Source organism: Thamnophis sirtalis, unplaced genomic scaffold (genome assembly GCF_051295495.1).
Source record: "Thamnophis sirtalis isolate CommonGarterSnake01/CBP01778 unplaced genomic scaffold, rThaSir2_p1.2 scaffold_1, whole genome shotgun sequence".
Taxonomy (NCBI): Eukaryota; Metazoa; Chordata; class Lepidosauria; order Squamata; family Natricidae; genus Thamnophis; species Thamnophis sirtalis.
In genome coordinates, this window is record NW_028261381.1 from 97,026,071 (window position 1) to 97,147,966 (window position 121,896).

The 121,896-nt window shown below is 38.9% G+C and overlaps 2 protein-coding genes across 6 annotated transcripts; both read left to right on the plus strand.

The window, feature by feature from the left end:
- Window positions 1-28,999: 28,999 nt before the first annotated feature.
- CAPRIN1 (cell cycle associated protein 1) lies at window positions 29,000-77,795 on the plus strand. Of its 5 annotated transcripts, none has more exons than XM_087719592.1 (19): window positions 29,000-29,190; window positions 29,632-29,829; window positions 46,542-46,604; window positions 50,804-50,890; window positions 55,754-55,992; window positions 56,112-56,194; window positions 59,771-59,908; window positions 60,923-60,975; window positions 61,060-61,146; window positions 62,830-62,982; window positions 63,203-63,308; window positions 63,919-63,980; window positions 67,757-67,867; window positions 68,357-68,506; window positions 68,916-69,069; window positions 69,596-69,790; window positions 70,810-70,910; window positions 71,486-71,549; window positions 72,193-77,795. In XM_087719592.1, the coding sequence occupies exons 2-19, from the start codon at window positions 29,638-29,640 to the stop codon at window positions 72,255-72,257; spliced, it is 2,103 nt and encodes a 700-aa protein (XP_087575718.1). In that variant the 5' UTR covers window positions 29,000-29,190; window positions 29,632-29,637; the 3' UTR covers window positions 72,258-77,795. The 5 variants fall into 5 exon arrangements, with proteins under 5 accessions (XP_087575718.1, XP_087575737.1, XP_087575746.1 ...); XM_087719620.1 differs by having other exon boundaries at window positions 29,001-29,190; window positions 69,596-69,643; XM_087719602.1 differs by lacking the exon at window positions 29,000-29,190 and adding an exon at window positions 29,279-29,411.
- Window positions 77,796-81,535: 3,740 nt separating this feature from the next.
- NAT10 (N-acetyltransferase 10) lies at window positions 81,536-119,822 on the plus strand. The gene is made up of 29 exons (XM_014075944.2): window positions 81,536-81,589; window positions 83,333-83,455; window positions 86,150-86,241; window positions 88,016-88,187; window positions 89,217-89,339; window positions 90,544-90,605; window positions 91,934-92,048; window positions 93,322-93,429; window positions 93,859-93,992; window positions 96,017-96,110; window positions 98,700-98,798; window positions 99,606-99,742; window positions 101,075-101,199; window positions 102,057-102,207; window positions 102,960-103,056; window positions 104,058-104,174; window positions 107,588-107,689; window positions 108,674-108,748; window positions 109,827-109,943; window positions 110,190-110,323; window positions 110,875-110,923; window positions 111,877-111,973; window positions 112,507-112,617; window positions 113,462-113,634; window positions 115,196-115,315; window positions 115,574-115,672; window positions 116,203-116,276; window positions 117,319-117,402; window positions 118,499-119,822. Exons 2-29 carry the CDS (start codon window positions 83,348-83,350, stop codon window positions 118,587-118,589), a joined length of 3,060 nt encoding a protein of 1,019 aa, XP_013931419.2. The 5' UTR covers window positions 81,536-81,589; window positions 83,333-83,347; the 3' UTR covers window positions 118,590-119,822.
- The last annotated feature ends 2,074 nt before the right edge of the window (window positions 119,823-121,896 follow it).

Genomic DNA, 121,896 nt, shown 5'->3' on the forward strand with positions numbered 1-121,896 from the left:
CTTCAAAAGTCAAGGCTTCCCTTGAGAACAATTGTTCGATTATATCTGTGTAAAACAGTAGATAATCTACTTCTTTGCTGTTAGATAAAGTGGAGTAAATTTTAGGAGGGGGGGAGGCATTATTTTGAGAAAAAAACGATGCACATAGTGACTATTTGTTGAGAAGGAAAGAAAGAGGTTATCTCTGAATGATACTGACTGGCAATCCCAGTGGGCAATTTTACATGTTGTCTTGCCCACAGGGTGAAATGACTCCTGTGCTTATTTATTAAAAAGGAGGTAGGCAGCAGGAGAGATAATGACTTCTGTGGCATGGAAGCATGCCTGGTGTGCAGCAAAACTCTTTAGAGTGTTTCCAGAATTGCAAGCACTGCAGTCTACTAATGGGTAGCATAAACTGTGGCATGGCTGTTGCAAAATGGGGGCAACTAGTTTTTTTTTTTTTAATGTTTAGCTCTTAACTGAGCATAAGAATAGGAAATTACACAATGGATGTTGAAATGCAGGCTGGGTGAAAAGTTGTCATTTGAGTAATGGATGCTTTATTTCCTGTTTTTGCTAAAAGCTGGAGCTCAGCATAATTAGTGAGTGAGAAAGCAGCCTTGGCAGCCAAACGAAAAAGCACATTTTGGGCTCCTGAGCCAATTAAAATTGTTTATGCAGTCTCTGAGCAATATTTTTCACTGAACAATTAGACTCCAAGTATTCATCATAATGAAGGAAAAGCTGTGATTTCAAAGAACCTAATTTTGGGAAATGCTGAAGCTGAAGAATATATGGTAGGGTCTAACTATTTCCTTCAATATGTTCAGTAAAACAGCAAATTGCAGAAAATATATTTACTAACAACATTTTGAACCCTAAACCCAAATACCCAGTAATCAAGTGAAGATCAGTTATGTGTTGCACATGTAAGAACCAGGCTGGAATTCTGGTACATCGCAAGAATTCAGGACAGAAACACAGTAGCATCTTCAAGCTTCAAGCTTTCCATTGTCAACAATTGCAGTGTTGGATAAAGAAAGTATGTATGGACAACATCTAAATTATTATTTGGAGCTGGATCAGGTATTTACAATTTGCTCTACAGTGCATGATAGATCCTTGCAATCATTCAAACCGTACTCCAAGAACATACAGTACTGTGTGATCTGAGCTAGTTGTAATGATAAATGCTACAATGATGGTGGCAAATTTTCAATTGCTTCAGTAATGAATATGTCTTAAGTTGCTAATTGAAGCATAAGACAACCATGCTCTAGAATCAAAGATAGAAGGAATCATTTAGGCCTTTGAAGCCAACTCCCTCCTCAGCATGAAGATGAAAGCATCCCCTATTGCTGTGATGGCGAACTTATGGCACACGTGCTAGAGGTGTCACGGAGCGCCCTCTCTGATGGTCCACAAGTTCAATGCCACTGTGTATGTGTGCGTGCCTCCCACCGGCCAGCTGGTATTAGGGTTTCATGTGGTCTCATGCATATGTGGGGGTGGGATGCATGTGGAGTCCATATGTGCATGCACAGGTGGTGGGGCTCATGTGGGGCCCCCACACACATTCATGGACCATGTGCGGGGTCCATGTGCACATGCATGGGGCGGGCCATGTGCGGGGGCCCATGCGTACATACATGAAGTGGGGCGCATTCACGGGGGCCACATGCACATTGCATTTTGGGGGTTTGGGCACACACTCATATTCATGTGCACAGACGTGCACTTTGGGCACTCAGTCCAGAAAAGTTTAGCCATCACTGCCCTATTGGATGGTTGTCCAACCTCTATTTGAATACATCCAGTGAAGGGGTTTGCATTGCTTCCTTTGGTCACCGGTCCCTCTGTCAAACTGCTCTTATTTTAGCAAATATCTCTTACATTCATCTCTACACACAGCCTTCATCTTTCTTCAGGATCTCTTCGGGTACTTGAAAAGTGCTATCATACTCTCCCCTCCCCAGTCATCTGTGTAACATCATTTCAGTTATGTAAGAGTTGTCAATATATTTATTCCTGCTCTTTTCAAGGCTGAGCATACACTATTCCTTCAATCTTTCTTCAGACTGCAGATCTTAGTTTCAAATCCTTGAATTATCTTTACTGTATCTCTCCACACCTGTTTTGATTTCATCTTTCTTGAAAACGTGGGACTCAGAACTCTACACAAGATTCAACATGTGGTCTAATAATGAATGCAGAACTTCTGTGATTACTTTCTGTAATTTATGTGCAAACTGTATTTCTGTCAATGCAGCCTAAAATTGAATGACTCATATTTATCTACAACTTTTCACATACGCTACAGTATTACCAAGTCAAACATTCCTCATACTATACGTGCACACTCACGCATGTGGTGTGCATTTTTTAAATATAAATGAAGGCAATTGCATGTCCTACTAATTTTTTATCTATCTTTTCAGCCAATTTTTCTAACCTTAATATAATTTTTTAATTTGTTTCTGTATTTTAGAATAGAAACCATTTCACGTAAATTTGTGTCATTGGCATTTTTATACGCATCTCCCACTTCTTCAGACATTAATGAATTGTAAAGATTTCTGGATGACTTCAGGAAGACCTCACTTTAACTTTATCAGGAACCAATTGTTTCAAGCCAGGTATATACTGATTACATTTATAACTTTTCCATGATCTAGTAAGGAAATTATCCCATTAAAAATGAAAGATTAGCCTGATAGGTTTTGTTCTTGGAAAGTTCACCCTCATTCCTAGTAATCATAACTTTTTATATAGTGATTTAGAAATGTCTAGAATTTTTCCATGATACGAAACTGGTGGAATACACTGGATTTTCTTTTTCCCTTTTAAAAAATATATATAATGGATGTATGTCCTTCTCCCATTAACTGATATTTATCTAGTCTCTAGGATTCCCCAAATGGATAGAGGATCAAGTCAAAGGTTAGTCTACCATTATCAAGTTTCTTCAGTGCTTTAGGAAGCAAATATATCTGTGCCTAGTGAATTTATATATTAAGGTCAGTACAATAGGAGTTCTCTGTTTATATTGTTATTAAGCTGTACTTAAAATTCCAGATTCAGTCACTACACAATTTTACACATTTAATTTACAATTGGATGAATTTCTTTTAAGACAAAACTGAGACAAAACTGGAACACTTTTGCTGAAGCCTTTTGCGTTCTTCCTAGCATCTTTAAGTACGTCTACGCTTTAGATTCTTGTTTTCTTCCTTGGTCATCTACTCAGATTTCTTTCTCTTGTGTGAATGCTTTTGTGATTTGTGTTGACATGGCCAATGACTGTAAACAAGAATTCTCCAATAACTAACTATCTGCAATAGCAGTTTGGTAATATTAAATGTATTGTATGAATATTTTATTTTTAAAAAATTTATACAGCTGTCCATCTCACACAAATGACATCTTACAAGATTGAAATGAACAAATCCACCAAATATAATCCTCTCATGCCAAAGAATAAACATCTTCATCAATGTTTTTCCCTTTCTAGGATCAGGAGAAAAGGACATGGGATCCACAGAGGGATCCATAAACAGTTCCCTATTGATGCATAAGGCCTGCTGATTTTAAGTAGCTGGCCTAAGATCTTTACCCTAACAGCAGAGATGGGTTTTGGCCTGTTTGGCCTGGAGCAGTAGTGGGTTTCGGATCCTGTTGCAACCGGCAATGGGGCCTGGCGTCCACCACATGAACGCACACAGCACGTGCGCACATGCACGCATGCGTCCTTACCTCCTACGATGCCTCCGCGATGCTCCAGCTGTTCAATGGGGTGTCACGCAGATGCCGTACGCTCCATGCATGTGCACAGAAGCACCAAAGAGCTCAAATACACATAAGGAGGGAGGGCAAGCGGGTGTCCCTCTAGAGCACAGTATCGGAATGGTACCCTGTGCTCCCGACAGGCACCGGTACGCCCGTACCGGAGCGTACCGCCTGCAACCCACCACTGGCCTGGAGGCTCCATCCACCCACCCGGACACTTCTGTGCATGTGCAGAAGTGTCACACACACGAGCAAACCAGTTGTGAAAAAAAGGGAAACCCACTACTGCCTAACACCTGTTGCTCACAGAGGCCAAGATGCCTCCATGAATTTAACCCCCACCTTTGTTTCTCTTATGCTTCTTTGAACTATAGCTTATGTTCCTTTATAAGTACAGGTTTTAGGCCCTTCTCTAGATAAGTCACTTTCCCTACGCTCTGATGTGTTTCACATTCAAAATATTATCAAATATGAATTTCTATTAAGAGGAAATATTTGTGTCAACCCAATACATACATACTTTTTATTTAATCCACTCTTAATTTCCATTCACTTACTTTGGAGAAAACCACACCATTTATGTTGTTGCATATAATTTAATAGGACATTTTGTGCCTACAATTAATTGGTATCAGTCAACAAACTTAAATATTTCTAATTAATTAGTATGGTATGACTTATTACAATCTCAGCCTTAGAAGAGGGAGTTATAAAAATCAGTTTTTAAAAAAGTAATAAATAAATAACATACATTCATGATGTAACTCTCCAAAGCTTTGTGATGGAGAATCCGCATGATATACAATTGCTTCTATGCTGACCTTTTCATTCATTTGATAATTTACCTTTAGTTTTTTTTAATGTGACATTGCTTTTTTGTAACTGCATGGCATATTTCATTTTCCAACAGGACTGTGATCTAGACTGCAGACAAAACTGTTACACATAACAGCACTAGGTGGGTATTGGTTTGCTTTGACATGTTCCTTGCCTTGGAGCTTTTCGGTGGAGTAAAAAAAATGATTTTGCAATGTTTTTGTTTTGTTTTCTAAGGTAGGGGTTTTAAATTGGTTCCCCATTAAATTCCATTGGGAAAAGTACATTTATCATCTTGCTGAAAGATAAATTCAGAAGATAATATCACTGTAAACAGTCCTGCTCTAACTTGACAGAACGTAAGTAGGAATTTCCCATGTTACAAATTTCATAGTTTATGAAAAATTGTGTTTATATTGACACATCATCCCATTTGAGAATATGAATAAAGCCCATAATATAAATACCCATCAGCCTTGGAGAGTAGTCAGATTGAAAAGCTGCACTGGTATTGTTTTAAAATTTTAAACTGCTGTAAAATTAAAAAAAATTAATAATAAAAAAAATAATTGGATAAAAGTTTAAGAATGGGTTAAAGCTAGAAAAAATATTAGGAAAAAAAGATATAAAACATTTGAGTCACAAAAAAGTGAGTAAAGAATTAATTTCAGCAAGAATGAAAAAAAGAAATTGAGCTGTTTTGTGTATAATTTCACAACGATATCCAAGGACTATACTGTCTGATCATTATGGCAGATATATTGGGATGAAAGTTAATCTATAGAGGGCTAAGACTTTGATGTTGGGAATTTATGTCCTAAATGAAGATAAAACTGTATTTTATAAAGAATGTGTTTTTTTTTTTTTTGTTTTTTTTTGTTTATGTTTTATTGCAAATTTATATGCCGCCCTTTTCCCTGAGGGGACTCAGGGCGGCTTACAGCAATAAAGGGAAGGGGGTGCAAGACAAAACTTAAAAAGAAAAAAAAATCGTGATTAAAGGACATTGGTCATAAAAACACAACATTCACTCAACATTCGGGCGGGGTGAGAGTTGATAAACTATTGAACTTTCTGAATGAAAATTGGCGTCTCCGGGGAGATTGGGATATTTTCCTCATAAAAAGAACCTCTGAGAAAAATATTCAAAGGCAAACTACCAATGGCTTTCTTCGATTTAATGGAAAATTTGAAGCTTCTTGATATTGAAACATGGAGATCTTTAAAAAGGGTGATTCAAAGGAATATACTTATTTTCTGAAAGATGTATCTTTTTCACAAAAAGATATGATTTGGATCTTTAAGACTTTGGCTACTAACATTCATAAAGTGAAAAGATTACCAAAAACTTTCTCAGAACATCAACTTTTAAAGGGAAAAATAGTTCTTTCAGATGGAGACTGAATAAGATTTGTTGCAAAGGAAATGGTAGGGGAGGATTGCAAAAAGAAACTAAAATAATTTTTTGAAAATAATCTTAATAAAGCCACAGACAGAAGAACAGTTTGGGATACATAAAATTATATAAATGATTTTTTTTAAAAAGCAAAAGAAAATACGAAAAAACTTGGATGTGATTTTTAAAAAAGAAAGAGTTAAATAAGGCCCCATAGAGAACAACTATCCATCAAATTCAGCTTTTACAAAGGCAATTATTTATGTTAACAGTGAGAAAAATGGTAATAAAGAGGAATTATGCAAAACAAATACATTTTGAATTCGCAAATGAAGTGGGGAAAAGTTTGGCATATAAATTGCAGAAAGGAAAAGAAAATAAAGTGACAGGAAGAAAATACTGTAATAACAGATAATGAAAATATGTAACAAATGTTTCACCAATATTATTCTACTTTTTTTTGAAAATCTGTTAGAGAGCATAGAAATATTAATGGGAAAATCAAAGACTTTGGCATGCTAGCAAGTTTTAAGATTAATGATCAGAAAACAAAAATGTTAAAATATGAACTAAAACTTCAAAAATGCAGTAAACTGGTTTTAAGATTGATGAAAAAATATAAAATATTCAGTTCAATAAAATGAGCACCCAGATTGTTGGAGGCAATATGTTAACATTTGTAAACTGCTCAGAGAGTGCTTTAAAGCACTATAGAGCAGTATATAATTCTAAATGCTATTGCTATTATTAGGGGAAATGCAAATTGCATGTTTCTTCAAAATAATTATGTTACGACAAGGAACAAAATCAAGGAGGACATATTAAAATGGGAGAAATCATTACTGTTGGGAAGAATTTCTGTAATAAAAATGAATACTTTGCCTAGAATGGGATGTACCATTCATGCAATAGCAAAAGGGTATACCTGAATCTGTGCGGCAAGGGGGAAAACACAAGTTAAATACAAAGTGTTACAAGATGCAAAGGAAAGAAGATTGGGTTATTGAAATTGTATTTTGCAGTTTGTTTTGGATTAAGATAGCTGAGAAACAAAAGACTTTTAGAATTAGAAGGTGATAACCTGAGGTTTGGATAGCATGAATATTTATGGTATGTTAAAGTTAATAAGGATTTTTTAAAAAAAAATTAGACATACTTTATTGAGAATAACGTGTCTATGCCTGAAAATACCAAGAAGCACTTTACAAAAGAGAAACAACAGCAAAAACAAATGGCAAACATACTAGGAATTATTGGAGATTTTTGAATGTTCAGTTGGCTAAGTTTCATGTTTAGTGAATGAAGTATATAATAATAATAATAATATACTTTATTCATTAAACATGAAACTTAGTCAACTGAATATTAAAAAATGCATTACAAATACCAGTGACTGGTGCTAATGGCTGATACAGGTTGCTGCCAGCATCCTAGGTATCAACCAAGTACCTTGTTAAAATATACGATTTTCGGAGTAGCGCAGTTTTTTGCGGTTCTGCTGGTATTATTGCAGTAAACTGCAATTTGTTGATGTATCTTATAAAATTCTTGGACATGGTACCAAGTGCCCCGTTGACAATGGGTATCACTGGTACATTTCATCCATAATCGTGTTGTTTTGATGTCCAGATCGCGGTATTTCGTGATATGATGATGAAGATGATGATGGATCTCTTTTGGGCCACTACCCAGTTGCAGACTCTGCTGTTTCTTATCTGACCATTCCCTAGACATTCCGTAAACAGTGTCTCTTGGCCTAGTCTTTCAAGGTCATTCCCATCACTATTACAGTTGGAAATGGGAACAACATGAAGGGACATTCATTTGAATAAAAAATAAAATAATTTTTGTGACTTATGGCTTTGATGATTAGAAAGAATAGATTATAGAAAGAAGATGATTACGCGGTTATCTGAGAGAGAGAGAGGGAGAGGGAGAGAGATTGGATTAGAATTGTATGTATAACTGCCAACAAGAAGATCAATATATTATATATTGTTTTCTTCTTTTCTGTTCATGTTTATTTTTAACCTCATTTTTATTTGCTCTGTTCTTTTCCTTTTTTCTTTTCCTTTTTCACATTTACTATATTTTTTCTTTGAATGTACAGTATTTCTATCATGCCTTAATACCTTTTTTACATTATTCAAGCTGTCATATTCAGAAATGTGGTAATTATTTGGATGCAATTCATAATGTTTGTTTGATTTTTGTACCTCAGCCTTCCTATTCTATGGTAATGATAGTCATATGATTTTCCCTAAACACCAAACCATCCACATGAAGAGTCCCATAACCAATTGGATTAAAGCACAGTTGCTTACTCACGATAGCCTTCCTGTGAGGACAAGCCCTGATGTGTTGTCTTTTGATAACACTGGCTCCTTTAGAGCAATAATGCTGATACAGCTTCCTGTCTAATCGTAAAGCAATTACTGCACCTCTAGAGAGAAAACACTTTAGAACATCTGGGTTTATTTTAGACATGATAGCCTTTCCTTGCTGGCCTTATGTGTCATTTTAAAAGTACTCTTTTAGAAAATATGTGAAAACTATGAAGCAATGGGTAATAAAAATAGTATTTATAGCATTTTGATAAAATAAGCCCTTCCAAAAAACATGTAAGACTCATCAAATTTAATTGTAATTTTCATGTGGTCACATACAGCAAGATGAATTCTGTTTTACAACCTGCTGTGGTAGAATCAGCTTCTTCGGATGTTCATATTATGGAATAGACTGAAGATAATCAATATGTGTTGCAAAGGGAATCTCTTTTTTAGAGTATGATCTATGTTCAAATGCTGAAATGGCAAGTGAAGTTAAGCTTGACTTTTACTCAGGTGCCTCTTATTTGAAGTGAAAACTGGAAACTCTATGGAAAACTGTCAAGTTCAGTATTTTTACAGATAAGGTAATATTTCCATTTTATTTATTCTAATACCGTTCTGTGCTCTTTTGGATTTGCCTTGTGGACTGTGATTCCCCCCCCCCCCCCCACAAAAAAAAATTAACAAGGAAAAATGTCTGATCAAAGTTTTCCCTTGCTCACCTTTATATCAGAACATTTCACATGTATTTCTTTAAACAAGTTCTAATTATGCACAATTAAAAGCACTACTATATGCAACATAGAGTCTGCAAAAGGCATGTCCAAATAAATCTTTCTGTTACAGTCAAATTATCTTAAAATGTATTAAATATACATTTTATATCTGCATATTAGGTTATGCCTAATAATATTTAAGTTTATTACAGAAATCTCTGTTATTGGCGTAAATAATTGTATGTAGAAAAATATAATAGACATTTTTTTTTTCATTTTCAGTGTTATTTTTTCATTTTGAATAATATGGAGATTGCGGGTGTGGGGTGTGGGGAAATGAAGCTATACAAGAAGTCTAAAAACACAACTCTATGGTCCTTGGGAAGTTATCTACATAATCATCACATTTTGTGGCTCTCTTCATGGTGGAGTCCACAATCAGATAAAGAGACCCATTATTGAGGCTTCTTTGCTAATACAACAGTAACTTCATTGCCATTGTTTAACTACCACACATGCTCCTCCATTATTAGGAAGAAAGAAAAAGTGTTCCCTTATCGTGCTCCAGAACTGGAAAGAAGCTACATTAGCCCTTATAGTTGCTATTATGAAAAGGAAGTAAGGCCAGTTTTGTGCAGTGTTGAAAGCATGGACTAGAAACTAGGGAACTGTAAATTCTAGCCCTGCATTAGGCACAAAACCACTTTGGGTTGGTTACTTTCTCTGAACCCTAGGAAGAAGACCATGGCAAATCACTTCTGAAAATCTTGCCAAGAAAGCTGCAGGGATTTGTCCTAACAGTCAAGGACCACAGGGAAGGGAGGGGAATTCAAGACCCATCATCATCACCTTTTATTCTTGCTGGCATAACTCCAAGAAGGACTTAGAATGGGATGCAGTGGTTCCTTCATAAGGTTCAAGGTTCAAGGTTTATTACACTTGTATGCCGCCCTATTCCCGGAGAGACTCAGGGCGGCTAACAAAACGAAGGGGAAGGGAATGATACAGACAAAAACAATAAAAGCAGAGAAACAAAATACGGAAACAATTTAAAAGCAGTCAACAGCCACACAGTTCGAGTGGGGATGGGAACTCATCAGCCCCAGGCCTGTTGGAACAGCCAGGTTTTGACGGCTTTGCGGAAAGCCTGAAGGGTGGTGAGGGTCCGGATCTCCACGGGGAGATCGTTCCAGAGGGCCGGAGCAGCCACAGAAAAGGCCCTCCTCCGGGTGGTCGACAATCGGCATTGGCCGGCAGATGGAATTCGGAGGAGGCCTAGTCTGTGGGATCTAATAGGTCTTTGGGAGGTAATTGGCCCTTATCTTTAGTAAACTGCTCTGAATTTTTGTCTTAGACAGTTTTTAATGACATTCTTTTGTAATTTATTTATTCCAATTTATTGTATATTCATTTTAGTTACATGTTATCTATTAAATTTTTAAAAAATGACAATTTACTGAAGCAGAAGCTCAAAACTAAGAAAGATAGCATGTATTTCCAGATGTAGATTTCCAGATTGTTTCCCCATCTTTCCCTTAGATCAAAAAGTCATTTCTGATTTCTGAACAGGTTCCATTAGCAGAACTGCACGAGTTAACTCTGTATTTTAATGTGCCATATGTGATAGCAGTAATAATAATTGTACAAGATACTTTTTGTAATTGATCAATCATTTATTTATCAAATGTATATGGCTTCCCATCTTCAAGTAACTCTGGATAGTGTACAATAATTAAGTAAAACAATAAATATATAAAAACAATCATGATTAAAAATATAAACAATCATTATTAAAATGCTTGTTAACACCCCCCTCCAATCCTTCAGATGCTGAACAAATCTGCATTTAAAAGAAAGCGTGGGGAACTTCTGTTCCAGAGTCACAAACCCAACCACTGCAGCTAAGACATGATGTTCTGAACTGCTTACTAGGGAAGGAGAGAATATCTGCATCATGATACAATGAGCAGCACTGTATCACTGAAGCAGAACAGAGAAGGGAAATGACTCAATCATCAAAAGGTCCTCCTTCCTCAGGGAACTGTCTCTAATCAGTATTAGCCCCTTACAATAATACTATTTCAGAAGCTCTGCAAACCAGAGCACTTCGTAGCCATGTAAACTGCTTCCTGGAATTGCCAAACAAAACAACATTCAGCAATTAATAGAATTTCACTATTAGCTGTTCTGTGATAAAGCAAAATAAACTTTGTATGCTAATCATAGAGTCAATCTGAGAGAAAGGCACGTTTACCTTTCCTGTTTCTTATATATATGTGCCTCCCCCACCCCTCGTCATGCAAGCCTGTAAACATCAGAGTTGCTTACATTTTGCTTGGCAAAATATGGCTCTGGAAATTGTCCTTGTTACCCTTGTGAAAGCTATTACAGTTTTCTCATGAGAGTTTGCTGATTAATCACTGCTTTAGTTCCAAACTAGATAGTTTGCAAGGCATGCCAAAGATCTAGAAAAATTCTACGTTTTTATACTTAATCACAAAACTAGGCAATGCCAAAAGCTGGCAAAAGACTCTGCAGAATAAGGCAACAAGCATGCCATAGCTCTGGGACCGAGAATATCACTGAAAAGTGGTCCTTTATAATTAATGGTGATTAGCCACAGAAACAGATGTGCAGCACCTTTGAAACAAATGAGCTGTTTGTTCTTTAACCCAGAAGGAAATTACAGCATTGTAAAAATAATGGATGCAGGCTTATACTTTTTCCTCCATATTTTTTTTTAACTTTTCTGTTAATTGGTAAATGTCCCTACTGAGAAAGATGAACCACACCTGTCCTGGAAGTTTTTTGTTTTTGTTTTGCTGTGAATACAAAACTCTGCTCAAATAATTGCTCTTCTGCTTGGAGGTTTATCTGTATTAGCAATTACTTTTAATAACACTGTTATGTAACTACAGTTTTCCTAGTAGAAAGAAGTTCCAATGGCAATGCTGCTGTGATTTAATTTTCATTTTGAGGAGTGTTACTGAAGTCATCTAGAGCTTTTGGTACATATACTGTATTTGGCAAATACACAACACAAAGAGGAAGAGGCAAACTATATACCCTCATTAGGAAATAATACTTTCATTGCCCAATTTTAAATGTATTATGATGCTTGCATCAAGCATAGGTGCCATCCCTAACCTTCTAATCCACCTTCAGCCATAGGATTTGACTTTGTCTTAGGGCTACCTCACTGAAAAATTGAAGGAGAAAAAGTTTTGCTTTAGAGATTATTCTCCAAAATTGGGTAAATATAATAAGATACGACTTGAAAGCTTACATAAACTTTGTATGCCTCATTCTTGACAAACCCTCCCCCATTTTTTTTTGCATTTATTTGAAAGAAGGAAATTTAGGATGCTGTACATTTCTCAAATTCTATACCACAATTATGGAAAAACAGCAGTCAAATAATCCTATTTTCAGGAATACATCTGTCATAAGAAACACATTCTCTCCCTAAACGAAAAATTCACATGGATTGTATACACACTGTAAATTGAGGTTTTAGTATGGTGGTTTATCTGCTGTACAACAGTCATGGGAGAACAGATATCCATCCTCTCATACCTCCAAAATGCTGGATAAGAAAATAGCAAAAGAATTCATAATTCTATATCCACTCACTATCAACCTTAACACATAAAGAAACATTTGCAATAAAAAGGTTTTCACAAATGATAGCAGCCACAGTAGATCTAAAGTAACTGTGTCATGTTGTTTTTCTTTTGCCAAATATAGTGTATCATGCAGCTGCAAAATGGATGATCCACAAACTTACTTCTGCAAAGATTTTGAACACTTAGGTCTCTTCCTGTGGCCTCTTTCCCATTGTATTGAAATTGCAAACTGTTTTATATGTTTAGCCAACCACTACAATATTCAATAATAAAAAGTCTTCTCATTAAAAATCAAGAGTTAAGGTACATATTACTTCAACGGCCAAACAGCCAAGATACTTGTTTTTAAAACAATCTTCATAAATTGTAGAAATGAACTGAAAATAATAAAAGGAAATTTAACACACATTCTTTCTTTAGAAAATAAACATGTTTTTCATTTATAGGATGAGAAATAACTTACTTGATAATACTATTTGCAAATGAGAGCATGGAATATGAACATGGTACAGGCTCTGGAAGGAAGAATATGACATCTTTAAAGAAGTATCAACAGGTGGAGCTAACACATCAACATCTTATTTGAAATCTCCTCTTCAAATTCAGTTAGCTGGCAATACTAGATTTAAATTATAGAAGACAGATTTGAACTGAATATTAGAAAGTAATTCCTAAGAGGAAAAGAAGTTTGATGGTGGAAACAATTACTCAGGGAGATGGTGGGTTCCCTTTCACAGGAGGTATTCATACAGAGTCAGACCCTAGACCAGGAGGTCAAACTCTTGGCCTGCGTCATGCGCTGGCCACGCCCATGCCCAGTGTAGTGAAGGGGGAAAAAGTCCCAATAGGTTATGTGACGCCACTGTGACAACATGAGTTTGACCCTCCTGCTCTAGACAACCAGTGGAATGCTTTAATTTGAATACCATGAGGAAGTTATACCTGATGAACATGGTCTCTATCATTGTATAGTTTGGAGATTCTGAGTGGATATGTTGCATGATCAGCAACAATATTGCCCAGTAGTCTAAAGGTTTCATGAATCCAATTATAATGTAGTAATAAGAAGAATAGGAATATAATAATAGGAACCTTAGGTGCAATCCCAAAACAACTCTTGAACACCATCGGCATTGACAAAATCACAACCAGTCAATTGCAAAAGCCAGCTTGGAAGAGTTTACAGCCTACAAAGATACTGTGAACACTCAAATATCTGCCTTTCCTGGGTTCTTGAGAAGGACTTTATAGGTTGATTAAAATGCAAAATCCAATCTAAACATCTGTCTGACTGTGCAACCCACCATCCTGCCAATTAAGGTGAGGTGGCCTAATCCTATAGAGGTGAGACGGTTCTTCAGGTAACCTGGATCCATGCCATGAAGGGCTTTAAAAGTCATAACCAATATCATAAATTGGACTTGGAAACAAATTGGCAACCAACATAGTTCACGGAACAGTAGTATAACAAGGGAGACCCTAAGGGCCAGTGGTGGGATTCAAAATTTTTACTACCGGTTCTATGGGTGTGGCTTCGTGGGCGTGATATGTCTTGGAAATCCCAATTTCCTCCCGATCAGCTGGGACTCGGGAGGTAGAGAATAGATGGGGGTGGGGCCAGTCGGAGGTGGCATTTACCGGTTCTCCGAACTACTCAAATTTTCCACTACAGGTTCTCCAGAACTGGTCAGAACTTGCTGAATACCATCTCTGCTAAGGGCCCGGTAAAATGTCCTCACAACTGTGTTCTTCACCAGGTATAACTCCTGGATCTTCTTTAAGGGCAGTCTCATGTAAAGTGCATTGCAATAGTCCAAGCAAGAGATGACCAGGACTTGAGTGATTGAGAGAGGTTTTGAGATTCCACCTGGCTCAAGATTTGTTTATCTGAGAGACTGTTCCTCCTATGTTCATCTGCCCATCCAACCAAACCAAAGGGAATCCAGGTCCCATTCCTGTGGCATCTTTGCCTGACGGGACCTCAGAATCAGGGGTTTTCAGATGCCATCTCAACTATCTGGAACTCCTTCCTATCTGAGTTTTGGTCACCTTCATTCTCTTAGGACTTTAGGAAAATTATGAAGATCTACTTTGCATCTCGTGCATAGGAAGAGGGGGTAATTGATGCCATTTTGGGTTATATTTTTGCTTCTTTTATTTTTAGATTGTTTGAGGCTTGGTGATCATTTTGTATTTTGATATCTTAGTCACCCAGGGTGTTCAGAAACCGGTGGCATTCACAGAAAGTAAATAAATAAAAGTGCACATATTGTAGAAAGTTACTGTGCCAGTGAAAACCATTATTTTTAGAAACAAATGAACCTTTTAACTAAATGCAGATAGGATTCTCTCCACCCTCTTACCCTCTAAGTGAGTTTGATAAGTTTCCATCTTGATATAAGAGCTTTTTTATTTTTTATTTTTAAAAAACCCTGCAAATACCCAGAAGAATAAGGAAACAGCTCCACCCTTAAAGCTTTCCTGCTGTTCAACAAAGCTGCTTTTAATATACTAGCTAGACTTTCAGGCTATATATAGCTACAATATATAAAAATGCAAAAGAAAGCTGTCACATTTTTAAGGTCATGAATTGATTTTTATCATTTAAACACTAGTGCCACCCAGAGGACACACAAAAATTGTTTTGATCAAGAATGAAAAAAATCAAGTTCCTTTCTTTTGATTAGTAAAATAGAGCAGTATCTTTAGGATTATAAATTATTGTAGAACTTTATTTAACAATGAAAAGCACAAAAATAAATACATATGTACGTATATACATACATTTCCTACTTTTATTATTTTTATAAATAACTCATGGTGGCAAATATATCCAACATACCTTCCCTCCTATTTTCTCTACAACTGTAACCCTATAAACCACGTTGGGCTGACAGAAGACTATCTTGCTTGTGAATTAATTGTAATTGATTGTAATTGTAATTGATTTTATTTGTAGGCCGCCCTTTTCCCTGAGGGGACTCAGGGCGGCTCACAGCAAACCAGGGAAGGGGGAATACAAGACTAAGACGACAACACATAATAAAATAGCAAACAACATGCATACAACATTCGGGCGGGGTAATTGTCCTTATCCCCAGGCCTGACGGGCGAGCCAGTTCTTCAAGGCTGTGCGGAAGGCCTGGACGGTGGAGAGGGTACGAATCTCTACGGGGAGCTCGTTCCAAAGGGTCGGGGCCGCTGCTGAGAAGGCCCTCCTCCTTGTAGTTGCCAGCCGACACTGGCTGGCCGATGGAATACGGAGGAGGCCTAACCTATGAGATCTTATAGGTCGTAGGGAGGTAATTGGCAGAAGGCGGTCTCTCAAGTATCCAGATCCACTGCCATGTAGGGCTTTATGGGTGATCAGTAGCACCTTGAAACGCATCCGGAGATCGACAGGTAGCCAGCGCAGCTCACGGAGGATAGGTGTAATGCGGGTGAATCGGGGTGCACCCGCGATCACTCGCGCGGCTGCGTTCTGTACTAGCTGAAGTCGCCGGATGCACCTCAAGGGCAGCCCCATGTAGAGCACGTTGCAGTATTCCAGCCTAGAAATCACGAGGGCCCGAGTGACTGTTGTGAGGGCCTCCCGGTTCAGGTAGGGACGCAACTGGCGCACCAGGCGTACCTGGGCGAATGCCCCCCTGGTCACAGCCGCTATATGATGGTCGAATGACAGCTGTGGATCCAGGAGGACTCCCAAGTTGCGAACCCTCTCTGAGGGGTGTAAAATTTGACCCCCCAGCCTGAGTGTTGGATTAGTAGCCAAATTTTTGGGAGGGAAACACAACAGCCACTCGGTCTTTTCTGGGTTGAGCACAAGCTTGTTAATCCTCATCCAGTCCATGACGGCTTCAAGCCCCCGGTCCATTACGTCAACCGCTTCATTGATTTGGCACGGGGCGGACAGATACAATTGAGTATCGTCCGCGTATTGATGGTATCTAATCCCGTGCCTACGGATGATCTCTCCCAGCGGTTTCATGTAAATGTTAAATAGTAGGGGGGATAAGACCGAACCCTGCGGCACCCCATATTTCAGGGGCCTTGGGGACGATCTCTGCCCTCCCACTAACACCGACTGCGACCTGTCCGAGAGGTAGGAGGAGAACCACCGTAACACGGTGCCTCCCACTCCCACCTCCCGCAGTCACTTGACCAATTACTGGTCAAGACTGCTTTCAGTAAAATTATATTGCACGCTGTCCAGATTTTGGTATAGGATGGGGACTATATAAATGTTTAACACAAATAAAAACAAGAGGAAAGTCAGAAGATAAAGAGGAAACAATCAAATTGTCCAATAAGCAATCAACAATCTAGCACCATTATTTGGACCCTGGAGAAAGTGAAACAAAATAAACAGAAACTGAATGATTTCCAAGCAACTGGAATAGGAAAATTTTAATTATGCATTCATTAACTGTGGAATGTGTTATTTCATTAAAAATGTGAGAAAATAAACACAGCCAACATAGTTGGATTTGCTTTCCATTATGTTAAGCTAGTTTTGGGGATTCTTTTCTCCTATAGTTCTTTAAAAAAAATCTTGGAAATAGTCATAACAGAAAATGGAGAAATAAGAGCTGAAGGGTTCACCGACGAAAGGGCGACTGACAAAAGCGCACCCAACTAAACCGCGGTGACAAAATCGCGATTTCTAAACCGTGCCGACGAATGAGCGCTGAAGCGCGCCGACAACAGCGCGCCGACAGAAGCACGCTGTAACCCTAACCCTAACCCTAACCCTTACCTTAACTTAAATCACACTTCTGTTGGCGCGCTGTTGTCAGCGCATTGATGATGTCGCGGTTTTAGCACCTCAGTTTTGTCGGCACGCTTTTGTCATGCGCGCATTTGTTGGGTCACGGAGCTGAATATAGCAATCAACATAACAATTAGATTTGGGGAATTGCTGATGGATCTGTCAAGCTTTGGATTAATGATAAAACTGATCAATATAAAATGAGTCAGAGGACATAGTTCAGTGGAAGACAGAGGAAGACCCAGAGGTTTTTCCCTGGAGAGGATAATTCAGCATTAAAAGGGAAATTAATACTAACCAGTCTATAGTTTTATGATTAAGATTGCAAATATATTCTTATCCTTTCTGTTAAATCTTGCATATTGTACTTGTAATACCATCTTTTATATATTATTCTATTTATTTATAAATGTTTCAAATTTTTATAAAAGGTTTAGATGAAAATATACTCGTGAAACATATTTCCACAATATTTAGCAAACATAATAATATAAATGTTTGCTAAATACTGTTGTACATACATAATTTTAATATTCAATATTTTTACTATTTATTATTATGTTTTTGAATAAGGTATTATAGCACACACTTAAAAGCAAAGCAGTGCCAAATGTGACTAGGAGGGAGGATGCCCACCCCTGTCATATTTCTTATTTATAACTTGCAAATGAGCCAACATATAAATTACTGTACTGTACAGTAATTTAAAAAATGTGCCATTGTAACTGTGCAACTGTATCCTCGCAGAGGCTAATCACCCTCTAGTGGTAAAAAGGCATAATGCATTTTAGTATCTTTTCCCAATATTCAAATTCAACAAGATACAGGCAATTTATTTGTGTTCTTAAAATTCGCTTTTAATTCCTTCTAGTTTATAGGCATCTAATTAATACTGTTAGAAGATATACTCTGTGTGTGAACCCGGATTGTTTGAGAGGAAAAGTGTGAACTTAAGAGTACAAGAGATCATTACTTACTTAAGCCATCTAATGATCTCTTCATTTAGGTTTATATTCATATCTGATCCAATCACTAAATATACATCCCGCTGTTATAGCAATAGCAACAGCAGTCGACTTATATACCGCTTCATAGGGCTTTCAGCCCTCTCTAAGCAGTTTACAGAGAGTCAGCATATTGCCCCCAACAATCTGGGTCCTCATTTTACCCACCTCGGAAGGATGGAAGGCTGAGTCAACCCTGAGCCGGTGAGATTTGAACCGCTGAACTGCTGATCTAGCAGTAGCCTGCAGTGCTGCATTTAACCACTGCGCCACCTTGGCTCTTCACCTTGGTTATAAATATATTAATTTGTTTATGCCCATTTCCTCAAACAATATTTTGAGAAAAGGGTTCCTTTAAAAAAATCTGACTGATTTCCATTATTCGTAACAGAAAGTGGTTAATTTAATTTCTGAGCAGAGAAGCACTCCGGAAAAAAAATAACCCACTTCTGTAAATCTGACAGCTTCAAACCAAAAAGACAGATTAAAGCTAAGAACAAGTATAGATAGTAATAACAAATTCCCTTATTGTTTTAGGCATGATTAATAGTAGTCACATATACATTATTTTCCTGGTGGCCTTATCCACATTTTCTAAAAAGTTAAGGAAAACCATCTCAATGCTACATATTCTGCAAATTATTATTTTTTGCTGAAGGCATGAAACATTTTCATTTTCTGAAAGACAAATTCATTCTGACCTGTTTCTATTAGGCTCACAGAACTAATTATATATCTAAAGCAGCGATAAGGTTAGTGCTCTTACATTACTTATAAATGTATTTAGAAATTAGGATAAAATGTGGCGTTCAGTCACAGTATAGATTTATAAAAGGCTTCACATAAGATTAATGTTCATATTCAGCAACTTCTGAAGAAAATGCTCTCTTCTGAAGAAGTAACTGAAGTCATCTAAAATAATGTTGCATCAGCATTTAAATCATGACACAATATAACTCTTGGACTCTAGGAAAATGAATCCAGTTTGGAAGTATTGGGTTAAAATATGAATTATTATCCATGGAAATGGTTATGTAATCCAATTGCAATGGTGTAATATATTAAAAAGTTTAAAAAAGTAATGCAAATTTAGATTTTAAAAAATTGATTGTTTTACATTTTTTTAAAAATTATCTGTTTTGGACACTGATATATAGTGATACAAAGAGGCAACAAACAAAAAATTGTAAATAAATAATTTTTCCCCATTGTTGAGCTGAAGTGCTCACCACCAATCCTTAAGTTAGCCAAAAACTATATCTTGAAATTTGCTGCTCTGTTGTCAGTTCCTATTCTATTTGTATTGTTCCAGTCATCTTTTGTTCTCTCCAAATTAATGTGTACAGTTTTTGTCCCCATTACAAGCCTTTGATAGATTTGTTGAATAAGAGAAAAATTACTAGACAACTCATGCCCTGTTGGGTAAGAGGTATTTCCTTACCTAAACAGTGAAACAGAATGAACAAGGGTGGGCATAAAATAGTGGGAGCAGGAACAACTTCTGATTTCCTGCTGGCTTCCCTATTGAGTTTCTGGCAGGAAGCATTGGAAATCTCCCCCTCCTTTCTTCTATCTTTTCCAACAAGCAGGTAAGTGGCTGCTGCTGAGTGGGGGACGGAGAGAGGGATTGTGAGACTGACTGGGAAACAGTCACAGAATATTGAATATGATCACGTAACCATAGCAGCAGTCACCAGTAGCACTGAAGCAGCCACAACTTCTCCAAATTTTAATGCTTTGGGAGTCACAGGTGGGCCCTGGATTTTCAAAACATTCTGTAAATTATTCCATTTGAGGGTCATTGGTTGAAAACCTGTTACGCTATGATATACCATTTCATCCAGCTAAACATCATAGTAACAACAGTTTTAGGAGTACACAGTACTACATATTACTTTAGCATCCACTAATCTAAGCACAATCTCTTTCACGGACTGTGGACTTCTCATTAAGGGTTTGTGGAGATTTGGTTAGGTTCTATCTAGGTTCATGTACAATGCCATAATCAATCACACTGATATTCTAATCTATTCAAATAATACTGGTATTCATGCAAGGCTAAAGCTTTACTGGCTTCTATCACATGATAGTTCAGAGAGATGTAGCAAGATACTGTTCTTTTTTCCTGGAAGTGCGTATGAGATTAAATTTTAACTATGCCATTTAACTGTGTTTTTGTTGAAAATTATCTACTTATCAGAAATGACTTATTTCTGTTCCTGTTGAAGCTCTGACATATGGAGGTTTACAATGGTTTGCAAATGTAAATTGCTTTTTGTGTACCATTATAGGTAGTCCTCAATTTACAACAATTGAGCCCCAAATTCATGCTGCTAAGCAAGACATTTGTTAAAGGAGTTTGCTCCATTTTATTATCTTTCTTGCTGCAGTTGTTAAGTGAATCACTGCAGTGGTTAAATGAATCTGACTTTCCCATTGTCTTTGATGTCAGAACTTCTCAAAAGGTGATCATGTGACTCTGGAACATAGTTTAGAGGAACAAAATTCATTTTATCTGGTGCAAAAGAAGAAAGCAATAGAAGCAGGGAAGATTTCCAATATCTATTGTAACCACAGATGCGGAATTATTTTCAAATAGACTGTCTTCCGTAAGTATTGAACATCAATAGACTTGAGTATAATTCTGAGTTTGTTTGCAGACTGCAATATTTTATACAGGAATTAACCTGTCCTTTGTAACTCATGGGGGCTATCTTTAAAATATAATTGAAAATAGCAATTAGTGTAGAATACAGCTTTTGACAGTTAGACTATCTTTCTTTAATTCAAACTTTGGAATAGTTTTCCTCTATTTTTTCAGCCGATGGATGCTAAAACTTCGTACATTAAAATTTAAGATTAGATTTTAATTTTTCTATTTTGTTGTTGCTTGAAGTATTAAGAGTTTTCACTATTCTATTCCCTAGAGTTCAATAATGTTTAATTTTAATTATTCATGTTTGTTTTGGCTTAGTAGAATTAATGATTTCAATGAATTTACTTATTACATAGAACATTTAAACCATTTTGGATATTAATTGAAAGGCAGAAAATCTGATCAAGGTCCTGACCTGGTCACATACCAGACACGATCTTTTTGTCATTTGTTCTGGTGGGGGATTTAACATCATCCCCGTTATGGTCAGATCACACTTTTGAAACTATTTTATGCCACCCATCAGGGAGACCAGATCAGTGGTGGGTTACAGCCGGTATGCCTCGGTACGGGTGTACCGATGCCTGCTGGGAGCACCAGGTACTGTTCTGGTACAGTGCTCCAGAGGGCCCACCCGCCTGCTGTCCTTACCTGTATTTGACCCAACTGGGCCATATGCGCATGCACGTGGAGCGTACGGTTCCTGCACGATGCTCCGCCGAGCAGCGGGATGGTGGGTGCGCATGTGCCTGGCTCTGTTGCAGTGTACTGGTTGTGACGGGATCTGAACCCACCACTGGACTAGATGCATGCATATAGTCATCCTTGAGGCTGATACTCGAATGAGAGTTAGGGATATCACATGGGTTTTTTTGTATGGCCCTGCCAAAGCCTTGCTAACCAGCAGGAATCAAAAGAAGCTGAGGCTTTGGACAGATTTTTTAAGGTTATGCCTCGCCTGTCTTTCAAGAAAGAACTCTTGAAACATGAGGCATTTTAAAAAGAACTTTTATTGGACGACAGTGATAGCAGAGAGAGTGTAAGCAGAATCTGAATTTCCCACATCAGTTAGGTTAAACCGTTTCTTTCAAGACCCCTCCCAATGTCCAGTTCAACTGTGGGCCAATCCCAAGGTGCAAAGATGTTGTGAGAACTTCAGGCAAAAGAGATGGTCCCAAGCACATTCTTCCCCCCTCTTCTTTCCCAAAAGGTACATCAAAGCAGAAAAAGGAATAAAGGAAAACCCCATGTGAAATCCTCCCACCTCCCACTAGAATGGCAGCATCCTGGTAGAGATCTCTGGGATCTGACAGATTTGTGCCTCTGTGGCTTTTCTTAATCCATCATGCCCAAGGCTTCTTGTGGTTCACAGGAATTATGGGATCCGAAAAGGGTTAAGAGATGCCTAGAGCGCTACTGGAAGAAAATGAAGGATTGTCTGAACTAATGCAATGTGCTCTACATGGTGCTATGTAGAGCATTTGGAAGCTATAACTGGTGCAGACCACAGTAGCGCAGACAGCCTTTGGGGCCCCTAGAATCGCCAATGTTACACTAACATCATATTATACCACTGTTCTACACTGACTACTGGTTTGCTTCTGGTTGCTAGTTGTTAGGTGTTAGCTATCTATCGATATATAAAAAGGTGTGTGTCTGTGTTCCAGCATAACTTTGGAATGCTTGAGCAATTTCAACCAAACTTGGTAAACAGATGACTTACCCTCTGGAGAAAAATATTGTGCAGGATAAGATATCCCTAGAACCTTTTGGGGATGTGTGTTCTGTTAAGATACAGCCTGTTGTGCCTTAAAATGGCTTATACTGTACTGCTGTAAAATGGCTTTTACTCTACAGTGCAGTGGAGTTACCATGGTAATGGCTTCACAGTACTCCACAAGGGGGCTCCCTCTGGTAAGGGGGGAAATCCAACATTACAAATTATGTTTGATTCCGACATTTTCCCTATAAATAAATACCAGGGCAATGCCAGGTTATCGACTAGTTACCTATAAAGCTATGCATGGCATGGGTCCAGGCTACCTGAGAAACCATGTCATCCGAAAGGGCTCCGCCTGCCCACCCATGCTGGCAAAGGCAGCATCGGGAATTTCAGTTGGCGGGGTCCAGAAGAGCCTCCCCTGCTACGGTTCCTGCCCTTTGCAACATCTTGCCCCCTGAATTGATATCTGCTCCCATCCTCCTGACCTTTTGTAAGGGCCTGAAAGCTTGTCCCTGACAGTTGTTTTGGGGCCCAATGGAAGAGTGCTGTGCTGTAGGTGACTGATGGACTAATAGTAGATCCCATCTCACTTTCTGCATGCTTTGTTCCCTTCTTCCTCGTTTTATCATAATTTATATATTTTTTTTAACCACAACACACACACATACACATATAATTTCAATTGTTTTTAACTTAGTAAGCTGCCTGGAGTCATCTTGTGGTGGGCAACAAAATAATAAATAATAATAACTAAATTATCCCTCATCTTTCATGCATACTTACCAAAGGTAAAAAAAGAAGTAATCTCAGGTTTAAAAAATATGCAAATGAAAAATATAATACTCAGCAAATTTAAGGTGAAAGTATAAAATACTTCCCATGGTAAAAAATACTGGTCTTGAAATGTAAAATCCCACACATTTAATCATTATTTTGTTAACAAGCACAGTAAAGGCTACATTAGGAATTTTTCTGGATAAATTCAGGATTCTATTATCACAATGCCTACCATTGCCAGTGGAAATTCACAAGAAGACATGAATAAAGAGCATCTTTTCACTCAAAGTACTCATCAGTTGATATTGGCAGATGTACTGGTAATAATCAGCCATCAAGACTTATAGGCATTGATAGCATGATTCTTCATACACAGTATTTCAGGAATCCAATTTAGTAGCCTTCAGAGTATCTTTTGACAATGATCAAATGCCTGTTTAAACATTTAGTTTCATTGAAGATCTTAGATTTTGAAATTTTGAAAAAAAAGTATTCCTTGTTATAAAGCTTCTTTACAATATATACCTTAGTGCATTTTATTTGCATATATTTTATTTCACATTTATTTACATTTATATTAAAGGTGACAAATGTTTAAAAAGAAAAACAATATAAAGTAATAGAATAAAAAGCACCATAAATGATATTAAATCATTTTTAATTGTAAGTTTAATGAAACATTTGGTATTAGGTATTTTCTGAGAGAGCGAGAAAAAGGGAGGGAGGGGGAAAGACAGCGAGAAAAAGCTGAAAGCCGCTCTTGAGGGTCTCTCTTATACAACTTGGGAGCTAGAAGACTATTGCATTTCAGAGATATGGGGTTCTGATGGTGAGGGCATTGCTAAAAGGTCTCGCCTGCAGATATAGAATCAGCTGGGAAACAACTTAAGTTGTCAAGCACAACTTAAGTCGTTTCCCAGCTGATTCTATATCGGTTCCACCACAAAACCGCGGTCGACTAAAGGGCGCTCGACGAAACCGCGTACCTGACGTCATCACAGTGCGACGAAAAAAGCACGCTGTGAGCGGTAAAGCTAAAATTAACGCGTAAACCTAAACCTAACCCCCCCAAACCTAACCCTAACGCTAACCCTTAACCTAACCCTAAACCTAACCCTAATGCTTAACGTAACCCTAAACCTAACCCTAACCTTTACGTGAATCGGCTTGCTTTAAAAGCGCTTTTTAAAGCGCCCTTTTTTCTCCACGGTCGTTGTTGTCGCGCTGCTGATGACGTCAGCGACGCGCTTTAATCGGGCGCGCTTTAGTGGACCGCGGTTTTGTCGTGCCACGGATCTTTTAATATAAACCTCATACGATTCCTGTACCTTCTCCTGAGTAGGATCTTAGCCATTACAACATGTATCAATTACAACTTGCACACTGCAGTGTTCAATGAAATAGTGAATGAATGAGATAGAGAAAGAGAAAAGAAAGAAAAAGGAGAGAAAGAAAGCTAAATCTAGTTTCTACCTACACTATTCAGCATATATCTCAATACCTCTCATCATCATTCTAGTCTCGTAAACTATTCCATTAGCTTCTTCAAGCTCTCATTCCTTTTGGGGGATTTCATGAACTCTATCAAACCATGAATTCTATATATTTTTTGTTTTCATCGTATTTCCTTTATAGGTTTGTTCTGCAATTTTATTTTCATTCATTCTCTCATTATGACCAAATGACCTCACTGAACTTGGTTCACATTGGTCACTCACCTTTGCATTCGGTTGACATTCATTCATCGCACCCTCATTCTTGACCCCATCTCTTCATTTGATCCACATATAGTTCAGTAATCAATTCCTACTGCACTGAATTTATTTTTGTATTTTTCATGTGACATATTTATGTGTATTTTTTAGAAGAACAAAATACTACAAAAAGAACAAATAAAAAGGAAAAAAGGGGGAAAGTAAACATGATGATAAAATACAGTATATGAGCTCAATTTTTAATTCCAACATTAAACTTTGACCACGGGATTATATCTTATCTTAGAATCGTTGAAAACACATTTTAATGCTGATATTCATTCAGAATATCAATATTGCATAGCTTAAAATTTCTTCATTGATTTATCATCTATAATAAATCTTCTGTATACCTTGTCATAAATGTTTTCTCCGTCAAACATAGCTATCTGGGTCCCCAACATGTAAATGTTCAATTCCATATTCTGTTGCATAAAATAATAATTTTCCCACATTCATACATCCTTTAATAACCTGGTTGACACAATGGTTTCATGAATTCATTGGAATTGATCCAACAGCAAATACACAATGCTTAGAAATCCTTGGTGCTCTCTGAGCTTCTCTAGCCCTTTTGCTCTCTCACCAAACCCCACTCATTCTAGCACTGAAGATGTTACCTGAGGTAACGAAATGTCTGCAAGCAAACAACTGAGCTCAGAGAGCACCAAGGGCCCCTTAGTTCAACCCTGAGCTATAAATATTCTCTTCTATTGATAACAAAGTACTTTCTTGCGAATACCCCCCTTTTTATGATCAAGCTACTCTTTTCATTTTCAAGCATGTAAAGTAATTATGGTGGCATTTAATTATAGCAGCTAAAACAACTGAATTCTTTTTCCTGACCTCCCTTCTGATAAGCAGTAGTGACATGGCAATAAAACAATAAACTAATTTATTTAGTTATCCAAACATTTAAAAGTTAACTTTCTCTTCTGGAGGTATGTGCAGCTTACAGTCTCAAAGTGTGCGCAGCTATATCTAGATTCTGGCCCATCCTCACTCCCTTTGCAGTTAAGTAATTAAGATGGCTACTAGCCTTGTCTCTTTCAGGCTGCCAGGACATGATTTTTCTTTTTTTCGGCCCCTCTTCAGTTTACACAGAATCTGTGTCAAGATAAAATGTACTGTTTTATATCCAGTTGCATTTTCCTCTCTTTTATGTGTATTATAGCAATAAAAAAAATCTATGCCTGCAGCAACTTTAACATTATTTCATACTATTCCAAGTAGCTTCCATACCACAAGACTAAAACTTACCAGAATTACTATAAAATAGAATGTTGCAAGTCTGAATGTGCTTCCTTCTTCCTCCTTTTATCTTCATGTGAATTAGGGAGTGCCTATCTCACACTACCTCATAAATATCTACTTTCATACATGTTTATTGTGAATTGTCTTTGAATGGAATCTTCCCTCTCTGTCATGGCCATCCTCTAAATTCATTACACCAGTACTCCAGGCGGATACCATGGCTGATTATATCAAAAGTATTTAGAGAGCTACCACTACAAAGAAAACTGAATGCCTATCATACAAGTACCAGGAGAGTTCACCCACAAGAGGTCACTGCTGTCTCTTTCCCAGAACAATCTTCTTCAAGCTCTTTCTTAAAACTTCAGGTTGGAAACTGAGGGCGAGATGTGGAGTCAAAAAAATCACCTTTTTAAAGAGAATGCAAGAATCTGGTTTTGGGCAACAGGACAAAGAAGGCACTTAGCCATCTCAAAATCCAATCCTTCATCCCTGCCTTAACCACTCAAAGAAGCCAAGGAAGGACCGAGATTGAGTCTCTAGATGGCAGAATTCAAAATATCAAGAACTCTTAACTATATCCATAGAGAAAAGAAGATGGGAAGTTTTTAGAATTAAAATGAATTCAAACTAGATATAAGGATAAGATGTATTAGTATTCCTTTTGCATTCTGCAAAACCTTCTATTGATCTCTATATTGCTGCAATATCTGATGCTGGAAAATATACCTATAATAGGAAGATATAACATGCATTGAATTGTAGCCTTTGACTATCTGTTCTCATGAAATAAGTTGCCTCACAAGAGTGCTTGGTTAAAGCCTTTTATGTTGCAATGCATTTTTTTTTATTCTGAGCGACATTTAAAAAAAAGAACTGAAATTAAATGCTACCACAAGATCTTCCCCATCTCCATTAATTAAATGTAATATAAAAAGAATCTAGTGTGGTGAAGCTTGTGCTTTGGAGAATGCCTTAAATCTTGGAAATTAAGTCTCACAGAAGTTTATTTAGGGAGCAATTGTAAGCAATTGTGTTGCTTATGAGTGAGGTCTCTATTCGCTACTATTTATTAAATTTTATTCCCATATTCCTTCTTGCCTTAGCTTTAGTCAGCACAGCTCTTTCAACTTCAGTAAAAACCATTGGAAAGATGCAGGTCATATAACTTTGTTAAAAATTATTACACATAATATCCTTTTATCCTTGCAACAACCCCAAATGTAAAGTAATCAATTCCTGAAGACACTTGCTGTCATGGTTTCAACACTGAAGAAATTTTAAAGCTGATGCAGGCCTGCAAAATAAAGCACTTTATTCAGTTTTTCCATTAATGTAACAAAATTGTTTATTGTTTCCCAAAGCTATCATTTTATAGGGTGGATGGATTCAGTTACCATGGTGATGAATGCACCATTGGGAGACCTGAAAGAACAGGTTAAGTATAAATTGTAATACAGAAAATGTATGTATGTGGTTGCTAGGACTTCAAAATGATTATGCTGGCGCTTAATCATCTCCACTGACATAGGAATAAATAAAAACAAAACGATTACCCCAAGCTCATCATTTCGAACCATACTTTCTTATAATTTAAATTTTAGATTTCATCATTCTTTTCTGAAATAAGCATACCTATGCCAAATTATCTGTTACTCTGAACTGCGTTTGTAACTTTATTATAAAGTGGTCGGAATGTTCAAACAGCAATAGCACTTCTTAGACTTATATACCGCTCTACAATGCTTTACAATGCCTTAAATCTTTATGCTGATGGAGGTAAAGCAATATGGAAGTTAGCATTTCCATTTAATTGCTACCAACATCAACGCCAAAGCAATAGCCTTGGCTGACTAAATCGTTTGGGGTTGTTGTTTTTTTTTGCCTCACGCCCTTCTAAGCCTCGGAATTACTACGACGGAAAAAAATTGCCCTGACCTCGAACTTTCCTGCTCCTCCAAGGCCAAGTTACCAAGTAACTTATCGGGAAAGCAGGATCGTTCTGCTCTACGAACCTTTAGAGACTTGATATTAAGATTCCCAAATCCAGGGAAATGAGCTCCCCATGCTATTATCATACCAGCCAGCCAACCACCCTTCCTACCACAACCGGGTCACGGGCTCCCCCCGCCAAAATAGCAGCTTTCGGCTTGGCCCAATACAGTCCCGCCTCCCGGAATCTTGGAAGCCGCCCCAAGTCTCTCCTCTTAACCACGGCGCCGAAGGTTTAGGCGGCCTTGGCGCCTGAAAAAAATCCGCGCCCTAAGACTAAGGCTTTCACGAAGGCACGCTTCGAAGCTTGCACGAGGTCAGTTTGAGGAAGCGATTCCGGCATTCGCTACCGCCACCTCTGTGAAATGAGGACCCCTCCGCCGCTCGCCCCCTGCCGGTCCCTCCCGCGCGCGCGCGTCCTCGCGGCCTTCTCTTGGTTCTTTCCTTTCCCCCCCATAACTCGGTGCAGAGGTAGCTTGGTGTAAGTGGCCGGACTCGCGCGGTCAGAGGCCGCCGTTCCCCCTGCGTAGAGTCCCACCGAGTCTTTTCCTGGTGCCTTCCCCATCTTCCATTTCTTCACACACGCACGCGGGCGCGCGCATCTGTCACGGTGAGGAGCAAGAAGTAAAAGAAGAGCGGTTCTGGGAAGACAGTTGATCGCCGCGGCGGCGGCGCCCTATGTAAGGGAGGGGGAGGAGGAGGGGGAATCTGGAAGCGTGGGATGTCCGCGCGTTGCTAATCACGTGGGTGCCGAGCACGCGCCCGTGGTGTTGCGGTCGGACCTTTAAGGATCAATCAGGTTGCTTAGGATCGTTGGGCGCGCGCTGACAGGTGCGGTCCGGGTCGGAACTGGGCGCGCGCGGGGAGAGAGGATGGCGGGGGGAGGAGAGGGGACATGAGATAAAGGAGGTATTGGTAGACTGAAAGCCGTTCCGGTGGGACGCGTTTTCCGTCTCCCCCATCGTCTGTCCCCTCTGCCGTCCCGTCTTCATTTTTCTCGCTTCCTTTCTCCCTCCCTCCGAATCCCGTAACGCGTTGTTCTTCTCCTCAGTAAGCGATGCCCTCGGCCACCAGCAGCGCGATGGCGAGTAACGGCAGTAAAGCGGGCAGCGAGGCAACGGTGGCGGCGGCGGCTGCTTCTTCTCAGGCGGCGGTTTCGGGTGGCAGTACGAGTTCGGTGCAGACGGAGGCCATGAAGCAGATTTTGGGTGTCATCGATAAGAAACTGCGCAATTTGGAGAAGAAAAAGGTACGGAGGTTGGGTCTCTCTCTCTCCCCCCTCCCTCTCTCTCCCTCCCCCTTTCCCGGGAGTTGTGAGGGTGGGAATGAACGTTGATTGGAGCGAGTGGCGATAACTGAGGTGGTTCTGAAAAGACTTTCGCTTTCCTTGCGCTTCCCCGCCTGCTCTTTTGTTTCTAGTCGGAGGGGCGGAGAGAGGCGCCTTTTTCTTCAGATCTGAACGTGCTTTCCGCCTCCTTTTGGTCCTGCCTTTCCTCCCGTCACCCTCCCTCTCCGATTCCAAACCGGCTAACCGGAGACTTGAACTGTCGCCTCCCCCTTTTATTTCTTCTTCTTCGTACTCTTTCCCTCCCCTCTCCTCCCCCCCCCCCCGTTGCACATGGAGCCGGCCCGTACCCAACATGGCGGCGGCGAGAGGCAGCCAGGCTTCCCGGGGAGGGAGTCTTATTGTGTGAAAGGCTGCTGCACAAAGGCCCGGCTGTTTGTTTGCCCGCCCGCCCGAATTGCTCAGCCCTCGCTGTCCGTGTTGGATGTACGCGCGCGCCTCTTCCTTTCTCCCCCATTTTAGTTGATCCTTCCTCTCCGTGTGGACAGGCGGATGAAAACGCGGATCTTTCTCTGTTTCTCTTGTCTCTTTCTCGGGCCCCGGGAGGATGGGGGGAGGTGCCCCTGTGAAAGGAAGTGTTGAAACTTTCGGCTCGTTTTATTACACGCTTTTTTTTTAAAGTTTAGTTGAGTTTGCTCCGCCTCTAGACTTCGTGAAAAGAAAAGAAAAGAACCGAGTTGATATCTTAAAAGAGCAGCGTTATTTATGTGTTACCTTCGAAACGTTTAGATTTAGCGGTACGTGCCCTGCGTCCTTTTGTCAACATTAAGGCCCTAGGTTCTAAGGACGAACCGCTTGACCATGAGACTTGCTCCCAAGTCAGTATTTATGGGAACAAACTTTATAATAACTCACGCTGGCTTTTATGAATCTTTAGTTAAAATTTGACACTGGCTGCTCTTACAAGAATCGGTATCAGTGAAAAGGGGCTCTGCTCTCATTGAATATCCCAACCTGCTGTGGTCCTGATCTGATTTACGAACACTGATCACCCCCCCTCAAATCAATATGGAAATTACTCTAAAGGGGATGGGGTAAGGTAACTATACCTAAAGAAAAGGAAATCTCCCATTGAGTCTCTTTTTGTCTTTATTCCAAAGAATAGAGATCCCACGGAGCAGTGAATGAAGTGGTATTAACAATTGTTTGAGGAAGGGAAGGAACAAAATTCATCCTTCAGTTTCTGCTAGTTGAACTCTGTTCACTACATGCTCCTACCACTAGATAGAAAAATTACAGCCTGTGCAAATATGCATTAAACTGTTAGTAGGTGACCACAATCAAAAGAACTGTACAACTAGTTTAAATATCTTGCCAGGTGTTTCTAAAATGATGGGAAATATGAAAAGGTAGCTGTGATGGAAGAGAAGCAGCAAGATGCTTCTTAGTAGATTGCTGTATTGTGGGGAGTGTAATGAATGGCTTTAAACATTCAACTCATTAAAAAAACACTTTCTATGTTTATGTATTAAATACTTGTTTGAGCAAGACTTGCTTTCATCTAAATGTGCGTGGGAACATATTATTAAATAACCATTAGATTTTTATATTTTGCCTGTAAGTCCAGTAAATATGTGAAAATGTTTAATTCACTGATGCAATATCCTTTTCTGAATTAGTGTATAAGATCCATATGTTAGAAAGTTATTTAGACTCACTTTATGCAAGTCCTCAGTTTTCTAAAACTCACTTTTCTAATCTTTGCACCAATTCTGCCTTTTTCAAAAGATCATCATAGCTTTGGGGCTTTTTAAATCCTGCTTTTGCAATAAGATTAGAGTTTAGTACACTATGGAGGCTGCTGTATTTTAATCTTAATAAATTTATCAGGGCTTTGGATTCATTTCAATAAAATTGCTTTGTAGTGGAAATGTGGCCTATGTTAGTGATTCATTGAAGCAGGTGGGTTTTCTTTGGATCGTACAGCTACTTTAGTTAATTGCACCTAATGTTGCTTTTATGTTGAGGTGTCCTTTTCAGAATCAAGACAAAGCACTATAAAATCCTAGTTGGTCTCTACTTGATTTAAGAAATTTAGTTTGTGATTTAGCATTTGTAAAGGAAATTGTGTTGTCATATGTAAAATAATTATACAATGATAATTGCTAATTAAAATTTTGGATTGCAACATTGTGGTTGATATCATATTTACTTAAGAAATTTCTAAAAATACTGCTGATTTTGAAATTAAGGTATCTCTACTCTTTTTATGCCTAATACTGAATGAAAATTTTTAAGCATTCTAGCAAAGATCCCATTACAAAACTACAGGTTTGAATATAATGTCAAATCATACTAAGACAAAGCATGGCATCTAATCTGTGTGGTGATCCAGATTTTGCTTCCATTTTTGATTAATCACAATTTACTGGGTCATTTAAACCAAGGCAGATTACAAAATCACTATTGTGGCAATAAAAAAAGCAAAGTTCAAACTGTATTTTATAATTCATGTAGATTCTCATAACAATAACAGCAAAGTAGGAATTTGCCTTCTGCAGATGATTTTGTTTGAAAAAGGAAGTCTACCAAGAGCATGGCAACCAAATTATATACAAAGTTTGTTGCTAAGGTAAAATTGTGTAGGCTATCTGGTGTTATTCATATTATATCTTTGAACATAATAGTGGGTCTAATGTTAGTAATCCAGAATATTTTGAATAGTAAAGTGGAAGCTAGTTGAGATTTTACTTCTGAGCTTCTAGTTTTTAAAAAGTAGAATAGTATGTCTGACCCAGTGGAAGAAAGGCTTACATTTACTAAACCACTGATCCACAGAGTTCCCCTGTCTGGGTAGCATTATGCTTATGAAACATTGTATTAACATGTGCAGTAATGAACTCATATCCCTGGTTGAGATTTGGTATATGTAAGCCTTCCTCCCATTGGTTGAGAAGTACTTTAAAAAAACAGAAAATAATAAAATTATAATCGTCAGTATTTTGAAAATGAGAAGATAAATGCAAATCCTGGATAAAATAATTCTGCACATAATTTTCTTATGTAATCAAATTAATATGTTTAACATATTAAAATAGCATCATATAGTTATACTTGTCTTAAAGCTAAAATTAACTTTTTATTGGATATTGTTATGTGAGTATATGCATTGTAGCCGGGTTTACTCTGATAACTTCAGTATTCCTAGGGTTTTGCTAGGTAGATGCAAGTTGTCATGCAGAAATTAGTTAAATTCTTTATAAGTGGTTTGTATCTTTAAAAGTTCATTTCTGCACATTAGTCTATTTGAGAGTTGATGTCTGATTGATTTGGAATTGAGTTGCAGTGAACCAAAATATATTAGTGATAATACTACAGATAGCTGTTGTTTGTCTTTCTATTTTGTGAACATAAGATGACATGCACAAAACAGATATTATAAAGTAATATAATTTTAACATTTCCATGGAGTTACATCTTTATTTCCACATTTCCTGAAAAATATGGCATTCATTCTACATTAAAACAATATAGAGAAATAATTTAATTTATTTTGCAAAGGGATTTTTGGGCAGATGGAAATTGACAATTTTGTAGGCATGCCTGAATTACACTTTGCCTAATAGTTTCCTAGAACTATGAAAACATTGTACCTTAGTATAAAATTGACAATAGAAATATTACAGGAAGCAAATGATGCATACTGATACAAACTAAAGGCATTTCTAAATACTTTGAATGTATAGTAAAGTGTTGAACTTCTTAAGCAAATTTTTGTGATTTGGAATAGCAGCCGCCCCTTCTTGCAACTCAACAATTGGCAAGATATACAAGAAAACTCTTTAAAATCAGACAAACTCACTGGAAACAACTAGTCATTGCACTTCCTGATATTTAGCAATTTAGAGTTTTAAAGGTCATATTACAAACTTTAAATTATGCCCACAAACTAGCCAAGAAATATAGCTTTTTCCTGAAGGAATAATTTTACACTTTATAATACTGCAATTCTCTAAAATAATAAATTTATGTACCCAATGCCCCAATAAAATGAAATATTATATTTAGATTAATGTTTCTGATTTGGGGGTGATTTTGACAGATAACTCAGTCCATAGGCTTAGCCCTGGTGACTCTAAATTTCTCACCATCCACTGTGGTATTGTGGTCCACACTTTAAGAATCCTTGTTCTAAAGAGTTATAAAGCTTGGAACACCTACAGTGGTGAAATTATGAATCTTCTGTAACTACTTGCAGTGCTGCAGTGCTGTGACTTGCAGTGTAAGATCACAGCTTCATTTAAGTTCTATTAAAGAGAAATTCTGGTTAAACAAACAGTAAAATCTGCAATGTTTTTTTTTGAACATGCTAAATCAATGTTCAGTGTCTGGTGTGGTGTGGTGTAGTATAGTACCATACAGTATGGTATGATATAATATGGAAAGCCCTGGGATATTATCTCTCTGGCATGTATTTGTAGGTCTTTCTCTACTAAAAATACTGTGCTCCATAGCATAATTTTGTAGAAGTAAATCATGTCTCAATCAAAAGACATTTGTGCAGACCTTATAAAGAATTGTTGATGCATGTGAGGTTGGGCGGGATTGTCCAACAATATACAAACATTCTTCCCAGGAATGTCCAAATTTTTCAAATAATAAGGCATATGGTTCTCCAAAAGAGAATACAAGGAGACCATAAACATTCTGCAGGTCACTCTTGTCATGTCAGCATAGCATGCATGGAAAGATATCAAAAATAAAATCTTTGTGCTCAGGAAAGTTATTTGCTGCCCAATTCAGATTCACCAAGGAGCGCCTGGATGATTCAGTAGACTACTGCACAAAAGTTGATCTTTCTGGAGTTAAAAGGAAACAATTTATACCATTGAAAGAAAGAAACTAGTTCCATTATGAAATATGGCAGCATGGAATATCATGACTGGACAGCTTTCAGTCATTAAAGCTATAATGGATTCTGGATTATACAAAATTCTACAGAAAAAGGTCTTAGTCTCTGTCTATGAGCTAAAGCTTACACAACATGCATAATGCAACATGAAAACAGCCCTAAGCACCCAAGTAAATCTACAACATAATTGCTGAAGTAAAACAAGTATTTTGGAATGCTTAAGTCAAAGCCATGACCCAGATGAAATATGCCATGATCTGAAGTGAGCAGTTTATATGAAAAACAGTCCTAACATAGCAAGAGATTGAAAACATTTTGTAAAGGGGACATGGGCCAAAATACCTACAGGGAACTTGTGAAGTGATTACTGCTAAAGGGGGGTCCTCAGTTATTGAACCTAAAGTTTCAAATACTGTACTTAACATCCAGTTAGGTTTAGTGAAGACCGGTCACAGTGCATTGCTTGCATGGTGTTTGTTCAACCCTAATCTGTTTTTTTTTATAGAACTTGGATGAAATTCAGTTCACACTATATGCTATAGTTCTGCAATATTATAGAGTAAGGAGAAGACTAATAAATGTTTGTTTCTCAATAACAGTGCTAACTAAACATCTAGATGGTATTCTCACTCTTAAACTTCAGGAAAACTATCAAAATCGAGTTGAGAAGGATATTTGGAGAGTGAGACCTAGTCTTTGGGTTCTTAAAACTATTAGTAACTATTAATAACAATCTTAGCTTTGTAATTAAAAATTTTCTGTCTTTTTTATATTGTGTTTTATGAATTTGTGTTTTGTTTCCTGATTTTAATTATATACCATCATGGGTTCTTATGGCGTGAAAGTATAAAGTGGAATAAATTAATAAAACACTCTTTTCAGTTGCAGTCATCCATTGCAATATATTAAACAAGGGTTGGGAAATATATTTATTCTAATAAGTCTTAAGGAACAATTATTTCAAGAGGTATACAAAATTTTCAAAATTTGAAATGTTTGAGTACTCAAAATACTCTCTTATGGGCCCCTAATAACTTGTTATTAATGATATTCCAAGTTTACTGGTACTCTGATTTTTAATGCTACAAAACAATATGAGAATATTGTCAGTTTAGATTGTTTCACATACTTCTAGTAATAGTTTGAATATATATGAATACAAAATTCCAAGCCACTTAGAATTTTTCATCTAGATGTTAGTATTTGATAATTTTTATTGGGGAATTCCTATGTTTTGGAGGTGGTTGGGGTGGTACATATTTTGAACGCTTTTAACTTTCTGAAATTATTTTTTATGAAAAATTAATTGTTATGTTCATCTAAATGCATACAATTATAGAAACTAAAAAGCATAGAAATGATAGAAAATAATTTTTGAAATAATTACTGATGACAGAATATTCATATATTTTATTCAGCACCTTGGGCCAGTCAATCTTCCTCAATCCAATTCACCTTACAGGGTTCTTGTGGGGAAAATAGGAGAAGGAACGTGTGTTGGATATGTTTTGCCGATATGTTTCAGTTATTTGTATAAATAATAAAGGCAGTGGAAAAAGTAATAACTAAAAGGTTTGTTGTAGCTTTAAAATAGTCTACGATTATAAAATTATTTAAATAGTAATTAAGAATAAAATACAGACTTAATAGTCTGATAGTCCTTGACATACAACCATAATGGAGCCTACCCATGATTGACATAATACTTGATGGTCATAAAACAGACTGTTTATGTACTGACCCAATTTTATGATATTCTTTGCAATAGTTGTTAAGCAAATAACTCCTCACTTAGCAGACCAGTGGTTTGCTATGAGTGTGCATTTTGCTGTAAATCGGAAGTAATTGATGGTTTTTATCACTGTCATAAAAGATGATCAGGTGAATATAGGACATTACAAGTGGTAGTAAATTGCCCAATTGCCTAGCTCATGAAATTTGATTGTGTGACCGGGGGGGGGGGGGGTGGTCAACTGTCAAAACTTCATAAATAGCTCCCACATAGTTCTCTTGTAAATTTTAATAGTCACTAAGCTGTAATCTGTAAGTCTAGAACTAACTGGGAATTGTGTTGAATCCTGGAATGCATGTTGGCTAGTTAAGCAAATGTGTTGCTATCTGTTACTTCAGTTTTATGCTGAGAGGGCAACAGTTTGAGTTAAAGAATCAGAAGGAGAAAATATATTGGTGTTGTACAGTGAAACATCTAATGCTATAATGTATCTGATTATAGTACAGTATTGCATAGATCAACAAATAAGAAAAAGTAATATGCAGTCTGCTGATTCTCCAATGTTGGTGAAGCAATCAGGATAGCTCTTTAAAGCTAAGTCTCTCAACTAGCCTGGGGCTGTGGGAAGAGATTTTTGAGGCTTTTGTCTCTGGAGATTGCTGGCAGAGAGCTCTCTGGCAAACAGCGCCTCATGGCAATGGCCATTGGAGGCCCCCACTCTGCGCTGCTACCTCTGCTAGGCTATGTGCCACCCTCGTGCCACAGCCCCTCCAGTCGCCTCCAAAAGCCACCAAGAACCGCCAGCAGCCCGGAGCAGACATCAGAAGGGCCGCCGCCATTCCTCAGTGCTCTCACCCCATCGGAATGCCGCCGCTGCTGCTCCTCTCGGGCTCTACAGCAGCCCCGCAGGGCGTTTGTCATCCTTACTTGCCTTGCAGTCTCGGCTAACTCGTGGCGCCTGGCCCATAGGCTCTGTAGCCTCAGTGGCCATTTTGTTTTGGCGCAAAAATCTCCGGTGGCCAATTGGAAGTTCAACAAGTCGTGAGTACAGGCTATGGCCTCTTCTCCTGGTCCAGAACCAGTGGGCATCACCAGGTACTGGTCCCCTCCCCAATACCTTGGATAAGCGCCTGTATAATGTGGGACCAGAACTCACCAAGCCTTGGAGGTACCTTCTGTCGACTTACCTATAATTGGCCTTTCTTCTGCCAACGTTGCCTCAGCAGCTCCTGAGGAGGCTCTTCGCACTGAGGACAAGAGAATAGAGCAAAAGCTAGTCAAGAGTCACCAGGCCTCGGTTTGGGCCGTTAGGACGGGTACCTCTGCCTCCTTCTTTAGTCGCTCTGCCCTCTTATGGCTGGGGCAACTCCAAGCTAGGCTCCTAGCCAGAGATTCCAGGGCTCGCAGGGACATTAACAAAATAAAAGCGGCCCTAGAATACACAGCAGATGCTTCCTTGGACATGGCTATGTTGCGTCCAAGGCCATAGCATCCTCCATTTCCACCCCATCGTCTGCTTTGGCTAAAACAGTGGCAGGCAGAAGCCCGGGCCAAGTGGAGGCTTGCCTCCTCTCCCTATTCTTCATCCCTTCTCTTACGAGCCCCATTGGACCCCCTTTTGGTGGAGTCCAAATATAAGCAGAAGGTCTTGCAGCCGGCTACTAAGAAGCAGGAGGGCTGAAGCCAATCCTTTTATCGTAGACAGCCCTTTCGAGGTCAGGGCGGGGGTTCCTCCAACTCCCATCCACAGCGTCAGGTTCCTCCCAGACAGGGCCCCTCCTTTAATAACAGGCCAGGCAGAAACAGCCAGAAATTCCAGCCCAGAAAGTCATTCAGGGACAATACCAACCGATCCTTCAAGAGGCAGAAGTGATTGCCTGAAAGATCTCCCATAGGGGGGCGGCTGTTGACCTTTGCAGATCATTGGGACGACATCACCAACGACACATGGGTCAGGGCCACAATCGGATTCGGCCTTCTCTTGGATTTGCGCTCCAGCACTTTGTCCCTTGCCCCATTTCCAGGGATCCTCAAAAGAGGCTCCTAGTGGAGCAGGCCATCCATCACCTGCTCCTCATACGGGCCATTCAACCTGTGCCTCCAGGCCAGGTGGGTCAAGGGTTCTACTCTCGTCTCTTTATCGTGCCAAAGTCTTCGGGGGACTGGAAAGCGATCCCTCGATTTCAAATTCTTGAATCGGTTCATCAGGTACAGGAAGTTCAAAATGCACTGTCTCTTGTCAATTCTAGAGACTGTGCACAGACATGATCTCCTAACCTCAGTGGACCTCACAGAGGCTTACCTCCATGTACCCATTCACAAGCAACACAGATGATTTATCCGATTCATCTATGCGCGCCATCACTTTCAGTATCGTGCCCTTCATCAGCCTCAAGGGTCTTCACCAAAATCCTGTCAGTCGTAGCAGCTCACCTCCGTGCCAGACCCATTCGGATCTTTTGTTACCTGGACGACATCCTCCTGTTGTCCAGGTCACGCACCCAGGCCCTGCGGGATCTACAAGACACCTTGCAGGTACTTCAAGAGGTGAGGTTCTCCATCAATCAGGAGAAAAGCCACCTGACCTCTACCTCTCGTCTAGTCCACTTGGGGGCTCTCATCAACTCCACCCAGGGGAAAGTCTTCCTTCCTCAGGACAGACAGCTCAACCTCAGGGAATTAGCCTTAGAGGTATGAAAGAAGCCGCAGGCCCCCTTTCTCCAGCTGTCACAACTGCTGGGGAAGATGGTCTCTTGTTTTTCCATCGTTCCTTGGGCGTGGCTTCACAGCCGTTGCCGCCAATGGTTTCTTCTGCCATTCCAAAAGATCAACAGTAACTGTTCCCCAGCAACAGTCAGCTTGACTCTAGAGGTCCTTCTCTCTCTGGATTGGTGGATCTCCCCAGCTATCTCTCAGGAGTCCCTTTTCAGGGAACCTCCTTGCCTCGTAGTCACGACGGATGCGAGCCTGACAGGTTGGGGCGCTCATCTGGAGGATCAGATACTTCAGGGTATCTGGTCCGACTCCAACCTCTCCCACAGTATGAATTGGCTAGAATTGAGGGCCATCCGTCTAGCTTTCCTTCAGTTCCAATCTTCAGTTCGCAACACACATGTGCTCATTTGGACATACAACACGACAGCCAAGGCACTTGTCAACCACCAGTGGGGGGACAAGAGCTGTTTCTCTCATGGAGCCCAGTTTACACCTAGGGATCTGGGCAGAAGCCAACCTTCTCTTTCTCCATGCCAAACACAACTTGGGCTCCAACAACTCCAGGGCGGACTGGTTGAGCCGTACAACAATCGACCCTGCGGAATGGACCCTCAACCATTGCATCTTCAAACAGCTGTCGACCAGGTTCGGGGACCCGATCCTAGATCTCTTCGCAACAGCATCCAACAAACAGCTGCCCAGGCATCTGTCTCGCTACACGACACCAGGTGGGGAAGGGATGGACGCCTTGAGGTGGAGGTGGCCCCGCAGTCTCCTGTATGCCTTCCCTCCCTTTCCCCTCATACAGAGGGTCATTCGGAAAATGATAGAGGAGGAGGCTGAGCTCATTCTGCTCGCCCTCTATTGGCCGTGCCGGCTGTGGTTCGCAGACCTCATCAACCTCTCAGTGGGGCCAGAGTGGTGTCTTCCCCTGATACCGTCCCTTCTTCATCAGGGTTCCATCCAAAACCCCGACCTGTCTTGGCTCTCCCTAACCGCATGGAGGCTGAATGGGATGTCCTGAGGGCGGCTAACCTTTCTGAGACTGTAATCCAAACCATTCAGGCTTCCCGACGCCCAACCACTAATAGAATCTACGAATCAACGTGGCAGACTTTCAGCACGTGGTGCATCTCTAAAGTTCTCTCTCCCCTGGAGGCTTTGGTTTCCCAGGTTTTGGAGTTCTTCCAACAGGGATTAAACAAAGGACTTACATCTAACACCTTGTGGAGGCAGGTTTCGGCTCTGTCCTCAGTGCACTCTCTTCACCGAAATGAGCCTCTCTCCTTGCACCCTCATGTATGACGCTTCATTAAGGGTGCGTCTAACCTCTGTCCTCCTGTCATCCACTGCTTCCCCTCGTGGGATCTCACCAGGGTCCTTGACTCCCTCACTGGACCATCCTTTGAGCCTTCAGGTCAGCCTCCCTGCATCACCTCACATTGAAGATAACCTTCCTGGTGGATATCACGTCGGCACGACGCATCTTAGAATTGGCAGTTCTTTCCATCCTTTCCGACCTGTGTACCTTTCATCCAGACTGTGTGGTCCTTTGGATTGATCCCACCTTTGTCCCAAAGGTCAATTTGGCCTTTCATCAGTCCCTGGACCTCACCCTACTGAACTTTTGCCCTAATCTCTTTCATAGAGCGCAAATGAAATAAGTTAGATGTAGAAGGGCTCTTAAGATCTATATTGCCAAGACGGCCATCTTCAGATGCATTGAGGCACTCTTTGTCTCTTTCCGTCCCACAAATAAGGGGCTAAAGGCTTCGCCATCTATGGTGGGGCGCTGGATCCGATCGGCTATAACCAGGGCTTACGTGGCAAACCACCTCTCCCCTCCATTTAACATCACGGCGCATTCCACACGAAGCGTGACTACATCTGCAGCGTGGACAAGGCAGGTCTCGGTGGAAGAGATCTGCAAGGCGGCCACCTGGGCGACTCCTAATTCTTTTATCTGCCTTTATAAGATGGACAGATACGCATCGGCAGATGCGGCATTCGGACGGCGAGTCCTCCAGCAAGTTCTCCCTTCTTCAAGCTCCTAGCCCAGTCTCATTCCCACCCAGGCACAAGCCCAGCTCTGGTACGTCCCATGCATGACCGCTGTCTCCACCAATGTTGGAGAATGGGGTGTTGGCTTTTACCTGATATGCCCCTTCTCTAGGCAGGTGGAGACAGCGGTCATCGCCACCCTTGGTTCCTGGCCTATTGACAGTGGGCATTATGGGGGGAATTTTTTTTTCTCGGAGGATTGAAAGCAGTCAACTAACCCACAGCAGTCTACTTATCTCCTTCGTCACAAAAGCAGGAGGACACTCCCCCAAGGCGATGACATCACATTGGTAGACTCAGTTCTGTTGGTTACTGACTGAGTTAACCCATGCATGACCGCTGTCTCCACCTGCCTAGAGAAGGGGCGTATAAGGTAAGAGCCAATGCCCCGTTCTAATTTGCCTGTGAAAAATTCTTGTGAATACACTTGTGCAGAAAGAGTGAAATTTCTCTAAGGTTGAAGTTTTGCAAAAATTTCTTTTCTTTTTTTCTTTTTTATTAAATTTATCAAAGGATACAATACAAAAAAGGGGTTAGGGAAAAAAGGTTAAAAAACAAATCAGGACTACAAAAAGAAAGAAAATGTTAAAAGGAGAAAAAGTAACTTTCAACTTTCTTCAGTACAGATACAGATATGAAATAGATTAATAACCTCTTACTCTAAATTCAGCAATAATTCACAGTAAACTTTTTTAATTATCAAGTCCCAAAATTAAAAATTCATTGCTTTCAGGTTCTAGCAAGAAGTCCAACAGTATTTTCAAAGTTGGACAAGGCCTATTATTTAATCACAGTATAAACAAGCATTCATTTAGTGACTGTTCGAAGTTACAGTAGCACTAAAAAAGTGGCTTATGACTTATATCACACTTATATCCATTGGAGCATGCCAGTGTTTATGTGATCAAAATTTGGATACTTCACAACTGGCATGTATTTATGATGATTGAAGTGTCCCAGGGTCATGGGATCAACTTTTGTGATCCTCTAACAAGCAAAGTCAATGGGGAAGCCAGATTCACTTAGCAGCCGTGTTACTGACTTTAACAGCTGCAATGATTCACTTAACAGCTGTGGCAAGAAAGACCATAAAATGGGCAAAACTCATTTAACTGCCTTGCTTAGCAATTGAAATTTAGAGCTCAATTGTGATTGTAAGTCAAGGACTAACTGTAGTCAGTTTTTCTTTGCTAATTAATTAGCTTAACAATCCATTTTTCCATTGTAGACATTTGTAAATTCTTCCCTCACTGTCCATACAGAAGTCTCAGTGAAGTAGAATATTTGTAACTCAGAGTTGAAATGAGGGGCCCTTGGTGTTCTCTGAGCTTGCTTGTTTTCTTGCAGATGTTTCATTACCCTAACTCCGTGATGGTGAACCTATGGCATGCTTGCTGGAACTGGCATGCAGAACCATCTCTGTGGGTATGTGAGTCGTTGCCCGTTGCTCTTCTGGATTTCAGCTCACCGGCCAGCTGGTCTTCACATGTGCAGGAGTGCTAGGAACTGGAAGACCAAGTGGCCAGTGTGCATGCCAGTTTCTGGCGTGCATGCATGTGTCAGAAACCAGAAAACTATCTTCCCAGTGTGTGCATGCGCACCGGATGGCTGCTCTTCCAGTTTCCAACATGTGTATGTGCACTGGCCACCTGGTCTTCTGATTTCTGCCGCGCATGCATGCGTGAAGACCAGCTGGCCAGTGTGTATGCACGGGCCTGAAACCAGAAGATCTTTCCAGCAAGCGCATGAGCAGCAGGTGGTTTCCGATGCACATGGTGTTTGCACACACGTGTGCCAGAAACAAGAAGACTAGGTGGCCGGTGTGCATATATGCGCCATAAACTGGAAGAGCAGCTGCCCGATGCGCATATGTGCTCCGGGCAGCTGATCTTCCAGTTTATGGCACACGTACGTGCGCGGATGTGCACTCCCGTTTCGGCATTTGGTGACGAAAAGGTTCACCAACACTACCCTAACTAGTGTCATCAGTGCCAGTAAGGAGTGCTTTGCTGTCAGTTTATATTCTGGTGTCTTACCTGTCTGTGTGGGGGGGTACGGTCTTAGGGATTCTTTGGTTAGGTTGTTTACTAATGGAAACTAATGGTTTCTTGTTTATGGGTATTGCTTATTTGATCATTGGTCTGAAGTTGACCTGGAGTTAATCTATGCTTATCTGAGTGCTGAATACTTGTGGTGTTGGAGTATTTTTCTCTTTTGGACTGGTTGATTGTCTCTTGCATAGTCTATAGATGTTAATGTCTATGTGTCTATTGATGGCTGATTTGTCAAAGTGCCAGGCTTCTAGAAATTCCCTGGCATGTAGAAGTCTTGCTGCTGTTGTCCATAAAGTTCTGTTTTTTTCCAGTGTGTTTATCTATCAAACCTAAAAGGAAAAGCTTTAGTTTCAGTTATCAGGTGTTACACTAAGGGTACATCATTTTATAAACATTGTTCCAAATTATAATTCAGTGTAATTCAAATTATTATTATTCAAAGTAAATTTCAGTACATATTCTTCCATTGATCAAGATTATATACATATTTTTGCTCATTTGCAGTCTTCTGTATTCATTTTTAGTAAAATCTTACAAATCTTAGCAAATTATATGTTCATCATTATTACACAAATTCAAAGTCAGTTGACTCATTTGTAAAATCAAACTTTCATCCAGTTTAAATCGTTCTGTCATCTGAACATAAGTAAACAATTGGCAAATGTGGCCTTCAGTTTCCAATTCTCTTGTTTTTAATTTAGGTTCTCCTTTGAAAAAAGTCAGCATAGGTCAATCAAGATTGTGTAGAATTCCTGTTGTGGCTCGGCAGGAGCCTTTGGAGCTGCTATCAGACTCTGACAGCGAGGGGTCATATGAGTCAGCCCTGGATGAGGCGGAGGACCTTGGACAGGATTCTGACTCCGAGCAGGGCGCAGAGAGACTAGTTGGTCCCCAGGTAACGACTGAGCCTTGGATCAGTGGGGAGGAGACAAGAGAGGCTGACACAGAAACCTCCTGTGAGTTGTTTCGGGATGCACGCAGGAGAAGGGCTGACCGATGTAAGGAACAATTGAGGACTTACAGGAGATGATAACGAGCAACTGTTGCTCGTTAGGATCTCCTCCTGCTGATAAAAGAGACTGATGGTGCCATGCCCTGGTTGCAGAAGTCAACGGTTCCCATTCGCGTGCAAACATCGACTTAAACCAACTTGGAGAAGTGGGGAGCCTGTTTGCATTGTCTAGGTTTGTGAGACCTACTGCCAGCGTGTATTATCTGTGTTTATTTTGGGCTCGCAGCCAGCAAGAGCCGGGACTGATAAAAAAAACATTCCTTTGAACGTTCTGTTTGGCTTTCGTTTCTGAACGGACAAGGTGGGGGTCAGAACAAATTCCTATGACATCTATAGTGTTTGAAACCTCTTACAAAAAGCAGTTGAACTTACATAGCATCTGCATCATATTTTACATGCAGGTCAAAAACATGTTAATATTGTAATGTATTACAACCTGAAAAACCATTCTGTAAGATGCCAGTATATCTGAAATCTAGCTAATGTCCATATAATAAGGATCCAATAGAATCAGATTAGCTGTTATCGCTGTAACGTGGAAAATTCTACTAAAATACTTATTTCTTGGAATTTGGCTTTAGTTGAAAAGATTGAGGAAGATGAATCTGAAAATTAGGCAGAAAAACCTTTCAGCAAATATGAATGAGACAGCAGCCCACATCTATTTATTCATCTTATATCCCACATGGCTCATATTAACCCCTCTTCCCGCCAAATCATAATAAAAGTAGAACAATTACAAGATGCCAGACCAGCCTGCTGTCAACCTCCTGGCTCATCCCCCATTGTCAGCCCTCCAAGACAGACCAAAATTGGAAACAAAATATATACAAATTACTACTACTTTTATTACAAAGTTATGGTGACAGAATGCTGCAAATTTAAATGCATTTCTTCCCTTCCTTATTTTCATAGAAGATCAAATGGTCATGTCTGATACATTTTTGCAAATTACTGCTCTATTATCTTAATTATGGCTCTTGCTTCTATTCTTCAAAGTTATTCCTTCTTTCATTTACTCCGAACTTAGTGCAGTGTTTGAGTGTCTTTGCAATCTTCCAGACTTACTAACCTATTATTTATTTATCACATTTAGGAACCGCCCATCTCCCTCACAGAGGAATTTTGAGTATTGTAAAGTAAAATGTTAAAAACATAAAAATATAAAATTTAAAATACAGTCAAGGCAAGGATAGTTAAAGCTGATACTAAAAATTAATTAAAATGCAAGAGCAGGGCTATTGTGCTTATTTGTAAGTACCAAGTGGGGTGGCAGAGTCAAGTATTTAAATAGTTTCAAAAGGAAAAGAGAGTGAGGGCCTGCCTCATCTCTGGGAGAAAATGTTCCAAACGGTGGGGGCAACAGCAGAGATGGCTCTCTTCCTGGACACTGCCAGATGGAATTCTTTAACTGATGGGGTCCACAACATACCTTCCCTACCTGACTGGGTGAGAGGAGCTAATGTGAAGGGTTAAAGGGTAGGGGTCCTTCAAATGTCAATTGAGGCTCTATTTCATAGGGCCACAGAGGTGGACACAGAGTCCATTGCAAATGCCCATCTAAATATGCATGATTCATTTTTGCTATTTTTCTTGGTTTTTTAAAAGAGATTAAATAGTCCGTATATAAGGGAAATAATGTAAATGCATAGCAATATTCAATTAAGAAAGGTAGGGTAATACTTACTGTATTTTTTGGACTATAAAACACTCCGGACTATAAAATACTCCAGACTATAAGACACACCTATTTTTGGGGAGGAAAACAAGGAGGAAAAAAAAATCTGCCTCTGCCTCCCATCACCCATCTGGTATTCATCTGGTCTGTTTGCCGCTGCCCGTTCATCGCTGCCCACCCACCCACTCCCCGGTTCGGTGCGGTCCATTCGCCATTGCTGCCTGTTATAGAACAGGTGATCCACCCTCGCCCCCTGCCCCTGCCGCAATATTCGGAGTATAAGATGCACAGACATTTTCACCCACTTTTTTTGGGGGGGGGGAGGTTCTTATACTCCGAAAAATACGGTAACTAATTTTGCCTTTTTCCTACGTTTTTATATAATTTCTTGTGCTTTCTCCTAAATAGAAAGATAGAGAAAATGATTTTTATTTTCTGATGGAAGACATTTTCATCTAATTCTATTAAACTTGCTTACATTTTTTAATTGTAAATTTTTATTGTGTTTACAGGGCAAACTTGATGATTATCAAGATCGAATGAACAGAGGAGAACGCCTTAACCAAGATCAGTTGGTAAATATTTTATTGATAATTTCCTGTAGTTTTGTAAAGATTTTTAAAACTTTAGACCATATTCTCTCATTTTATTGTAGCTGCTGCAGTGTGGTGAATTGGCCATTACAATTGTGTTTTTTCATTATGTACAGCATCATATACATGCTTTTCCTGTTATTTGAGACGTGGTGGCGCAATGGTTAGAATGCAGTACTGCAGACTACTTCTGCTGACTGCTAGCTGCCTACAGTTTAGCAGTTTGAGTCTACCAGCTCAAGGTTGACTCAGCCTTCCATCCTTCTGTGGTCGGTAAAATGAGGACTCAGATTGTTAGAGGCAATATGCTAACTCTAAACCACTTAGAGAGGGCTATAAAGCACAGTGAAGTGGTATATAGTCTAAGTGCTTTTGCTATTTGAAAGGCAAAAAATGTTGCAAATTAAGGCAAGGAAACTGCATGATTGAATATGTTCAAGAAGTAGATTTTTAAAAAAATTATTATTAAATTTTATTAGTTCATCAAGTATAAAATACAAAGAAAAAATGTGAAAAACTAAGAAAAGAGGGAAGGAAGAGAAAAAAGATATAGTGTAAAGGGAGAAAAGGAAAGAAAAGGGCACCAACTTCCGACTCTCTTTAGCATAATAGAAGATAACATTACAAGCACAACTTTTTGCTTTTACACAACGGGATGTACAAGCCATTTCTATAACAGCAAACCTATCTAGTTAACAAAAAAAAAATCAAAGTTTCATTATTTTTTCATTGCAAGCACAAAATGCAGAATAGAAACAGAGTTAAATATATTCTCTTCTTTTGGATAAAAAAATCAGTTTAACACACTCTGCTTCTCTTTGCTGGGAATAATATATCATTTTTTAAATCTTAAAGGGAGAAAACACTTTTTAAAATTTTGGTATTTTACTAATTCTAATAAGTACTCAGGTACTATATATAAAGGAGAAAAGAGAAACCCCTTCATTTTAAACCCAGAACCCAAAAGAATATTCAATTATTTATATCACACCAATATAAATCCAATTAACTCCATTTAGCTAATTAAATTAGAATATCTCCTTCCAGTTTATCCTCGTGGAATCAATCTTTTTCTTCTCTTATTTTCAAATCTACTGTATTTTTCAGAGTATAAGATGCATTTTCCCCCCCCCAAAGAGGGTGAAAATGTGGGTGTGTCTTATATACCGAATGTAGCTCCATCCACCCACTGGCCCCCACTCTTTGGCTCTGCCTCTCAGCAATTTACCTCCTTGCACAAATGGGGAAAACGGGGCTTGCAGAGCCTGCAATAGGCTATGGCAATCCCTGCAGCCTGAAATAGATGATGATTGGGAGGCCCCTGCTGAAATTGAAAGTGAAACTTACTGTTTGCTGCAGAGGCAAATTGTTGGGAGGTAGATTGTTTTTTTCTTGTGTTAATCAGGCTGTTTGCTGTAAGGAGGTAAGTCAATAACTAAATGCCTATAACAGTGATGGCTAACCTTTTCCCCATTGCATGCTAAAAGCAGGGCTAGCGTGGGGGGGGGTCATGCATGGGCGTGCCCACACCCATAATTCTATGTGTGCAACCCCCACCCTCCCTCCTGCTTTTGGCTCATGATGGACCTGTTTTCCTCCCTCCCCAGGTTCCAGAGGTTTTCTAGGAGCCTGGCGAGGGCAAAAATAGCCTCCCCCACTTCCCTGGAGGCCCTCTGGAGGCTTCCCTGAAGCCTCTGAAGGGAGAAAAATGGCCAACATGCAAACCAGAAGTCAATTCCTGAACCTTCGGTTTGCGTGTTGGGTTGTTTTTTGCCCTCCGGAGGGTTCGGGGAAGCCTCTGGAGTGCGAAAAATGGCTGAAAAAGAAGGCTGAAGTCAGCTGGCCAGTGTGCGCATGCGTGCTGGAGCTGACAGGGCAACGCCTCACGTGCCCTAACAAATGGCTTCACGTGCCATCTGTGACACACATGCATACGTTCGCCATCACTGGCCTATAGAATGTTCAAATTATTAGACTTATTTTTTAAAAACTGCTTTATTATTGTTCTAGACAACTTAACAAAATGAAGATGCTTTTTAAAATAAATACTTGATCTGAAGAGGCCCAGTGCTATTGTATCTTCTTTTAAATAGCAGAGAATAGCTATACTTCCAGAAAGCCACATCAATTTTAACAACATCTGTACAAGTATAGTCTGAAATGTAACATCACAAACAGTGTATATCGTCTGTACTTTTTGCTGTTCGTTGCAAGGAGGCAAATTGCTGGGAGGCAGAGACAGATTTTTTTCCCCTTGTTTTCCTCCCCAAAAGCTAGGTGCAGCTTATAATTCAGAGCGTCTTATACTCTAAAAAATATGGTTGTCAATAGTATTTTACGAACCTTGGAAATTATTCAGCATTACTTAAAAAAACAGAGGACATGCATTTACATACTCATTTTATACATACAAAACTAATTGAAAACTTTCTTTCAATACATATATCAAACTTTTAAAAACCCTAACTAATTAAGACATTAAATTTAAGTCACTCCCTCCAGCTTGTCTTCATAGAATAAAGTATTTTTCTTCTCAGGAGAGTCTGTCAAGCTTCTTTTCTTGACAAAGATCTTAGCTTCATTTATATCCATTAAAAAAAGTCTCAAAGAGTCTGAAGTAAGTCTTCCCAGATTAAAGTTTCCTTCGCTAAAATGACTATCATTTCTTTGTTCCTCAAAGAATTCTTGACTTTGTTAATATCCATAAAGCAAAAGTCCCAGACTTGACCTCTTGAGAGTTGTTTAATTTACTTGATACTTTTGTTTCAGTTGCACTAGGAGGGTTGTACTCAAACCATCATTATAAGAAAAGCTGATGTCAAATTTATATTCTGAAGGTACAGTTAGGTTATTTGCATTGTCCTATATTATTTGTAAAGTTGACACAGTGGGTTGATAATTTTCTACACCTAATTGTATCTCGTTATTTTTTAATATCGTGTATAATTAATAAATTTTGGCTGTTTTACAAACAGGGTGATCTTCTGTATTGACTGTTAAAGGATTCCTTAATAACAGACTTCAGCTCAGAATTAAGCATCCTCATAGTTCCCTCTAGTGGTCAAAGACATTTATTTATTTATTTTTCCTTTTTCTAACCAATCAGACTTCATAAAAATCGGCAAATTTCAACCACCCACAACAAAACAATATAGGGATACAAATTATTTTAAAAGTAGTAGATTAAAACCACAACTTTTATCCTTATATTTCAAGAGAGAAAAAATGTTCCACGCTTCCTTTTTTTGACTCTCTAGCAATCCTCTTCCTTGTTGTCTAACAATAAAGAAGTTTCAAAAATGGCATTCAGAGCTTCAAAAAGGAGTGATAGGCTGTATCAAAGGAGAGCCTCTTCTAACTAATAAAGATAATAGTCTCATAAATTGCTTAAAAAATGAAGGACACATCTTATTGTCCATTTGAAAAATAAATTCCAAAACAATTGTTTTGTCCAACAATCATGTGATTTCAACTCCACCTCCCAGCTTCTGCTCACCAGTTATTTTGGAAACCAGGATTCTAAAACTGCTTGCAGGCTGTTGCTGTTATCGGATGATCTTAAGGGATAATTCTGGGACTTTCCTTAACTGTGGAGAGTCAAATAAACAAAAGGAAGTCTGTTCCCTCTGTTGTTGAGTTGGAAAAATGACAGTACAGAGAGAGGAGATTCTCCGGGCAAATCAGTTGCTGGCCATGTATTCAAAGGAAGTCAAGAAGTAGGAATCTTGAAGGTTCTTCCTAATGTTGTGACAAATATCAGTGTGTGTTTAAAAAAAACAGTTAAAGACTAATACTGCATTAGGGTTCTGGATAACAAATGATGTTTTGGCAATATAAAGATGGTCCAATGCATCAATTGAAAATTTCCACCAATCATTTTTGATTGCTGGGGATTCATTTTTGAACATACTTTACTTATTTGAAGATTTAAGGACCCTGATAACTTTTGGGGGTTGGTGAAAGTGGAATAAATTTTGAATTCTGGACTGCCGGGAACTATTCCTGTTTAGAAATTGCTTTCTTTTCAAAACTTTCTGTAAAAAGTGTATCTATTTTGCTACATTTATAGAAAGTAAAATACTTGTCAGATTTAACCAAGCCTTAATAGAAACATATATGAAATACAAATTCAAGTTTTTGTACTATTAAAGAGATCAAATTAATTTTGTCTTCTGCCTTAGGATGCTGTGTCAAAGCACCAGGAAGTCAGTAATAATCTGGAATTTGCCAAGGAATTGCAGAGGTGTTTCATGGCTCTAAGTCAAGATGTAAGTAAAGAGAGTAGATGGTTCAGAATAGATTAGGTATGGAAAAAATAAGATTTATGTTAGTGTGTGTGTGTGTGTGTGTGTGTGTGTGTGATTACGTGAGTTTTCTTGTGTTTATGAAATCTGAATATATCTTGTCCCAGATTCTTTGATGGATGTGCAGGTTTCTACTTCAGTTTGCAGTAGTCTGTTTCTAACTGACACTTGCGAATTTTGTGTGTTCTTTTTTATGCATGGAAAAAGACATATTAATCTGTGCATGTAAGAAAATAGGACTGTTTTAATCTTTTCAAGGGGAAAATTCCAGGACATTGATAGCAGAAAAGAAAAGAAGAGAACATTGAGAGTGTTGGTAGGATATTATGTGCTGTGGCATTGAAATGGTGTTTGAAGGGAAAGTACAGGAAAGCTTGGGAGTGGGGATATGATGAGGTATTTCATGTTGGAATGTTGATAGGGAGGAGTGAAGGCACTAGGAAGATAAAGGTTAGACAGGCTGTTGAAATATGCTGAGTTAGGAGGAGGAGCCAACATCTCAACAGTACGGATGTGCGGTCTCGATGCTCTGAGACCGTCGCCGATACTTTTGCCGCTGGGTAGTCCAATCGGACCTAAACCGTCCCGCAGAGACTGAATGGGAAGAATATGTCCTGCTGATCTCAGGGACATCGCAAAGTCCCAGATCGATACAGGAGACGTTCTTCTAGCTGGCGACAAAAGCACAGCCCTTAGGCTGAAAAAGTTGGGGCGGCTCCAAAACGGAAGGATATGGAAAGAGAAAGTGTTTTCAGCTGGTGAGGAATTTTTACCATTTTAAAAAGAGACTGCCTACAAAAAACTTAAAGCTAATTTAAATTTGAGAACAGAAGAAATAAGCGGCAGAATTAAGTTTGAATGGTTTTGGACAATGTGTTATTTTACTTTTTAAATGCTATGTTCATGGATGGAATTTATGCAAGCCTTTTAAAACGAACGAATTAAGTTTTCTTCTATCTTTTTCTTTTATTATTCTTTGTAACCTATGGACTAAAATTCTCCTTCGTTACTGCGAGTGTTTTTCCCCTTTTCTTCTCTAACTCATTTAAGAATTTGACTTTTTTTAACTTGGAATATAAAAAAGATACAAAAGGGAACAAAGAAAATTGTAACAACAGAGGGAAAGAAAAACACTGCTACTCGGAGGTTGGAGCTTTGTGTATTGAAAACAAAACACTTTTACTTTCCTCACTGATTATTCTGGCTTGGCACTTCAAGGACTCACTGTTTGTTTATAGAGAGTGATAAGAAGAAAAGCATACAGATGTTCCTTTGAAGTATATCTTTAATCAGAGAAAAGTGAAAATAGGACCTTATTGTGAATTTATGCTTAATCTTGTAAAAACCTTCCAAGCCAGCTGTTTGTCAGCTGGAGATAATGGCACAATTTCAACAGCAGAAAGAAACTTTAAGCTTGCAAAAGATATTGTTAGAAATTCAGAAGTTATCAAACACATTTGAGAGGATGGAGAAGAAGTTGGAAAACCTAGACCATCTAACAGTAAAATATGATGAAGAAGTTGGAGATGTTTATCAAGTGGAAAAAGGGGAGGTTAGAGTCCTAAAAACCAAAGAGGAAAATGACCATCAAATCCGCTGATATCTATGGTGATTGGTTTGTGTCTGGAAATGGAAAGAGTGGAACACTGAAAGAGGAATTAAATGGAGGGGAACTCTACCCCAGATGGCAAGATACAGAAGAAGAAAAAACAAGAATTTATGGATTTAAAGAGAGAAAATTTATTAGCAACATCATTGATAACACTACTGACAATTAAAGATAAGCTGATCAAGGAAACAGAAGAAGGGCATCAAAATTACATGAGAGACTTAATAAGCAATGAGTTGCAAAGAGGAGTCCCTACAAATTTGATTAAGGAGATGATTAGAGGACTGATACCACAAATAGCAGAAGACATGAAACTGTTTTGCTACTGGAAAGATACAGGTTGATAGATGAAAGTTTATAATGTAAAACTAGTTAAACTTAGTAAAATTTAGTGACAATAGATATAGTTAAATAAATAATTGATAATGATAATTATACATATGTATTGTTATGATAAGTAATAATTGGATATGAATATTGAATGGTACCTATGAAAGGAAGATTAGAAATATTTTTGGTTATATATAAAGGCTAATAAAAAAGAACTGCTAAATTTAATTAAGTTTTGATTATGGGGGAAAATGTTATGATAAAAGGATACAGTCAAATAAAGGAGGGATAATGATAACGTATATATATATACACACATACATACATATACACATACACACATACATACATACATACATACATACAACATAAGGAAATTGGATATAAATTGTAAACAGTGATTTGGAAAGGAGAATTAGAAATTTTTGTTACTAAATATTATGGATGTTTAGTTAGAATAGACCATAAGGATTCAGTGTTATTGGAGGATTTTAGAAATAGCAAATGAAATGCCAGTATTTGGTTATGCTTTAAATCTTGGTATATTTTATGATGAAGGACGTTTAAACAATTATAATCAAATGACAATGGAGGTATGATGATGGTAATATGTATAAATATAAATAAAATACTTGAGTTAATATGAATTATGGTTGATGACTATGGAAGAGATGCACGAAAGTCTTTTGTAACCAACTGATACACTTTCTACAGTATGTAAACAAGGAAGATTCTTTGTTGTGTTTGTTTTGAAAATAAAAAATAAAAAAAATATTAAAAAAAGAAATATGCTGTGTTGGGAAATTATATAAGGAAGAGAGGGGTGCAATCCTCACCAACTTTATCCATTTGGATTTTGTTTCATTTGAAAGCTGGAACAACAAAACTTTCTGAATGTTGGTTTTATTGAACTGTGTGCCTCCTAGAATCTGATGAACACAATTCTTTGTCCTAGATTTAAAACAAAGCATTTATTTGGTTTAATGTTAAATGTATTCAAAAATAATTTTTGAATACTTCAGACATAGTCTAAATCAGGGGTGTCAAACTCGATTTCATTCAGGGTTGTGTTGGAGCTCAGGGGGTAGGGTGGGTGTAGCCAGGTGGGTATGGCCAGCTCGATGTCACTCATGTCGGGGCCTGTGGTGGCCCGAGTGTTGTATCAGCAAAAATAGCCCCCAAGCTCTGTTTTCAGCTACGATGGCCTCCTGCAACCCTCTGCCAGCAAAAATGGAGCTTGGGAGGACTACGTGGGCCAGTCCTTCGCTGTGTACAGATCGGCCATGTTGACCAGATTTAAGCACTTTGTGGGCCGGATGTGGCCCATGGGCCTTGAGTTTGATACCCCTGGTCTAAATAGAAAATAACTATCTGTGAAACAATAACTTGATTTGAGCACCATGAAAACAATGCTAAATAAATTAGGAAATTGAGTGGATGGAAGAATTCTTCAGCCCACAAATTCCAAAAATATAAATATCTTTCTCTGTGTAACTAATGTTTATAGCATTTATCAGCATTGAAATATGAGAGAAGATGGCATTCAAAAAGCATAATAAACATGAATAAAGATTGACTCCACAATTTCTCACATGCCCAGTAGCACAAAATTATACAGATATAAACATCTATTATTTCAGGTCTTTTTACTTTTAGATTTTGAAGAGAGGCAGGATTTTTTCAATTAATTCGAATTAGTAATGTTCCCTGCCCCAGAGCACAAGTGATTGTATTACACCATGATTTTATTTAATCCAAAGATTTACATGTTTGTAAGAATTATGAAGAAAAGTCTTCGAAAAAATTATTACACCATGCACATAGAGAAATGGTGAACTTTCTTGGCGTGAATATGTTCAAAATACAAAACCGTATCTACTGGGGATGTTTTATGTGACATTGAGATTCAGTGTTTGGTATTATTGAATTTTTTTGAAAAAATGGATAATAAATTAACTGTGGAAAGATCCGTTTTATATCGTTTCTTCCACCTAGCAATTCCCAATTGTGTCTTATTCAGTATTCTAACTATAGAGAGAAATTTCTCAGAAACTGAAGATAGCTGCAGCAGGACGTATCGTGTGTAATTTTGGGACATTGAATTCACAAATGTGATGTGTGATACTGAAATGTTTCATAAAACAACAGTGAAAAAAAGGATGTGAAAGAAGTAGCTGCTGGTGCTGGTAGAATATGGCGCTAGTATGGAGAAGACTAATTACAATTAATTATGCCTTAAAGAGGAATGTTGGTTGTCACCTTTAAAGCTCTAGATGTCATTGAGCCAGTTTACTTATGGGACTTCCTATTCCTAGTGATTTCTGCCCTTTCCTATAGATCTGGCAGAGTGAGCATGCTCAGACTCTCAGTGGTGAAGACTTGTCACCTGGTGGATTCTGGAAATGGGGCCTATCTTGTGGAATAGCTTCCTTCCCATTCTCCCTCCCCAGATTTAGACAACTCTGGTCATATTAGCTTTTCAGAAGATTGAAAATCTGGCTCTTCCCCCTAGCAATGGGTCCAGGATATTAATGGGTCTCTGATACATTGATATAATTTTAGATTCTTTGGTTCAATTTCTTTTGTATTGAAATTGTATAGTTTGATTATGTTTTATTTCTGCTTGTATCCCAGAATTACTTGACTAATGGGCATTAAATATATTTGTTAAATAAATAAATTTAGTTAAATAGTGCAGGGAGCAGGAAAATCTTATGAAGCCTTTAGCTATTATCTTCTCAGAAATTTTTCAGGAAACACTGGAAATATTTGAAATATTTTTAAAGTAAGATTTATCCTGTTAAGATGCTTAGGATTTTTAATATGTAGAAACTATTAAATTTGTTTACTATTTAAAACACTTCTTAAGCAAACATATTTTTTACCAGATTCAAAAAACAATAAAGAAGACAGCCCGACGGGAACAGTTAATGAGAGAAGAAACTGAACAAAAACGTTTAAAGACAGTACTTGAATTGCAGTATATTTTGGACAAGTTGGGTGATGATGAAGTGCGCAGTGACCTAAAACAAGGAACAAATGGGGTATCTATATTAACAGAAACAGAACTATCCACACTTGACGAGTTTTACAAGCTGGTTGAACCTGAACGTGACATGAACATAAGGTATATGATTGAATATGAAGCCAAAATAATTCAGAATTGTAATTGTGATGTAATTATTTTTTTGGCAAAATTAAATTTTTCAGGTAACATTACATTCCTGTTAATTTCTTTTTTTGAAGGTTGAATGAACAATATGAACAGGCATCCATTCATTTGTGGGATCTATTGGAAGGGAAGGAAAAACCTGTATGCGGAACAACATGTAAGTATTTTTATTCTTATGATTTCAAATGATAACATTTAGAATATTTAGGGTGATTCTTTATAATTTGCAGTACCTATGGTTTAATACCAACAAAGGAGACATAGGTAAAGATAAAGGTTCCCCTTGCACAAATGTGCTAGTTGTTTCCAACTCTAGGGGCGGTGCTCATCTTTGTTTCAAAGATGAAGAGCCAGCGCTGTCCGAAGACATCTTCGTGGTCATGTCGCCAGCATGACTAAATGTCACCTTCCCACCAGAGTGCTTTTTACATGCTTTTAAACTAGGTTGGCAGAAACTGGGACAAGTAACGGGAGCTAACTCTGTTACGCGGCACTAAGGATTGGAACCACTTAACTGCCGACCTTCTGATCAACAAGCTCAGTGTCTTAGCGCGTGCGAAGCAAACCGGTAGTAAAACCCACCTCTGGAATGGGGCACAGTATAAATTTCATATACTGGTTTTACATTTTAACATTTTTTAATTGTATGCCACCCAGAGTTTCTCTGTGATGACTAGAAGATGAACAGCCTGATTAATCTCATATAGGACATTACTAGATTTTTTTTAAAAAAATACCTTTTCTATAAAAGAAGACTTCTAATTTGTGGTAAATGCTATATTCATTGCATATTTTATATTTGGACCACTTCTACGATAATTTATCTCAATATGCTCCTTTTAGAGGACTTAAAATCTTTAGTGAAACAGTATATTACCATCTCTACTGTTTGTGGGAAAGGTAGATATGGTGGGGGCCGAGGGCCAAATTATGTTTGGGGGACACGGGTTTGCTGTTTAAGAGCGATTGCACGTTCCGACCCTCATCACCCTTCTTTCACCCCCGGGTGCTCGGGATTACAGGACCCTGGTCTCCGTCTGGTGTCGCTTAACGCCAGGTTCGTGGTACATAAGGCTCCCCTCATTTATGACCTCATACAAGAGGGTAAAGCAGACCTGGTGTGCATTACGGAAACCTGGTTGGGCCATGAGGGGGTGTTCCCCTTAGTGAATTATGCCCACCAGGCTTCCGGGCGTTTCACCAGCTGAGAGCCAGGGCAGGGGTGGGGGGGTGGCAGTGATTATTAGGGAAAGTCTCAGATCTCAGGAGGTCATTGTGCCTCAGATAGGTGGGTGTGAGTCTTTTTGTGAAATGGGGCCTTGGAGTCCAGGTGGGCCTTTTTGTTACGTACCTGTCTCCCTGCTACGTTTCATCGGCCCTGCCGGAGCTGCTGAATGTGTTAGCCGGATTGGCGGTTGATTTCCCCAGGCTGATGATCCTGGAGGATTTCAATCTGCCTTCCATTGGCGAGACATCCGAGTCAGCTCGGGAGTTCATGACTTCCATGACGGCTATGGACCTAATTCAGTTAATTCAAGACCCCACCCATAACAGGGGACACACGCTCGACCTGATTTTTGTCCCTGGGCAGTGGATGAATGATCTAGATTTAGGGGATATTTCTATTCAACCTTTGTCATGGTCTGATCATTTCCTCATCAGGCTTGACTTCCATACTGCTACCCCTCACCACAGGAAGGTGGAACCGACTAGATGGTTCCGCCCCAGGCGCCTGATGGACCCTGAAAGGTTCCTGATGGAGCTTGGAACTTTTCCTGAATCCCTTGCTCACAACTCGACCGAAGCCCTAGTGGAAGCCTGGGATAGGGCGGCCACTGGGGCCTTGGATTGCGTTGTGCCTTTGCGGCCTGTGACCCGGTGTCGATCCCGGGTAGCTCCCTGGTTTACCGAGGAGCTCCGGGAGATGAAACGTTGGAAAAGACGCCTTGACAGTGGTTGGAGGGCCAGCCAGTCCGAATCTGATCGAACACTAGTAAGAATTCATATTAAATCCTACTTAGTGGCGATAAAAGCGGCGAAGCAGCAATATTTTTCCGCTCTCATCGCATCTGCAGTTAACTGCCCAGCCACACTGTTTAGGATGACCTGTTCCTTACTTAACCAACGAACTGGGAAAGACCCCTTGCAGGGTAGGGCTGAAGAATTTGTAAAATCGCTCAGATCCCAACAGGCTTGATTCGGGTGAGTTGACGGGGATGAATCTTGTGAAGACTATCTGGGATGAGTTTGACCCTGTGACCCCCAATTGGGTTTGTTTTTGGATACTTTATTTAATTTCATTTTTAACTTTTGTAATATGCTTTTTTTAATGTTGTAAGCTGCCCTGAGTCCTTTGGGAGAAGGGCGGCATATAAATCCAATAAACAAACAAACAATATGCCTTGGGCTTTGATCTTCAAGTAGCTGTTTTTTATTAAACACCAGCACGCATGCGTGCATGACCAGCACTCCCCCTGCTTTTACTGTGCTTTTTTTGCCCTACCCAGGCTCCAGAGGCTTTCTAGGAGCTTGGAGAGGGAGAAAACATACTCCCCTGCTCCCCTGTAGGCCCTTCGGAGGCTTCAAGAGCTTCCCTGAAGCCTCTGGAGCGCAAAAAACTCCGGCTCTACAGGCAAACTGGAAGTTCAGGAACGGACTTCCTGTTTGCTTGTAGGGCTGTTTTTTGCCCTTCAGAGCATTCAGGAGGTTTCCCTGAAGGCTCCAGAGGACAAAAAACAGCTCTAGGGCCAAACTGGAAGTCACTTCCAGTTTTGCCGTAGTGCTGTTTTTTGCCCTCTGGAGGGTGAAAAACGGTCTTACGGCCAAATTGGAAGTCACATGCACGCTGGAGCTGACAGGGCAACGATTCACATGCCATAACAATTGGTTGGCTCCATAGGTTTGCCATTACGGCTCTATAGAGTAAGCCTGCCCAGTAAAATGTTTTTTTTAAATTTGTTAAAAGTATCAGGTCCAAGTATTTGTTCCTGTTAATAATTTTATAGAACTTTTAAAAGGCAAATAAATATTTTATGCTGTGTATTTTCCATTTACACAATATTATATGTATAATATATACCATATTTTTGGAGTATAAGACACACCTTTTTGCCTCAAAAAAGAGGCTCAAAATCTGGGTGTGTCATACACTGAATACAGCATTTTTGGCCTCCTGAAACCCCGCCCCTTTGCAAAAATGGCCGTGCATAGCCTTTAACAGGCCATTTTTTGCCCCCCCTCCCCCCAGGAGCATTCTATAAGCCTCCTAAAGACTATGTGTGCCCTTTTTTTGACCAAAAAATGGGCCCGTTTTTTGCAAGAAACAGGCTGCTTTTTGCTCATTTTTGGCCCCCGGCCCCCAGGAGCACTCTACAAGTCTCCTAAAGGCTATGCATGGCCTTTTGACGAAAAAGGGCTGTTTTTGGGAGGTTTGCAGAGTACAAAAACTTTTTTTAAAATTTGTCTCTTCAAAATCTTAGTGCGTCTTATACTCTGATGCATCTTACACTCCGAAAAATATCGTAATTTTGAAAATAATAAGTCAAAATGCATTTCTATTTATATTACAACAAATATACGTGTATTTTAATATATGAATACAAACAATTTTTCAAACTGAAACACTTTTTAAAATATGGAATAATTGAAACATAAAGATAGTTTCTCTCCTGTAATTAATGTAAAGATATTTGGCAAATGACAAAATTAAAAAGTGATGTTTTCATGTTGACAGATAAAGCCCTAAAAGAAATTGTTGAACGTGTTCTTCAAACAAGTTATTTTGACAGTACTCACAACCATCAAAATGGACTTTGTGAAGAAGAGGAGACAGCATCTGCACCCGCAGTTGAAGATTCTGTGACAGAAACTGGTAACTAAATAAATAATTGAGTCTGAGCCTAATCATATTAATTGAAGAATTCCACTGTGCTCACTGGGAGTTATTTCTGAGTTAAAATATATAATACACATGATAGATTTGTAGAACTTTTGAAACCTTGTGGGTACTTATTTGTTGACCGCAGTTTACTTACTATACTATATAGTATATAAAAGGCTATATTCACAGTACACACTTAGAAGTTGATTTTTAATTTTTTTTCATATTTATTTTCATACAAAATAAATTGGTCACATGAATGTCACACTGGCCAGCCTTTAAAAACTAAGCTAGTAAATCAAACCACAGAAATCTATAGTTTCCTTGAAGTCAGGTGTTGTATCTTAAAAAAAAGAAATGTGGGAATATTAGCTTCTGAATTTACAAGGGTATATGTTTAGTGAAGAAGTCACAAGCAGAAGCCAGAATTTTTAGACTTGTTTATTCAAGGGTTAATATATAAAATGGGAACCTAGTTTCTCAGATATGAGTTATCAATTTTGCCCTTTCCTCCAACAAGGAGAAACAGGTTTGAGAGATGTTAACGGGTGGGATGGATCCTTAATTCAAGGCTATTTTACTTGTTCAAATTTCCACAACCCACAAAATGAGCTGAAATGTTTTGCTTGCCAGTTCCTAGGGGTGGGGAATAGGGGCACAAGAGAAGATTAATGAATTACTGAGTCATGTTCCAGCTACTTAATATTTTGAGAAGGGCGAAATCTTTTAAACATACAGTTCAAGAAAGCTATTAAATAATGAAATATCTCAGAAGTTAATGCCTATATCTTGTGGATTGAAATAAACAGTAGCTATAATTTTGCTTCATAGCTAACATAGATGAATAAGAGTATTTTTACTATTTTTTATTTGATTGTAATTTATTTGATTGTTGGAGCTACCCGTAATTGTTGAAAATCAGGCATAGAAGTTTAATAATTAAATATTATTAATATAAAATTCATTTTAAGAAAGCTTTATGTAAAGAGTGTATTTTCCTCACAGAGCCAGAACCAACAGAAGAATACACTGAACCAAGTGAAGTTGAATCAACAGAGGTACTCTTTAGTAGAAATACTGTAGTCACCTTTCTAGAATGAATGTTGTTGGTTTATTGTTATATTCTTTCATTTTTATTTTAGTATGTAAACAGACAGTTCATGGCAGAGGCTCAGTTCAGCAATAATGAAAAGGAACAAGTAGATGAATGGACAGTTGAAACTGTTGAGGTAAATTGTTACATATCTTTTATAAAATTTCAGTAAGTTATAATTCTTTTATAACTTATAACTGTAATTGAAATAGAATAATTAATCTTGAACCTTTTCAAAAAATCCTTTGACAGGAATGAATATTTTCTCCAAATATAGGGGTTCTCAGGTTACAACTTGTTCAGCAACTATTGAAAGTTGCAAAAGTGCTGAACAAGTGGGTGCTTGGCAACCAACTTACACTTGGAATAGTTGCCTTCTACTTGCATGATCAGAATTTTGAGGCTTCCAACAAGCAAAGTCAATGGGGAAATGGCAAGGAGACTTTGGTAAGTCTCTCAACTGTGCAGCCTCCCCTTGTCCCTCTGTAATTGTGTCATGCTAGTCACCTGCACACCCTCATGTATTCTTATTGAGATTGGCTGTACTTGTACAGTGCTTACCAGCTATTTTATGCACTCTCCCTGGCAACATGTGTGCCCCTTTGCTCCCCACTGGCTTTGGTTATTGGAAGCTGGCAGGAAGTTGTAAGGAGGTGCTTGCTGATAGGGACTGAAAGGATTGCCATGATTAAGTGATATGGTCATGTAACAGGTTTTACGACTCATGCTTAGTGACCAAAATTTCCAGTCTTAATTACTGTTGTAACTCGAGGATTACCTGTATGTATTAGTATCATGTTATTTTATATACTGTATTAGTTTATCTAGAAATCAGCATAAAACATAAATGGATCAGAATTGATGAAAATGCAAACTTCAGCAGCTGTATGGTTGTGATAGAGTGTCAACAGTAAAAACAAGCACTTAATATTAGTGATAATTTCATTGATATAAGGGCATTTGAGCATTAATATAAAATAAAAATAAGCAATTATATGGTTACAATCTCCTTATAAATGCATACAACTCTGTTATTGGAATTGTGTAAGCTCATTACTTTAAGTTAAATATGTGTGCTTTAGTTAGGTTCTAACCTTTAAGGATCCTCTTTTCCCTTTATAAAGATGTATCTACAGGTTGTCCTCAATTTACAACTACAGTTAGAACTGGAATTTTGGCAATAAGTGATGCAGTCATTAAGTGAACCATCACATGACTTGACCTGATTTTGCTACCATTTTTACCATGGTTAAGAGAATATAGCTTCCCAAATTGAATTTAATTGTCAGAAGCTGGCTGACAATGTATCAAATCACTATCATGTGACTGAAAGAGGCTGCAACAATTGTAAATATGAACTGGTTGCCAAGCATCCAAATTGTGACTACAAGCCTGATACAATGTTTATAACTTTTGAGGATGGGTTATAAATCATTATTTTCAAGGCCACTGTAACTATGAACTGTTGTTAAATGAATGGTCATAAGTCAAGGACTATCTTTATAAAACCACTTGATTACTGTCATATTATTAAAATCCCAAGCATGCTATTATTTACAGAGATCTGCTTTCTTTCTGTTTTTAATTAAGCTAATAGCATATAGTGCTAGCTTTGTCCAAATCATCCTTTCCATTTTTGCACTTTTAAAAGGAAATATTGACCCAGATCTTAACTATTTAAAGCTGAAAAATATTTATATTTACATTCTTCCTTCTGTAGTACAAATATACTATCGTCACAAGATTGCTAGTAGATAATATTGTCAATTTGCCATTTAATTGTGAACTGTTTGAATTGTATTGATTATTTTTAATGTAGGTGGTAAATTCACTCCAGCAACCACAGGCTACATCTCCTCCAGTTCCAGATGCCCATACGCTTACAGCGGTAGCTCAGGCAGACCCACTTATTAGAAGACAACGGGTGCAGGATCTTATGGCACAAATGCAAGGCCCATATAACTTTATGCAGGTAATTAATAATTTGATTAATATAATATTATAATATTTTAAAAATGAGTAGAATCCAATTGAATTGGAGAACTGTTTTCTTCAATTGAACTGAAACAGAATTTGGCCCTGGCTGATCTTCATTGATTTTGTCTGTGGTGAAGCTGTCTTAAATCTAGTTTAATAATGTAAGAATTTATGTCTGTAGTGAAGCTGGCTTAAATTTTGGCTTAATTATCTAGGACTCTATGCTGGAATTTGAGAACCAAGCACTTGACCCTGCTATTGTTTCAGCTCAGCCTATGAATCCACAAACTTTGCAGATACCACAGATGGTTTGCCCTCCAGGTCTGTAATATAATATTTTTGTATGTGAACTATGTAGCAAAGTGGCAATAAAATTCAAGTAATTCGGTATTTTTACATTTCACTCAATTTTATATTCCACCTTTCTACATTTGTACAATGTTCAATTTTACCAAGGAAACAGTGAAGCTTAATAAAAATATACACATGTTATGATCATTAAAGTCTGCTGAAAAGACACATTTTAAGCGGAAAGAATGGGACTTAACACACATCCTAAGGAAATAAATTCTGTTGAAATGTTTCTCCAAGTCAGTCTATCTTTGAAATAGGGGGAATCCTTAAAAGTATTTCTCCTGCAGGTCTTCATATATGACAGGTTTATAATGGGAGAGGCAATCCTTCATTTACAATTTTAGAGGTTACAGTGACTGTTTATAAGCAATAGAAAATAGTTCTTCCCATACGAATTACATATTTTAGTTTGTATAATTAGAAACTTACCGGATCCATTTTGCACCAGCTGATATTTAGGGATATTTTTAAGGATAGTCCCATGGAAAAATTATAATAGTCAAGTGCAACATCAGCCATGCTTAAAGAAATTTCCACTGCATTAATTTCAATATTGATTGTATTATTCTATTTCTAGTTCATGCTGAATCTAGACTTGCACAAACAACCCAGGTTCCTGTACAACCTGAAGCTACACAGGTAAGAATCCTTGATAATTAATGGCTGAATATTTCTTTCTAAACTTTCCCCTCCTTATTTAGTAATTGTTGAGCTAGGTTCTACAATACTTTCTTCATTCGCATGTAATTAGAAGTGGATGATTTTTTTATAATGTACTTACCAAAATTGGAGCAATCAGTTTTCCTTTGAAAACCCAAGCATGTATCTTTCACACTATTTTGATATATCATCCGGAACTATTAAAAATTTGCTTTGGAAGGGAAATATTAAAAAAAAACATGTTTCCTCAGACCCATGTAACAGCCCTGCTCTAGTTATAGGAAAATCCATAAGCAATATAAAAACATTTATAAAACTTCTTTCTCAGAAAAATCTGAACCCCATCAAAGTCAAAATGTGGTACAGATAATAACTTAGCATACTGCTTAGCTGAGCATTAATTCAATTGGGGAAGTTACATAGAAAGAAATCTGTAAATGCCTCTGTACAAACACATGGAGACATCACAATGGGAAGGCAGCAATAGTCTTTTAAAACTAGGGTTATACAAAACATTGGGTGGTCTGTGCTTGGATTGAAATATGTGTATATATTTCAAACATGTAGAGGTAGAGTGGGAGACATCAGGAAAATGAAAGGCTGAGTGGTCTTAATATAACTAAACAGAGCAGAAGAAAGGTTAGGATTAGGTGCTGGAAAAGATAGATGTGCTGAGTTTCTGTAACACACTTTAAAGCATGGCAGGACACAATTATTTTCATGCATGAAACAAATAACAACAATAACAATATATCATGTATTCAGAATTCTGAAGTAATAATTATCCTTGGAAATTAATTCTGGAAGTTGGCTTTATTTTAGTATTTGAATTAGCCTGTCATTGTGACTTGCTTGCAATATTTTTCCAAATTAGAACCATGCCTATAAAGTATTTAGGGTGAATTGAATCACAGCTATTAGTTAATTTCATTTAGAGCAGTGATGGCGAACCTTTTTTGGCTCATGTGCCATAAGCGGGAGGAGCGCAGGGGGGTTGTGTGTGGGCATGCCGCACCCATAAGGCAATGTGAGACACACACCCCCCCAGTGCGTATGTGCACATGACAGGCATTTCCCCCCAATTTTTTGCATGCTTTTTTCGCCCTTCCCAGGCTCCAGAAACTTTATAGAAGCATGAGGAGGGTGAAAACAGCCTCCCCTCCCCCTCCTGAGGCCCTACGAGCAAACTGGAAGTCCATTCCCGAACTTCCGGTTTGCCTGCAGAGCCCTTTTTTTGCACTCCGGAGGCTTCAGGAAAGCTCCATCATTTTTCATTGTCTAAATATATTAAATTAGTTTAAATACAAATTAACTATTGTAGTTTTAAAAGTATTTTTTTCTAGGACCTTAAAGTGGTGCTTGTACTCATTAAATAAATTTCCATAAAAAATAATGGTGAATAAGGATTAGGATTAAAAATGGAACCATGATTAAAACCATAAATGAAAATCAGAATAGAGTAGAATTTCTTGTAACTAAAAATCTTGTTAATTTTTACTATTAGTTTCAGAATGACATGATCACAAATAGAGAGACTTTTAGAAAAATAAAAGACTTTAAATCAGAATTGCTCACAGAAATATGCAGAATGCAAAAAAATTAATTGTAATCCTCTTCAAATGCGTGAATTATATTAGCTAATTCTGATAAATGACAGTTTTAAGAACATGTACTATTTGGAAATAAACTGACATTTCATTCTGTTTAAATAACACTTTTATAATGGATATTAATGCTTCCTTATTTCTAGCACATTTAAACAAAGCTAATGATAATTTTAATTTGTGCCAACTCTTATGTTTCTATCTGACTGACCATTTGCAATATAATTGTGTGTATAGAATGCCACATTGTAGGGCGAGCCAATTTTATTAGTTTATTCAGGATGGCTGCTGAATACAGTATTCCGGTTTTTAATATCAAAGCTTCCCCCAACTCCAGGACAACTATTTACATTTCCATCATTTAGTTTCCAGCATAGGTTGTTCTTTAGGCTGCTCATCTAATGCCTGATCCTGTTCTATAGAATCTATAAATCTATAGATTAGACAAGTTCTTAATTTGATGATATCAGAACCCTTTCCCTTCCCAGCACATGAAGAGAACTAAACCTACAAAGAAATAGATAAAAAGAAATAAGTATAAGTGGTCCTTGACTTAATATCACAATAGGGACTTTAAAATTAATAATTAAGTAGTTTCGTTATTGCGATGTCTTGTGACTGCACCCAGTTTGATGGCCTTTTCTCCCATAACGGTCAATAAATTCATCGCCATAGTTGTTAACTAAGACATGTGACCACGACTTGTGACTGGGTTCCCTATTGATTTGCTTGTTGGAAGTTGACTGAAAATGTCATGAATCATGATCACGAAAGTGGGACACTGTTGTAAATACACAATAGTTGCCAAATGCCCAAGTCACAGTCACATGACTGCGGGGAAACTGCAAGGGCCATGAGTCATTTTTTGCTGCACTACCATTGCTAAATGAATGGTCATAAGTAGGAACTGCCATTAGCAAATGGCTTTGACAAGTGTCTATCCTTGCAGATTTAATTATCTCCCAAAATTTGCTTAGGGCTTTCCTTATGCTGTGCAAATCAGGGCAGGCTAACCCCAGGCAAAGAGCGGATGAGATGAATGTGCTCCTACTTTGCAGGTTTAAGGTTTATCCAGCAGAACAGCAGCAAATTTGATAGCATTCCTGCCTTACAGACTTAAGAGATTTTTCAACCCCTCGCATTTATGTTGCTTATGACCCCTTGCGATTCATGACCCAGAAATCCTGGATTAGGCAGTAAGAAAATTTGTGTAAATAATTTTTAGCAAAAAAAGGATAACATTTCTATATTTTTTGTAATAGGAACATTTACTTATTAAATCAGTCATTGTTACTTAATTTGCCTTGGTTCAGAGACTGGGCTTTATATTAAACTTGTGTGAAGATGTTGGAGAAGTAGAAAAGATAACTGAAAAAACTGGTACAACTAGTATAATTACTAAGCTTTCTTAAAAGATTATGAAATAAAAACTATATGGCCATAATTCTTAGTATATCCATCTCACGAAGCAGTGCTGTAATATAAAAAGAAATGGTATGAAAGCCTGCTAATATTAGAATTTGAAGAAATTTTAAACAATTTTAAAAACTTTTGGCCTAGCTAGAAACTCAGGGAAAATCTCAAAATGCAGGTAGTCCTCGACTTATGACTACAATTGAGCCCAACATTTCTGTTAAGTGAGACATTTGTTAAGTGAGTTTTGCCCCATTTTACAATTTTCCATGCCACAGTTGTTAAGTGAATCACTGCAATTGGAAAGTTAATAACCTGGTTGTTAGGTGAATCTGGCTTCCCCATTGACTTTGCTTGTTAGAAAGTTGTAAAAGATGATCACATGACCCAGGCACAGCAAAAGTCATAAATATGAATTGATTGCCAAGCATCTGAATTTTGATCACATGGTCATGGGGATGCTGCAATGGTTGTAACTATTAAAAAGCATCATAAGTCACTTTTTTCAGTGCCCTTGTAACTTTGAATGGCCACTAAATGAACTGTTCTAAGTTGAGGACTACCTGTAGCACTTTGTGAACTAGAAGAAATAAAAGTCTTCTAGATTTTCTAAATATGAATAAATATTCAGAAGAATGTTGCTAACATAGAGAGAGCTGTAAAACTCATGAAATTCAAAGGAAGGACTTACCGAGAGGCCCTAGCTGGAGTTTCTATTAAATTTTAAAACTTTGACAGGTCCCCTTGGTTTCTTCCACAAGTGAGGGATATACAGCATCCCAGCCCACGTATCAGCCTTCCCATTCAACAGAACAGCGACCTCAGAAAGAATCAATTGACCAGATTCAGGCAAGTTATGAGACTTCATTATGCTTGGGAGGGGAAAGCGTTTTGCATATATAGATGAGTGCCCCTCTTAAAAAGTCTTGGAAACTATTTTAGATATCAGAGTTGGGGGAGGTTGATAATTTTTTAATTCGAATGTTTTGTTAAGCTTATCTGTTCTGATTCTGAACATTTTAGAAGCAATTTTTAAAATTTAAATTTGGGTAGACTTTATCTAATCAAAAGGTGATTCGATGTAATTGGTATTTGATTGACAAGGAAATGCCTCTGTAGGTTCACTGTCACTGCACAGAAAACTACTTTCTGTAATCTTTTCACGTTCAAGGTTAATTCAGAGTAGAATGCTAGGATCTTTCTACTCTTAATAAAGAGAGGATAGTATGTAACAGATTTTACACTTTTCCCTTTTCTTAGGCACACTTCGTCAGCAGCAACTTATTTCATAATTAAAAATGGTATTGATGTTAATGTTAAGTTAATTTTATTTGTCAGGCTTCAATAACCTTAAGTACTGATCAGACACCAACATCGTCGCCACTTCCAGTTGCATCCCAGCCTCAGGTATTTCAGGCTGCCTCTAGCAAACCCTTGCATAGCAGCGGAATCAATGTTAATGCAGCTCCATTCCAGTCCATGCAGACGGTAAGCATTAAATATATTAAAAATGTAAATAACAAAATTTTGGATGTCAGCATCATGATAATGGTCAATTTTTCTGTAAATACTATTAGTAGTTTATTGTATTTTATTGGTGTCCCACTTTTATTGTTTTATAAATGATTCAAGATGATGAACATGTCCAACACACCTTCCCCCCCTTTTTTCCCGCAACAACAATCCTGTGAGGTGAATTGGGCTGAGAGAGAGTGACAGCCTAAGGTCACCCAGTTGGCTTTCATGGCTAAGGCAGGACTAGAATTCATATTTGATGCCTTTCGAGCCTGGTGTCTTAACTAAAGACTAAACTGGTCTATGCTTTTGAAATGTTTATGGCATATCACTTGAATCCAAATTTTTAAAATTAACTGATTTTTACTTACTTTCCATCTAGGTATTTAACATGAATGCACCTGTTCCTCCTGTCAATGAACCAGAAACTCTAAAGCAACAAAATCAATACCAGACCGGTTACAGCCAGACATTCTCCAATCAGCCCCATCCAGTAGAACAATCAGAACTTCAGCAAGAACAGCAGCTTCAGACAGGTAAAACTCTGAAAAACTGAATGCTTTACTCTCAAAAATGTTTTAAAGAGATGTAGTCTAAATGATTCTTTATTGATGGTGTTTATGTAATATAGTCTGCATATTGTGAAAAAAACAATTCTGCAATATTTGTATGGTTTTACAAAGGGGGAAATGCTGTGGGATAAATATTAATGTTGATGATTTTATATACCAAACTGAACAAAACCCATATCCTAGCTGGTAAAAGGGACCCCCTCCCCCCCCAAAAAAAACTTTAGGAAACTAAATTGATGAAGTTACAGAGTGCACTCTTTAAATCATGTGAAATGTAGGGACTATTCTACATGTTTAGGGAATTCAGACTGCCATGTTGGATTTAATTCTGCAAACAATCTTTCTTTAGATAGGTAAACATTTACTGTCCTACTTGGTGGCTCTTAAGCAGAGTACATTGGTGAGTTAGCTTGATATTATTTGAGTCTTTAGGAAACTGGAGTATACATTCAAATTTCTTGTACTGTCTTGGTTTTTTTTTTCATTTTAGTGGTTGGCACTTACCATGGTTCCCCGGACCAGTCCCATCAAGTGGCAGGTAACCACCAGCAGCCTCCACAACAGAATACTGGGTTCCCACGTAACGGTCAGCCTTATTATAACAGCCGGGGAGTGTCTCGTGGTGGATCACGCGGCACTCGAGGCTTAATGAATGGATACAGGGGACCAGCCAATGGGTTTAGAGGTAAAAACTTAAAAACCTTTTAAGATTAATTCTGAATGTTTTTCAGAAATGCAGAATATCAACAAGTTTAAGCATTAGAGTAGCATGCTTTAATTTTTTAATGACAAAAAAGTGCAGCATTACATAAACTTTGTAGTAGTTGCTCTGGCATAGTATAGAAAACAAAGCAGATCATACAAGGGCAAAGTATGAGAAGGAACTAATTACAAGTATTTAATAGGATGTGTATATGAAACTGAAAGTGACTTTCCATCTGTAACTTGCTAAATGGCTGCATCTTTTTCAGGGCTTATTCCTTGGCTTACAAAAGCAAGTCTTTCACTTATACAAACTATGACTCTTGATGGTATTCTTTATTTTGGTGCCTGAATTTATTAATGCATTTAAATAATTTATAATAAATCTTGCATATAATGGGAAATCTTGAAGACACTGAATGGTGCACAGGAACCCAGATGCAGTTTAAACACTTATCCGGTAATTTAATGTTAAAAGATTAAGTATGGTATAGATGGAAGAAGAATTTATTTTCAGTCTAGTATTGAATTGTGAAGTTCTAGTGTTTTCCATTTGTAAGGAAATTCTCCATGATCATATTTATAAAATTTACAAGCAAGAAGCAGCATACTCCTTCCTCCTTCCTAGGAGCCGTAGTGGCACAGTGGTTAGATTGCAGTACTGCAGGCTACTTCTGCTGATCACTGGCTGTCAGCAGTTTGGCAGTTTGGGTCTCACTGGCTCAAGGTTGACTCAGCCTTCCATCCTTCCGAGGTCGGTAAAATGAGGACCCAGATTGTTGGGGGCAATATGCTGACTGTGTAAACCACTTGGAAAGGGCTGTAAAGCACTGTGAATCAGTATATAAGTCTAAGTATTATTATTGTTCCTTATGGTGCTTTCTCAGAATGTTCTGTAAGATTTTTTGTGTGCAGAATGCTATTTCTGGATATATCATAAGTATATTCATGTATATTTCATAAGATAATTCTATCTAGTAATTGTTTTATCCTGATTTTTAGGAGGATATGATGGCTACCGTCCTTCATTTTCCAACACTCCAAATAGTGGTTACACCCAGGCACAGTTTAATGCTCCACGAGACTATCCCAACTACCAGCGAGTAAGTGTACTCAACTATGATCTTTTGAATGTAGACTATATAGGAGATAAAATGTTTTTATATCTGCTTGTGATGATATATTGGATCTAAAATTAATTAAATAATTAATTGCAGATCACATTTTAACTTTTAAAGATGAAAATACTCTGGGATTTATTTCATCCCTGGATTATAAATATTCTCCTTTGTTGTTACCCTGCTTTATTAGATTATAGATGTACATTATTTCCTGTAAAAGGACTTTCATAGCCAACTGCGTAACCACAAAGCAAAATCATCCAAAATAAGTGAATTCTTGTTTGATTTTCTAAATCCATTGAAATATCATTTTGTAAATTTGTATTTTAATCCCCCCTCATACCCAATTGCTTGACAAATATCTTATGAATATACTGAATGTTAATGGCAATTAGCAAAGACAGAAAATAAACTTGAAATGAAATTCAATAGTTAAAGCCTTTCTAAATGTGTGAAATGTTTTGTTCTTTCATTTTTGACATTGCTTAAATTTTTTTTTTGAAACTCTGGACTTTTATATTTTACTTTTTCACTACTGACTGATCTTTTTATTTCAGGATGGATATCAACAGAATTTCAAACGTGGCTCTGGACAAAGTGGCCCTCGGGGAGCTCCTCGAGGTAATATTAGATAATAGAATTATGATTTGAATATTTACAGGGATTCTGGAGTTGTGTATCTTCAGATACTTCCATTCAAGATTCTTTAATAGTTGCAATTTATAATTATGTTTGTTAATTTATTTTTTTTAACTGTATATTCCGCTTTCATGCTATTATTTGTTCAGAATTATTGTTTCATTGTTGCCATTAGTGTGGAAATCAGTAATATTTTGTTGGTGGGGAGGTTGACTATTCTGAAAAAAAAATTACAATCCTGTCTCTGGGCAATAATTTGCATTTTGTTTCTGGACTACACAAAACAATAAACAAGCCAATTAGAATTGTACACCATATCATTGACTGTAGTATTTTATCATTCTATTCAAATATTATCTGAAAACAAGTTTAGGGTAGAATTGTGTCTATGGGGTAAGGAACTTGTAGGACATGTTTAAGGTTTTGGTATGAAATTGTGCATTATTTTTGTACGTTCATGGCATTGCTTCTTTACAGCTGAAGCCTGTTGCTTTGTTGAGAAGGCAGATAGTGGGTAATATTTTCAAGAATTAAATAAACTTAAGAATTTAGATGTAGAAATAAATGTTTATCCTAAAAATCAAAAGTCTCAGTCCCAAAATAAATTTTTATTTTTATTTTCTAGGTCGTGGAGGACCCCCAAGACCCAACAGGGGAATGGCTCAAATGAATGCTCAGCAAGTGAATTAATCTAATACTCAAGATTACTTTTAAAACGCCAAAAACACTGGCCAGTGTACTATATACATGTTACCAGAAGAGTTATCTCTGTTTTCCTTTATAGGAAGTTCATAGTAAAGGGATTATTTTCATTGCCCATAAAGACAAGACTACAGTTGTCAGCTTTATATTACCTGGATATGGAAAGAAATGCCGTTTGCGCTGCATGTTCTGTCCTAAGCGTCACTTTGAGCCTTGCACATGAGATCCAGACCCTTGCTTTGATTTTAAACAAAAATGGCAGTTTCAGAAAATGTCTATAGTTAATTGAACAGGCAGAAATAATCCAACTGACTTCATTGATGTCATATAGTTCTGCAGCAAATTTGGATAAGAATCTGTAAACCCATAAACGTTTTACTCAAGACAGTTGATATATTTAAACTTTTACATTAAAAAGATGGAAGAAGTGAAGTGTGGCTTAACAGAACAACAACTACATTTCAGCTTTTTCTGTTTCATTGAAGCGCCTGAATATTTACATGCATAATAAAGAGCCCTGACTAGATATTAAATCGGTAAACAGCTTAGGCACACCCTTAGCTACAGCACTTTTTTATTAGTCTGATTTGCTGTGGTAAAGGGATGCATTAATTGTTTTGTGTATCTGTTGATATAATTGTGTAAACCCAGAATTAAGCTTTGATTGGCACTTTAAAATTTTGTGTAAGAAATAGAAGATATAATCTGGACAGCCACTTGTATTTTCAAATGTGAAGTGTTGAAAGAGATCTCCTGAACACATTTCCTAGATAGCAATGCCGTTTGTAAGGATTGGTATTCCTTATCATTCCTTATGATTTGCACATTGTCTGTCATTAATACTTAAACTTGCTGTATTACCATCTTAATAACTGATGCTGGTACTGATGGAAATTAATGGGTATGCATACTACATGTCACATGTCTTTTTCCCCCTGCAGCTTTTAAAGATTTTGAGAAATCTCAAATCCCTGCTGGTGCCCTTTAAATTGCTCTTTTTTGAAAAGCACCAGTAAATGTTTTGATCTGTTTCCCCTTTTAAGGGAAATTACAGCCAGCAGTTACAGATCCAAGCGAGATAAATAAACATGTTTATATTAAAAAAACCTGTATTCCTTAACATATCTTCAATGACTGATGAAAACTCCACAAGCACATTCTTTGAACAGTTTTTTTTTTCATTTTCAACACTCAAAGATGATTCCCAACCCAGAGGTTTGTAAGATATTTATCCAGTAAGGATATGCATTTATCTGACTTGTTACAATCATCAGATTCAATGTTGTCAATTTATATTATGTAGGGGTTGTAAAAGTTTTGAACAAGCAGTAAGAATTGCGTGCATGGATCTTTCGAAACCACCTACACAAGAATTCATGAATTAGTTCAAAGTGTAGTTGGAAGAGTGCTTTTATGGACAGAGCCAGTAGTTCTATTAATTAATCACATTGGGATTATAGAGTTACTGCGGGGTTTTTTAGGTTCTTTTTGTTTAGTTGACAACTTTTCCTGATTCTGTATATGGTAACAAAAAGTAGACTCTTCAATTATGATAATTAAGTTAATTCTTTGAAAGTTTTTTATATTATTAGTATTTTTAGGTACTGTTAGTGAAAAAGATCATAATGGAAAATAACTTCAAATACAGTATCAGAAGCCAAAGATAAATTGGAAAGCAAACAAAATTATTATGTGATGCATTTTTTTAAAAAAAAATCAAGATTATCCAATGTGATTTAAACAAGCTGCTGTGCATAGGTATTTGTCAATAACTTACCTGTTTATATAAAATAAGCAACTCTTGCTAGCTTTTTATTGGGAAATGAGGCATACAACAAAATTAAACTTACTCTTGGAACATTGCTTTCAAGGCAGATTTAAAGCCACAAACTAAAATAAAAACTATTTAGAACGGCAAAATCTTTTGAGGGCACAGAATTTGGTGTCCGAATCAACTACCGGTAATTTGTAAACAAAATTGAGATGACTTTTTAAAGGACTAGTTTATCTATTGACTTTCATGACAAGCTAGCAATATTGATTATAGTGTTTTAATTTAAGCAAACCAAACTATGATTTTTAGAAAACTTAGAATTCCCTAAATATTAGAAGATACATTGTGTTCTCAGATTAATTCAGCACAGTCAATAAATTATGAACATGAGCCCTGCTTGGTTCTATTCTCAATCTAACTGTAGCAGTGGTGGGTTCTGGCTGGCGGCGTCCACATGGATGCATAGAGTGTGCACGCATCTTAGCACCTCCGCGAGCCTCCGCAATGCTACAGCTGCTCAGTAGAGCGTTGCACAGGCCCTATACGCGGCATGCATTAAAAAATCGGTAAGGAGCTCGGGCGGGTGGGCCCTTCGGAGCACCGTACTGGAACGGTATCCGGTGCTCCGGGCAGGTTCCGGTATGCCTATAACTCACCACTGAACTGTAGTCTATTTTATGTTCCTCAATTCCTAGGTGACAAATTGAAACATAGAAGTAGTCATTCCTTGTTACAGCTTGGAGAAAATCCAAATATTAAAGAAAACTGTCCCGTTTCTCATGGAAAAGCTACAGGTCAAGCTATTTATGGGTAGTGAAAAAGATTTGCTAGGGATAGGCTTAATGAGCTTTATCTCCTGTTTTAATTGGTGACAAGCCTTATTTTGTTTCATGCATCCAGGAATTTATAGAATTCCTTAGCTTGTAACAATCCAAATCATTTTTTTTTTGGCCTTCCATTCATGAATAATGCCTAAATTAGTCCCTGCAGCTTTCTTGGTAAGGTTTTTCAGAAATGGTTTGTCATTGCTTCCTTCTTAGGGCTGAGAAAAAGTAACTAGCCCAGGGCACTCAGTTGGCTATGTGCCCAAAGCAGGACAGAAACTAACCTTCCAGTTTTTAACTTGATGCCTTAACCACTACATCAAACTGGTTCTCAAAATCTGCTGCAAATAGTGCAGTTTCTGGTCTTATGCTGTACAGCAATGGGGTTATGGGGGGTTATGTTTGTAAGTGTGTGACTAGTGTGTATTGTTAATTCACCTACCTGTCATTGCTTGTCTCCTAGAGAGGGGAGGTAATAGAAAAAAGTAGCAAAAAAGAACTGCCTCTCCACTGTGCTTCACATTGCTACTCTTCTCTTTTCTTTGGCTTTCTTACCAGTAGTGCCACCTTTACCGTCTTCCTCATCCCCTACCCATTTTTTCTCATTTTCATTGGGTGTCCTGATGCTGTCAAATATAATTTACATGTTATAAAACTGGTATAGGAAAAAAAAAGAACTGAATGTATGTTTTGAATGTAGCTAAGCTGCTTCAACAGCTTTCTCCAACCTAGTCTCAAGTGGAAATGAAGGACATTGCAGGATGTTGTTTTAAATCCATTTGGGCTGGCCGGTTGAAAACATTGCCATTGGGCCAAGTTCTAATTTTCTCCTGCACTAATGGTAACATTCATATAAATTAGAAGTTGCCAGTTTGTTCAAAATTTCACAAGAGATCAGCAGAGGCTAAATTCATATGTAAACCTGAAGTCTCATCTAGTAATGCATGTAACCTAACATGACCAGACGGCAATCAGAGGAGGAAAACCTATTGAAACAGAATTTTTAATTGGGTAACAAAGTGTTTTTGTATTACTTTTTCGCTACTTTATATAATCATTCAAATTTCTGTGTTCAGTATTATCAGTTTATTATCCTTCTGGTCTTTTTATAAGTAAGCCAAACAGCACATATTGAAATTGTGGGCTTTTACTATATCTGAACAGTGTTAAATCAAGCATACCATTATTGGCATTGAAGCTAATGTATTATTTTGAATATTAGGTTGTTAGAAGAATGAATTTAAAACATGTTAAATCTTTAATATATACATCAAGTATGAATAGAACAAATTTGGCTTGATGTGAAATTACATCAAATATATGAGGTTTTTCATTTCAAACTGTAAAATGTTTGAGTTGACGCCCAATGGATTGCATCTGATTGCATTTTAAAAAATACTGCTGATATTGATTGTTCTACTGAAGGATTAATGATGGCAAATAGCCTTCAGACACACTGATGACTGACAGCTGAATTTTTATAAAACTGCTCCCGATAATTCAATTGTTGGTTGCATTTGTTTTTCTTACAAAATTTATAGTTATACTTCAATAACTATAACTATTTTTCCTTGTTCTAAACATTGCTTTTGCAATTTTCACATACCTGTTTTAGAACTGTTAAACTCATGTATTAACTACATTTAAAATATGAAAGCCTGTTTAATTACGTGAAAATGTGTTCAAAACCAAATTCATAATACAGACCTATGCAAATATTGTGAGTTTTAAAAACTTACAAATTTGAAATTGGTGATTGAGGTAGATATTTCTGTCCAAAACTGGAATTAGTGCCTATACAGTTCTTTTGATTGCAGATCTAACTGGAAAACAATTGCCTTTTATTATTCCAGTGAAATATGACATTTTTTCTATCTTTTATGGCGAAATGTGATATTTCCCCCCAATTTTGAGTAACATTAAGATCGTTATGTTTTATTTTTATATGGACATCACCAGCACTAGAATTTTACATTAGGATGTTGTCCAAATACATTCTGCTTAGCATCTGTAATTTATCGTCCAAGGTAACAGAATGAATTGTGGCTAGATTTAAATATGGTGTATATGTATAAAATCAAACATGCAGATTTCTACCTGCTTAACATAATTACTTTGGGTTGCAATTGTGTGTACATTCTAACTGTAGAAAACTGGACTATAAGTATGCTTTTAAATAACAAATATAAAATGGGTACCTTTTAAAAATGTGATGCTGAGATAGAATTGCACAACGTGAAGATTTTAAACTGCATCTGAAAAGGAATGGTTTTAACTATCTTTATAACTGTCTTAAGGGATTTTTATCAAGCAATAGCTACTGTCTTGAATATTACAAAATGCAGCTAATGCAGTGAATTCAGAAGATTGAAGTACATTTAGCCTGATGGCCCACAATGATTTTGCAGGTGAAAGAGGTTGATACAGGGTGTGGATTAACTGCTTCTACAGTTTTGGATCAGCATCAGATTTTCTCCAGATGGCTTAAAAGTAGATACACACTTTTTTATTCTTTCAGGGTATTTCTATCTGAAGAGAGAAGCCATGTTGTCTCCCTGAGAGAAGTTGTCAATTTACACCTTAAGGTGTAAATGAGGAAGACGCTTTGGATTCACTGTGTTCAAATACGTCAACACTTATAGCAATGCCTTAATTAGTACCTTAGAGTAAAATTTACTCTCTCATATCAAAACTATTGAAAAATCAGGCCATTATTGCTAATTTTGGCAAATAACTGGAAACTATGATTTGTTTGCTCATTTATGGATTGATCTCTCTGCCTCCTCAAATGTGAGAATCTTATCCACGTATCACACACTTGTAACATTGATAATTACTGTGTTAATGTGTTTTGATGTTAATTGTTGGCCTTGAAACATGACTGATATAATAAACAGTTGCTGTAAAGGCAGCAGCATCAACTAACAATGCCAGCTCCATCACTTAACTTTTTCAGTGCATAATGCAAACATGCAACTTTCAGATCATGTATTTATTTTTGGTTGTCTTACAGATCTGATTATGATAAATTTTACCATCTCATTTCTCATTAAGTAGATAAAATATTTCAAAGGCAATCAGCATGGAGTTTATAATCCACATCAAAATGATACATGCAAGAGAACTTCATATAAAACAAAATTATGTTAATTGTTCACTGTCCAAAGTATATAGAGCAACTAACATATTTGATTGGTATTTTTTTCAAATACCTACTTTGCTGACATGTCTGTCTCCATGGAAAGCCAAAGAAGGTATTGCAGACCTCCATGGTGGGATAAGGTATAAGGAGGCATTGGGATGTATGGGGAGACAACCAATCAAATGTTGAGTTAGGGAAAAGGTTTGAGTTCTGATTAAGTGCTCATCCAGTTAAACATTCTACAATAACAAGTTTTAAAGTGTTGATTCTTCGTTAATACAATGGCAAATTAATGGCCTTAGAAATCTAGTTAAAAAGGATCCCAGATTAAGCACAAGAGCTGGTAGCCTATAAATGCTATCCTTGCACCCCTAAATTTTCACCAATACTACAAATATTTAAATATCCTTAGAACCCGAAGGACTATTGGCTATTAAGTTATTATTAAAACAGATTTTGTAATAAAACTATGTGAGACGTAGCCCGTTACAAAACATTGTTTTTTCCTGTTACTTTCTCTACTACTTGGTTGAAACAATCACTGCTGTTTACCTTTGTGCATTTTCTGGCAGGTGGCCACACTTTCAAATCTCTGGGTACAATCTTATTTTTACTTTTGAAGAAAGCTGCTCTGACAATTCAGATATTTGAAGTCTGCTATTCTCGGGCGTTGTTCTGAAAATTAAACCTTTATCAATTTTAGCCATTAGTTTCCATGCTTTCCATCTTGGTAGTCATGCTCTGAACTTGCTCTAAATTTTAATCCTTGTACCTGGTGTCCACATTGAGAACAGTATTCCAAATAGGATCTGATCAGGGCAGGTAGAATAGAACATTTTCTTCCTGTATATGGATTCAATACTCCCATTAATGCAAATAGCATTTACTTTTATCAGCTGCATATACTGCAGCTTCATGTTTTAATCTGACAAGAACATTCAAATTCTTGTAGTGCATTAAACAAGGCCTCCCCTCATCCTCTTGAGACTTCCCTTGGTTCATTTCAGTTGCAAAATGTAATATTTCTCAATTTTTAAAAACAGATTAAATAAAAAAACAGTAAAAGACATGATTATACAGAAAAGAAAACTAAAAAAAATATCATATAATTGAAAACAACTTAGTGTTTAAGCTTATAATTAAATCTAGAATGTCATTTTAAGAAGAAAAAAGACTGCAAAAATATCCTGAACCTAGCCCTTATAATTAAGAGAATATGTAAAGTTGTAGTCTGACACCCCCACCCCAGGTTACATAGCATCACCTTTGCCATACTATAGGTTTGATAGAGCCAAAATATCCTGAGATGACAGATTTTATGTTTTAGGAAAACAATTGGATATTGCATTAAGATACTTGTATTTTTTCTTCCCAAAGTTATATAGATTTATGTAATAACTGAATCCCAGCAAGGTGGACAAGACCAGATATGACTGCCCAAAAATGAAAATTATTTCATACAACAACAATTTTTTTTGATGTCTAACCTTTTTTAAAAAAATAAAATGAAATATTTCTAATTTGTTTAAACAGTAAGTATATTTCATATTTTTGACATCTGGACCCATTGATTCTCCAAAACTGCATATTCCAGTTCTTCATTCCACAATTCAGGTATATAATTTTCATTTTGTTTTATAATTCCTTAAAAAATGGTTTTCATTCAAGTGCTGCATCTCTTAAGTGTATCTAAATTGCAGGTATCTTGGAAGGTCCTTGACTAGAGCATTCTGACTTGCTAAATTAACATATTTCTACTGTATATACTGCCAGGTGAATATTGTAGTTAAGTTTATCAAACTTCTATACTGTTCACTGCACTTGTATGACTAAGTTATAAACAAAGGAAATGTAGAAATATTAAATCAATATTCCTCCAGCAATATAGGTTCAATAATCCTGTTATCCAATCTCAACTCCAATCTCAATTGGAAGACTATTAAATTAGAATTTCATGTGGATCAGGGACCTTTTTTGGTTTCCTAGGTTGCAGTGTGATTTCCTGTAATGTCAGTGGTGTCAATGTATTATCTTTATGATAAATTTCTATTTCAGTATTGCCCAGGGCTCCTATTATTACATCTCATCTTACTACCTGTAGCCCATTGCTGAAGCCTGAATCAACCATTCTCCATATTTCTCTCTTAAAAATTAGTCACATGCTTTGTGTAATTTACAAACTAACCTCAAATATTTTCGAGTGGCATAGAAGCTTAGCAAAATAACAGGGACCATGGAGGTCTTCTAGTCCAATGCTCTGCTCAGGGGGGGAGCCCTATACCATTTCATACAAATTGTTGTCCAATCTCTTAAAAACTTCCAGTGTTTGGGCATTCACAACTTCTGGAGGCAAGTTGATCCACTGATTAGTTCTGTCAGGAAATTTATCCTTTGCTCTAGTTGCTTCTCTCAATTAGTTTCCATCCATTGCTTCTTGTCTTGCCTTCATGTGCTTTGGAATTTGATTGTATTAAGCAGACTAAACACGTGCTGAGGGCACCAAGCCCAAAGCTGGCACCACAAAGTTGAGAAAGAAAAAAACCAATGAAGATTTGTACAGTATGTACAAAGGGGCACCAAGATTTGTCAGTGTTTAGGGCACCAGTGAGCTTTAATCCGCCACTGGTTGATTCCCTCTGTGGCAACTTCTTAGATCTTAATTAAAATAACATGTACGGGAAGTGGCTGAAACATGCATACAATATAGAGGGAATCGTCACCCTCAAACCATATTGTGCAGAGCAAGATGAACTGCGGTGTACAGCAAAAAGCTGTTTTATGCAAATGAAATCCGTGCACGAGAGACCGCCACAACCTGAAACTCGTGTCTCTGCAAAGAAGCCTCGTTTAGAATCAATAGTCCAGCTTGGGGCCAGCCCTTGGGATTCATCTTGAAATAAGCGACGCGAGATCGGAGCCGCTAGTAGACAACCACGAAGAACCTGCCAAAGAAAAGCAAGTGTTTGTTGCCGTTAGCACGAATAGCGCTTTGACCCAAAGGTGCTTTTTTCAGGAGGCAACTGAACTTTGTTTTTGTCTTTTGAAGACGTTTCGCTTCTCATCCAACAAAGCGAAACGTCTTCAAAAGAAAAAAAAAATCCCAAAGTCCAGTTGCCTCCTGAAAAGGCACCTTTGGAACATCCCTGACCTGGATGCCTGAGAATCTCTACAGACACACCTACGCCCTGTTCAGATTTCCCTACATCATAATTTCACAACTCCAACCTACCACCGCCCCAGCAGGCTGCAGTTGAGCAAAGCTCCTCCCTTTCCGGCGCCTAAGCATCGCGGAAGGCAGCGTCCGGGCGGAAAAGCTTTCCCCAGGCGTGGAGAGATCCTCGTTTGTTTTCTGCAGCCCGGACCCAAAGGGAGACCAAGCTTTACTTTGGTTCCGACGCCCTCCTGCTCTCCCACTGCCGGATTCGCCCGTAGCTAGCCCCGCTTTTTCTCTTGAGCGGGCCATTCTGCAGGATCCTTCCAGCTTGTTGCGCAGCCCCACATGGTTTTGCACGTGGGAAGCTGCTCGGAGAGTTTCCATAACCGCGCGTAGACCGGAGTGAGAAAGGCAGAATTGGGAACGGTAAGAAAAAAGAGAATTGGATTTGCAGCGGATCTGAGAATATTCAGATAAATTGAGAGACAGATTACTGTATTTTTCCCACTTCAGTGTCCAGGGTATCTATATTTTGACTTCTTAAACCAGCAGTTATAACATCTCTTCGAAAATAAGTTCGATTATTTTCACTACGACCGATTTCTACGTTGCTTTGCGTAGTAACATATGTAATACTCATAGACATATGACAGTTAAGACATATAACTTGGAGGTTTAATGTTTGCGGTTTACTACAGCCAGATTACTAAGTGCTGTCATATAGATATCTTGATTTAATTTCAGAAAATTGGAGTCGCAATGAAATGAATTAATGTGCTATGATACAAACATTTAGGCTTACTAAAGGTGCTTTCTCTGTCATGACATGAATGATTGAATCTCATGAGTTTGAGTTATATATCCCATTAAAATCAATGGGATTTTGTTTTAAGGAAAGATACTGTAGATACAACAGTGGCACAGCATCAAAAGTTGGCATGTTAAAATTGGGTGGATTTACCTACCTGGAAATAAATACCATGTAACATAGTAAATGTGTTTAATTCAGTATAATATCAGTAGATCAATTCTTAATTCCCTTTGGGGATAAGCAACATAACCGAAAGTGTAGAAAAATAATCAGCAACACAAATTAACATTAGATAAGAGAAAAGGGGAAATGCAGCTAAAATTAGTTTACATGTAACTTGATAAATACAGGTGATTCTTGCTCTTTTAAAAATACCAGTTCAGGATACCAGCCTGGTATCCTGCACTATAATTTTTAATAATTATTTCTGGATTAATTGTACAGATTTTGCTTTTGCTAAATTACTACCAGAGTAATTTAGATTAGACTAGTTATAAATGCTGTGTAATAAAGGTATATGTCTATAATTTCTAGTCTAATTTAGATTAGACTAGTTATAAATGCTGTATAATAAAGGTATATGTCTATAATTTCTAGGGCATGGCTACTTTTGTACCAAGGACCTCTTTGAGAATTTGGTGAAAAAACTAGTCGTTTTTCAGAGTAAATGTATTCATAAAGTATATAATTGTATAATATTAAAAAGGAAACAAATTAACTTCAAATACAGTTGTCAAAATATTAATGATATGTATGAATATTTAGGTACAAACAATTTTTTGAAATACAAAGTATGCTGACTATTTTCAATTATATGCTTTTGGACAAAAAGATACTTTAGACAATAGATATATTTGTTGAAGTTAAACATTTTTGGAGTCTAGAGGGCATAATTACTATGTTGCCACCTTTCATGAATGAATTCAACGCTACATACATTTCAATTGAAGATTAGTAAAATAAGATCGTAATTTTTTTTAACCATCCAAGTTCACAGAACCCCTGAAATCTATTAAATTATCTGTTAAATCCCTAAAACCCTGTTTCTAGGGCCTCATGCTCTTTTTGTTCCCAAACATTTTCTTGATCATTGCATCAGCAAGATGTTGAATCTAAATACATTTCCTAGGAAAAAACTCCATTACAAATAAGGACTTATTTGGGTGGAAATATATATAGGGAGCACATTATCCTTGCCTTTGAGTCCAAAAAGAAGCTCCACTAGAATGCCTTTGAATTGCTTGGATGAGTAGAAATGTGCCCAGCAACATTGAAAAATGAACCCTTTGAATGAGAAGAATTTTCTCAACTGAGGTAGTATGCAGACTAATTTGTTATAACTTCTACAAATTTCACAGGATCTGCCACTGAAAATGCAGCGCAAGAAAGTGGATAATCGTATTCGGATCCAAATAGAGAATGGAGTGGCTGAGCGACAGAGGACCCTCTTTGTTATAGTAGGGGACCGTGGCAAAGATCAGGTGATGTATAGCCGTAGACTTGATGTACATTGTGTTTATATCAAAGGAAGATGAGCCTGAATCAAAGACTAACCTCCCCCAGCAAGAAAGAAGTCAGAAAATGATGTAAGAACACAGAAAAATAAATCCTTTAAAAAGACCAGATTCATTGCTTTCTTCTACATATTGCCAGCTGAAATCAGTTTTGGATATCCCTCTAATATATGTTTGTGGTCATGTGTGCACATGTGGATGCATATTTGTAAAAGAAAGAAATGAATTACTAATTTCTCAATAAAACAATTATCCCATTTATGCAATTAATCTATTCTCATCAACACCTATAAGCACTTGACATAGAAACCCATAAATACTTCCCTCTCGTTCTATGGAGAGAAGGAAGAAAGAGAGTAGCTGATGGCTGGGAAGGAAAAGAAGTCGCTGTGTGAAGAGGTGACAAAAAGAGATGACAGGGCAGGAAAGGGGGTGAAGGAGAAAGATGGTACCTAATACCTGTTTAGATATTTTTTTTAAAGTTGGCATTCACAAGCAAAAGTCTTTTCTATTTCTCCTATTCACCTATTTCCCAGTTTTCAGTAGCACCTTCTGTTTTCAGTGAATGTAAAATGACTCCCTCCCCCATTTATAAGTAATTTTTTTTTTCAGTAGTTGTTGCTGGGAATCCTTATTCCTATCAGGATAGGGCAGTGATGGCTAACCTTTTGCCATTGCGTGCCAAAAGCAGGGGGAGCAGGAGTGCACGTGCGTGACCACACCCATAATTCTATGCACCCTCCCCAGCGCATGCGCACAACCCCCACCCTCCCCCCGCTTTTGGTGCATGATGGCACTGTGGACCCATTTTTTGCCTTCCCCAGGCTCCAGAAACTTTCTAGGAGCCTGCAGAGGGTGAAAATGGCCTCCCCTGCCCCTCCCAGAGTCTCTGGAGGCCGGAAATGCCCCATTTTCCAACTTCCATTTCTTAGGGTGCAGGAGGCGTTGCCCTGTCAGCTCCAGGGTGCATGCGTGTGCTGGCCAGCTGATTTCGGCCTTCATTTTTGGCTTTATTTAGTCCTCTGGAGGCTTTTCTGAAACCTCCGGAGGGCGAAAAACAACCCAATGTGCAAACTGGAAGTTCGGGAACGGACATCCGGGTTGCCTGTAGAGGCATTTTTCTCCCTTCAGGAGCCTTCTGACAGCCAGCATGTGCATGTACACTGGAGCTGACAGGGCAACGCCTCGTGTGCCCTAAGAAATGGCTCCACGTGCCACTTGTGGCACACATGCAATTGGTTCGCCATCATGGGGATAGGGTAAGAAACTTGATGGGCATATATGGCACATGGAGTTGTCCTTGCTTTTCTTCATATAACAAGGTGTGGAATTAAGCTTGCAAACATTGCTAGCCGTTGTTGTTTCCCCTACCACCTTTTCTGCAAACTGACACAAAAGGGATAGGGAGGCTGCATTTTGACATTGACTCCTAATAGCAGCATTTCTGCAGTATGTTTGGTGCAAAGCCTTCTGTTGTGGCCTTTTTTAATTGCTGGGCTGAGTAAAAGGACAGTCTCCCCTCCTGCCAGCTGCCCTTCCAATCCTGGTCACCAGGCTACATTTAAATGCAGGCATTATTTCCTAGGACTGTTTTCCATACATCATCTTTTTATGGATTTGTTCATGCAGAGGAAATATGTGCAGTGAGTTGCATCTCTGTTTATCTATATAATGTCTAAAAGCCTTGCGAGTATTGAAATCTGTCTGCATTCTGCTAATTCACTTGTTGACAATGTTTTAGTGGCAGAAATGATTTTGAGTTGTATTATTTTAAATTACATGTATATCCTGAATTTCCTCTGAGAATTCAAGGCAGTATATGCAGGCATAACTTACTGCTCATCCTGAAGCAGCCACCTCACGGAGTAGCTTGGGCTGAGAGATGGCATGCTGTGCGATTTCTCCGCGGGTCGCCCATGAGGCCAATGATGAAGGAAGACTCGGACACAGGTCTTTCTCGGGATGAGACGACCCAGAGCATAGTCTGGATGACTCTTTTATTGAGCATACACAAAGAAAGGGTGGAGTTGCAAGGTCTATGTGGACCAATCATGGTTGCACAAGTCTATGGTATATGGTAACTCATTTACTGCCATGTAGACCTCTGAACCTAGAGAATGCCCATAGTCAGCAAATAAATCTTTTACTAGCATGCAAACTTTTGACCCCTACTTAATACTTCAGAGTCAGCAGGTGGTAACCTCTGCCCTACTTAGTGCTGAGAGTTAACAGGTTGTGACATCTGCCCTACTTAATGCTTCAGAGTCAGCAGTTTGTATTACTGACCTTATGGTAAATGATTACTGCTGTTGTATACGTGTTTCAGCATACCTATGCATGCCTTCACTTATGCTACAACAATGCTGCTTCATGGTTAAATGAACTCTGATTTTCTCAAAGTTTTGTTATTGAAGCTGGCTTGTGAATAATTGGGTGGTACAGAAGATAAAAAGGTGCTTCAGGATAAATGAAGGCATGAACCGACCACAGTTCTTTAAACCAGATGTGCCTTATCCTGAGATTGTTGCCTGCCACATGGAGGTTAATTGCCAAACGAAAAGTTAATTCAAATCTTTGGGGTTTTCTGATTCAGTTCACAAATGCTGTACATATATTCCTGCAGAAGCAATGAGCATCATTCTTGGTTTTGTTACCTGGCAGGTGGTCATACTTCATCATATGTTGTCCAAAGCAGCTGTAAAGGCCAGACCCACAGTTCTGTGGTGTTACAAGAAAGAGCTAGGCTTTAGCAGGTAAAATTGTTTATATTTCCTTTCATTTTCTAAGGTAATAGTTTTAATTTATACATCTCTGAAAAGATGCAGTGTTTCTTTTTTTTTAAAAAAGGTTTTTTTTTAATTAGATAAACATTAAAAACATTGGACATAGTGCAAGATTTCTGGCATAAACGTTTCCATATAGTTTTTGGATCTTTAAAAAATTACATTTTATATCCATTACATAGGTATGTGTAGTCAGTCAGATTACCTATCTATTAATCTCTTCTTTTATCTGATTACTAACCATACAAATACATATCCGATTTTTACCTATCACACAATCTTACCATATTTTCCAATTCTGAACTTGTCTGCATTTTCCTGTCCCAACCTTTCCCCTTCATTTCTAACCATTGGTACTTTGAGCTCTACAGTCAGTCTGTCCATTTCTGCGCACATCAGTATAAAAGATGCAGTGTTTCTTCATGTTCACAGTTGCATCAAGGGTATTACATTCTCATGCTTAATTTGCTTCATACTAGCATTACTGCTTGCTTAAATTATCTTTCCCTTGACTGCAGGGTCTGTATAAGGCCCTTATATACCTTTTCAGTATGCAGTTTTACAGGTTTATTGATTTATTTTGATAAAGGTAGACCCTGACTTACCTCTGTAATTTAAAAATTGCCTTTGTAAGTTGTGCTGGTCATTGAGTTGTACCCAGTTTTATAACCTTTTTTGCAGTGGTGGTTAAGGGAATGCTGTGGTCATAAAATAAATTTCATGGTCATTAATTGAACACTGATCATTAAGTAAATGCTTAAGCAAATACTATGATTGTTAAAAGAATGCTGCGGCTGTTAAGCAAGCCCATTGTACCCAATGGGTGTTTTTTTTCCTGAAAACCAGAAGTAAACAGTGATTTCTATTTAAAAACAAAATAGTAAATCAGGATGGTCTGAATAGAGAGATGAGCGACATATAAATTTAATAAATAAACAAATTGTGGTTGTGTGACTGAGGGATACTGCAGATAGTCATAAATGTAGGTTGGTTACCAAGTGCCCAAAATGCGTCATGTGGCTACATGGATGTGGGGGAACTATCAGAACTTTGAAACTGGTTTATCAGTAGTTTTGGGGAGGTCTTCCAAACCTCCGGATGGTTGCTAAGCCGAAGGCTACCTGTATTCATTTATCTTGAGTGTTTTTCAGATAGCAAAATTTGATATATACCATCTTGATGCATTTGCCAAATGTAATGAGTGACCCAATACTTCCACTATGTCACAGGCCTTCTTTTCCTTCTATTGAGAATAACTATGTGCATAAAACATAATTTGATGGTGTTATTGCTCAGCTTGCAGTTAAAAACAATTTCAAGTCATCACAGGATGCATTAATTTAAGATGCTTTTTCTCATATATTTTTAATGTTAATTTTCTCACTTGTTTAGTTTTTATTGAACCTAAGTAAATTACCTAATGTGCACATTGCATAATATGGCCTACATGAATTTGTTTTGCTTGTAACTCTTAATCAGAACACATAACCCACTTATTCATTTTTAAACAATGCTCTTGTAAGTGCCTGTTTATTCTGCCTCTATCCTGAATCACAGTAATATTGTCATCTGTCATGCATCATGAGATTAAAACTAAGTTGGGATAATTTTAGACTCCTTAATGCTGCAATTTTCTGCATTGTTCATTAAATTAAGCCCTATCTTACACAGTGGAACTAACTCCTAAGTAAATATACATAGGGTTATGCTTGTTTAAATGTAATCATTCTTTTCTCACTTTCAGTCACCGTAAAAAAAGAATGAGACAGTTGCAGAAGAAAATTAAATCTGGAATGTTAGATCTAAAGCAAGATGACCCCTTTGAATTGTTCATAGCAGCCACAAACATTCGGTATTGTTACTACAATGAGACACATAAAATTCTTGGGAATACTTTTGGCATGTGTGTACTCCAGGTAAGAAGATCCTTGCTACAAATCATTTGGCCTGCTTACCTGTTTCTTGCATCACTTTATTCAAAATAGCCAAAATATAATCCAATATCAGGTGTCAGTATTTGAAAAATAATATTAAAAAGTTCAATTAAGAGCAATTTGAAATATTTGTGAAACGCAGCATAAATGGATTAATTGGAGGCTTTGGTAAGATATTTAGATAACAGGATAGTTTTTCTAGATAAAACATTGTTATATTTGTCTGAATTTGGGAAGTACATGTCTTCTGATCCTGCCTACAGCTACTGATCCTTTTTCTAGCTCCTTAAGTACCCACTGAATGATGAGGCCATAATATTTAGGTGTTATGGGGTGAATAAAGTAGACTAAGATGTGCAAACTCTTAAAAGCTTGAGATCTCCGCTTCACTCTTTTAAAAAATACCCGCAACTATGAAAAAAATGCCAGTTTGTCCTAGTTTGAGGAGGTACTGGTTTTGGTTTAGAAAGAGAAATAAGTATATTACATTTAACAACCTTGTTTATCCCAAGTTCCATCCTGTAACAGTTGAAGGCCAGACTTAAAGAGAGCCTGGTCCTTGGTTGTAAGGAAGTTGCTCAATGCCCATTCTTAATTTGAAGTGGTTTCTAAGATCCTAGAATGTTGTGAAGGTGGTAGGCAAAATAGAGTACAGTAATTCATTGGGGTGTTTACATTGTATTTAGTCATGTTGCTAAGGAAAGAGCAAAGAAAGTGAACGAGCAACTGTATATTTTTCAGAGACAGAAAAATATGGTTTGTAAAGATAATAAGGAAATACACAAAAAATGGTGCTTGGTTATACAGGAATTGTTCAAGAAGGGGGAAAATTCAAGTCCACATAAACTCAAAAGGGCTTGAGTTTATGTTTAATTCTGTTCTAGAATAGATTGCTAGTTGCAAAACTGATGGGTAAAAAAAGCCTTATCTTGGTTGCAGTGAAGACAGTGCTGATAGAATCTGAACACACCTGGAAACAGTATGTAAATTTCCTCCAAATTTCTTCTTCAGGACTTTGAAGCCTTGACTCCAAATCTCCTTGCTCGAACGATTGAAACTGTGGAAGGGGGAGGTATCATCGCAATCCTTCTGAGAACAATGAATTCCCTGAAGCAACTTTATACAATGACCATGGTACATTTTTTTATTTATAAACTGGCGTCTCGTTCTGTTAAACTGTATTAATGTAGCTGCACAGGAAGGGAAATAAATGAACTGCCAGACCTTAATTTGTTTTTATTAAAAGCTTTATTTCCCAACTTCTGTTCTTTTTCCCCAAACACCATCACTTGGCTAAACAATTCCCTCCACAGTGTCAAACTATTTACTAAGTCTGCATTACTATTTCTATTAATCTTCTGATCCTTCCTGTCACCCATCTCCTCCAACTTATGACTGTATGACTGTAACTTTGTTACTTGTATCCTTACAATTTATATTGATTGTTTCCTAGTATGATTTGATTGCTTATTTGTGCCCTATGACTTTCATTAAGTGTTGTACCTTATTATTCCTGACGAGTGCATCTTGTGTTTTTATGTACACTGAGACCATATGCACCAAAGACAAATTCCTTGTGTGTCCAATCACACTTGGCCAATAAAGAATTCTATTCTATTCTATTTATAGAATTTCCCTTTTACAATAAGCATTGATGCCCTTGTTCACATTTCACAGCAGAGGGAAATTTTTCCAATAGAGAGTTGGTTGATGGTGAACCGTGGGGCTCATCTCGCTTGCTGGGGAATTCTGGGAATTAAAATCCACACATCAGAAAGTTACCATGGTTGAGAAACACTGGATTATAATGTCCAGCTAAAGAGAGACATTATCTTGATAGTTGCAGTTAATGGTGTTTATTCTTCCCCTCCACAGAATTCAAGTCTCAGCTGAGGAGGTTTGGGTGGCCCTTTCCCTAAATCTTTGGCAGTCCTGTTTGAGGAATAGCTCAATTCTCCCTCAGAGAAGTGAGCTGTTTCAAGGCAAGGCTTCTTTGAAGGGAGTCTTTTCCCTTCCCATAGGATATTTGGGAGGCCAGGTTGCTTCTTCCTTCTGCCCCCACCCCCAAGGGAAAGACAGAATGGAGTACATACATATTCTTGTGAACATGGCATATAAATTAAATAAATCAATTTTTTACTTCATTTATTGTTTTCCCCAAAGTCTTGGACAGGGCTAAACTTAAAATGTTGGGAATATAGTTGTTAGAGAGATGTGGACTTGTAAGATAGTGCAGGCAGCCAGGCGCTACGCAGTATTTGTCAACTCTGGTGTGTCAAATTGGATGGATAGTATATGGCTATCCAGGTTTCACATAAGGATTCTCTTCTTTTCCCAGGATGTTCATTCCCGCTATAGAACAGAAGCACATCAGGATGTGATTGGCAGATTTAATGAAAGGTAAGTTGAGCACACTTATACAAGTTAGTAAATGGGCAATTTAGGAAACTTAATCTACTTGTTTTATGTGTTGTTTGAACTGAACATTTTTCTCATACAAGAAGTGGTTTCACTTCAAAATGTTTACTGCCCTCTAGTGATAACATTCAGAACGTGTGTATTAAATTCCATTTAACTGGTCAATTGATTGGGCTGGTTTCCCTTGCAGTCAAGAGACTTGGTGTTCGGAATAGAACCTTGCAATAAAACATCCGCAGAATGAAATTAGCATTGTGCTAATAAAAAGCCACAAGATAAATAATCACATCCATTGGGAGAACAAAAACCCAAACAGTACCATTTCTCCGTTCAAAATCTCCCTAAAATAATTCATGAGTAGAATGACGGCAACCTGAGGGCCAATTGACTTTCCAGTAGGAGGCAATTCCTTAGCACAAGGGCTTTATGGAAAAACAAGGCTTGTGAGTCTTGGGTCATTTTGCCTTGTGAAAATGGGGATCCATTATCAGTTTCTTTCACAATATAAAAAAACGGGCCACTTATAGAAGACATTTCTGTAAGTGTTCCGGGGCCAATCCATATGGGGGTCTTACAAGTTACAACCAATCTCTGCCACCATCCAAGTGTCAAAGAACATGAATGAAGTGTTCATGTTGAAAGGAATTCCTTATCTCTACAGGCTTTCTTGGCAGTTAAATGTCTTCTATTGAAACATATACTGTATTTTTCAGAGTATAAGACGCACCTTTTCCCCTCAAAAAAGGGGCTGAAAATCTGGGTGCGTTTTATACACTGAATACAGCATTTTTTGCTCCCAAAACCCTGCCCCTTCACCAAAATGGCCGTGCATAGCTTGTAGGAGGCTTTTAGAGAGCTCCTGGGGGCTGGGGAGGGCAGGAATAAGGAAAAAACAGCTCGTTTTTTGCTCAATTTTGCGCCCCCAAGCTCCCAGGAGCATGTTATAAGCTTCCCAATGCCCCTTTTTTGACAAAAAATGGGCCCATTTTTGCAAAAAAAAGTGGGCATTTTTTGCTTGTTTTTGCCCTCCCTCTACACGCCTCCTAAGGGCTATCCATGCCCTTTAAAAAAGGGGGGGGCATTTTGGGGAGGTTTGCCGAGTGCAAAAACTTTTTAAAAAAAATTTGCCTCTTCAAAACCTTGGTGCGTCTTATACTCCAGTGCGTCTTATACTCCAAAAAATACGGTATCTCTTGAGACGCTTTGCCCTCAGGTTGATGTTCAGAGGGGCTGCTAGAGGAGAAGTGTTTTGTGCATTGAGGAAAAGCCAGATTCTGTTGTAATATTATTTTCTTACTTGTCTCCTGCAGATTCATTCTCTCTCTGGCCTCTTGTAAAACCTGTGTAGTTGTTGATGATCAGCTGAATATCCTCCCCATCTCTAGTCATGCTGCAAACATTTCAGCTCTGCCACCTCGGTCACAGGTACATTTATTTACCTGATAATGACCAGTGCTTCAGGCTCTCATATGAAATATGTAATTATTTATATTTCATTGGGATATTTAATATGCGGTAGAAATAGATGTTAAAAGGAATAGAGATTTCCCTGTTAGCCTTTTCTGCTGTTCCTTGTTCCAAATACAGGGCTTAGACTGTGAATTCCAAGAGGTATCTGGAAAAAAATGTAAGAAAAAGTATAGCAAATAAAATTTAAAATGCATACGAGTATCCCCACCATGACTTAATTTGGAAGAAAACTATTACTATTTTGTGACGACAAAGATAACTCATTCTAAAAATCTGATTAAACATTCGATTTAACTCTAGAACTGCTTTTCAATTTTTTGTGGAAACTGATGTATTTCTTGTCTTTTTGTAAAAGTATTCCTGTTTTTCAGCCTCCTTTGTTAGTGCTTTTAACTCTCTGTCACCTTATCATTTTTTCCTGTACCAAAAATGCTTTTCAAAAGGCAACTGGATTTTCTTCACTTCTTTCTTTGAAAATGTTTCATTTCGCATCCAAGAAGCTTCTTCAGAAGAGAAGAAGCTTCTTGGATGAGAAGAGAAACATTTTCAAGGGAACTCCCCCCGAAAGTCCAGTTGCCTTTTGAAAAGTATTTTAGGGAGAACCAGCACCTGGATGATTGGGAATCTTCACAGATTTTTATCCCTGTAGTTCCTATAGAACTGTTCTCTTTTTGGGAATAGTTTTGTGAGCATTACAACCATTTGGTTAGCATCTAATCAGCCTTACAAAGAGCTGTGGTGGTGCAGTGGTTAGTACTGCAGGTTACTTTTGCTGATCACCAGTGCCAGCAGTTTGGCAGTTCGGTGCTCACCGGCTCAAGGTTGACTCAGTCTTCCATTTTTCTGAGGTCTGTATAATGAAGACCCAGATTGTTGGGGTCAGATAGGCTTATTCTGTAAACCGCTTAGAGAGGGCTGTAAAACGCTGGGAAGTGCTCTCAGATGAAATATGACACAAGTCTAAGTGACATTGCTATTGCTCCATCCTGCTCTGCAGGTTGGCAAACAAACCCACCATCAAGAAACCATGGTCACAGTATAGTTTGATGAAAGTTGTCATCCTCTTTTGAAATAACATCCCAAAATTGAAAATTCTTGGAAGGATTTGCAATAAGGCTACTTTTCCCTTTTAGCTCATGTTTAATTTAACTGGGATTTCCATATATTATTCTCATTTTTCCCTGAAAGATAGCTCATTTGGATTCACACAGCTGTTTTCCTCTTTTAGGAAGAGAGCCAAAGTCCTTGTGAGGTGGAACTGAAGGAACTAAAGGAGAGCTTACAGGACACACAACCGGTTGGCACATTGGTTGATGTTTGTAAAACGCTGGATCAGGTAAACTTACATTCAGATTAATATTTTATTGCTATTAGATTTTTATCCCACCTTTAAAATACATTTTGGTCAATTCAAAGCAGCGAATATTCTGAATATGTTTGTGAGGTGGATTGGTCATCTATCCAGTTTTGATGACTAAGGAAGGCCCAAATTCACAATCTCCTGGCCAGCCCCTCAACTACTATACCAAACCATCTCTTCTTATCTGTATTATAAAATACATGATATAATGCAGATATGATAATGTCCCCTTTAGTTTTGCAAAACCCAGACTGTTGAGAAAAGCCAAAATAAGTTGGGATTAAATTATTGTTGTATAATTCCTATTACCGTAATAGTTTCTCTTTTCCTGCTTTATGTCTGTTCTCGTTGATGTCGTTCTCCATCCATATCTCCTGTCTTGATGGCTTCTTTCCTCCCTGACAGGCCAAAGGAGTCCTTAAATTCATCGAAGCCATTTCTGAGAAGACCCTGAGAAGCACTGTGGCTTTAACAGCTGCTAGAGGGCGTGGGAAATCAGCTGCTTTGGGATTGGCAATAGCGGGAGCGGTGGCTTTTGGGTAAGTTTTTCCTAGATATTCCAAGAGGGATTTTGTGTGTAGGGAAACTTTTTTGAGCTGGTGAGTACGTTTGGAAAATTAAAAGCATGTGGTATGGTCACAGAGTAACTGCTGAGAGGGGGACTTTCCTATTCATGATATATAGTTATAAAGTTCAAAGCAGAAATTATTTTAGATATGCTGTATATCAGAGGTCTCCAACCTTAGCAACTTTAAGCCTGGCGGACTTCAACTCTCAGAACTCAGGGAGTTGAAGTCCGCCAGGCTTAAAGTTGCCAAGGTTGGAGACCCCTGCTGTATATCATTTCCTTTGGCCAAGTGCAAAAAGATAATATACCCCAATAATGCATGTCAGTGATACTGTTCCTCCGGTCTCCAGCAGGTAGCAGCATCTAACCAACCTTGACTGATCTTGGCATAGTTAAGTATTATCAGACCTAGTTAATATTTAGTGGAACCCTTCCCCCAGGAAATTCCAGGGAGACGGGAAGCTAGCATAACATCTCACAAGGAGGCACTAGCAAACTCTTCAGTTTTTGCGTCAAGAAAACAACATGGCGGTACCTGTAGGGTTGTAATTTAATTCAAACTTTTCCTTTAATGGTGTCTGTTTGCTTCTTTTTGGTATCTGAATCAGAATTTTTATTGGACAGTTCTTCCATTCAGCAAATTGGTATAGTGAGGATTTTTTATTTTATTTTGTTCCTGTCAGCCTGGAATACTAGTGCATTTTAATATTATAAACTAGTTTTCACTGAGATGGAGGATGTAATCTATGGACTATTTTACTGCAAATAGTAGCTTACATTGTGTACCTTATCATTTTTTGGCAAAGTGGTCCATCACATATACAATATTAAATCATGTTATTAGACAGATTTACTGTGTCATTGAAGGTTTGCCAAAGTCTAGATTTGCTTCTGCACCATTTATATTTTCATTCACTCAGTCATTTGTTCATCCAAATACCACTCCAAAAATTCTGGTCAGTTTACAATGTTAACAATGTTAAAAATGTTATTTTTTCCCCTCGATGAAATCCAGCCTCCAACCTGCACAAGCTAACACCCTTCCAAAACGTGAAAAGCAATAGCCATAAATATACTATAGGAGAATTATTGTTACAATAATTGACAGACTGTAATGTTATTCAGTCACTAAGTTGTGTATGACTATTCATGATCCCATGGACCATAGCATGCCAGCCCCTCGACCCAGTCCTTCACTGTCTCCCTGAGTCTGATCAAACTCATGCCCACTGTATAACCATCTCATCCTCTCCCCTTCTCTCCTTTTGCCTTCTATCTTTCCTGGCCACCAGGGGGAAGGAGGAAAGAGGATTCATATGAGTCCTCTTTTCTCATTTCGTGTCCAAAGTATTTGAGCTTCAGCTTCAGTATCTGTCCTTCCAAAGAAAAGTCAGGGCTGACTTTCTTTAAGAGACCAACTATATGTCCTTTTTAAAACTTGAAGCATTGTTCTATTGCTGTGATGGCGAACCTATGGCACGTCTGCCCAAAGTGGCACGTGGAGCCATTTCACCTGACATGCAAGGTGGCGCTGTTCCTCTTCCGAGTTCTTGGCGTGCATAGGTGCGTGACGATCACCTGGCCTTCGTGCGTGTGGCAGTGCTGGAAACCAGAATGTTTTCCAGCATGGGCATGCGCCGACCAGCTGATCATCGCATGCACATGCACACCAGTAAGCAGAAGACTAGGGGGCTGGTACACATGCACACACCGGAAAACGGAAGTTCATTTCCTGGGGCGCACATGTGCGCGCATGTACCCTTTGCAGCTCATCGTCTGGGTAGCGTGGCTGATGAGCACGCATGCACAAAGCACATGCTCGGTGCCAAAAAGGTTCATCATCACTATTCTATTGTCTCTTAACAATTGGGGCATTGAATCATAAGTCATATTTTAATTGATTTGGTGTTTCAAAGGTGATGCGCTAAAAATAGCTTCTGACATTTAATAGAGGGAAAAAAGTTGTAGCATCTGTTATCTTTTGATTCTTTACAGCTATTCCAACATTTTCGTCACATCTCCAAGTCCAGATAATCTTCACACCCTGTTTGAATTTGTATTTAAAGGCTTTGATGCCCTACAATACCAGGTAAGATGAAGCAATATTGTGGCCTCCTTGGTGCTCTCTGAGCTTGGTTGTTGGCTTCCATATGTGTCTTTACACAGTAACAAGATGTCTGCAAACAAAACAACCAAGTTCAGGGAGAGCCAAGTTCACAGCCACAGTTCAACCGTGAGCTACAGATATTCTCTTCTTTCGTGGTGATAATAAAAGGGATGGAGTTTTTCATTAGAGCCGTGATGGAGAATCTATGGCACACATGTCACAGGTGGCACATGGAGCCATTTGTTAGGGCATGTGACGTGTTGCCCTGTCAGCTCCAGTGTGCAGGTGTGCACTGGCCAGCTGACTTCAGCCTTTATTTTCGGCTGTTTTTTGCTCTCCAGAGGTTTTCTTGAAGGCGAAAAACAACCCAATGTGCAAACCGGAGGTTTGGGAACAGACTTACGGTTTGCATGTTGAGCTGTTTTTCTTCCTCTGGAAGCTACGGGGAAGCCTTCTGAAGCCTTTGGAGGGCCTCCGGGGAGAGGGGAGGCCATTTTCACCCTCCCCAGGCTCCTAGAAAGCCACTGGGGAGGGCGAAAAATGGGTCCATTGTGGACCAAAAGCGGGGGAAGGGCGGGGGTCACCTGCGCATGCATGCGGGGGAGTCGTGCGCATAGAATTATGGGTATGGGCACGCCTGCACACAACTCCTCTGCGCTTCCCCTGCTTTTGGCACTTGATGGGGAAAAAGGTTAGCCGTCACTGCATTAGAGTATCTCAGTTTGCCAAAAGATTTCCCTGCCAAACGTTTCTGCCAGGTTTTCTCTTACCCTGTCTTTGTTTTGCTTTGTGGTTTTTTTTGTGTGTGTGTGAGTGTGCCTTCAAATCAGTTTTTGATTTTTGGTAACTGCCTGGACTGTAGTCCCTGCAGTTTTCTTCGTAGGTTTTGTCAGAATTGGCTTGCCCATTACCTCATTCTTCCGAGGGTTGAGAGAGAATGACTAGCCCAAGGTCAATCATCCAGTTTCACATCCTGATTTGAGCAAAAGGAGAAAATGTCCATGCAGTAGGCAAGCAAAATTTGGGCGGGTTGTGGGAGCTGGGTGGGAGGCTTGTCAAGTTTCTGGGTGAGAATACAAAGACTGCATTTACGAGTAGCATATTTTTTTAAAAAAAAACTTGTAGGAAGAAATAAAACTTGACTGGTGAATATGTCAGGAAGACTTGTTTGGAGAGATGGGAGCAGATAAGCAGAGGGAAGCAAGAGAGGAGGAGTTGGCGAAGCAAGAGAATTAGCGTATTTGTGCACAGGCAGTTTACTAGAGGCTGGGGAGAAAGTGTAATTTGAGTAGACAGTCAGTAATCCAATACCACCCAACAGCTTGAAACATACCAAGGGATGGCTCAGAAAACTTGGTCAGGAACACGCAGAGCTTAAAATGAAGGAGAAGTCAAGAAGAATTTGCTAATCACAAAGCCAGATGCCACATTTGCTTCTAGCAATGGAAGCCAATCCCTACACAGATGTAATATTCTCCCCACTGAACGTGCACAGCTGACGCTTTCCCTGCTCAGCAGTTGCAATGATAAGGCATAATGAGCTGAAGAAGCTTCTTGGATGAGAAGCGGAACATCTTGAAAGAAAAAAAAACAGAAAGTCCAATTGCCTCTTGAAAAAGCACCTTTGGAGCATTATAACAAGCAGTCTTTCCACTTTCTCACAAGGCACTTGCTTTGTAGGATTCCAAGGCTAGCAAAGTTTGCCCATCTTCTTGGCTCCTATATTAGCAAAAGAAGGATTAGTGTTAGTTGAGGAGGGACCTGAGTGGGTATTCGTATTGAATTCAGTTGAATGTTGAATCAGTAGGTGCAGCATTCAGTGGATCTGATCTGCCTGGCTCTTAGGTCCTGGCTCTGAGACTCAGACACCCCGATTGCTTTGTGCATAAGGTGGGACAAGAGTTTACAGTCACCCAGTGCCTGTAAACCACTATACCAACTGGCCTGTTCTCCCTATCTTGGCATGCATATGTCATGGATCTTCTGATCTTCTTAAGCCTAGCAGCCTCCAGATGTGCTAGGTTGCAGACCCTCAACTCAATCATCATGAATAGGCTGCTTGAGATTTGTAAATTTCCCAAGATGTGAAGTTCTGAGCCACAGCACTTCGCTCTTTACTCCAAACAGCTTACATCCTACAGATGACTTACTTTCTGGGAAAAAATACTGTAGGACTAAGACACCCCTAACACCCCTGAGGGTGTGTGTGTTCTGTTAAGATATAGCCTGTTGTGCCTTAAAATGATTTCTACTGTACTGTTGCAAAATGGCTTCTACTGTACAGCACAGTGGAGTTGCCATGGTAATGGCTTCACAGTACTCCACAGGGGGGCTCCCTCTGGTAAGGGGGAAAATCCAACATTAGAGATTGTGTTTGGTCCAGACATTTTTTCCCTATGAATAAATACCAAGGCAATGCCGGGTTATTAGCTAGTAGGTAGATAAAAATGCCAAATCCAGTCTAAACATCTGGCTGGCTGTGCGACCAACTATAATAATAAGCTATGTCAATTATTAGGAAGGACAATATTTAATTCATTTTTCACATTGCCCCATTATGTCTGTTTTCAGGAGCATTTGGATTATGAGATCATTCAGTCTCTCAATCCTGAATTCAGCAAAGCGGTTGTGAGAGTCAATGTGTTTCGAGAACATAGACAGACAATACAGGTATTTTACCAATGGAGAATTGGGCATTTGGGTGTTTTCTTTAATGTTGCTGTTCTACTTTGGTAGAAGCCAGAATTCAGCACTTAAGCAGTTTCTAATAATGCATGAAGGGCTTCTGAACAGGTCAGGATTGGAAACTACTTTATGAATGAAAATGCTTCTATTAATTTGTTTTAAATTTGGTTTTCTACTACATGTGAACATGGGCTGCATACAATGGTGGGATTCAATTTTTTTTACTACCAGTTCTATGGACGTGACTTTGTGGGTGTGGCTTTGTGGATGTGGCAAGGGAAGGATACTGCAAAATCCCCATTCCCTCCCTGCTCCACTAACCTGCTTTCCAGCTCTGTTCTGTTCAGGGCAACAAAAGAAGATCAGTTGTGAGGCAGCGGGGCTGGGGCCAGCCTATTTGCCAGTTCTCCAAACTACTCAAAATTTCTGCTACCGGTTCTCCAGAACCTATCAGAACTGGCTGAATACCACCTTTGGCTGCATAGTGTTGTTAGCTATTCCGTGTGATTTGCAGGTATAGCTCATTTATTACTTTAGATCAGTGCTGTCAAACTCGTGGCCTGCAGGACGGATGTATCAAGCGCTGGCCATGGCTGGTTAGCAAGGGGGGGGGAGTTCCGATATGTCACGTGACGTGGCCATAACAACACGAGTTTGACACCCCTGCTTTAGATAAAGGGAACTAAGCAAAATGAGAAATTTAAAGGGCTCTAAAAGAGCTTATTTTATTTTTGTTGCTGACACCCCCTCAGAAAGGCAGTTAGGATTTCTACCCTTTCCCTTTCCCCCCAGTATATCCATCCTGCTGATGCTGTGAAACTGGGGCAGGCGGAACTTGTGGTAATCGATGAAGCTGCTGCCATTCCCCTTCCTTTGGTGAAGAACCTGTTGGGCCCTTATCTGGTCTTCATGGCCTCTACAATCAATGGGTAAGCTTTACTGGCTAAAGTGATGTCCAAAGGCTATTGATCCACTGTTTCTGAAAATTATGAAGAATATACTTTTTGTGGTTGCTTTTTTTTTTTGAATCTCAGATAAAAATATGTTTAGAATGTTTAGAATGTTTATTATAATTTATAGGCCGCCCTTTTCCCTGAGGGGACTCAGGGCGGCTTACAAAACACGGGGAAGGGGGTAAAAAGACAAAAAACATAAGACAATACATAATATTAAAAATAGAGCACAACATTCATTCATCATTCGGGAGGGGACGAACTAACATTTTTTATCCCCAGGCCTGATGGGATAGCCAGATCTTAAGGGCCGTGCGGAAGGCCTGGGCGGTGGTGAGGGTGCGGATCTCCACGGGGAGATTGTTCCATAGCGTCGGAGCTGCAACTGAGAAGGCTCTCCTCCGCGTAGTCGCCAGTCGGCACTGACTGGCGGATGGAATTCGGAGGAGGCCTACCCTGTGCGATCTGATGGGACGCAGGGAGGAATACTCTGCTTCATCTGTTAGTGAGCTCCTTCCTTTAAATATTTTGTACTGGAATTAATATCCAGTGATATAAAACACCTGTCTCTGATGGCAGTCAGTTGTGGCTGAGTCACACACATGCAGTTGCCATTGGATAATAGAATCAACAAATAATAAGCATTCATGAATGCCTGTCCCATTAGTAATAAGGACTTGTTTTATCTATTTGGCGGGGTTATTTTCACATTATTCCTTACTATTGTTCAAACAACACACACACACACACACACACACACACACCACTTATGCAAGTAACTTATTTTAGTCTTAAGAAAAAAATTACTAAATGTTTGAGTTAAAAGAAAGGCTTTGAAGTGCTATTTCAACACACTGATTTATTTCAGAATTGGTAATGTTAAAACAGGAGTGAAATGTTATTAGATGTTTGACAGGAGTAGAAGAGAAAAAAAAACAAAAACAAAAAATTGACCAGTTGGCATTGTAGCCAAGGAACTTTTTAGAGTTTTTTAATTGATTTAATTTATTATTGTATTTAAGTTATGAACGATACATTTTATTTTTTACTATGTTGTAAGATAAACTGGCATTTGACTGAAAGGTTGCATGCATTCCAATGTTTTTAAATAATTTCTGTCCTTTCTCAGTCTTAAAAACAGAAAAATAACAAATCTGGCATTTTGTGCCTATGACTTCAACATTTCTAGAGATATTACATCTTTAGGACAGAATTTGGATTAATCTGCTTATATCGTAAGTTAAACAGCTGCTGTTCTTGTTCTTTTGTCTGTTCCCATCTGACTGTTCTGTCTCTTGTTTTGAATAGATATGAGGGCACCGGCCGTTCCTTGTCTTTGAAACTGATCCAGCAGTTACGACAGGAGAGTGCACAGGCCCAAGCCAGCGTAACTGCAGAGAACAAAATAACCACTACAGCTAAACTGTCCTCAGGTATTTCTCTGAAACTGGAAACCTGCAGTACATAAGGTCATGGCTGGTTGCTTAACTGAGCTGTATATTTTTTTGAAAAAGAATATAGAGGATAAAGTAATTGGGGAGAATCACAGAAAACTCACTTTTCCATGAGCTGTCTTTGAGGACCCGGATTGTTGTTGGGGGCAATATGCTGACTCTGTAAACCGCTTAGAGAGGGCTGAAAGCCCTATGAAGCGGTATATAAATCTAACTGCTATCTTAGATAACCTTCAAGGCGATTGACAGATCCTGAGTGATGGGTCTTCTTTCTTTGATAGGTTTGTTTGTTCTCTTGTTAGATGATAGGTCTCTTGTTTCTTCAAATCCATCAGATATTGAGGTTTGGGTTCCACACATTACTAATGTAATGTAGATGAGTTAGACATTTGGCTTGTCAGATTGTGCATGTCCAGGAATTAGTTAAATTATCTCTTTAAAAACAGTGACTTAACTCAAAATACGTGCCCACTTGTTAAGTGATTCACTGCAGATGTTAAGCTAGTAACATGATTGTTAAATGAAATCTGACTTTCCCATTGAATTGGACGCAAAAGGCGATGATATGACACCTGGGACATCATACATATGAGTCAGTTGTCAAGCATCCAAATTTCATTCACATGACCATGGGGATATTGTAACTGTCGTAAGAATGAAAAAGGTTCATAGGTCACTTTTTTCAGTGACATTGTAACTTTGAACGGTCAACTAAATGAACTATTGTAAGTCGAGAATTACCTGCACCAGTTACAGCTCTTGTTTTTTGACCACCTTGACAAAAGAGATTTTTAGATCCTTTTGTATGTGGCTTTTTGTATATCATCTCTCCCCAGCCCGTACACTGCATGAAGTTTCGCTTCAGGAATCCATTAGATATGCTCCAGGAGATCCAGTTGAAAAGTGGTTGAATGATTTGCTATGCTTGGATTGTCTCAACATCACGAGAATTATATCTGGTTGTCCATTGCCTGAAACCTGTGATTTGTATCCTTGTGCTAATTTTCAGATTAAGTGCAGCTATTGTAGTCATATCTATATTCCCATCACATTGTTCTATTTTAGGGAAAACATTCTGTGAAGCATAGAAAAGGAGCAAGAAGTAGTAAACAACAGAAATGAATAACATGAAGTAAGAAAAAGGAAAGAAACAGTAGCTATAACTAATTTAGGCCAATACCATCCACTGTAACCCTACTTTTTTTGTTCTTGGTTCCACATATGTCAATTCATTAGTTACCTTTTGTTGTTTAAATTTCTCACTACTTTTTAAAAATGTGGGTTTTTTTTGTGCTGATCCCTCAGGTTTCTATTCAGCTCATATTTGTTCAACATTTATTCATTCTTGACTCTGCCTTTTGTTTTATCACATAAACTATTGAGATGTCCCATTGCCATTGCATTCAACACTCAGGTTTCTCCAGAGATACTCAACCCTCATTTCCATGCAACAAAGTAAATGAATTCTTATCTCATTTATTTTTTGGTAACAAACCTCTTAGTACCTCCTACCTTTCTACCAACATTTGCAGATCTTAAAAATTTACACAGACTTAGAAATAGAATTGATAACTATAGCTATTTACTTCCTCTGCTTTTCACTGCCTATGAAGTGTGTTGGACATTAGTAAATGTATTTGGACAATGGCAGTCTGTCAGCATTGAAGAAAATGTTGGCTTCCTTCTAGCTTTCAAACACAAATCATGAATTTGTCCCTTAACTCATGGATGACACTCAGATATTATGTGAACAGAGACACTCTGTTCTGTTATCACAGAGCGTCAGAAACTTTTCTTCAGAGATTAATGGCCCTGTATGTGGCTTCTCACTACAAGGTTGGTGATCATGTGTTATTTTCAGCTTGGACTTAGCAGAAAAATGGTGGGGTCACTCTGTTCTCTGCTCCTGCCTAAGATTGGACTGAAATCACTTAGCCCTGGGATGGTGAACCTGTGGCACGCATGCCACCGGTGGCACGCAGAGTCCTCTCTGTGGGCACACAAGCCGTTGCCCCAGCTCAGTTCCATAGCACATGCGCACACGTACCTCCCGCCAGTCAGATGTTTTTCTGGTCTCTGCCACACATTTGCCGGGAGTAGGGCGCATGCACTGCATGGGGTGGGGGGGATTCATGCACGCATGTGCAGGGATCACAGGTGCATGTGCGGGGGTGAAGGGGCACCAGGGAGTTACATGCGCATGCGTAGTGGAGCGGGTGTGATGTATGTGTGTCATGCGTGCATTACATTTCGGCACGCGGCAACCTAAACGGTTAGCCATCACTGCCTTAGCCAGTCCTTGCACTTATAACCATCACAGTGTCCCAAGAGTCAAATGATCAGAATTTGAGCGTTTGGCAACCAACATTTATTTATGATGGCTGCAGCATGCTGTCGTCACGTGATTGCCATTTGCAACCTTCCCAGGGAGCTTCTGAGAAGCAGAGTAAATGGGAGAAGCTAGATTTGTTTAACAAGTGGTTGCTTCATTTAGCAACGGAGGTTCCAATCCCAATTTTGGTCATACATTAAGGACAACCTGTATATGATTCTAGGAAATAAAGTTTGCTAAAAATTTTAAAAAGGGATGCGTAATAAAGATAATGTTAAATCTGGAGGCCACATTGAGTCATACAGAAACAGCATTCTGATCCAGGATACTTTTTGTCAGCTTTTGGCATATGGGAATGTATTGGGAATAATAAGAGAGTTTCAAAGTCATGGGGCTTTTAAAGTATAAAGAAAGTATCAGTTCTAGAAATAACTGCTAGCCTGAATTAACAAAGCATGCTTGAATGACTGAGATGTAATTCTCTAACATGGTTGCAACCTTCCAGAATTCTCCTAATGACCTCCAGATGCTTTCGGATGCTCCAGCCCATCATCTCTTTTGCCTTTTGCCACCAGTCCCACCGACTCAAAATTCCTTGCCAGAAGTCCTTGCTGTAGTCCAGGTAAGAAGGATGTTTTCAAGTAACCAAAGTAACGAATTTGATCAGACAAGAAGAAGCAGAACTAGAGAAATCAATAAGTAAGGACTCTGCATCTTTCCCTAGGGAATTTGTATCTTTTCTTCATTGGTTCTGGGGAAGAAATTTGTCATGTTATCCATCATGTGAGCAAAGAATTGGGAGTCTATTTACAGTATTTGGGAGTTACTAAAACCAAAGCATATCTCTTACTGATTTCTCAATTAAGGTAGACTTTCATTAATACTTTTTGAATTGTAAAACATGTCAGAATCAAAACTATTACCAGCAACTTCTACCTCATTTACATTATTGTTTTGGGGGAACAGAATAGATCAGGAGATTGGATTAACCCAGTCTTTCTAGTTACTATTAGAAAATAATAGTACTTTCTGTACTATTTTAAGTAAACTACACCTTCTGGTAGTTCTAGGATTTCAGGTGCTTCATCAGCCGAGAGCCCAGGGAAGGGGTGGCGGTGTGGCTATTGTTGTCCGGGAGTCTTTGGTACCTCGTAGGATCCCTGCTCCGGAGCTTGTCGGGTGTGAGTCCCTACTGGTGAAGCTGGACCTCAAGGGTCAAGTGGGTCTGCTGCTAACGTACCTGCCTCCCAACTGTGTTGCAGCAGCCCTCCCCTCGCTCCTCAAGTCGGTAGCCGAGCTAGCAATTGAGTTCCCTAGGCTTATGGTTCTGGGAGACTTCAATTTGCCTTCGCTCGGTGAACACTCTGATGGAGCGCAGGAGTTCATGGCCTCCATGACAGCCATGGGCTTGACCCAGGTAATTCGAGGCCCAACCCACTCAGCGGGTCACACACTCGACCTCGTATTCCTCTCGGAGCAGTGGATTTGTGATCTTGGTCTGAGGGGTAATGAGATCATACCCCTGTCGTGGTCAGACCACTGCCTACTGAGGCTAGACTTCCGGAGGCCAAACCCCCACCGTAGGGAGGAGGAACCGACCAGGTGGTTCCGCCCCAGGCGACTTATGGACCCTCTAAGGTTCCAGACGCAGCTTGGGGATATTCCTGATACTCTCGCCCACAGTTCGGCGGAGACTCTTGTTGCTGCCTGGCACTCGGCAGCATCGGAGTCTCTTGACCGGATTGCGCCACTACGGCCCCTCCGGGTCGGCGGATCCCGGAGGCCTCCTTGGTTCACCGAGGAGCTCCGGGAGATGAAGCGCCGGAGGAGACGCCTAGAGCACGTGTGGAGGTCCGATAGGTCCGAATTGAACCGAGCACTTTTGACAGCATGCACCAAGGAATACATCCGGGCACTAAGGACAACTAAAAGAACACACATTGCCACCTTGGTTGCGTCCACTGAGTCCCGCCCAGCCGCCCTGTTTAGGATAACCCGCTCCCTCCTAAATAGGAGGGAGGCAGGGGACCCCTTGCAGGGTAAGGCTGAGGATTATGTCCAGTTCTTGGCGGACAAAGTTGCTCGGTTTCGGTCGGACTTGGACTCCACCCCCGCAGATCCAGCCGAGACACAGGGGAATAACTTGGCAGACCATCTCTGGGTTGAGTTTCAGGATGTTGCCTCCGGGGATTTGGACAAGGCTATGCGAGCTGTGAGCGCCTCCACCTGTATACTGGACCCGTGTCCCTCCTGGCTGGTTGCCAACAGCAGTGAGGTGACACGAGGCTGGATCCAGGCGGTTGTTACCGCCTCCCTTCGGGAGGGGCACTTCCCCGCCGCACTTAAAACGGCGGTGGTGAGACCCCTCCTGAAGAAACCATCCTTGGATCCAGCCGTTCTTAATAACTATTGTCCAGTCTCCAACCTTCCCTTTGTTGGGAAGGTTGTTGAGAAGGTGGTGGCCTTCCAGCTTCAGCGTACCTTGGAGGAAGCTAGCTATCTTGACCCCTTCCAGTCCGGCTTCAGGCCCGGTTACAGCACAGAAACCGCTTTGGTCGCATTGACCGATGATCTCTGGAGAGCCAGAGATGGAGGCCATGCGTCCATCCTAGTTCTCCTCGACCTCTCAGCGGCTTTCGATACCATCGACCATGGTATCCTTCTGCGACGACTGCGGGAGGTGGGAGTGGGAGGCACTGTCTTGCAGTGGTTCTCCTCCTACCTCTCGGACAGGTTGCAGTCGGTGTTGGTGGGGGGGCAGAGATCGTCCCCGAGGCCCCTAACTTATGGGGTGCCGCAGGGTTCGGTCTTATCCCCCCTACTATTCAACATATACATGAAACCGCTGGGTGAGATCATTCGGAGGCACGGGATAAAATACCATCAATATGCGGACGATACACAGTTGTATCTGTCCGCCCCGTGCCAACTCAATGAAGCGGTGGACGTGATGAACCGGGGTCTTGAGGCCGTTAAGGACTGGATGAGAGCTAACAAACTGGTACTCAACTCGGACAAGACCGAGTGGCTGTTGTGCTTCCCTCCCAACAATTTGGCCAATATTCCATCACTCAGGCTGGGGGGTCAAAATTTATACCCCTCAGACAGGGTCCGCAACTTGGGAGTCCTCCTGGACCCACAGCTGACTTTTGACCACCATTTGTCAGCTGTGACCAGGGGGGCATTTGCCCAGGTTCGCCTGGTACGCCAGTTGCGGCCCTACCTGAATCGGGAGGCCCTCACAACAGTCACTCGAGCCCTTGTGATCTCTAGGCTGGAATACTGCAATGTGCTCTACATGGGGCTGCCCTTGAAGAGCATCCGGCGACTTCAGCTAGTCCAGAATGCGGCCGCGCGAGTGATCGTGGGCGCACCACGGTTCGCCCACATAACACCGATCCTCCGTGAGCTGCGCTGGCTACCTGTTGATCTCCGGGTGCGCCTCAAGGTGCTACTTACCATTCACAAAGCCCTCCATGGTAGTGGATGTGACTATCTGAGAGACCGCCTTCTGCCAATTGCCTCCCTCCGTCCCATCAGATCGCATAGAGTAGGCCTCCTCCGAATTCCATCTGCCAGTCAGTGCCGACTGGTGACTACGCGGAGGAGAGCCTTCTCAGTTGCAGCTCCGACGCTTTGGAACGATCTCCCCGTGGAGATTCGTACCCTCACCACCGTCCAGACCTTCCGCACAGCCCTCAAGATCTGGCTATCCTGTCAGGCCTGGGGATAAGATCCGGACCTTGCCCCACCCGAATGCTGAATGAATGTTGTGTTTTATCGGTTTATTTTTTTTATTCACATTTTTTTTCTTTCTTGTGTTTTGTCTTACACTCCCTTCCCATTGATTGTAAGCCGCCCTGAGTCCCCTCAGGGAAAAGGGCGGCCTATAAATGTCAATAAAACTAAACTAAAACTAAAAAGTTCTGTTACTCTTTTAAGTAATCTACACCTGGTACACAATTTTGGTTAAAAAAAAAAGCTACATAATGTACTCCTGGAAAACTGAAACTTATTTTCCCTTTATTCCTGCAGGTATGTTTGGAGGGTGAGATATCACGACAATCTATTATAAACAGCCTGTCCAGAGGGAGAAAAGCCTCAGGAGATCTCATTCCATGGAACATCTCAGAGCAGGTAATAGATTTTGTACTTAAATCTACATTGATCTTTTTTAAACATATTGAATATCATATAGCTTGTCTTGGTTCCTCCTAATGTATATATTGTAAGCAGAAGTGCTAAGTTTATAATTACGGCAGTTGAGCTAAGAACCCGATACACTGAACAAATTGGGGTTTCCTAATAGGGTGATGCTTTTTATCAGATTGCTGTCACTTATCGTATTTTTGGGACTATAAGATGCTCCCAACTAAAGACGCACATTAACTTTAGATGAGGAAAACAAGAAAAACAAAATCTGTCTCTGTTTCCCAGCATCCATCCGGTATTCATCTGGCTAGTGTCCTTGCAGCAAACAGCCTGGTCAGCCTCAGCACATTATCATAGCCCCAGCACGTGGCTTGTCAGGGCTCCTCTCTGTTGCGCCCACCACCAGTCAACTGAGCTGAGCTGCCGCCGCCGCCGCCACCAGGGAACACTGGAGCCTTCACTGCTGAGCAGCTGATTGGTGATTGGATTTGCCTCCCAAAATAACACCGATCAGCTGTTCTAGGTGGCGGGGATCACCTTCGCCACAGCCCGTTTGCATTAGCTGCCGCCTGTTTGCCACTGCCCATTCGTCTTCGCTGCCACCTGTTTGCTGCCGCTGCTGCCCGTTCACCACCAATCACCGGCAAACAGGATGCAGCAAATGGGCTGCAGCAGCATTCCCTGCCACCAAAAACAGCTGATGGCTGCCGCACCAACCCCCCCCCCACCGCAATATTCTCTCTATAAGGCGCACAGACGGCAGAGTGTGTTTTATAATCCAAAAAAATACAGTATATATATCTTATAACTATATTTTTCAAAATCTATTTTGCCTTGGAATCAGATCATATGTTTTCTTTTTCTTTTGTTTTATTGATTTGGTTGTAAAACTAATCAATTAAAAATTATTACTATTGAATACTTTCCCATTAGAAATCATTTATTTATTCCTCCTGTTTTTATTGATAGTTCCAAGATCCTGATTTTGGCAGCCTTTCGGGTGGAAGAATTGTACGCATTGCAGTCCATCCTGATTACCAAGCGGTAAATTTATTTCAAATTTCACCAAAATACATCTCAGTGATAATTGAGGAAACATTATTCTGGTTAAAATAATTGCAAAGTATATGTAAATAACTGATATGCAAGATTTGTTAAAACAGTCTTGAAGCTGAGGTTCATACTTAAATCTTAATTGATTTGTTTTTATTTTATTTTTACATTATGAATACCATTCCGTTGATGTCAGTTTCCTTTAGTTTGAGCATGATTTGCCACTCTGTTTATATCTTCAATCAATGTACCTTTGGATGCCAGCCCTTGGCCTAAATTCTTTATTGAACTACAAAAATGTGCCTTGTTTTGACCAAATAATAACAGTCTAATCATATTTATAAATCAGTTTTAGAGCAGGATAAATGGGGACTGCCTGCATTAGTTTACAGGGTTATTTTTATGGTTCCATTATTGTTACAAAAATTGACTTAAATGCTAACAATTTAACTCCGTAACATGAAATGGAAATCTAGTTCTGTTTAGTCTGAAGGTGTATGTTTTCTTTTCTCTTTGTTTTCTTTTAATATAATTTAACAGTTTAAAACTGAACTATACTAGCTACTATGGTCTATTGGAGAGACCCAGATTTATTAGGCTACTGTTTATTACTGCAGAGATTGAAAAGATTTTATTTTAAGAAGATAATTATTAAAGGATTTTGATTAATTGAGTATATGTCATCAACTCAGTTTCATCTTCTGGTGACCACACAGATAAATTTTTCTCCACAACTATTTGTCCTTAACTTGATCCTTCAGTTTTCAAGCCTGATTGTACTATTCTTCTTCTTCCTTCTTATAATTCAGTGAATTAGGGAGGTATCAATCTGAGATGCTTTTGAAATTATCTTGATGTTCTGGGCTTTAAAAATGCTTTAGCCCCTATTGCCTATATTTGTTTCAAGATCACCTTACGTTCTATAACCATGCATACTCATGAAAGTCTGTTTCAAATAACGTCACAACAATTAATCACTCTGTGCAATAACTGGTAAACTGGGAGCATTTGCATGTTTAAACACCTTCCTCTAATGTGCTTTCTTCTAATTCTTTCTTGATTTTGGTAGATGGGTTATGGTAGCCGAGCTTTGCGTTTGCTCCAGATGTATTATGAAGGCAAATTTCCTTGTTTGGAAGAAAAGGTTATTCAGAAGCCAAGAGAAATTGCTACTGTGAGCAGTGAGGTATGAAGTTTTCTTTATGACTGGTGGTATCAAGTTGGCACAAAACTTCATTGGAGTTCTTGAATAAATAAGCAAATTTCAAGCTATAATTTATTGATAAAAGAGAATATTTGTAGCACAGGGTGGAACTGTGGGGTCCTTGGTGGTTCTCTGAGCTTGGCTGTTGCTCAAAGAGCACCAAGAACCCCAACAAGCTATTATTTGGCTCTTCTTCCTCTTTTGTTAAGATGCTCTCCATTGTTTCAGGCTGTCAGCTTACTAGAAGAAGCTGTGATGCCTCGGAAGGATTTGCCACCTCTGCTTCTCAAGCTGAGTGAGAGGCAAGCTGAGCATCTGGAGTACCTTGGTGTCTCTTATGGCTTGACGTCGAGGCTTCTCAAGTAAGCATTTTGCTGTAAATGTGCATTACAGTGGGAAAGGTTTATTTTTGTTATTGTGTATCAGTGTAATTTTGCCAGATCTTATGGGTCCAACTAAGGGGATTGTTCTTTGGGACACTTGCTACTTACAGATTCTATGGAATGTGTGCAATTTCTGTTCTGTTCGGCAGTTTCTGTTACAAACAGGGTATTGCATCGATTTTCTATTGCAAAAATTCTATTTCTTCAATTTTTCCAATCAAAACAATCATTTTTATTTCAGCCGACAAACTATTTAAAGCTTTTCTCATCCATTTTAGTGACATTGTCCTAACGAGCAGCTTTCCCATATGGCATTTCTGCTTGAGAGAAGAGAAATAAAGAGAATAAAATATTTATGTTCCTGAATGTCTTGCTTGAGAAAGACAGTATTAGGGAGTGTCAGTTGAAAATGTTCAGTTTTTAAAGCAGGATAGACATGTCCCACAATTCTCTTATGAATGAACTTCATAAGATTGAATGAACTTTCTCTTGATCATAGATTAATATTTATTGTTTTTTTTTCCTACTAGATTTTGGAAACGGGGTGGATTCGTACCAGTCTATTTGAGACAAACTCCAGTAAGTTTTGCTTCATAGTCCAAGACTATAACAGGACTTCTATGATTATTTCTTGAATATCAGGGAGGAGATGAAATTCTGTTGGCAAATGATTTGTTTTTTCTTCGTCATAAAATGGCAGGGTAACTTTTCTTTACTAGAAAGGTGGAATAAAAGCTAATGAAAGGAACAAACATGGATATAATCACACTTGAGTGGTAGGATTACTACTTGTGTAGCTCCATCAGGTTCAAGATTTTCCAAAGCTCCCGTTTATTTCATAGCTCAGAATCTCAGAATACAGTTATCGTTAAGCATGATTTATGCTTATTTGTAGTAAAATCTCACATTTGTACCAATTCAAAATCTTATATAGCTATCAGAAGCATGCTCTCAAGGTTTTATAAACCAAATTACAAGGTGTTTTTTTTTTGCCTTGGAATATCATCCAACAGTATTGTAAGACTAGAAATATAGGGGATTTATTAGTTATTTGATACAAGTGTTCTCATTCTTCAGCCCCATAAATCTTAGCCAAAGAATTTTAAATTCTTTTTTACCCATTCATTTACTGACTCGTAAGATGTAGACAAGGGGAAGTACATAATTCTTCTGTTTTTGGGGCAAATCTGCTACTTTAGAAATGGCAATTCATTTATTTAATTAGGGCTTTAAGTGGTGGTGGGGATATAAGGCAGAGGCTGGTACTTATCTGCCAGAGACACTATATGGAGTTGGATGGAATGATTTCTGAGGTTCCTTCCAAACCTTATATTCCATTATAGAATTTAGTTCATTTAATCAAAATGTTTGGATAACTTGGGCCAATGATGACTCAGTTCTCATGGCATGGAAATATTCTCTCATCCCTGCTAACTATATTTCTGTTAATAGAAAAATAATTTAATTTAAACAAATAGTTGCTGTTTGTTGAAAACATAGTGTGCTAATAGCCCCAGTGGCTTTGTGTCTAGAATGATCTGACTGGGGAACACTCATGCATTATGCTGAAGATGCTGAACGAAGAAGAAGAGAACACAGGGGAGAGCTGGCTCACTGCTTTCTGGAAAGGTGAGTTAATTAAGACACTTGGTGGTTGATTTAATCAGCCCTTACATGATTGGGAAACCTTGAAAAAAATGGCACCATCTCCGTGGTACTACTTTGAAAGTTTCAGTATAACGGAGAAAGCTATGGACTAACTTGGACAATCCCAGTTTTCACAATTGATCAGTGGACAAAAGTTGCAAGTTTTTTTTTGTTTGTTACATCCATGTTGTAATAAAGGAGAATATTTATTGCTCAGGGTTGACATGAGGGATCCTTGGTGCTCTCTGTACTTGGCTGGTTTTTTTGCAGATGTTTTCATTTCCCAAACTAGATAACACCATCAGTGCTAGTCCTGATGCACTGATGATGTTACCTAGTTCGGGAAATGTAACGTCTGCAAGAAAACAGGCAAGCACCAAGGATCTCTCATCCATGTTTCTCAACACTGCAAGCTGTGGAATTCTGGGAGTTGACATTCACACATTATAAAATTGTCTAAGGTTGAGAAATATTGTGTTACATGATAGCCCCTTGTTTTTCTCTTTGCTCTACAGATTTCAGGAGGAGATTCTTGTCTCTCTTGTCTTACCAGTTCAGCACTTTCTCCCCGTCATTAGCTTTGAATATATTACAAAACAGGAATGTCAAGCAACAGTCACAATCCTGTAAGTATATGCAAGCTCCTGACAACTTAAACAAAATTCATAAAACAACTTAAACAAAATTCATAAAACAACTTAAACAAAATCCTTGAAAAAGGAAGAGCGGATCACAGTTTTAAAAAAGAGTAGAGCTTAAATGTTTAGCCTATTAGAAACTGAATGAAGAGTTTTCATAGATCTTCATTCAGTTTCTAATAGGCTAAACATTTAAGCTCTACTCTTTTTTAAAATTGTGATCCGCTCTTCCTTTTCTTTGTTCTTCAATTTTAAATGTACTCTTCTATCCTTCTCTTTTAAAAGGGATGAAACTTGGCAATACACTTTAGTAATACTGATTTTGACTATTTGATTGCATACAAATATTTCTCAAAATAATGTATTCTCGTTAGGCATAACACACTAATATTTGCATGTCATATTAGAGTAACTCTTTGAAATCTGTTTCAAGTTACAAGTAACTATTAGTGGTTTTCTACTCCTTAGAAAACCGCTAATGCGCATGATACATTATCTTGTGTTCTCCCTCCCTAATCTGACACACAACTCAATAAGAAAAAAAATGTACATACATTAGCCTTGTCCAGGTTAATGTTCTTTAGGTGTGTTTCACTTTATCTCCCATAATTTCTAGATGGCATAATAATCTGTGCTCAACGAAGGGTTCAATGCCTCAATTCTACCCAAAGGAAGCTGGTTGGAGATTATGAGAGCCAGGGATTAAGGCATGTAGAGAGATGCAGATTGATTAAAATTAGTGAAGACAGTGAGCTACTGATGATAAACTACTTCAGATCCTATTTTTGCTTAACATTTTACTTTTTCTTCTATTTATCACCAATTTGCTCAGCTCTCAGCCGTAATGAACTAGAAGCGGTCTTCATCCCTTATGACCTGAAGAGACTAGAGATGTACTCAAGAAACATGGTGGACTATCACTTGATCATGGACATGATCCCAACTATTTCTAGAATGTACTTTCTCAACAAGTTTGGAGATATGCCTCTTTCTGCTACTCAGGCTGTGCGTACTACTTAACTAACTACTGTTGAATTAATTGAATTCACTTCATTTGATGACCTGCCAATGGGTCTTCAATTGATACTTCATTTTTTTCACTAGCATCTTTTTGCCCATGATATAAATGTTTCTAAAATGTGTGTTTCAATAAGCCCCAAATCTTTATTACACATACCAGTTGATATTCTCTGGAATCCAGTAGTGGATTTTTGATGGTTTCATAGTCAGAAACTTCTTTAGATGAAGTCTGATTAGCTTTGGAATTATAGGTCCAACCAGACATCATTTGGAATCATGAACACTTCCAGATTTTATTTAGGCTTGGTCTCTAAACCAAGTAGTTAAATCTCTGAGAAACCTCTGAGCTTAACTATTGACAGTATTCACTTGGACAGTAAATAATTGTGAGTAGTGATTCCTCTAGGCAGAGAGTTGGGAAAATGACTAGTAGTTGCTGGAGCCAAAAAACCAAACACTAGACACACCAAAGGAGTAGGGAGTTTGATTAAATTTATTCACGCCTTACTTTCAGATCTTTGGGGATCCTGCCTTAAAACAAAAACAACCTTTTTTGAAATCAAACTATTAACTCAGGAAATGAGATGTCAAGCAGTAGCAGTTAATATCCTTTTACTCTTTCTCTTCCCAAAGGACAAGATTGGTTTGCCAACCACAGCTGAGGAAAGTATAGGCAGGGCTTCTCCTTCACAATAACTAACTCCCTTTCATTCCACCTGTCCTGAATGGATCAGTTATCTTCTAAACGTGAGCTGGTTCAAGGCCAGGCCTTGATGAAAGGGGAAGGGACAGTTTTATAACATTGAATAGAGGAGCGGTTTCTTTTCTTCCTCTCTGTTACCAGAATGCATCCACCTTCAAACCGCCATTTCCACTTCTTCCCTCACCAGTGCAGCTTTAAGATCAACAGACAGGAAAATACTCAATCCCATGAAAAGGCAGGTGTTGTCCCTTCACCACATTGCCCCCTTCTCAGGCCTTGGAGAGCTCTCTTTGCTGGGGCTTTGTCTGTACAATGAGGTGGGGGACGTCATCTCTCTATATATTTGTAGTGTCATGGAATAGTGAAATCTCTAGCCGTGATGAAAATGGTACAAAGACGTAAGATACAGAATATAGATACTGTGGTTGTTAGCTATCATTAAGTATTTGAACTGCTTTGGTTTAGATCCAAATTATCACAGTGCATGGTTTGTCTGGTGTTTGAAGTAGAAGGATGAGTAGATGAATTCCAGGGCTCAAACAGAGCGAGGAGAAAACGAGGAACTGACCTGGCTAGATATGAATAGGAAATAGCAAATGTGGAACACTAGGAAAAAGGGCTTGTGGGGAAGACAGAGATGTGGAGAAAACTGTACCTGCTGTGTATGGAATACATGTGTTTATGGGCCTTTGCAATTGGCCTTCTGAGTTATTTTCACCTATCTAAAAGTTTTGCTGATTCAGAAATTGGCTAGATGAGATATTAATGTAATACCATACTTGCCTAAGATGAAACTTGTCATTACACTGCATCAAAGCAAAGGAAACCTTTTTCTTTTGTCAGGCTCTTCTTCTTGGAATTGGTCTTCAGCACAAATCCGTGGACCAGTTGGAGAAAGAGATAGGGCTGCCTAGTGGCCAGTTAATGGGCCTCTTCAACAGGACCATCCGCAAAGTTGTTCAGGTAAATGCCCTTTGGGGGCAGCATTTAACAGGATGAATCATTTGCTGAAGCACAACACTCTAAGCTTCTATTACAGATTCTTTGTAGGGAAATGCCTTCAGTGTGTTTTGTAGTATGTGATAATGCTTTTTATATCAGTAGTGATTCTTAGAAATTCAATGCAGGGAAATTAGGAAATAAACAGGAATGATGTTTTGGGAATACATAGAAATATTTTGGGCAGAAAGGCGATCCGTCCCACCATTCTTTCTTCCCTAGTTGTTCAACAGTGTCCAGGAGAAGGCTGTAGAAGAGCAAATGGCAGTAATGAAAGAAGTTATAATGGAGCCAACCTTGAAGTCTTTAAATGAAGATTTGGTAATTATCTTTATATGAGCTTTTCAGTTGTTGGTGTTCAATATTTACAGTTTCATCCCCTTGTGATTTTTTTGGGCTATGTCTAATAGAATCACAATATACAAATGCATATTTCATTCATTCACTCATTCATTTGCCAATAAATACTGGAAGTTGAGCAAACAAAACTGGTACTTTCGAATCTGACTTTAGAGCATTCAGAAGTGCCCAGCATGTCCCTTCTGAAGACAGGTGTTCTGTTTTCAATAACTTGGATAATTTCTGCAATACTTACACATGTTCAGCTCACCAAGTGTGTAAATGTATGATATTACTATGTGTTTAAAAGCTCATTTTCTTGGGAATTTTACTTCACACTTAGAATGAATAGGTGTACTATCTCATGTGAGATGCATTAAGAAGCAGCAGGCTCTTTAGAATTAACATAGATCATTGATTAGCTTTTGTCCTTGGTTTGAGAGTTGTAGTGCATTCATTTTAAATAACTGTGTACAGTGCCTGTTATTTATAACGTGGATTTTCTAATGCAGGAAGAAGCAGCCAAAGAATTTCAAGAAAAACATAAGGATGAGATTGGAAAGCTAAAAGATCTGGATCTTTCACAGTAAATTTTTTAATTCTTTTTCCTTCCCCTGTCCCTGTAACAAATAAACAAATTATCTCCAGGAAAATTAAATCATTTAAGCTATTTGGCCAAAGCATTGGTGTTAGAATCCCTTCCCCCCGATAAATGGTTCTGTAGTGAAACAAGGAATCCTTCCATATTTTTTTCTCTCTCAGAAAAGAGAAAGGCAAAATCTACCTTTATATGGGCTTCCAAAACACCAGACGTCTCCTGAGGTCTCAGGAAGGTTAAAATTCAGTTTGGTTTGCTTTGAAATGCATTTGCTCGGCTTCAATGAGCCAGAGAATCTCTCTGAAGTGTTTGGGGGATTTGGCCAAATCAGATGCATATTATTGCTTTATAACATAAAAAGTAGGTCCCTTGGGTACTAATTGTAAGGGACAAGGAGCACAGCCTGGATTTATGCATTCTTTCCTTTTCCTTTTGATGCCTGACCTTCTGCTCCCCCTTCCTTTAATAGTGGTTATGTGTTGAGTATGACTGCCTTTCCCTAATTTTGGGGACTGGTGTAGGATGGATGGGCCGATTTCATTTTTACTGACATAAATACTTCAACCAAAGCTGAATAAATCACACTCCTTTAAAGTGCAGGTGCGGTTTTTGCACTTAGGAATCTTATTTTTTTTTTAAGCTGAGTCAATCAGATTGTGCTTTTGAGGGCCAGCCCTCTGGAATGATCTCCCCATGGAGATCCGGATCCTCACTACCCTCCAGGCTTTCCGCAAAGCCACGAAGACCTGGTTGTTCCGGCAGGCCTGGGGCTGATGGATTCCAGCCCCACTTGAATTGTTATGACTGTTGTTGTTTTTACTCTGTCTGTCTTTTGTCTTATTGTATCCTCCCCCCTCTTCCTCTGGTTGTTAGCCGCCCCGACTCCCTCGGGAGTGGGGCGGCATACAAATTAAATAAACACAAACGATGCTTGTACAGAATTCTGATTTGGCAGAATTCTAGTATGGCAGAGGTTACTATTTTTTGACCAGGTTGTCCTGATGTTTAGAGTGGTTTTCTTTTCACTTAGATACGTTATCCGAGGAGACGATGAAGAATGGAATGAAGTGCTGAGTAAAGCAGGACAGGACGCATCTGTGGTCAGCCTGAAGAGGTTAGTGTTGGGGCACTCACATCTCAGAGGCCTATTATAGCAATAGCACGTAGACTTATATACCACTTCACAGTGCTTTACAGACCTCTAAGCGGTTTACAGAGTCAGCCTATTGCTCCCAACAAACCTCAGTTTACCAATCTCGGAAGGATGGAAGGCGGAGTCAACCTTGAGCTGGTGAGAATTGAACTGCTGGCAGCTGGCCATCAGCAGAAGTAGCCCTGCAGTACTGCATTCTAGCCACGGTTCTTATCTACTACAAATAGTCCTTGACTTATGGCTATTCGTTTAAGAACCATGTGAGATGATGATGGTTGAAAAACATGATTTATGAATGGATCTTGTACTTACAACTATTGTTGGATCCCCACAATTACATAAAATCAGTCACTTGGCAACTAGCCTGTATTTATGCCAGTTGCTGAATCCTGGGGTCATAGGATCACAATTTACAACCTTCCTGGAGGGCTTCCAACAAGTATATTCAGTATGAGAAGCCGGATTCATTTACTGTCCGCAGCAAAAAAATTTGTAAAACATGATTCGCTTAACAACTGCATTGCTTAGCAACAGCAGTGTTGGTGCAGTTGTGGTCATAAATCAAGGACTACCTGTAGTATTCTTTCCAACTTTAGGAAAATAAGAAATGAGCAAAACAGTCTTACTGTTGACCAGCTCTTGGCTGTTGGGAGGGATGCAGATGTTACCTCACCAGCAGAGAGAAGCTCTTGGCATTGGTTTTTTTTTAGACTGGGAATCTTGGACATTTAAACTACCATCTTCACAGAGGTGGTATTCAGCAGGTTCTGACCAGTTCTGGAGAATCAGTAGCGGAGTAGTTCGGAGAATCGGTAAAAACCACCTCTGACTGGCCCCACCCCCATCTATTCTCTGCCTCCCAAGTCCCAACTGATCAGGAGGGAATGTGGATTTTAAAGTATCCTTCCTCTGCCATGCCCACCAAGCCATGCCTACAGTAGTAAAAAGTTTTGAATCCCACCACTGCATCTTCACCACTATTTTTTAAAGCTAGCTTCAGCGATACTTTGGGCCCAGTGCATTTATCTTATAACCTGTGTGTTATATTTTACCTCAGTGACAAGAAGAGAAAATCAGAAGTCACCATAGAACCAAGGCAGGAGAAGAAATTTAAGAGAAAAAATCCAAAGCTGAAGTTGAAGAAATGATTAAAAGGAGGGAAAGCCTCCATCATATGGCCTTGGACTTTCTGTTTTGTGAAATCCTGATGTCGTTTGCCAAGCAAATGAGTTGAAACTATGAAGAAACTTTAGGAGTGGAAACGCCACAAGGATTTTTTTTTATTGTTGTTGCTTAATATAAAAGCAGCCTTCAAGCAACACCATTTGGAAGTTATTTTTATTGCTGCCAGCTCAGCATTCGTGCTCCATTAAAAGAGACTGCAGAGCAGCAAACGGGATTATTACCAGGAATTGTGACTTCAATATTGCTTTACAAAATCTGGTGGTTTCTCTTTTATTCTCTCTCTCTCTTGTTCTCTCTCTTGTTCTCTCTCTCTCTCTCTCTCTCTCTTTTCTCTAATTATTTCTCTCTTGTTCTCTCTCTCTCTCTCATTCTTTCCCTCTTGTTCTCCTCTCTCTTGTTCTCTCTTTCCCTCCCTCTCCTCTCTCTCACATTCTCTCTCTCTATATATGGGTGCATGCGTGCCTATGAATATCTTCCCTTTGAGTTACTATTGGATATTCGAAGAGAAGCTGGTATTCGATGTTAAACTATTTTTTTTAAAAAAATCAGTGGAATTAAAAAGCATTCCATGTTATTTTACACTGCTGAAAGTACTTTAGATGCTTGTCGCTCATTATTGTTTATTTGATGATAAAGTTACTGGTCTGAAAGGTTTTCCCTCCTGTTTTAATGCTTGGAGTCAGTTCTTTTACACCATAAGCGGTTATGATATGGGCAGGTGAGTGGAGACTTGCCAGTTAAATTGACTTTGTGATTACATCAGGGCTCAGAGCTTCCACCCGTAAGAGAACGTAGGATTAGGTGATTGCCTGAGACTTGACTTTTCACGCACTGTGTGTTGCAGAGAGAGCGTAAGTGTGCAAACCCAAGTGCTGTTTCAGAATGTTGTGCTATGTAAACCTCCAATATAGTCTTTTCATCATCTGGACTCTGGATGTTAGCTGGAAAGTATTTCAGTGCCATTTGATGGAATTTCAAAAGTTCAAATTGACAACATCAATAGTGTGTGATTTAAGTAGTACACTCGATTTCCATGGCTCTGTTCCTTCTCCGTGGATGTTGTTCTCCCCTTTTCTGCAGCCTCCTTTCCCAGTAGATATTACCATCGTATATTAAACCTACTTTATATGATTTTCCTTACTGAGCTTATGGAGATTCATCTTACGGATCGTGAGTTCTCTCGCTTTCTCTGTTTTTGTTGGCTAGCCTGATTCCTTATTGCCTTATTCCCTTACACATTTAAAGCTTACTCTGCAACTTATTTTACCTTGGATTGAGTTGCTTTTGTGTGGCCTTGATCATTTCGGGTTTGAGGTCTGCCTTGTCAACATTGAACAGTTGATTTGCCAAAAGATTAGGGATGACGGCAGCCCTCAAGTGTTCTATCCCAACCTTGGAATTGGAGTTCCAACTATGCTGGAACTCCAGCACAAAGTGGGACTTGAAAGATCATATTGCAGCTCCTTGTGGAACTCAACCCCCCCCAAAGCCCCTCCCCCACATTACATTTTTGCGAAAAAATGGGCCGTTATTCACAAAAATGGAGGCATTTTTACCTTTCCCCAGGGCTGGGGAAGGCAAAACCAGCTTTGTTTTTGCAAAATAAAAGGCCCGTTTTCTACCAAAAAATGGCATTTTTGCCTTTCCCCAGCCCTGTTGAAGCCTGCAGAGTGCTCCTAGGGGCCGGGGAGGACAAAAATGTTTTTTTTCTTACTTACCTCTTTGAAATCTTGGTGTGTCTTATACATCGGTGCATCTTATAGTCTGAAAAATATGGTAAGTACTTTTAGGATTTCTGGGAGTGCCAACAAAGGGGGTTAAGGTGTTACACTTTTCAACCATTCTGCATAGAGCCAGCTATGCCTTCTTCCAGATGCTCTCTTCTGTCCTCTGACCAAGTTTCTATTTTCTTGCCTCTTTTTTTTTTTTGGTACTAAATATCATCCAAAACTCACGGGCTATTTGGAAGATTTTACTCAAACAACTTAAAAATAAAGTTGTTTTTGGGCAAAGTCCAGAGTTTTATGGAACATGCTGATCCCTCGTTCTTGTTTCTTGTTGGCTTATTTTGGCTCCGTCTTGTCAGGGTTCACCTGGTGAGTTTGTTGTTGAAGGGGATGAAGGCAGCTTTGAATGCGGCTCAGATTCCTACTGGTTGGAAAGATTCCATCCAGGGAGCAAGTAGGGCAGAGAGGGAGAGAGAGAGAGAGATGCCTGGGTGGAATTTTCAGAGCAGCTGCCAGTCACCGCAGATACAGATAGAGGTCTTAGTGATCTAATTCAGCCTGTTTTATAAGGGGCGTCATTCATTCACGTCTGTCGGATCGAATCTGTGTGGTGGTGGAACAGCAGCAGGAGGTAAAGGAGCTTGTGCTGGGAGTGGTGACTCAGGCTGCCTTAATGCAATTTGAGTCCAAGGTAGCAAGAGTTTTAAATTGCTTCCAAATGCATCCATTAGCCTGTAGAGAGCATAAGGACAGGCGTCCACAGATGTTCTTGTTTTAGTGACTGCGTAACTGACTGCCTGTTCAGATCAGTAGGACGTCTCTCTCTAGGTTACATCCTGTGTATAAAGGGTAGGTTAGAAATGTCCACTGTTAAGATTGATTTAAAGGTGGGGAAATGTAAAAAAATGAAACACTTGCAGTTCTAAGAACAGCTAGTATAAAATAGTTATTACTGGTTCATAATCATTATTGGTTAGAAGTAGTATGCAGGTGAAGAAAGCTTACGGCCACAATCGACCCCCAAATTTAAGTTGCTAAATGAGACAGTTCAGTGACATTTGCTCCATTTTATGACCTTTCTTGCCACAGTTGTTAAGCCAATCACTGCAGTTGCTAATCACACACACAATTGTTAAATGAATCTGGTTTCCCAATTGACTTTTGACTGTCAGAAGGTCCCACAAGAGAATCACCTGACACCAAGACATTGCATCGGTCATAAATATGAGTCAGTTGCCAAGCATCTGAATTTCGATCACATGGCCACGGGGATGCTGCAATGGTCGTAAGTCTGAAAAATGGTCCCAAGTCCCTTTTTTTGAGTGACATTATAACTTCAGTCACTAAACGAATGGTTGTTAAGTCAAGGACTACCTGTATTTGTAAGATTTCCAAGTAATTTCTGTTTGACTTTAGGGTTGTCTTCTGCTTCCACCACTGCCAACTCTGGGGATGCTTTAATTCTATACTGTTGCATGACTACTACAAAGAACAATAGAGGAAGATTAAATAAAGCTGGCAGTGACCTTGGAGGTCTAGTCCA

What these genes read in the sequence shown, in the direction of transcription:
- CAPRIN1 (XM_087719592.1), top strand. Translation starts at nt 29,638, where the DNA reads ATGCCCTCGGCCACCAGCAGCGCGATGGCGAGTAACGGCAGTAAAGCG. An exon ending in TCATGGCTCTAAGTCAAGAT is followed by an intron (nt 50,891 to 55,753) that starts GTAAGTAAAGAG and finishes ATTTTTTACCAG; the next exon opens with ATTCAAAAAACAATAAAGAA. An exon ending in GCCCATATAACTTTATGCAG is followed by an intron (nt 62,983 to 63,202) that starts GTAATTAATAAT and finishes TTAATTATCTAG; the next exon opens with GACTCTATGCTGGAATTTGA.
- NAT10 (XM_014075944.2), top strand. Translation starts at nt 83,348, where the DNA reads ATGCAGCGCAAGAAAGTGGATAATCGTATTCGGATCCAAATAGAGAAT. An exon ending in GGGACCGTGGCAAAGATCAG is followed by an intron (nt 83,456 to 86,149) that starts GTGATGTATAGC and finishes GTTACCTGGCAG; the next exon opens with GTGGTCATACTTCATCATAT. An exon ending in AAGTCCTTGCTGTAGTCCAG is followed by an intron (nt 104,175 to 107,587) that starts GTAAGAAGGATG and finishes TTATTCCTGCAG; the next exon opens with GTATGTTTGGAGGGTGAGAT.